General features: G+C 44.9%; 7 protein-coding genes and 3 pseudogenes across 8 annotated transcripts; 3 read left to right on the plus strand and 7 right to left on the minus strand.

Annotated features, from left to right (window-relative positions):
* Positions 1-8,148: 8,148 nt before the first annotated feature.
* LOC136526807 (transmembrane 9 superfamily member 8-like) lies at positions 8,149-11,217 on the plus strand. Its single transcript, XM_066519394.1, has 7 exons — positions 8,149-8,404; positions 8,529-8,693; positions 8,843-8,952; positions 9,054-9,162; positions 9,248-9,360; positions 9,468-9,621; positions 9,785-11,217. Exons 1-7 carry the CDS (start codon positions 8,288-8,290, stop codon positions 10,940-10,942), a joined length of 1,926 nt encoding a protein of 641 aa, XP_066375491.1. The 5' UTR covers positions 8,149-8,287; the 3' UTR covers positions 10,943-11,217.
* A 1,144-nt stretch (positions 11,218-12,361) lies between these two features.
* LOC136527365 (magnesium transporter MRS2-B-like) lies at positions 12,362-15,994 on the minus strand. Its single transcript, XM_066520072.1, has 5 exons — positions 15,364-15,994; positions 13,500-13,628; positions 13,070-13,411; positions 12,925-12,972; positions 12,362-12,822 (listed from the first exon to the last, which is right to left on the minus strand). The coding sequence occupies exons 1-5, from the start codon at positions 15,895-15,897 to the stop codon at positions 12,592-12,594; spliced, it is 1,284 nt and encodes a 427-aa protein (XP_066376169.1). The 5' UTR covers positions 15,898-15,994; the 3' UTR covers positions 12,362-12,591.
* Positions 15,995-33,450: 17,456 nt separating this feature from the next.
* LOC136527096 (chaperone protein dnaJ 8, chloroplastic-like) lies at positions 33,451-34,635 on the minus strand. The gene is made up of 3 exons (XM_066519715.1): positions 34,218-34,635; positions 33,946-34,032; positions 33,451-33,843 (listed from the first exon to the last, which is right to left on the minus strand). Exons 1-3 carry the CDS (start codon positions 34,464-34,466, stop codon positions 33,706-33,708), a joined length of 474 nt encoding a protein of 157 aa, XP_066375812.1. The 5' UTR covers positions 34,467-34,635; the 3' UTR covers positions 33,451-33,705.
* Positions 34,636-36,822: 2,187 nt separating this feature from the next.
* On the minus strand, positions 36,823-38,517 carry LOC136527095 (NADPH HC-toxin reductase 2-like). The gene is made up of 5 exons (XM_066519714.1): positions 38,350-38,517; positions 38,096-38,268; positions 37,752-37,976; positions 37,260-37,639; positions 36,823-37,153 (listed from the first exon to the last, which is right to left on the minus strand). Exons 1-5 carry the CDS (start codon positions 38,513-38,515, stop codon positions 37,000-37,002), a joined length of 1,098 nt encoding a protein of 365 aa, XP_066375811.1. The 5' UTR covers positions 38,516-38,517; the 3' UTR covers positions 36,823-36,999.
* A 936-nt stretch (positions 38,518-39,453) lies between these two features.
* On the plus strand, positions 39,454-48,257 carry LOC136527094 (7-deoxyloganetin glucosyltransferase-like; annotated as a pseudogene).
* A 10,752-nt stretch (positions 48,258-59,009) lies between these two features.
* Positions 59,010-62,028, minus strand: LOC136525341 (uncharacterized). The gene is made up of 3 exons (XM_066518340.1): positions 61,750-62,028; positions 59,348-60,214; positions 59,010-59,240 (listed from the first exon to the last, which is right to left on the minus strand). The coding sequence occupies exons 2-3, from the start codon at positions 60,198-60,200 to the stop codon at positions 59,194-59,196; spliced, it is 900 nt and encodes a 299-aa protein (XP_066374437.1). The 5' UTR covers positions 60,201-60,214; positions 61,750-62,028; the 3' UTR covers positions 59,010-59,193.
* A 202-nt stretch (positions 62,029-62,230) lies between these two features.
* Positions 62,231-63,883, minus strand: LOC136527970 (NADPH HC-toxin reductase 1-like; annotated as a pseudogene).
* A 15,168-nt stretch (positions 63,884-79,051) lies between these two features.
* On the plus strand, positions 79,052-79,970 carry LOC136527709 (uncharacterized). The gene is made up of 2 exons (XM_066520517.1): positions 79,052-79,460; positions 79,608-79,970. Exons 1-2 carry the CDS (start codon positions 79,329-79,331, stop codon positions 79,728-79,730), a joined length of 255 nt encoding a protein of 84 aa, XP_066376614.1. The 5' UTR covers positions 79,052-79,328; the 3' UTR covers positions 79,731-79,970.
* A 121-nt stretch (positions 79,971-80,091) lies between these two features.
* LOC136527708 (uncharacterized) lies at positions 80,092-83,085 on the minus strand (annotated as a pseudogene).
* A 289-nt stretch (positions 83,086-83,374) lies between these two features.
* On the minus strand, positions 83,375-87,728 carry LOC136527242 (probable protein phosphatase 2C 58). 2 transcript variants are annotated; one of them, XM_066519890.1, is made up of 12 exons: positions 87,527-87,728; positions 87,076-87,206; positions 86,098-86,161; positions 85,888-85,996; positions 85,632-85,785; positions 84,788-84,913; positions 84,509-84,632; positions 84,352-84,428; positions 84,205-84,257; positions 84,063-84,117; positions 83,771-83,955; positions 83,375-83,676 (listed from the first exon to the last, which is right to left on the minus strand). In XM_066519890.1, the coding sequence occupies exons 2-12, from the start codon at positions 87,190-87,192 to the stop codon at positions 83,640-83,642; spliced, it is 1,101 nt and encodes a 366-aa protein (XP_066375987.1). In that variant the 5' UTR covers positions 87,193-87,206; positions 87,527-87,728; the 3' UTR covers positions 83,375-83,639. The 2 variants fall into 2 exon arrangements, with proteins under 2 accessions (XP_066375987.1, XP_066375988.1); XM_066519891.1 differs by lacking the exon at positions 87,527-87,728 and having other exon boundaries at positions 87,076-87,211.
* Positions 87,729-135,966: the final 48,238 nt, after the last annotated feature.

Below are 135,966 nucleotides of genomic sequence, written 5' to 3' on the forward strand. Positions count from 1 at the left end.
ATGACCCGGCAGTGATGTATCCCATCACTGTTGGTTTACAAGCAGAACCGACAGTGATGAGCTATTTCCCGTAATAAATTAGTAATTTATAAAATATAACAAAAAAATTTGGGTCGCCTGGGACTCGAACACGGGTCTCGGAGGCTAAGTTGAGGGGTCTTAACCGTTGCACCAGTAGGAGGAGTTTGAAAGAAAACAAAAACTTATCCTACTTAACACCTAACTGCTACACCACATCACTGTCGGTTTGGGGAATGACCCGGCAGTGATATACCCCATCACTATCGGTTTACAAGCAGAACCGATAGTGATGAGCTACTGGTATAAAAATGGCATGGGTTGAAATTATCCAAATTCATGTCAACCCCATGCCAACCCCTCCCCCCGCGCTGCCGGAGCACCACCTCACGCCGAAGCATAGCCCCACACTATTCACCGTCCCACGCCGGAGCACCGCCCCACGTCGTCCACCGCCCCAAGTTGGAGCACCGTGCCATCCGTGCCATGCTAGAGCACCACGCCGTCCAGAGCACCGCGCTGTCCATCCCACCGCCGAGGCTTTGAGGAGCATGCAGACAGCTGCTTTCCCACCCCCATGGTGAGTGTGTGGCTCACTGCCCACTACATGTCTGATGAAATGTCCCACAGCTACTAATTTGAATCAGTAGAGACTTTTCATTTACCAAGTACTACAACTATTGTTTGATATGATAATTTACTTGCCATAATTTATGTTACTGCTACTTTATTGTAATGCTAGCATACAGTTTGATCATGAATGTCTAGTCTGTAGTGCCACCGATGCTCAATGTTTTTGGATGTGAGGATGGAGTATATATATATTTTAGACCTATAGAACTAGTATATGCACATCTTAGCATGGACCAGATAGGTACAAGTACAACTACAACCAATTTCTAAAAGATTTGGGTCTTCTTACTCCTTTCACAAATCTCATTCCTAGAGCTGATTATGAGTCACTTCAAGTTTCAAGCTTGTGCAAAAGCCAAGATAAAGAAAAGTTAATTGGACTAAGGCTAACTACAAGCAAACGAGGGTTGTTCGATCAGTATCAGTCAGGAAGAAACAATCATTATCAAAGAAGATTGGAATTTGGAAAGATGCTTACCTACACTGATACTTGTGAAAGAACCTCGCGCCGATGGTTGGGGGATTTATAGTGAGACTGAAAACTCTGATACATCTCTAGGAGTATATCCAAAAGTCTTAAACTGGCTCTCTAAATCATCATTTGGTTTTTAACGAATAAAAAAATATTCTTTATATCTTTCCTACATCTAACAACTTTTCTTTATCTTGTATGCATTGTAGAGGGTTCAATGCACTTAGACTAAGGTTATGATGACTTAATATATTAATTGGACTGAGGCTATGGTCATGTGCAATGATGATATAATCATAAGTTGTAGTAACTATTACTGAGGCACGTGAATAGCTATTTTCCAAACACTCCTATTTATGTAATGGTTGTGTGTTATTCATAAATATATTAAATTTTATAAGAATACATCATGTTTGAATGACAACCTAATTTACTTAAATGTATAAGCAACCATGGCATGGTATGTAGTGCATGTTGGTCACATGCCTAGGATTTATCGAACCTGGGAAGATTACTATGCTCAAGTCAATCGCTACCTTGGTAATTTGCACAAAAAATACAACACAGAAGTTGAAGCTTTGAGAGAAAACTATAGTCATCTGGCCTACCTTGCAAACCATGGGCAACCGGCCTACTATGGTCCAATGAATGCAAACCATGGCCATCCGCTGGTACTGGAGATTGAAGAGAAGCCACCCACCGGAGATGTGAAGATTAGGAGAATTGCTCCTTGGTCTTGGAAAGATGTCATGCTTTTATTTATGGCTATGGTCATTGCTTTTCTTATTTGGAAGTTGATGTAGGCTTAGTTTCGTAGAACAGTAGGTGGACTTTGTTGTATGTGGTCAATCAAACAATGAATTTATTCTAGGTGAACATATGCTATTATTTGACTTTGTTGTATGTGGACTTATTATTAGACTTTGCTTTAAACATATTAATATATATATATGAACATATGCTATTAGTAGTTGTCCGCAGCCAAAACTAACCATGATCGTGTCACAGCCATGACTCATCATCGCCTGTTACCCCATCGTCGAAGAACAGATCGGCAACAAGAAGCGATTGATATCGCTGGGATGGGAGAGCCGTATGATCCGACAAACGGTGATGGTGTCAATTAGGATGGTGAGAACGAGCAGCCATGGACCCCGTTCGACCTGCTCGATCTGGGTCAAAATGACCAAGATGGCCAGGTAACTTTGGTATCATGTGACTATGTAGCCACACACGCTAATCAATTGAGAGGGTCATAACTTACTTGGTGTCTCTAGCAGGAGCCTTCGCCGATCGAGGAGCCAGAGGGTTTGGGTAGTAGGAAGGCCAGATCCAAGCAAGGCGTATCAAAGATTCCTATTGGTAGGAATGCACACTGGCACATTACTGAGTTCGATGAATTCGGGGATCCACTCTCACCGCCTATAGCTTTGACCAAATACAAGACTATCCTCGGGTTACTTATTAGGGACTTCATCCCGATTAGGTACAGGAAGTGGATTGGGAAAGATGATGACCCATGGAGGGTTCCTAAAAGTGAGAAGCATTACATATGGGATGTCAAGATCCCAGAGTATTTCACTTTCCCAACCGAGTATGACAGGGAGTTAGTCAAGAAAAAAGCAAAAGAGACCATGGGGACATGCTTCAAGAATTTCAAGGGGACATTGTACAAGAATTTTATCCTCCAAAATAAAGAGCCAGATTTCGATGGTGGACAGTTTAGTAAGCAGAAGGACTTTTGGCAGGATTTCAAGGAATATAGGTTATCCGAGGAGTACTTAGCACTGAGCAGGAAGAATAAGGAGAACTCGCAGAAAGCGATGAATCCTCATCATCTTGGCTCTCGTGGCTACGCCAAAAAGATGCTAGAATTTGAAGCAGAACTTCAAAAGATGGATCGCCTTGCTGAGAAAGGCGTTCAGGTTGAGACCACCGATTGGGAGGCCAGATCGGTATTATACTATATGGGGAGGAATGTACGGCACGGCGAGGATGAGAGCTTTAGCTCCACAAATCAACCCATGAGCGAACTCATCTAGAGGATCTCCCAGGTAACTGAGGAGGTGAGGCAAGGGACTCGTACTTCTAATAGGGAGAAAGACGTGCTCACCCAAGCACTCAGAACCAAGGAGCACCCTGGTCGCACTAGAGGAACCGGTGTTGTTCCTTGGAAACTAGCATTCCCCCAAGAATCTAACACTTACCGGAGCCGCTTGAGGGGTAGAGCGAAACATGAGGCAGAGTATTTGAGGTGACTAAAAGAGATGGAAGATAGAATGGAAGCACGGATTGAGGTGACTGTTGAAGTGCGAGTCGAGCAAATTTTACTATCCAACGGGTCAGGAGTACCACAAAACCCTACTCATACTGCCTTTAGCCCATAGTTTAGGGGTCACAGCAGTTGTGGATCGACCCCACTCAACAAAGAGGCTAATGTGCATCATCCGGTGGACGACATCACTGAACCCATCAATGTCAAGTTGTACATCCATTAGGAATGGACAAAGGACAAGGTGGCGCTCGCCTAGGCCTAGCCTATGGGAGACGAGACAATTAATGGCCGCCCAATTCCACAGGGGTACGCTCGCATCACCATTGATAGAATACTTGATAAGAAGTATAACAAGATACCCATTGAGTACCCCATAGCAGAAGACAGGCTGAAAGTTGGTCAAAACAAGGGCTCTCAAGTGGCCTGGCGCAAGCGCTTCATTAAGCTTGACCATCAATTGTCCTCTGATGATGAGGACGACTGCGAGTCTTTGTCCACCCGCGATGATCACTCACCATCTCCTAATAGAGATCACTCCACTCCTCATCTGGAGCCATCACCCCCGAGAAGACAGAGGTCTCCTTCTATTCCTCCTTGTCCGACTCCATCTTCATCAGCCCTGAGAAAAGAGACTCCTCCTCCTCCTCCTCCATCTTCATCAGCGTCGGGAAAATAGAATTCTCGTCGTCATCCTCCTCCACCTCAGCCTAAAACAAGATCAAGGACATCCTCGCAGTCACAGAAAAGGTCCTTGGATTCGGTCGCTAATGCTCCCAAAGTGGACCAACAAAAAAGAAAAAGTACCACCTTGATGAAAGAAAAAATTACAACACACATCTCAAAGGAAGATTGTGTTAGTTTCTTCAATCTCTGTGCCTCACTGCCTTCGTTTTTGGTGAAGTCCGAATTCAAAAGGCAAACACAGAATAAATACACTACAACAAGAGACGAAGCAATACATAATAAAGATTTAAGGAACATATAGAAGTACGTCGGAGACAACCCAGGATTAACCATGGAAGAGGCCGTGAACATCTATTATGATGTACAAGGGACGGAAACACCGGCAATGAAGTATGAAAGGGGCAATCTTTTGGTTCTCGATCATGAGTATAAAAATCTGACAACATATCTGCGACAGTTACATGAATATCACATGGCTCAAGCAATAGAGACGGACGACTTTGGTTTTGAGGTTATTATCCGTTCGCCACATGTTTTCCATCATCCTGAAGAAGAGAAGTTTGATGTCAAGTGGGAGTGCTTGTTCTAGCTATACCAAAAACGCTCTCTCGATGTTCAAATATTGATGTTGTGGACTATGTAAGTACCCTACATGCACGATATTACAATTAACTACTCTCTCGAGACATAAATTGTTAACTTTTGAGCACTTCCTATGATTTTATGTAGGTGTATAGCAAAATTTTGCATTCTAAAAAGCAAATGAGATTACATAGGCTTCTTGGACCCCTTGCGAGTCAATAAGAGGACATGTCTAGGCCTCCATGGATGTGATGTGGAAGACCTAAAACAGAGATTGATTGCTGTTTTCGACAAATTCACGATGAAGAAGAAAACCCACATATTTCTAGCCTACAACTGCGAGTATGTGTTCTCGGCTTTTAATTTTATGCTTCCTTTTTCATTAAGATTATTCGATAATTAAGATTCTGTGATTGCAGCAACCATTTTGTCTTCATTTGTGTCAATCTTGCTAAAAATCTGATCGAGGTGTGGGACTCGAAGAAAAAATTATTTCATCATCTTGATGCACTGGTGGCAGTGCTGAATTAGTAAGCGATCCTAATAACATATTATTTTCTAATCACACATACCGTTTTCTAATGTTTCTCCCTTTAATGTTGCTCAGTATCCGAAGAAGACATATCGGTGGGACGCCGGTCCCATTCAAGGTTGTTGAAATAGAGGGGAAGTACCTAACACAGCCGGTGGGAAACAATGAATGCGGGTTTTATGTAATGTGGGCAATGCTTCGCTACATCGACGGAAAATCAGAAGAAGCCGATAAGTTGGTGTATATAATCCCCATTTCATTTATGTCTATTAATAATTCAACAAAATGATTTACTGTTTCTCTTTGGATATCATCTTTTTTGAACGACAGCGCAAGAAATATAACCACCAAAGGCTATTAGACATGGAGATCATCGCACTGCAATCGGAGCTCGCAAAATTCATCTTAGCCGAGGTATTGGAAAAAGATGGAGTATTTTCCATTGCACAATCCATGAAGTACAAGGACCAGTATGGCCTAGAGCGGCTCGCTAGATTATTGTAGGAAGTCCGAGAAGCATTGCACAATCTATGAAGTCCGAGAACATTTCTTTTTTATTTTGAGGAATCGAGATCTAGATAAAAATATTTGAACTGTAACTGTAACATTTGTAATGTTTAATATTGATGGACCTATCATCTACGTAGCGTATATAAAACGAAACCCAATTCCACAAAAAAATATAAATTAAAATCAATTATAAAATAATAAAATATGAACGGGTCATCACTGCCGGTTATCAATAAACTGATAGTGTTGTCTTGCTCAACACTACCGGCTTGAGCCATGAACCGACAGTGTTGGCTTGCTCAACACTATTGGCTTGAGCCAAGAACCGACACTCTTGATGCAACCATCACTGTCGGTTGGGACTACAAACCGGCAGTGTTGTTCAACTAGACACTATCGGGTGGAGCCAGGAACCAACACTGTTGCCTGTAGATCAGTGTCGGTTTTTAAGAACCGACAGTGATGTTAACCCCCCATCACTGTCGGTATGCCACCGTCGGTTCAAAATCCAGCAGTGAAAGAGGTTTTTGAACTGACAGTGATGTCTAGATCTAGGGTAGTGATCGCCTCCACCTGTGCCTCATCATCAAGAGCGGCTGCCGCAAGCGACCCTGCGACCACGAGCGAGGAGGAGCGGCCACGAGCAAGGAGGAGCGGTGGGCGCTCGAGCGAGCGAGGAGGTCGAGTGGCGGCGCGTCAGCGTGGACGAGTAGCAGGAGTGGTGGCTCCGCTCCCTGCGCTGGCGACTGAGAGGGCGAGCGAGGACGAGCGGCGCTGACAACCGGGAGGTGAAGCGAATCAAGCTCCTGTGCTGGCTCGGGCCTGGCTCTAGGTGAACGGGCGATTCGAACGTTCAACCCTGGCTAGTCTACAACAATACAGATGGCCACCCCTAGCTAGGCCTCAACCCACTTACAGGCAACCAAACAAGCCAAAATTGGCTACAGGGAACTAGGCTAAGGGTTGGCCACCCAACCAAACACACCCATAAGGATTGCACAATAGAAAAAAGATGCACGGTTGAGTTGATATTCGTGAACCTTACTAGATGTCTAAAGGATCAATGAAAATTTATAGTACTAACTCTTATAATGACAAATGTTTTGGAAGGGTGGGAGTAGTGTATTTAGTTGTTTCAAGGGCATGTGACCTCTGCTTAGCGGACAATAAACAACTTGAGCTTAGATCACAGTTTCAAAAAAAAAAATCAGCTTAGATCACGTAAAGCGCAATTCAAGCTCGGTACGAGCTGAGCTCAAGCCTGAACCCTAGGCTCTCAAGCCCCGAAAATCCAAGCTCAAAAGTCGCTCGTTAAGGCCTTGTTTAGATTGAAACTTTTTTCAACCTGATAAATAGTACCATTTTCGTCTTATTTGGTAAATATTGTCCAATCGTGGATCAACTAGGCTCAAAAGATTCATCTCGTGATTTCCAACTAAACTGTGTAATTAGTTATTTTTTTTATCTATATTTAATACTCCATGCAAGCGGCTAAAAATTGATATGATGAAGAGAGAGTAAAAAAACTTGAAACTTTGATGGGATCTAAACAAGGCCTAAAGCTCATTTTAGTTCTATGTATCTCTTATCAGCCTACTCGATCGTGCTCTCAGTAGCACTGCTGCTATAAAATACGGTAATCCAGAGTAGGAAAAAGTTGTGTACAAACGGCCTAGAAAGAAGTGGAGCCAAGCAGGACCTATATTTTTTTTAAAAAAAATCTGTAATAAATATTTTTGTTAGTGTGTTATAAATTGATTAATACAATAGATGCATGTAAAAGATACTTTGTTTATAATCAATTAATTTATAAGATTGTTTCATTATTTTATTATTCACCTTGTGAAACAATAACGCTTTACCTAGAAACAAACCTTAAGCAAAGCTGTACCAGCAAGCTCCGAGTTTGTGCCAGATCGCTTGACAGCTCGTTAGCAGCCCTAAGTACTACTTTCTCTGTCTAAAAAAAACATATTAATTTAGTTTTATTCTAAGTCAAACTATTTAAAGTTTAACTAAATTTATACACTAGAGTATTAATATTTATATTATTAAATAAGTATAATTAGATTCGTCCCGCAACATAGTTTTGTAGTACACTTATTTATAAGTATTATCACTCTAGATTTCCTGTATTGTTTTCATTTTAAAATGTGACGCTCTAAACTCTCACTAACACGCAAGCTGCATGGTGTAATGTTACGGCTGTGTACCGTGTACCCTAAACCACCGTAATTAACACGGGCCTCATCCGGCGTCGTGATTCGCGCACCACGGTGGGCCCCCACAGCCCACCTGACATCCTGACCCGACCCTCCGGAATCCGCGATTCGGTTCGGTGGGCCACGAGGCGAAACACGCACCCGGCGTACCGCGAGGGGTTCCGGGCCCACATGACAGCCTCCCGCCTAAACCCCGTCGCCGCGCCGCCCCGGGCCGGGAGGCTGGGGGGGAGCCCCGTCAAATCCAAGCAAAGGCCACCCCGAGGACGGCCGGCGACGACTTCCCCCTTTCAACACCCTCCTCCTCCGTCCCTCCCTCTCTCCCTCTCCTCGCGCGCCCTGATCCCCGCCATTCATCCATGGCGACGAACAGCGCGGTGATGGTGCTCCTCCTCGTCGCTGCCGCCGTACTCGCCTGCGCGGGCGGCGCGCGCGCGTTCTACCTCCCCGGCGTCGCCCCCGCCGATTTCAGAAAGGTCTCTCCCTACTTCGTTTTTCTTCTTCCTCTATGCTTCGATTTTGTGTTTTTGCTAGGTGCGTTGGTTTGTTGATCTCGGTGAGTCCTCCCCTCACGCTCTGAGCCTGTGTGGATTATTGCAGAAGGACCCGCTCGCCGTGAAGGTGAACCAGCTGAGCTCCATCAAGACGCAGCTGCCCTACTCATACTACTCCCTCCCCTTCTGCAAGCCGGGCGCCATCGTCGACAGCTCCGAGAACCTCGGCGAGGTGCTCCGCGGCGACCGCATCGAGAATTCACTCTACGTGGTAAGCCTGTACCACTACTCCACTATCAACCTGTGTTTGTCAGTACTTAGCGGCCGTTCTGAGAGAGTCTGAGCAAAAGGTCACTCGTGTACTTTTGCTATAGTTAGATCGGTGCTCTTGTGAAATTTCAATTGTTCCTTGAAATGCAGTTCGAGATGATGGAGCCTAGGCTCTGCCAGATCGTTTGCAAGATTACTCCGAGCCAAGATGAAGCGAAAGATCTGAAGGAGAAAATCAAGGATGAGTACCGCATAAACATGTGAGAGGGCATATGCTGCTTTTCATAGATTTAGATCAATGGCCCGTTTATTTCAGGTGAATGGAACGAGGAAGTGAACCTTGTTTTTTGTGGCTTTGCAGGATCCTTGACAACCTTCCTTTGGTGGTCCCAATTAAGAGACTGGATCAAGAGGCACCTACTGTATACCAACAAGGTGTGCATATCGGCATCAAGGGACAGTACTCAGGGGTGGGTTGATAATCTGCTAGCTAGAATGTTGATGTGTTCAGCTTATGTTGAATGTGTTCTGATTTTTTGACTGTTATTGATGCAGAGCAAGGAGGAGAAGCATTTCATTCATAACCACTTCACGTTTCTGGTGAAGTATCACAAGGATGCGAACACAGATCTTGCCAGGATTGTTGCCTTTGAGGTTAAACCATACAGGTGTGATATTCTATCCTCTTTTATCAACTTTAGCACCGTGCTTGCCATCATTTTCCATTTATATGATTGTTATAACAAAAAGTTTCCATATCTGCTGGCTTCTGCAGTATTAAGCATGAACCTGATGGCGACTGGAGGGGGAATGCTACACCCCTTAAAACCTGTGATCCACACTCAAGACGCCTTGTTGTCGACTCTGATTCACCTCAAGAAGTAGATGCCAACAAAGAGATCATTTTCACCTATGATGTTAACTTTGAGGTAGTTTAAACTATTTTTCATCTTGAACTTTTTGTCTATGACCAGCCTTAATGCATTATGACAGAAGTCTCCACTGTAAACCTTCAGATAGATGGTATAGTTTTTTTTCCCTTGAGAATTTCAAATCTTCTGACACTTTTTTGTTCATATGTGTGTCATGCAGGAAAGTCCTATCAAGTGGGCATCACGCTGGGACACCTACCTTCTGATGGCAGACGACCAAATCCACTGGTTTTATATTGTCAATACACTGATGATAGTCCTCTTCCTCTCTGGGATGGTTGCCATGATCATGCTCCGGACTCTTTACCGCGACATCAACAAGTACAACCAGTTAGAGGACCAGGAGGACGCCCAGGAGGAGAAAGGATGGAAGCTTGTCCATGGAGATGTGTTCAGGCCTCCTGCCAATGCTGACCTGCTGTGCGTATACGTCGGTACAGGCGTACAGTTCTTTGGAATGCTGCTTGTCACCTTGCTGTTTGCCATCCTCGGGCTCCTTTCACCTTCGAACCGTGGAGGGCTCATGACAGCAATGCTCCTCCTCTGGGTCTTCATGGGGCTGTTTGCAGGGTACGCCTCCTCGCGCCTTTACAGGATGTTCAAGGGCTCAGAGTGGAAGAATGTCACCATCAAGACTGCGCTGATGTTCCCTGGCATCGTGTTTGCAATTTTCTTTGTCCTGAATGCACTCATCTGGGGCGAAAAATCCTCAGGTGCCGTGCCATTCACCACCATGTTTGCTCTGGTTCTCCTCTGGTTCGGCATCTCTGTGCCACTGGTCTTTGTCGGCAGCTACCTCGGCTTCAAGAAGCCTGCCATGGAGGACCCAGTGAGGACAAACAAGATACCACGGTCAATACCAGAGCAGCCATGGTACATGAACCCGGTCGTCTCAGTGCTGATCGGAGGCATCCTGCCCTTTGGCGCAGTGTTCATCGAGCTCTTCTTCATCCTGACATCAATCTGGCTGCACCAGTTCTACTACATCTTTGGCGTTCTGTTCCTGGTCTTCGTCATCCTGATCCTAACCTGCGCAGAGATCACCATCGTGCTTTGCTACTTTCAGCTCTGCGGTGAGGACTACCAGTGGTGGTGGAGATCCTACCTGACGTCTGGCTCGTCAGCGCTGTACCTCTTCCTCTACGCCACGTTCTACTTCTTCACCAAACTGGAGATAACGAAGACGGTCACCGGCGTACTCTACTTTGGCTACATGCTCATTGCCTCCTACGCCTTCTTTGTGCTCACCGGCACCATCGGCTTATATGCCTGCTTCTGGTTCACCAGGCTCATCTACTCTTCGGTCAAGATCGACTAGAAATCTAGAGACTACAGTTGTAACACTGTTTTGTGGGTTTGCGAAAGGAGAGGACCAAAAGAGAAATAATAGGTAACGAACATCAGAAGTGGAGAATGCAGCATGCATTATACAAGGTGAAACTTTAAACTAGGGTGCTTATTCAGGTGTTTTAGGGTACTTACAGTTTGATTCTGGAACACTAAATTAGTTTACTTCGAAGCCAGTAATTCAGTGTGTATCCTTACAGAGCAGGTTTGTGATGTTACAATCCAACGATTTAACATTTTTAACCATATCTTGTGTTGGTGACATTCTGAAGGATCCCAGCATCTTCTTTTCGGTTGTGTGACTACTGGTTACGCTGAAAGCGTCAGACAAGCTTCGATTTCCACAAGTGAGACTTCTTTATTCGGTAATAAAAGTGGCATGTTCTACACGGATAGTAAGATAGTAGCACACGAGCAAAAAGCACCTGAGATTTTGCACATATGGGACACGTACACATCACCCGCCAAAGAGTCTAATAGCTTATTACTGGAACATCTCGGTAAGCGCTAATGGACGATCTCCACTGCCATGTCTAAGCCCGGCGGCTAGCCTCCTGATGGTCGCGCCCGTTCTTGCGCCCGTCCCCGAACATGAGGTAGCCGAGGCCATCAACGACGATGAGGCCGCCGACCGCCAGCGTCGTTGGGCTGTAGCGCCGTAGAGGGCTCGACGGATGCGCCGATGCCGACCCCGCGCGCTTGAGCGGGTCTTCTGCCATGGACGGCCACGCGTTCATCTTCTCCGGCCACATGACGCACAGACGATGATGCTCCTTTCTGAGTTCTGATGATGGCTACCTCCACTACACTACACAGGAAGCTCTCTGTGTGTCCTGCTCCGTGCTGAAACGTGTTATGGGGTGCTAGAAGCAGCTTTATGCTGGTACCAGGTTAAGCGGCAAGAGGACACGCAGGGGGTAACACGTGCAAGCGTGACATCGTGGCACTGCCACGTAGCCCTACGCAACATCAAGCCAATATCCACGCACTGGTCCGGTCTGCCTCAGGAATGAACTAGTAGCAGCCTACTAGAAATGTAGTGCATCATCATGAGTAAATTGCCAGATGGAAAGAGAAACCTTTTTTCTTGTTTAGGCCTCGTTCACTTTGCAAAAAAATTGAACCCGATAAATAGTACCACTTTCGTCTTATTTGGCAAATATTGTCCAATCGTGAATCAACTAGGCTCAAAAAATTCATCTCGTGATTTCCAACTAAATTGTGTAATTAGTTATTTTTTACCTACATTTAATACTCCATGCAAGCGGCTAAAAATTAATGTGATGGAGAGAGAGTGAAAAAATTTGGAATTTGGATGGCATCTAAACAAGGCCTTAGAGTCAGAAGGATCAGGAACATCGTTTTGGTGAAACCATCTTATCTTAACTGATGATGGAATTGGGAAGTATTATTTCAATAAACTGTAATATTATTTTCCCTTACACGGGACAGGGATCATGTCAGGAAAGTTACAATTTCACCCGAATTCTCGGTAGGGATGCCCTAAACCTCTAAAAGAATGGTAATTTACATCGGCAGAAATTCAGAGTTCGGATCAAGTACCTTACATGGTGAATGGAATCATCCGTCCTATGGGAGGAGAGGGCATATACATACACTCTACAAAGGCATCAGTCTCTTGTACTTGAAGAACCAAAGGAAGGAGCAGAAGATGAAAACGCCGACCACTGAAGTAATTACAAGGACCCACTGGAATGCATTCTCTATTTCGAAAACCGATGTTTCAAAGTTCATCCCAAATATCCCAGCAACCACTCCGAAAATGGCCACAACAAATGTCGCTGTCGTTAGCAGCAACTCAAACTGGATCAGCTGGTTCCGCACATTGTCCTAGGAACATATGAAACTCAAATAAGTTACACAGACCAGCAGAAATGCATAAATATGATATGCATATCCCAAATAAGGAGAGAATAAAATATGTTGACGTACCAGCTGAATGTTGATGAAGTCTTCAGTGTCATCAATATACTCTTTCAGCTGAAAGAAGGAAAAACAGATCAGATCCCTTTGACTCCTATTACAGTATTACTACACATAACCAGATTTAAGATATGCTGGGGATATGGCTCAGTACCGATGTCAGCTTGTTCAGAGTGCTGTCGATAACAACAAAATAAGCTTCCAGTAACATCTCCAGCTCCTGGATATGCTCTGTCGTTGTGTTATCTGAGCCCTTTGTACTGTCATGCCTACTTCTACACAAACTGAAAGTTTTCTCCAGTTTTCGTGATTCTGTGGGTGATGAGACTGGAGATACAGGAGCTGAAACTGAAGTCCCAGCAGCGCCTGCTGAATTGTAGCCCAACAAAGACTGGTCACCAAAGACAGATGATTCCATCCTCATCTTTTTTTCGGTGAGATACATCTCGGCCATATCACCATCATCATCCATTAGTTGTTCTATTTCATCTCTGACCTATTGGAAGACAAAATAACAATTAGAAAACCAGTCTACACAAATGGTCTGCAACAACAAGGGAAATCGAGATTAGGCTATATTTTACTTTTTGAACTCTTCTGGTCAATGCAACTAGTCTACTTTTTAATCGCCGGACACGTTCCAAATTGAGAGTACTGATTTTGGATGTCAGCTCATCCAATAATGGATATGCTTCAATTTCCAATTCCGCTGCCTGAAGAGAAACAGAAAAACACACATTATTACATATGCACTGATTTTATTAATGTCAAAAGGCAATCAGCATCATTCTACACAAGGCATGCCTACACCTAACTTGCTTGGGACACGAAACCTAGAAGGTTCTGTTGTTGATTTGATCATGCAACAGGGGTGCTTCAATCAGTAAGAAATAATATGCATAAGACTATATCAACAGTCAACACTCAACAGAGAATTTTTGTAGCTAAAACTCCAGCCAAAAAGCCATGAGTTCTCGGACAGAATGGACTGAAAAACTTGTGGCCAGTGTTGCTTTGTGTTTTAGAAGTTACTGTTGGGTGTTTGGCAGAGTTACCTCTAGGCACATTTCTTGTACTTTTATCCAGCTTTTACAAATGCCAATCGTAAAACCTAACAAAGCTCATGTCGCCTCTATGCTCACTTTCAGAATTTTAGCATCCATGGATGCAATCACTCAGTATTAACTTTTTTTATCAAATCAGAAGGGCAGTTACTAAATATGGAAAACACTAAACCACACATAACTCATCCAGATAACAGCTAAACACAGACAGTTACTGTCCCATTGATAAGTTGGGCTCGTAGAATCAGGTCATTTTGAAAAATCGCCACTTATAGAATTTCCCAGTTATAATACCAAATGATACGCTACCAATGCATTCATTAATACAATAAAAATCATATGTTCAAGGAGCTACATATTCCTGTGTCGAACGATTCAATTCGCCATCCTTTTTGGTCACTTTTGAAAGCCTCTTCAACCTCAATTGGTAAACTCAAAACAATTCCTAAATTATTTGTAACTCAAGCAAAATAAGTATAAGAAAACTACTCGTTTTCAATCGCCTGAAAAAAAAAATCTCAGATTACTAAATGTTCTGAACAGGATTTTGTCCATTTGTTGTGCTTAGGATCATTAAACAGATGAATATTGATAAAGCCATCAAGATTTGTTGGAGAAAGCATCGATTTCTTGGGTACCAAGGGAAGAAGGCATTAGAAACTGCCTAAGGAAGGAAAGAATCTGCACATGAAAAGGCTGTTACAGTTAAAGGAAGAAACGATTTGTGTTTCTTGTTTATATTATATATGTTAATATGTTACTTAACATGCACAAAATCTGAAAATTTCTCTTAAGCAACAAACATCCAACTTTTAAACTTTGATGGGCTCATTCTAACTATACTACCTGAAATTGCAAAAGCAGGAGAATGGTGCAAGTGTATGCTGTAATCTAAGTAGACATTTAAAAGGAAAAGGAGGCGGAGCTGCTAATCTTTGTACAGTTGGAAGAAATAATTGATGCAAAACAAATTCTCTGGCTGGCAACATGTGTTCAAATCACCATCAGAAAGTCAGCAGCAACATTTTTACTTGATTGATGCTCAGAGCAACAATTGGGAAGTTGTGGTATCCCATTCATCCAGCAAGAACTAGAACCAGCAGTGGTTTCAGAATTTTTTATTCTATCACGCGCAACATGATACTCACAGAATAACCTCAACCTCTCATTATTACTCTTGTAAAAACACTGGCAAGCCAAAACACAAGTATTGGACCATTAAACCAGCCAATTGCACAGTTGCAAACCATGTTAAAAATATCATCATTGTCGCGCCATAGCCCAATCATGGGAACTAAACACACCCTGATTCGAATAACCAAACTAAAGCACAATATCAAATACAGTTCAGACACAGACATGAAATTGGAGTTTTGATGATCACCTGCGCATCGAGGAAGGAGCATGCGGCCTCGAGGGCGAGCTCGAGTGCGCGGAATTCGAAGGGCAGCTCGTCGCCCTCAGCGCGCTGGAGGAGGCGGCGCTGGAGCTCGGCGGCGTACTGGAGGACGTAGCTGTCGAGGGAGTTGAGCAGGAGCACCTCGTCTGCGGTGATGACGCAGCGGATCTGCTCGAGGTTGACGACGATGGCGCGCTCGCGGCCCAGGACCGTGGACGGGTACACGAAGAGCGGGTCGAGCAGGCGGAGGTCCCGGGCCGGGAGCTCGCAGCGCCGCATCATGGTGGCCTTGTCGATCTCCAGCGTCTGCACGGAGGCCGTGGCGGCCTCGACGCGGATCCAGCTGCGCGTGCCGCCGCCGCGCTTCTTCAGGTTGGGGACGTCCAGCACCCCCGGGAAGCGGCGGCCCGCCGACCCCGGGGCCGCGGACGGGAGCGCGGGCGAGGACGCCGACGCGACGTGCGACGGGTACGCGCGGTGAAGGAGCGGCTGCTTGACGGAGTCCCCGGCGGCGGCCATGGCGCGCCGGCGGGTGATTGGCCGGTGGAGTGGGCGGTGGGGTCTTTTCGCGGATGGGCCCGGACGCTCGCGTGTCGCGTAGAGTCTGGCCAGTTGGTTTGGCTGATAAGCCAGGACCGCTGTGGGTTAATTTATCGTGAGAGAAAATATTATTTTTTAATTAAAAAAAATATGGCTTATAATAGGGCGAGTTTGGTTTCTGCTGGGCTCTTGTTGGTGGAAACGTGCGGGTCAGGCCTCGGGGGACGGCCGGCCATCTTTTTGCACTTTAAAAAAAATTGCAACTTCACATTTGCATTTTTTTTTGTTTCCGAGGAACCAAATATCTGATAACACTCTAGCGTAAGCCATATGCAATTTTCATTTTTTATGAGATGCGAGCAGCTTGAACATGGAATACAGCAACTATATGAATTTTACAGCTGTATAAATATGCTCATTACCGAATCAAACTGTGAGTTTATGTTTTATCATCAGATAAAATTATTAAATTACCGCATGGAATCTGAGCAGGGTTGTCAGCATCGCAGTTTTGAAACGAATTGAACATTTGTCATCGTGTATGATTGATGAGAGAGAAAAACAATTAGAGGTGAAGTTACATCAGTGCTTTAGTTGGACGAAATTTGGAAATTTGATTATTGTAGCACTTTTATTTTTATTTGACAATTAGTATTCAATCATGGACTAATTAGGCTCAAAACGTTCGTCTCGCTATTTTTAACCAAACTGTGTAATTAGTTTTTTTTTCATCTACATTTAATACTCCATGCACGCATTGCATGATTTGATGTGATGACTACTGTAGCACTTTTTAGAAAAAAAAAAATTGGAACTAAACAAGGCCTCATTCAAAAATCTAGACTCAAAAATCTAGACGGACCCTAGTTCTGACATCGTTCAATGATTTATGATTGAGTGGACATGGTGCCATATATGGTCAGGACCGCCAAAATCGTTGAACTGATTCGGTGGCTTGTTCCAAAAATACTTTAATTAAACTTATTTTTATTCTAAAATAAAATGAGTTCGATTTTCAGTGACTTTCGAGTTTCGACTTTGCCTTGGCTCATTATGCTCAGGTAAAGCTGGGTCTAAAATAATTTAGGAGACCATAACAAATAAAATTATATTAAATTTGAAGAGAGCTTGAAAAAAGTGCACCCATGTATATGGGCAACATGCTAAGTAATATAAGCACATAATCCTTCCATCCTAAAAATAATACAATTCTACATTTTTTGTTTGATCGAGTTTGATAGTTTCTATAAGCTTGATACGTAAATAATTTAACTAAAGACAAAGAATTGTGTTTTTCTAGGACGTAGATAGTAGCGAGAAGGTTTGAACATTGCCCTCTTTCTTCTTGAGTCCTGTTTTTTCTAATTCCCTTCGATTTTATGCATATTATTCTCTCCTTAGACAGACCTATGCAAAATCGCATAATAAGAGTCTTCAAAAAGGCCAATTTGACTCGAGCCTAGATCTTGTGCCCAGATCTGTCCTGAAGATAGGTTTAAGCCTATTATTTTAGGTCAGGCATGAATTGTGCCGCCTACTAGTTTTCAATGTGAAAAATCAATAAAATGTTTCGGGCTAAACTTAGGTGAAGGCGATCCTTTTTTACAATAAATACCTCTGTCATACTGTCAATGAGATTTCGGGCTAAGAGCATCTCCAGCAGCTCCTCAATGCCATCCCTCATTCCATAAAGCTATCATACTAGAGGAGATGCGGCAATGAGGACATGCGGCAAATACATTGCTCCAGCAGCTTCCTAATAGCTCTCTCTTTTTTGTGGTCACAAAAAAAATTCCCATATCCCCTCATATTATGGCAGAACCGTCCGAAATAACACGTTTTTTGAGGCGCTCGTCTTCTACTAGACACTGAGCACCTCGAAAGTGAGCTATATCGAACAGTTTCGTCGAGCACATCCTAAGGGAGAACTCGAAACAATCTATGTTTTATATCTAGAATCCAATAATGAGTACGAGCTTGCAATACTTAGTCTATTTCATACAACAAGAGTTTTTAGAAATTATTTATTACAATACCAGAGTTCAGAGTGCGATAATTAAACAGCGGAATGAAAATAAACATCTAGCGGAAACGATACAAGGATCCGTCTGTGCCCACCAGAAGAATTCTCCACACAAGAGCTACTCCTTAAGCTGCACCTGCAACAGGGGTAAAATAAACCCTGAGTATACAATGTACTCGCAAGACTTACCCGACTAGTGCGAATATTTTTCTGACTCTCAAGGATATGATAGGCAATATGGGTTTGTTGTTTTCTTTTTTTTACGAAAAGCATTACTAATAGTTCATCCTTACAGTCAAGTTTTATTAGCAGTCATGATTACTTTATTAGCTAACCATTCTAGGTAAGCACATGTTCCACTTTCAAGCAAAGGTTGAGCAATCAGAACTATTTTACCATCTTTCATCTTTTAGTTCTTACTACGGTGCTGGACCATAGCCAAGTCGTACCGTCTCACGAAAATGGTGATTCACAAACCAATGTATCATAGCTAGGTACCCCGAAACACACGTTCCGTTTGTACCCTAGGCACAAACAAGACAAACCCATTTCACTCCTGTTATGGGGTCCAGGTCACTGTCCAAACTTGGACTCCAAGCCCCTACACTTGAGACCCGGTCTTAGTATGGTGCTTAGACCTCCACCTTTCCCCGCCTCCAATCAGTCAGTCCGAAAAGAGCTGGAACCCACGACAAGAGTGTAATGAGCATTTCTACTCCCATAAGCAAGTATGTGCTCAGGATAATAAGTCTGTGACATGACTACCATCCACAGCAACGGATGGTCCTTAATCGACACGAACAGGAAAAACAGTGTAACCAAACTAAGCCTCGTTGGCCGTGGGACACAACCTGTTACACCCACCAATAACCATACAGTATTCTTGTCCGGTCTCCATTTTCTTTTCATCATTTTATCATGAGAGTAAATATAATAATCACTTATTGTGAGTAACGACATATTACTCACGCTACCGAAAACCTAAGCATAGCAGCTACTCAAACCTGCACTAGTAAGACTCTTAGAATAGGTATATCTATGCATGTGCTTTCCATAAAATTCCTATAATGTAAATGCACATAACATATATAAACAGTGATTATAAAAAATAAGGGATTATGCACCGAGACTTGCCTTGGGTAGGCGCGGTGTCAGCTGAGTCAGTCAGTGGCGGCTCCGGGACCTCCTCCTATAGGAGAATCTCCTCCTCGTACTCCTCGATGATCTCCTTGAACTCACGATCGCCGGTGGTTATGATATCCGCCAACTCGTTCTCTACATGCATGCGATGATGATGCAACACTTAGTATTTAGACAATAACAACTCTTAAACTAAGAATACGCATACTAAGCTATTAAGCTATCTCTAATGACTAAGGTGCTAAGCTTACTATCATCTTTACCAAGCAAAGTATTGGTGAAAGGATCAAGATGCCCAAGAGGGGGGTGAATTGGGCTAATTCTAAATTTCTTTGCAATAATTAAATCCTATGGTTAGCTCAATTAACCCCTTGTGCCTAGAAAGTGTTTCTAATTGTTCTATCGCACAAAAGACTTACAACCTAAGTTCCAATCCTACTCTAGCATGGCAATTCTATGAATGTAAATGACAAGAATTGAATTGCTCAAAGTAAATGCTCAAAGTAAATAGAGAAGGAGGAATGCGGCGATGTTTTGCCGAGGTATCGGAGAGTCGCCACTTCCCACTAGTCCTCGTTGGAGCACCCACGCAAGGGTGTAGCTCTCCCTTGATCCACGCAAGGATCAAGTGCTCTCTATGGGTTGATTCTTCGACACTCCGTCGCGGTGAATCACCCACAACCGCTCACAACTTGAGTTGGGTCATCCACAAGCTCTCCGGATGATCACCAAGCTCCCAATCACCACCAAGCCGTCTAGGTGATGGCGATCACCAATAGTAACAAGCATGAACTCTCACTTGACCATGACAAGCCTAATGAGAAGGGTGGATGCACACTTTGCTACTCTTGATCTCACTAATAAGGGCTCTCTTTGGGATTCTCAAATCTCAATCACCTCACTAGGACCTTGCTCTTCTTGGCACTCTCTAAGGTGTTTCTCAGCTGTTGGAATGAGCAAAAGTACCACCACACACGAGTGGAGGTTGTATTTATAACACCAGTTGAAAAACGAATCGTTATGTGCCTCTGCGGGGTGACCGGACGCTCCGGTCAGTACACCCCGAACTCCAGTGATTACAGTGTGACCGGACGCGTCCGGTCATAATTTTCCCTCTCTGAAACCTTACTGGAGTCGACCGGACGCTGGCTCTCAGCGTCCGGTCACTTCACCTCTCAGCGTCCGGTCAACCCGGAACCAGCGTCCAGTCAGTATTTGACCCTCCATTCACTTCCAACTTGTGATCATATGTGAATGAAGTTTGCTCCATTAGATCTAAGGGCTGTTTTGGAGCTACCTAGTGCTAGTTTTAACAAGTGTGCACCATACCTAACTCACTAGACTCACCTAGGTCAAGCTACCCGTCCATACCCTCCTTAATAGTACGGCCAAAGGAAAAATAAAGTCCTAAACTACTCTAAGTGTCTCTTCAACACCAAATGACACTTAGAACTAGTCCATCCTTAACCTTGTCGTCCATCATTTGAAAACCGAAACGATTTCCATCGTTGGGGCATGACTACCATGATTGCCCAATCGATCTCCATTACTGTGACCTAACTTAATTGCCTCTACAAAACACACGTTAGTCACAGTAATCACGCATTATCATTAATCACCGAAACCCAACTAGGAGCCTAGATGCTTTCAATTGGGTTCAACTAACAAACGCCTAGCTTTACAATTGAAGGATATATCTTTATTTCTACTAATAATTTAATGTATATTGAAACAAAGAGCATTTAACTACCCTAATGCTTAGTCTACCCTAAGGCAACAAAAATTACAGTGAGCACGTAATAATACCATGAAGTTACTAAAAAAATTCAGGACCAAAGCTAGCACCAATTTACCACAAAAATTCCTACAATAATTACCCTAACAATATTAAATATTTTCAAATGATTTAATAGCTCATGGTATCAACATGTACATATATGAACTAAATACACTAACAGATAGAGCATAATTTTAGGAACCTAACAAAATTTGTTTCATAATTTTTAGACACATACATGATTTTATATGATTTACCAAAGATCAGCTCAAAAATTAAATTAGAAAACTATTTCTAATTTCTTAGGAAAAGATCAGCCCTTCTCAATGAGGAAGTCCCGAAGGCGCTCATACCAAACTCTTGGGGCTTGCTTAAGCCCATATAATGCCTTGGACAACCTATAAACATGATTAGGATATCTAGGGTCTTCAAACCCGGGAGGTTGATCAACATAGACTAGTTCATTAATAAAGCCATTTAAAAATACACTTTTCACATCCATTTGATATAGTTTCATATCATGATGAGATGCATATGCAAGGAGGATACGAATGGCTTCTAGTCTTGCAACCGGTGCAAAGGTCTCTTCAAAATCCAAACCTTCAACTTGAGAGAACCCCTTTGCTACTAGTCTTGCCTTGTTCCTCACAACTACGCCTTGATCATCTTGCATGTTCCGGAACACCCACTTTGTTCCAATGACTCTTGCACCTTTTGGCCACTCTTCAAGAGTCCACACTTCATTGTGAGTGAAGTTGTTCAACTCTTCATGCATGGCATTTATCCAATCCGGATCTTGAAGAGCTTCTTCAACCTTAGTAGGCTTAAAGCAAGAGACAAAAGAGTGATGAGCAATAAATGAAGCAAGTTTTTGAGAGCGAGTCATTACACCCTTTGATGGACTCCCTATGATGAGATCTTGTGGATGATCTTGTAGTAGAGGTGTATTTCTTCTATTGACCACTTGATGAGAAGGTTGTGGAGCATCAACATCTTATGCTTGTACCACCATTTGCTCATGGGAGACATGAGTGTCTCCATTTTTTGCTCTCCTATCTTTTTCACCATCTTGTGGCACACTTGATGAAGAGGGTGGATCAATCATTTGTACATCATCTTCATCATCTTTAGGCTTGATGTCTCCAACCAGAATGTTCTTCATAGCCTCCCTCAATGGTTCATCACCTACACCATCAAGATTCTCATGTGCTCCTTGGGAGCCGTTAGATTCATCAAATTCCACATCATATATTTCTTCAACCAAGCCGGTGGCATGATGAAATACTCTATATGCTTTGGACTTTGATGAGTAACCAACAAGAAAACCAATATCACAACGTCTTTGAAACTTCCCTAGGTGTTGCCGTTTCTTGTATATGTAGCATTTGCAACCAAACACCCTAAAGAAGGAGACGTCCGGCTTCTTCCCATTGAGCAACTCATAAGGTGTCTTGCCAAGGAACTTTTGAAGGAATAGGCAGTTTGATGCATAGCATGCGGTGTTGATAGCTTTCGCCCATAGAGCTTCGAGGGTGTTGTACTCATCAAGCATTGTTCTTGCAAGAGTGATCAATGTCCGGTTCTTCCTCTCAACTACACCATTTTGTTGAGGAGTATATGTTGCGGAGACCTCATGTTTGATTCCAACTTTATCACAATAGGCTTCTATGTTTGTGTTGTCAAATTCTTTCCCATTGTCACTTCTAATCTTTTTGAGCTTCACTTCAAATTCATTTTGTGCTCTCTTAGCAAACTTCTTAAAGCAAGATGCAACTTTGGATTTGTCATGAAGGAAGAATACCCATGTATACCTTGAATAGTCATCAACAATCACAAGACAATAAAGATTTCCTCCCAAACTCTTGTATGTTGTTGGTCCAAATAAATCTATGTGAAGGAGTTTTAGCACTCTTGTGGTTGAGATGAAAGCTTTGGTTGGATGAGTATTTGCAACTTGCTTGCCGGCTTGACATGCACTACAAAGCTTGTCCTTCTCAAACTTCAGGAGCCCGAGCGTGGTGACCGCGGCCACACGGCCAACCAGCCCGAGACCGAATCGTGCATGAATTTTAAAGCGTCCAAAATAACTAAACGGTTGCTTCAGGAGCCAAACCATCTTCACCATGCTCAAGATGGCATGTGAGGCTACCAAACCGAGCTAACACATGACACATTTTCTTAACCCGATTTCGCAAAATAAATTGTCAAACATGGCATTGTCTAACTGTCAACATACTTGAAAATATTCTAAGTCTTTTGAGCTACACTTGATTCCAATTTGCATTTCTAGGCTGTTAGAAATATTGGCTAGCAATGTTATTTTTCTTCAGCAAGTATTTCATTGTCATCTACAAAGTTCATATTCCAAACTTTATTTAAGCGCCACATATATGTTCTATAGCATTTTTTTAATAAAAAATAGTTTTAAACCCTCCTTAATATACATGAGCTATTGAATCAACTTTCGTTTAACATTTTTATTAGTCATTTTATGTTACAAGAAATTGATCTACAAACTTTATCACATGCACTAACACATAAACATGATGCTCATGACATGTTTTAGTAAATAATTTAGAGTGTTACACATATAAAGAGGAGTTTCATCTCCCCCAATAATGGCCCTGTTTGGTACAGCTTATCTGGGAAGCGCTTCCCAGATAAGCTACACAAATAGAGTAAAAGCAGCGGTCAAAATAAGCTGGACTAATTCAGCTTCTATTTTTTAGTACAAATAGAAGTTGTGAGAATAAGTGTGGCCAGAATAAGCTGCTGAAAAACGTGACATTTGGCTGTTGATTTTAGTTTATTTTGACCATAAGCAGCTTATAAGTTTTACCAAACAGGCCTAATGTTGGGTCCGCAACAAATGTCATCTTTTCCTCACACATCCTCTATTCTGACATGTGGGTCCTATATATTAGGGAAATTATTGGTGATCTACTGGAGTAGCTCTCCCAATATTTTAAAAAAAGTACTATTGATGATCATCAATACCATTCTATTGAGGATAAATTATTAGTAAGCAGCTCATCAAAAAAAATATTGGTGAGCTGCTAGAGATGCTCTAAGCTAAGTCTATTGAGATTAGACTCGGCCTGTCAAATCGAGTGGGATCAGATTTGATTGGGTAAAAAAAGAACACAACCAAATGGCCTATGGTGGCCCACTTTGCTCCAATTGCTTCTAGTTGCTTGATTTTTGATATTTTTGCATAGTTTTCCTGCATGGGCAAAGATCTCCAAGTACAAGTGGAGATATGTGAATTATAAACATAAATCACTACCTATGTTGTTGTTCATTGTTGTTCACTCCCATTTTTTGTGCAATGTTGATGGTCAAAATAGACATTTAGTGACCGTCAACAAGCTCCCCCACACTAAACCTTTGCTCGTCCCGAGCAAAGCGGGAAAACAAAGATTCAGGTGTAACTTAATATGAAACAGGACTTCAAAAGATATGATGCTAACATAAAAGATATACCAAGTCATACCTCATACCTTGTGGATTTTGAAGTATCTACCATGTCGCCTTGAGCGATTGAAAAGTGGAACAACGTTGACACCAAGTCATCACTATCCCCTATGAAGCATACTTGGAATTTTTATAACTTTTGCAATTGAAAACTTAGCTCATACTTCTCAAATGGTACTCTCAAGTCACTCAAGGATGTGATGGCACCGGCAGTGGCTTCGTCGTGGCGCGGGGCGGGTCGGTAGTGCGGCAACGTAGCGGGGCCGACGGCAGCACCGCCTAGCTGTGCAAGCAGCAGTAGCGGCTCCGCGCGCCATGAGCCAGCGGTGGCCAGGCCAGAGCAGCCGTGGCCGCCCACGAGCGGTAGTGCGTGTGCGCGCGGGACAACCAGCGTGACGACGCCGAGCGCCCGAGCGTGGTGACCGCGCCCACGTGGCCAACCAGCCCGAGACCGAGCCGTGCATGAATTTTAAAGCGTCCAAAATAACTAAACGGTTGCTTCAGGAGCCAAACCATCTTCACCATACTCAAGATGGCATGTGAGGCTACCAAACCGAGCTAACACATGACACATTTTCTTAACCCGATTTCGCAAAATAAATTGTCAAACATGGCATTGTCTAACTGTCAACATACTTGAAAATATTCTAAGTCTTTTGAGCTGCACTTGATTCCAATTTGCATTTCTAGGCTGTTAGAAATATTGGCTAGCAATATTATTTTTCTTCAGCAAGTATTTTATTATCATCTACAAAGTTCATATTCTAAACTTTATTTAAGCGCCACATATATGTTCTATAGTATTTTTTTAATAAAAATTAGTTTTAAACCCTCCTTAATATACATGAGCTATTGAATCAACTTTCGTTTAACATTTTTATTAGTCATTTTATGTTACAAGAAATTGATCTATAAACTTTATCACATGCACTAACACATAAACATGATGCTCATGACATGTTTTAGTAAATGATTTAGGGTGTAATACCGAGGGTGTTACACATATAAAGGGGAGTTTCATCTCCCCCAATAATGGCCCTGTTTGGTACAGCTTATCTGGGAAGCGCTTCCCAGATAAGCTACACAAATGGAGTAAAAGCGACGGTCAAAATAAGCTGATCTGATATAGCTTCTGCTTTTTAGTACAAATGGGAGTTGTGGGAATAAGTGTGGCTAAAATAAGCTGCTGAAAAGCGTGGCGTTTGGTTGTTGATTTTAGCTTATTTTGACTATAAGCAGCTTATAAGTTGTACCAAACAGGCCCAATGTTGGGTCCGCAACAAATGTCATCTTTTCCTCACACATCCTCTATTCTGATATGTGGGTCCTATATATTAGAGAAATTATTGGTGATCTACTGGAGTAGCTCTCCCAATATTTAAAAAAAGTACTATTGATGATCATCAATACAATTCTATTGAGGATAAATTATTTGTAAGCAACTCATCAAAAATAATATTATGAGCTGCTAGAGATGCTCTAAGCTAAGTCTATTAAGATTAGACTCGGCCTGTCAAATCAAGATTTTTTTTTAATTTTAACCATTTTTTGAATATAATTTTAAATCTAACACTGTCGGGTTTTTTTAAACTAACACTTTTGGTCGCGCCTATTTCCATGGCGCGGCCAAATACCTGTGTCGCGCCATGCATGGCGACGCGGCAGAGGCCTTACGTGGCGGCGACCATCACTGCTGACCGCTGACGTGGCAAGGCTCTATCGCGCCACCGATCTTGGCGTGGAAGTGTCGCGCCCTGATCCGTGGCGCGGCAGAGCCCGGTATAACCACCGCCGCTGCCTCTTGCCTGAGCAGTCGGCGTTCCGCGAGAAATGCAGCAAGGCAGTGCCGCCGCACCCGCCTTCGCCCGCGCCTACCCATGCCAGCTAGCCCGCCCGCACCAGCAAGACAGCCGAGGAAGTAAGCGAGCCACGCCTGCCAGGCCGTCGGCCACCCGCACGCAGGCGCGCCTCCCCCTCCGGCCAGAACCTCAGGGCGGCTGCCCGCCTAGGTGCTGCAGCGAGGTACTCCACTAATATAGTTAGCACAGTTAATAAAGTTAATAAAATTATCAAAGTATAGCTAATATAGTTAGTAAAGTTAGTTAGTTTAGTTAGTATACATAATATAATAAGTTAGTATATGTAGTAAAGTAAGGTAGTTTAGTTAGTACAGTTATTTACTCTAGTTGTACAATGAATTTAGTCTAATAAGTTGTAGTTAGCCTTGTATAGATGTTAATATTTGATTAGTTAGTATAGTTATAGTTAGAAAATGTAATAATGTTAGTATGGACATTATGTACGATGATTTCGATGACTTGATAAAGTTTCTTGAAATGGTTTTGCAGATGGATTGTTGTGTTAGAGTTTTGTTCGGAGGAAGTGTTAGGAGAGAAGATGGTATGTTTGAGGATATGGAAGAAGAATTGGTATGGTTTGATGAACCTCCTAGCTTCAACGACCTTTGTGTCCATTTGAATACAAAGTTTGGGGTGATTTCATACTCAAGGGGAGGTTTGATACTAGGAAGACTAGGGCACACTATGTCCTCATGCCCTTGCACGACCCTGCTCACTGGTCCCGCTACACTAGGGTTCTCCAAGGTTCCAATGTGCCCATGGCTGAGCCAGGTGATGGTGGAGAATGGGTACATGATGCATGGTGTGCAGGACGGCCCGTCCATTGATGGTTTTGGAGGCAATGAACAAGAATTAGGTGTCGAAGGGGAAGCAACTCAGGATAACATGGATTTGGACAGTCAGTTGATGCAGGAGCAGTTTCATTCAACTATAGTAGGCTGTATAAGCAATGACTTCGATGTGAATGAGTTCAAATAGGAAGAGGAGGAGTAGGAGGAGGAGGACAGGATCGGTGATGTAGTTAGCAGTGATTCAGACGATTCTGATGATGACCAAGGAGGTACAGATGCTGTGGCAACACCGGCTGATGCCATGCTAGTACCGATTCATACTATGCCATTACCAGTACGAACCGAGGTTTTACATGGTGTCCATGTTCAGGGTAGACTAGTCATAGATTTGGCTGTAGATGATAACCCCTATGATTCATGGACCAGAATTAGCGAAGCGTAGCAGTATGTTCCACCACCACCTTACACAACGACTGAGCTTGAGCAACTAAGGTCCAAGAACGTACCTTTCAGGGGCATTCCGAACTATAGGGATGTCAGCATGACGGATATGTCAGTTTGTGATACCGGTCTCCAGCTGTGTAGGAATTCATTGTATAACCATGAGAAAGAACCCCTTAGGAAGGGGATGATATTCAACACAATGTCAGAGATGAAACTCTTCCTTTAGGACTATGTTGTGTACCACCATAGACCGTACATCGTCACTCATTCGGACCAGGAGTTGAGATACCACTTGATATGCAAAAATGGTTGTCTGTGGAGGTTAAATGCACGAAAGAGACAGAGTGATGGCAAGTGGAGGATAACTAAAGTTGTTGAACCCCACACTTGCCTAGACAATAGGGGGAAGGAAAATCATCAGCAGCTCACTGCACGTTACCTTGCCCATCGTATATTGGGTCTCATTGATGACAATAACGACATATCGGTGTCTTCTTTACAACAGTCCATATCTGGATTCGTTAGGTACGATGTGTCGTACGAAAAGGCTTGGCATGCTAAGCAAATCGCTCTCGCGATTCGATGGGGTACTTGGGAGGAAGCATACAACAGGGTGCCCCGCATCTTATGTGCAATGCATTATTACAACCCTGGCTTGAAATGGTTTGTGGACACCAGAGGGATGTTTTTTCGGGACCCATTGAGGCATGTCCTCTATCGTGTGTTCTGGTCGTTCGCGCAAATAGAACATGCATTCCAGTTTTGTCGGCCAGTCGTACTTGTTGATGGCACTTTCCTGATAGGAAAGTACAGGGGCACCTTGATGATGGCTGCTGCTGTTGATCCTGAGGACCAGATAGTACCCGTGGCTTTTGCTTTGGCAGAGGGAGAGAACAATGAATCGTGGTCTTGGTTCATGCGGCTACTACGTGTCCAAGTGCTTGGCCCAACTCGCACTATATGTTTGATCTCCGACCGTCACGCAGGGCTTCTTAATGCTGCAGGTGAGCAAATAGATGGGTTCCCGCCTCTAGTACATAGATGGTGCATGAGACACTTTGCCGCAAATTTCTGGCGACGTCAGCGGAAGAAGGAGGTATGTGACAAAGTAAAGGCTCTATGTTGTGTACGTACAGAGCACGAGTTCAAGGAGACAAAGAGAGAACTAGACAAGATGGTAAATGCAGCGAGAAAGGCCTGGTTAGAGGCGCAGATGGAACAGAAGGCTCAGTGGGCGTTAGCATATGACGAGGGGGGTTTCAGGTATGACATCATGACTACTAACTCCTCGGAGTCCTTTAACCGTGTATTCAGCGGAGTTCGATCGTTGCCTGTGTCTAGAATTGTTGAGTTCTCCTTTCATAAGTGCAACGAATATTTTGTGAAGAGGTGGGAACTTGCACAGAGGAATATAGCTGAGCAGGGGCGTTTTGGAAAGGCCGGAGCTCAACATTTGAAGGAGGCCAAGGAATTGGCCAAGCAGCACACCGCCGAGCTGTATGGACCCCGCCGCCATATCTTTAGTGTACGGGGCAAGGGTGGCACAAGCTTGGGCGGCGAACGTTATGGTGGATGAAACTACCGAGTTGATCTTGAGAAGGTAGAGTGCAGTTACAACGTCCCTCAGATCATGCATGCCCCTTGCTCTCATATGATCATGGTCTGCAGGGTTCGCGGGTACAACTATGAGGATCTACCATATATGTCAACCTTGTATCTCCATTTGAACACCGTTAGTATTTGGGAGATGAGCTTCGAGCCATACCTAGACCCAACACAGTGGCCACCTTATAATGGTTATGACTACGTGCCGCATCCAGATCTAATGAAGGTAGGGAAGGGTAGAAGGAAGAAGAAGCGACTGAAGGGGGACATGGACGCTATGAGAGGGTACGGCAAAGACATGTATGGCGGGGGAGACTTCAATGAGACCCGTGGCAGGAATCTTTGTTCTGTTTGCAAGCAATCTGGTCACAAGGCTAGCCGGCATAGAAGACAACAGGTGATTTTCTATTGTGTTCATATTACATAACAAGTAGTTTAAATTGTGCTATGGTACATAATGTTTATCTGAAAAATATTAATTTGAATACTCTAACCCTTTGTGTATCATCCCCTCCCACGCCGCACCAGCTGTACCCCTTCTTGATGTGGAGTATGATGACCCCCTTCTTCTACTGGACGATGAGGTTTCTAAGAGGCGTTCAAGGGATCCTTACATTCGTGGGACTTAGTTCATTACGTCGAACTTATGTCGAACGAATATTATCGTTGAAAACTTGTACTCATAAACAAATGAAAATATTATGTGCCAACTCGTTGTCCATTTATTAGCTTAATGTTCGTTTTGTACAGCACTTGTAGTTTAGCACAACACTGACAACAACTAAATTGTTGCTGGCTGGCCGTTGGCTGACCGCGTCACTGACGCGCCATGAACAATGGTGCTTCACGGACGCGCCATGTACTATGGCGCGGCATAGACCATCGTGGCCTATGGCGCGGTAGAACCATCCTATGTGGCAACTGAACCCAGGCTACGGTGCGGCAAATGATTATGTTCGTTTTATAAATTTTGAATGCATGATACAACAGTTGTGATCACATAAGATCGATCATGGGTAATTCGAGTACATGATACATGGGTACAATACATCAGTAGTTCAAATCGAATAATGCATGGAACTAACAGATGTCGCAATCAAAAACTCTCAGTCAGAAACATATTGAGTCAGCAACTCGTCGTCCGAGTACCAATCCTCAACCACAACCCTGTTGCTGTGGCTAGGGTCACCTGCATTGCGTTGATCTGCCTTTTGCCTATAGTAAGTGGCTTCCGCTTCATCTGCGGCCTCTGTGGCCTGAGTGAAGAACGCGTCGTTATCCTCCTCCGCCTGCAAGCCCGCCTCTGCTAGAGCGATGAGCTCGCTCAGTCTGGCAGTGTCGTCCTCAGCCTCCTCCGCCAGCAAGCCCGCCTCTGCTAGAGCGATGAGCTCGCTCAGTCTGGCAGTGTCATCCTCAGCCTCCTCTGTCGGCAAGCCCGCCTCTGCTAGAGCGATGAGCTCGCTCAGTCTTGCAGTGTCGTCCTCCTCCTCGTCCCCCTCATCAGACACCACAATCGGTGATTCAACGGTGCGACCAGCTCGCTTTCTGTGCTCATCTAGCTTCTTTTGTTTTGCTTTTGGAGGTTATTCGGGCCATTTGTTCTTAGGACCATACAACCACTCCTTAAAACGACACTTCGCCATTGAATATACCTAAATAACATGACATTAGTACATGACACATATAGCTCAACTTTTGAACAAATACACTTTGCACTTACTTCATGCTTGTTTGGACACACAAACTCCAACGTATTGTCAGGGTTTATCATGGCTCGGTCTCCACAATGGCACAGAGGAGGTTCCTCGAGTCGTCTAACTACGGCTAAGTGCTTCTCCTTAGCCGTCATTAGAGGGGGGGTTAGGGGGAGGTGGAACCCACCGCTCGAAGTGCTCTCGTGGATGTCGCCCTCTCCACCAATCATCGAAAAGGAGGTACCTGGGGTCAAACTTGTCTGCACCGTCGATCCACTGAAAGAAAAAGCACCTCTCCTGTTCCTACACAACAAAAATTCAACAATATTAGTAATCTAGTAATACAAATGAAAAGAAAAATATACGGAAATAATTACTTACATTAAAACGACTGCATGTGTAGAAGCAACGAGCCGCTGTGTCCGGATGTCTTGATTGAAACACGTCAGCCGGACGACCACAGTCACAATTAGGGACATGGAGTTCAGGAGGGATGGGGGCATCTTTGCTAGACTCGTCGGGGTACATTTCTCTAGGACGACCCCGTTTTCGTCATAACTGCTCCCGAAACCTGTCTTCTATCTAATAAAACGGTTCAAATTAAACATCAATCAAAACAACGCAAATTAATGAAAAATATAATCATTTGCAATGGAACTAAAATATTATTAACAACAATTATAGCAACAAAAAAATACATGGCAAACATACTTCTAACTAAATAATTAACCTTAACATTGACAAACTCAAACTTATATCTTCAGCATAGTTCCCAAACAAAAATTTTCTGCTAACCTTAACTCCATTCATAATATCATATCCAGCATTCAAACGAAAATAAAATATGCGTCAGAACCTTAAACGAGGACGAGGAGGGATGGAGGCGGCCGGAGAGGGAGGCGCGCCTGCGTGCGGGCGCGGTGGCTGCACCGGGCGGCCGGCGGCCTGGCTGGCACGGCTCGCTTACTGCCTCGGCTGGCTTGCTGGCGCGAGCGGCCTAGCTGGCATGGGCGGACGTGGCCGCGGGCAGGCGCGGGCGAAGGCGGGCGCGGCGGCACTGCCTTGCTGCGTTTCTCGCGGAACGCCGACTGCTTGGGCAAGAGGCAGCGGCGGTGGTTATACCGGGCTCTGCCGCGCCACGGATCAGGGCGCGGCACTGCCGCGCCAAGATCGGTGGCGCGGCACAACCTTGCCACGTCAGCGGTCAGCGGTGATGGTCGCCGCCACGTAAGGCCTCTGCCGCGCCGCCATACATGGCGCGGCACAGGCATTTGGCCGCGCCATGGCAATAGGCGTGGTCAAAAGTGTTAGTTTAAAAAAACCGACAGTGTTAGATTTAAAATTATATTAAAACAAAAGTGTTAGTTTAAAAAAAACCGACAGTGTTAGATTTAAAATTATATTAAAAAAGTTAAAATTAAAAAAAAAATCTCAAATCGAGTGGGATCAGATTTGATTGGGTCAAAAAAAAAAAGAACACAACTTTGATTGATTCGTGCCAAAATAGCACAAAGGCACAAGTGACTTTAAGAGACGTGCTGAAAACCTTGATGAAAAACCTTTGCACGTGCCTTACCGTTTGCTGTCAATTTTCAAGGACACTGATATGAAATCCTTTATTTTGCGGTACTTTAGTGGAGTGATTTATGGGAATATAGTGAAACGTGGACCCCACTTGTACCGTATCGGGAGGACGAAGTAGTGTATGACAAGATTAACAAAGTATATCTTAGATAACATTTCCTTTTTGCTGTCTAAATCAAGCTGAGTAGCCATCCACCACATTTGCTTCTACACGGCAAAATAAAAGCATATTCCCTCCGTACGTGGTTCTCGCTTGCCGAAAAGTTAAACATACTCTTAACTTTGACTAAATATATAGTAATATTAATATTTATGATACATAATTATTATCATTAGATAGATTGTTCGGTCATTTTTATAATAAATTTATTTAAAGATATAAACATTACTAATATTTTTTTATAAATCTAGTTAAATTTAAAAAAAATTTGACAAGCATAAATATCGTAGCGATAGATAAAAAGGGACATAAGAAGTATGGTTCTAAACACTGCATAAAGACATATTGTCTAGCACCAGATGTGCTAGTCCGGCCCAAACTTCTCTTCGCTTTTAGAAGGCAACTTCTGTTACTCAACTGCATGGATCCTCGCTTCGGCTAGTGGTTCATGTGTTGCTAATCTCCAAAGAATAGCATACATTGCAAAATAAAAAAGATAATAATTACTACATAAAGCAAAAAATCACTTCTGATAATTAGAGCGTGAATGAGCGACTGTGTGTTATAGCGTAACAATTCAGCCAATCTTCAGCTAGAAAGCATGATTGATGGCCGTTTTAGATTCAAGGCGTGCTCTGAGAACGAGTGAAGGATCACCGATCAGGTATGTTGTTACTAGTACGCTGAAGCTAAACAAACAGATGAGATGAACGATGCGTGTCCACTGAGTTTTGAGTGCGCACTAAAGGTTCAGAGAAGGAAACCGTCTTGTGATACAGTCATAGTCTCACTCACAGACTCACAGGCAAGCACATCTGAATTCTGAACTTAAAACGCTGCATCGTCTGATAGTCTCATTTCAGAAAAAGGTTAGAAGGACAAGGTACTGTCAGTCAGTCCTCACATAAACAGAAACACAAAACAATACAGCCATACAGGTTCATAAAAATCGTTAAGCATGAACAGCACTTGCAGACATGATTAAGATCAACTAAATCTTTATATATAAACAAGAAGAGGGGGGGTCTCCCATGTTTCTGAAACACAACTGCCACTACACTTTTAGTCTAACTGTATCCCTTCACCCGCCATAAAACAGGGGAGAAGTATTCAATACACACATGCAGACGAAATTACGGTTGGTGCCTCCGCAATGGCAACAAGAATTAATCTGGTCAATGCGGATAAACAGGGTTATGTACATAAATCCTTGTCTATCGATCGGCTGCTTCCAGTTCACATGTCGAACCAGTCGTCGCCGTCTTCTTGGTTGAGGTGGTGCCTGTACCTGTCGAGATCCTCGTCGGTGAGGCCATACTTGAGCCGCCAGTACTCCAGCCGCTCGTCGGCCTCCCTCATGCTGCGCATCACCATCTGCATGCATCCAGTGGATCGCGTCAGGTCAATCAGCAACAGGGGTGAAACATAAACGAATTTGTTTAGGAAAAAAAATGAAAAATGGTAAGCTCTGCTCACCTGATACGCCACGTTAATCCTCTGGAATTGGACGCCGCTGTCGCCGTCGCTCTCGCTCTCCCTCTCCTTGCGAACGTCCGGATGGTACTGCACGAGCACGACGAAGAGGAAAGCAATCCGTGAGAGGGATCGACACGCCAGGGTGAAAGTGAAACGGTAAATCAGAATTACTGGTTACTGACGCAGTAAACTGTTATTGTGAATGTGGAACGGAACGGAAGAAATAGCGGTTAGGGGTTAGCTGGAAGAGGGGTTGCGCTTTGCGTACGCACCATGAGCGCGAGGCGGCGGAAGGCCTTCTTGACCTCGCCGCGGGTGGCGCCCGGGCGCAGCCGCAGCGTCCGGTAAGGGTCCTCCGCCAGCCCGCCGGAGGCGCCCGGCCCGGCCTCGCCAACGATGCTGCACCTGATGCTGGTCGCCGCCGCGGCGCCGCGCCGCGCCCCGCTCGTCGTCCTCGTCCTCCTCCCCCACGCCGCCTCAACCGACGACGACGCCACGCACACGCCTCCTCCGACGGCCATTCGAACGCAGCGCAGCGGCGAGCTTACGGGAAAGGGTTTCAACAGGAAGGAGCAGGAAGGGAATGGGTTTTTTCTCCCTTTGATTTGATTGATTGACGCACGACGAGAGGAGCGAATGCGCTGGTGGGAGGAGAAGTGCTTCCGGATTCGGATGTTGCGTGGGAGCCGCGCGTGGGGCAGGGTTATAAAGATAAAGATGGATAGAGGAAAGGACCGAAGGAGACGGCTGGGGCTATGGGGCAGCAACCTTTCGGCACGTTTGGATCACGGCGAACAGGTAGGCAGCGGAGGAACCCCCGTGGTTTGGCGCACGTTCTGGGTCGGTCTCCGCAGGCGTGGCCGCGGCCGCTGGCAGCTGGGATCGACAGCGCGGCCGCACGCGTGGTCCTATCCCATCTTCGCGGTTTTTTCCGAGGACGTGGGAGACGAGGAAGCTTCTATCGCCGCGTGGGGAAGAGATGCGGCCAGGCCTCGGAAGATCCGGCCAATGCGTGGGTCGTGGTCGGCGGAATTGTCACGGGACGGGACGACGGGAATGTAGCGGACGTGAGCGACGCAGGGTCGCACGCAAGCAGCCCCGTCGTATCCCAATGGGCCGGGGTTGGTTTACGCGGCGGTAACTTGCCGTGGACGGATAGATCGCCTTGGCGGTTAAACCAAAGGCGACAAGGCCAACACCCCACTAGCGCGTGACCGTGATCGCCTCATCGCTGAGACGATGACCCTTCCACACCGCACCCAGCCCAGCACGTTCCCTTCCCGTTCCCGCCTTCCGTCCGTTAGGCCACATCCACATGACATGCTTTTTTACTTTTCTAATAGTAGTATCTCTTCTTCTTTTTTTACATGTTTTTTTACTTTCTAATAGTAGTTTTTTTTTAAAAAATAAGTAGTATCTCTTCTAGACTTCTACAGATAGGACTACAGAAGCTCAGTACAGTCATGCGATCCAATGTCCTAGTCAGCATTGCGGTCCCACCCAATCCCTTTCGGCATCCTCGATTGGGGGGGGGGGGGGGGGGGGGGGGAACGAAGATGTCCTATCTGTCGAGGAATTCTTTTGCTTGAGATTTTTCCTTTTAGAAATTGAGCCACTAGTTTGACGCGAGCACCGCGAAATTTCACCAGCTGTGCAAAGACACCACACAGATACTTTTCTCGCAATTAGAGATGTAGGTAGATTTTTTTATGGGATGCCTAGCGTCCGGACGTAGCTCGGGGCCATCCGAATCGAGGAACAGGAGCCGTGCGATCTCAACGCAAAAACAAAAGAATCGAGCGCATCTATCCCTCCTCCATGTAACGGAACACAAGGAGCGTGCGCCCGTGTGTACTCGCGGTCACGGCGGCCTATCCCCCGCCGCACCATCCCATGACGCGCCGCCAGCATCGAGAAGAAGGGGAGGGGGGGGGCGCCCACATGCGCCTCTAGTTTGGATGCCCAGCCGGTGCCGAGAGAAGGTGGAGGCACTGAGGTGAGGTAGCCGAAGGCGATGAGGGAGCGAGATGCAACACCCGGTCTACTTTTAAAACATCCAGATGCAACACCTGCAACATAGTCTCAAGACAGATGAAACACTAAACACATGCATCTGAAACACTTGCAAAAATACCTCAAAATCATTGTAAAACATACACAACATCTAGATAAATCACTTAAAACATCCAGAAGCTTACAACATGCATGTACAAACATTGCAACTATGCAACATCCCGATCTAGTTTTGCAACATCCTTACAAAACGTTTGCAACATAACTATGAAACATTTGAAACATAGGCTTGCAACATGTGTTTTTCAACCTTTTTCTTCAGTATGACGCAACACAAGCGGGGGATGGGTATGCGGAGGGCATCACCATCGCAGCCCCTTCTGGAGGCGAGCGGAGGGGGCGGTGGGGACAGGCTGCCGGTGAGCTTTGGCCGGGATGTGGGCTGCTGTCGTCGCAGGCGGGAGGAGGGGAAGGCGGGGACAGGCTAGCAATGGCACAGGCTGCTGGCGGGCTCTGGCCGGGAGGAAGGGGCCGGACGCAGGCACAGGCGGCTACCGGTAAGCTCTGGCTGGGCGGGGGCGGGAAGAAGGGGCTAGCGGGAAGCTCTAGCCAGGCGGTGGACGGGAAGAAGGGGCCGGCGGTTGGCGCCGCAGGGGATGCGCAGGATGAAGGCGTCGCGAGGAGTATGTGGAACAAGTGGACGTTTTTTTTTTTTTTGCGAGAGCGCGTCCAGACGGGAACCATGGGACTGATGTCCTCATCAGATCAGACCATTGTCATTTTTTTATGGACGGGACACGTTTTCACATCCCATATCCCACGTAGATATGATTGAGCTTGTGCTCACAGCAGCAGAAACTTGAATTGCCGAACTTAAACGTCCATGAAAGTACAGTCAAGTTTATTACATTCAAGTTTATTTGCTACTACATTCATTCAGTGGCAATTTGGAACGTGTAGCACGCCCAACGAACAAGACAACAGTGTCGTGCTCCTACATTCAAGACAACAGTGGCAAGTTTATTTGCTACTATATTCTCTCTACACGCTGAGCTTGGCTGCGTCAAGAAAACCCAATCTTGCTGCACAGGCAACGCTGCTATCAAGGATCTCCTCCATCCCGTACTTGTACCTGAACCCCAGCTCTCCCAACTTGTCCCCCTCAGGTTGCACCCTTGCCACCACCGCCTCCGTCCTGACACCGATAGATTCAATCCATCACACACATAAGAGCATCAGACCAAACGATCTTGCCAGAGATCTCGTGCATATGCATGTAATGGTGCAAACAAAGGCTTTACGCTCTGAGGACGTCGAGGTGAGGGAACTTGTTGGCGTAGTGGTTCGTGATGTCGTGGATGCTCGGGTACGCGGCGGCGCAGAGGAAGCGGCCGGCGATGGAGGGGCGCTCCATGCAGAAGAGGAGCGCGTCGCAGGCGTCGTCGACGTGCACCAGCGGCTCGGAGCCGAGCAGGCCCTGCACCAGCCGGAGGAACATGAAGGAGAACTCCTTCCGTGACACCGGCGACACGGCGTGCTCCAGCGTCTCCGGCACGTGCCCGAGGACCGTGTCGCCCGCGACCAGGCCCAGGGGCAGAGTCACCACCTCAAACGCCGGGCTTTCGCCATCGTTGTAGCGCAGGAGCTCCAGCTCCGACTGCAGCTTCGCCAGTATGTACTTCTGCGAATGGTTGTCACTTTTAATTTGCCCGTTTAATTGCAGATTTCGCTAAAAAAGATTAGCTCAAAATTAAAGAAATCATCGGTATCGGACTCGGTCAGTAGTTGCTCACATCGAAGTGTGCGCTGCGAAGATGGTAGTCAACGTCGAGCGGCGTCCAACATGATTCGCTGATGAAATCTTTGAACCCAGCGCCGGAGCCGTCGTCCTTGTCCTTGAGCGGCGAAGCGGCCGATATGGAGGCGGTGTGGATGACGCGCTTCACAGTCTTGGATTCCTCGCACTGCCGGAGGATCACGCGCACCGCGGCCACTGCAGCTTCCGCCGTGCTCTTGTACTGCCAGCCGCCGCACAGCACGCACGACAAATCAAGATCCTTCGATTCCTTCGCAGATCCAATTCGATTTTTTTTTTTGTTTGGAACGAAGGGGATCTAACGGAAGTGCGATACTTCACCTTGGAGCCGGCGGCTTCGAGCCCGTATGGCGTGGCGACGAGGAAGACGAACTGGCACCCAGCGATCGCCGGCGCGAAGGTGGCGGCGTCGAAGAGGTCGGCCTCGAACAACCGCAGCCGCTCCGCCGCGCCGGGGACCAACCGCCGCAGCGGCCCGGTCTTCTCCTCGTCCTCTGCGCGCGGTCACCAAAATGAATCAGGTCAGAGTGAGCGACGACGACCAAAACTAGGAAAGGAAGAAGGAGCTCGCGCACCGGTGTTCCGCAGCGTGGCGTGCACGGTGTATCCTCTCTCGAGGAGCTTCTTGACGAGCCAGGAGCCGATGAACCCGGCGCCACCGGTGACGCACACCCGCACTTCACTGCTGTTGTTCTTCATGCTCTGCTTTTCCGTTGCTGTCAAGCTTAGTTTCCGCTGCATGTTCGTTTCGACTTATTCGATCGTATCTGACTTATAATCTATGGTTTAAATAGTTTTTTTTCTCACACCAAATCGATCAACAGTATTTTCAGCCATGACTTATAAGTCAATTCAGTCGAAAGGAACAGGCTGATATGCTACGACATACAGAGCTGGAACATCCATTGACCTTTCCACGGTGTAGTCAAACCATATATGATTAAGTACAATAAGGCGATGTGAATTACAGCATCATATTTAGTGAGCTGGGGCCCCTCACACTCACTCCAACAACTCTTGCATCACAGTATACAGAGCTCTTGGCAGCTCCGGCTCTAACTCTTCCGTGCGCTGTAACGAGGAGTCAGTTTTTCTTTCTCCTCTAAAAATGGAATAGAAGCAGGTGAAGCCACTACTCTTGATTTTACCGGCTCTAATTGCTCCACACATTGTAACAAGGACCAGAGCTATTTGGAGCCATATACCACACAAAGCCTTAATATAACAATAATGATGATGTTTCTAATAAACTTAATTTAATGCATCCAAAAAACACATTTTCATAAAACAAATTATGAATACTACCTTAAAAAAATTCTAGCATCTGCAGATGCGAAAGCATTGATGCCGGCATCATTATTAATCCCATCTAATATTTTTTCTTCTTCTCATTGTCATGTCCGTGCTTCTTGGGCAACATGACGCCACTGAAATTTTAGAAAATAATTGGTATGTAATTTACCAAAATACACATTACTAGATTCAACATTAAAATCAAAAGAGTTAGTAAATTACGAGAACTTAAGCTAATGATTATTCACTAAATAGTCACATGCCACACTGCCCTAGCTGCGCTCTATGGGATTCCCAAATCCCACATCAAAATTTCAGAAGAGTCTCAAGTCTTGTACTCAAAAGAATAAAAATTAAGGGCAAAGACAAATTAAACAGTGATTAAACATATATATAAATAAATAAGATTCCATATCTGTGGGAGTATTGGCGCTCATTGAGCGCCTCTGCTGCTACCTACCAATGGCCATGTGACGCGTGGCTGCTGCGTTGCGGCAACTGATCAAACAAGAAATAATTCGATCCCTTCCATTGTCCCAGGAGGCAAGCAAACATGAGCGCTGCTACTCTCCCGACCCCGACCGGCCAGGAGCCGCACGCAGTGTGCGTGCCGTTCCCGACGCAGGGCCACATCACGCCGATGCTGAAGCTGGCAAAGATCCTCCACGCCAGGGGCTTCCGCGTCACCTTCGTCAACACCGAGTACAACCACCGCCGCCGTCGCGGGCCTCACGGCGTTCCGCTTCGCCACCATCCCGGACGGCCTGCCGGAGTCAGACGCCGACGCCACGCAGGACCCGGCGACCATCAGCTACGCCACCAAGCACAACTGCCCGCCCCACCTGCGAAGCCTGCTCGCCGGGCTGGACGGCGTGACGTGCGTCGTGGCGGACAACCTGATGAGCTTCGGCGTGGACGCCGCGAGGGAGATGGGTGTGCCGTGCGCGCTCTTCTGGACGGCCAGCGCCTGCGGCTACATGGGCTACCGCAACTTCCGCCTCCTCATCGACAGGGGCATCATCCCCTTCAAAGGTACGTGTTAGTTTTCGTTTTAGTCATATTCATCAGATCGGGATGTATTGCATAGAAATAGAATAGGTGTTCGGGATTTACATGAGAGACAGAGAGAAGGGGAGTAAGATGTAGCAAACCATCGAAAGCCGTAGTGGTCGAAGCTCCGGCCGGGGTCTCGTTGACGGACGCCATCTGCGCACCGGCAGCGACGTTCGGTGGAGAGGGAGGAGTCGGCGCGGTGGCGTCCTCGGCGGCGGCGTGTGCGTCGGGGTGGCGTTGCCGGCGTCGGTGGTGCTTCCCGTCGCTGGCAGCGCCCCTTCTCAAGATCGGGTTTAGGGTTAGGATGTCGGTGGGGAGACTGGCGGCGCGGTGAACCTCGTACTGCGAGTCCCGGCCCCCACCTTTTCTTTATAGCGCTGTGCGACGGGGGCCCACCAACCATGTAGGGTTGGGCGCCCCCGATCAGGGCGCGAGAACAAGACCCAAAAAAGCCGTTGGGCCTAACTGGTAGGAGATCAAACCTAACATTCTCCCCCTTTATCTCTCATCTATTCTTCGTTCTTTAATTTTGTACTCAAAACTTTCAATTCATATTTTTCTTGCTTCCATCCTATTTCATCACAGATTAGTGCATAGAACTGTCCCATCGTCACAGCAATTAGTGCCGTTGGACTAACAGCCACAATACACTTCTCCGTTTTGAAATGTAAATTTTCTTTGGGCCCTTCGTATGTTCGGGAATCATAGGCTTTCCCTTAAACCCATGCCGGCTACGTGTTCTCTGAACACGTCGGGTGGTAAGCCCTTTGTGAGCGGATCCGCGAGCATTTTCTCTGTACTTATATGCTCAAGATTTATTATATGATCTCGAACTTTATCTTTCACAACATAGTATTTTATGTCAATGTGTTTGGCAGCACTACTTGACATATTGTTGTGAGCGTACTGTACCGCTGGATTGTTATCACAATACAATCTCAGTGGTTCATTTATATCATCAATCACTTTCAATCCGGGTATGAGTTTCTTCAGCCAATTCATCTGCCCCATTGCCTCATAGCATGCTACAAACTCGACATACATTGTCGAGGATGTAGTTACGGTTTGTTTGGAGCTTTTCCACGATATAGCCCCTCCTGCGAGAGTAAATACATATTCTGACGTGGATTTTCTTTCATCTCCCGCATAATCAGAATCTGAATACACCTCTATCTACAGGGAGTCAGATCTTCTATACGTAAGCAAGAGGCCTTTCGTACCCTACAAATAACGCAGGACTTTCTTCACTAATTTCCAATGTTCAATTCCTGGATTCTTTTGATATCTGCCAAGTAACCCGGTAACAAAAGCTAAGTCAGGGCGTGTACACACTTTAGCATATTATAAACTTCCAACAGCTGAAGCATACGGTACCGCTTTTATTCGGTCAATTTTATATTGGTTTTTGGGACACTGATGTTCCCCAAATCTATCGTCCTTGACTATAGGAGCAGGTGAAGGACTGTACGCATGCATACTAAATTTCTTCAGGACCTTTTCTATGTATGCCTTTTGTGATAATCCTAGAACCCCTTTTCTCCTGTCTCGGTGAATCTCTATTCCCAAAACGAACGAGGCCTCACCGAGATCTTTCATATCAAAGTTTGAGGACAAGAATTTCTTCGTTTCCATTAGTAGATTGATATCACTACTAGCAAGCAAGATATCATCCACATACAAAATTAGGAATATATACTTTCTATTTCTGAACTTCGCATAAACGCAATTATCCTCAACATTTTCTTTAAACCCAAAACCTTTTATCGTTCTATCAAACTTCAAATACCACTGTCTTGAAGCTTGTTTCAATCCGTAGATTGATTTCTTCAGGCGGCATCCCATATTTTCCTTTCCTTTTATGATAAAACCTTTCGGTTGTGCCATATAAACATTTTCTTTCAAATCCCCGTTTAGAAAAGCCGTCTTTACATCTATTTAATGTAACTCCAAATTATAGTGAGCTACAAGCGCCATTATAATTCTGAAGGAATCTTTACATGAGACTGGAGAAAACATCTCATTATAATCAATCCCTTCTCTTTACGTGAAGCCTTTCGCCATAAGTCGCGCTTTAAATCTTTCTATATTCCCTTGAGAGTCATATTTCGTTTTGTAGACCCATTTACAGCCTACTGTTTTGGCTCCTTTAGGAATATTTTCTAAGTCTCAAACTTTATTGGTACTCATTAATTTCAATTCATCTTCCATGGCCTTAAGCCACTTTGATGAGTAGTCGCTTCTCATGGCTTCTTCAAATGAGGTGGGATCATCCCCCATCTGATATTCTTCTGTTTCATAAACTTCATAGTCATCAGTAATAGCTGATCTTCTTATTCTTTGAGACCTTCTAGGTGCCTCCGGCACTTGTTCCACATTTGGCTGTTGTTGTTCTTCCTCATGTGCAACATTTGGTTCTATAGGTTCCTCAAGGATAGGTTCCTCAAGGACAGGTTCCACATGTTCATTCATTGTCGCCACGGGAGAACTTGCAACAGGTGTTGGCACTACAGTGTCCTGCACTGTCGGTGCAACAGCAGCAGGTAACGTGAAGAATGGTTCTTCAACCATCGGAGTGGGTACATGTACCCACTTCTCCTGTAGGCTGATTTCTCGTGCTACCATACTCTCCCTGATCATGTTATCCTCCAAGAACACAGCGTGTCTTGTTTCTACAATCTTCGTATGTCTGTCAGGACAATAGAAGCGATATCCTTTCGATCTTTCTGGATAGCCAATAAAATGGTAGCTGACTGTCTTGGAGTCTAACTTTCCTATGTTTGGGTTAAACACTTTTGCCTCAGCTGGACAGCCCCACACACGCAAATGGTTAAGTGAGGGTTCCCTTCCTGTCCATAATTCATACGGTGTTTTAGACACCGATTTACTTGGTACTCGATTAAGTATGTGAATGGCGGTTTTCAGTGCCTCCATCCATAAACTAATCGGTAATGTGGAGTAACTCATCATGCTTCTTACCATATCCATTAAGGTACGGTTACGTCTTTCAGCCACTCCATTCTGCTGAGGCTCCCCCGGTGTGGAGTACTGAGCAACTATGCCATTTTCCTGTAGGAACCTTGCAAATGGTCCAGGAATTTGGCCATATGGGGTATGTCGCCCATAGTACTCTTCACCTCGGTCTGATCGTACTATCTTGATTTTCTTATTGTGCTGATTTTCAACTTCAGCTTTAAATATTTTGAATTTATCCAATGCTTCCGATCTTTCTTTAATTGGATAAATATTGCCATAACGAGAGTAGTCGTCTGTGAATGTTATAAATGAGTCATAACCATCCACACTTTTCACAGGAAAAGGACCACATATATCTGTGTGGATTATTTCTAAAATTCCTATGCTTCGTTTGGCATCTTTCTTAATTTTTTTGACACACTTTCCTTTGATGCAATCAATACATTATTGTAAATCTGAAAATTCTAAGTGCGGGAGAATTGATTCCTTAACCAATCGTTCTATTCTCTCCCTCGAAATATGGCCTAAGCGACAATGCCATAATTTCGAAGAGACAGTATCAATTCTCTTCCGCTTCTTAGTTACATCCACAGATGAGGAATCATTCACATTCTCATCACATACATTGTTCGCATTCTCAACAAGAGATAATAAATAAAGCTTGTTTTGTCGGAAGGTAAGACCAACACATTTATTATTAACCAGTATCTTATACTTGCCATCACCAAAAATGGCAATCAATTCCATCATCATCAAGTTTCGAAACACTTATCAAATTTCTACGCAAAGAGGGAATATAAAGTACTTCTTTAAGTCTAAGTACAAAACCATTATTCAATTCTAAAGAAAAAACTCAAATGGCTTCAACATTGGCTTGCACTCCATTTGCAACTTTAATCGTTCTTTCTCCTCTTTGCAAGGTTCTCGTCCCACTTAACCCCTGTAAGGAATTTGTAACATGAGTAGTTGCTCCTGAATCAACCCACCAAGTGGATTTATCATAACATAAATACAGGAATTTATCTACAAATGTAATAAATTCATCACCTTTCTTTAGCAGAGATTTCAGGAAGTCTGGACAATCCCTCTTGTAGTGTCCCTTCTTGAAGTAGTGCTTGCACTAATCCTTTTCAGCTCCACCATACTGCTGATTCTCAGAATCCTGAGGTTTCTTTCCCTGTGAATTGGAGGAAGAGGTCTTATCCCACTTAGGTTTCCCTTGTGGTTTAGAATTCTTGCCATTAAAGTTCTTTCTTTTGTTATCCTTCACAAAATGAGCGGATTCACCTTGTGAGGACTTTATCCTCTCCTCTTCTTGAGCACACATCGAGATAAGTCTTTCTATGTCCCATCTTTCAGGCTACATATTATAGTTCACAATAAAGGTGTCATATTCTTTTGGCAAAGAAGCAAAAATCAAATGAATCAGGAAATTCTCCTCCTTCAAATTCATTTCTTTTAGCTTAGATGTCGTAGTGTTCATCTTTAAAATGTGCTCTCTTATGCTACCACCAGTGAATTTCTCATTCACAAGCTTCTTAATCAGTGAACTTGCTGTGGCCTTGGTAGACCCAGTAAACTGACTCTTGATTTTCTCAAGATATTCTTTAGCAGTAGCACATTCAGGGATTGAGCCCCTTATCTGTTCTTCTATGGTGGCTTTTGCTACCAACAGGCACTTGCGGTTAAAGAGAGTCCATTGCCTATGTTCAAGGTCATATTTTATTCTTATTTCAGCATGATCACGCTTTCGAGCAGCGAAATCAGCGTCAGATTCATTGTCACCTCTCACCGGGTCCTCTGGCTCAGTAGGACACGGTGAGGTGATGGCAAAATCGACCTCTCTCAACACAAGTTCCAATTCATACTTCTCCCGCCACACACGGTGATTGGTTCCATTGAGTGTCGGGATGTTGGCAATGTTCACAATGCATTTGCCTCCTGAAATCACACCAGAGTAAGTAAGAAACATTTATACATAAAACTTCATGCTTTAACTCAACGTTGGTCAAATTAAAACTTATAATTCATCCATGCAAACATTTTACATCACCGTTGGGCAGAAGTAAAATTAATGCACAATTTCTCATGGATAAAAAATTATAATATTGTTATTAACAACGTTGGTCAGAAAATAACAATATCATAATCGCATCAAAATTATCAGAAATTCATTTCTCTTAAAATTAAATTATCCCATTGGTTCAAATTTAATCAAAGAGAACAATAATTATCATGCACAGCGGAAACATTAATAATCTTTTCATATTATTATTTTCTAGAAGCACTAAAAAAATTCATTGTTTTCTGAGCAAAATATCGTTGGATAAAATTTGCACAGAAAATTGTATCAAAATCATTCAAATTCATCAAAAATATGCATTAAAATTGCTCCTGAAAAAAAAATAATAAGAAGATTTTCTTCTTTCATTTCAGGCCTGCGCGGCCCAGCTCGCCCAGCAGCGCGGCCCGGCCAGCAGCGCGCGCTGCAGCGGCCCAAGACGGCCCAGCGTCCGCGCGCTCGCCCAGGCCGCACCCAGGCCGCAACCTGGGCCTGGGCCGGCAAAGTGCCTCGGCAGCGCACTCCCGCCTGGGCCTCGAGTTGGCCCAGCGAATCTCGAGCGTCCGTCTCGATCCGATGGCCAGGCGCACGTTTCGCCGAGTATAAAACCGTGACGCCGCGCCCGATCGAGCAAACCCTAGGTCATTTTCATTCGGTCTCTCTCTCTCTCTTCGCCTCACTGCTCTCTCTCTCTTCTCCTTTCTTAGTCGCAGCAGCGAGCCGCAACCGAGAGCGAAGGAACGGGCGCTCCATGGCGCCATCGCCGGCCCCCTCGCCGGCGCGCGTGCTCCCCAACGGGTGAGCACGCCGCCGTCGAGCGGCCTGGCCGCGGCGCCCCTTGGCCGAGCCCAGCGAGCAGCGAGCCGAATCGGAGCTTCTTCTCCCGCGCCGGCGAAGAGCCGGTTCGGCTCTTCTTCTCCTGCGCCGGTGACGGTGAGTCCGCCCCCTTTTTACCTTCTTCCCCGTCTTTTCTCTCTACTGGGATTAACCCATGGTGGGGATGGGGAAAAATTAGGGTTAGGGTTCGATTTTTGCCGATTCGGTTTTCTGTATTTTTGGATTTTTTTTTCTTTTTCGTTCATCCGAATAGGAAACTAGGGTTAGGGTTAGGGTTTCGACCCTCCTTTCTTTCTTCTTCCCCTTCTTCCCTCTTTCGGATTTGGGTCTAGGGTTTTTTTCTATTTTCTTTTCCCGATCCGCATCAGATCGGTCGGTTTCATTTCCCCGATCTGATTTCTTGTCGAACCGTGGCTCCGGTACCATTGTTGGATTTCGTTTTAGTCATATTCATCAAATCGGGATGTATTGCATAGGAATAGAATATGTGTTCGGGATTTACATGAGAGGCAGAGAGAAGGAGAGTGAGATGTAGCAAACCATCGAAAGCCGTAGTGGTCGAAGCTCCGGCCGGGGTCTCGTTGACAGACGTCATCTGCGCGCCGGCAGCGACGTTCGGTGGAGAGGGAGGAGTCGGCGCTGTGGCGTCCTCGGCGGCGGCGTGTGCGTCGGGGTGGCGTTGCCGGCGTCGGTGGTGTTTCCCGTCGCTGGCAGCGTCCCTTCTCAAGATCGGGTTTAGGGTTAGGATGTCGGTGGGAAGACTGGCGGCGCGGTGAACCTCGTACTGCGAGCCCCAGCCCCCACCTTTCCTTTATAGCGTTATGTGATGGAGGCCCACCAACCATGTAGGGTTGGGCGCCCCGATCAGAGCATGAGAACAAGGCTCAAAAAAGGCTGTTGGGCCTAACCGGTGGGAGATCCAACCTAACAGTATGCTCTGCTGCCTCTGGTCCTCTGCACCCCTATCCAATCCGTCGAAAGCGATGTGATTTTCCTTTTTGTGGCGCAGACGAAGAGCAGCTGACGAACGGGTTCATGGACACGCCGGTGGACTGGGCGCCCGGCATGAGCAAGCACATACGGCTCAAGGACTTCCCGACCTTCCTCCGCACCACGGACCCCAACGACGTGCTGATGAGCTTCCAGCTACAGGAGGTGGAACGCTCGGAGTACGCGTCCGCCGTCGTCATCAACACCTTCGACGAGCTGGAGCAGCCGGCGCTCGACGCCATGCGCGCCATCATCCCGGCCGTATACACCATCGGCCCGCTCGCTTCCGTCACGGAGCAGGTCGTCGTCCGCAGGGGCCCCCTCGACGCTGTGAGTTGCAGCCTGTGGCGGGAGGACCAGTCCTGCCTCGCGTGGCTGGACGCCAGGAAGCCCCGCCCGCGGTCGGTGGTGTACGTGAACTTCGGGAGCATTACGGTCATGAGCGGGCAGGAGCTGGCGGAGTTCGCGTCGGGGCTGGCGAGTAGCGGCCACGACTTCCTGTGGATCGTCCGGCCGGACGTCGTGAAGGGCGACACCTCCTCGGCGGCGGCGCTGCCCCCGGGGTTCCTGGAGGCGACCAAGGACAGGGGCCTCCTGGCGAGCTGGTGCGACCAGGAGGCCGTGCTGCGGCACGAGGCGGTGGGCCTGTTCCTGACGCACAGCGGGTGGAACTCGACGCTGGAGAGCCTCGGCGCCGGGGTGCCGATGCTGTGCTGGCCATTCTTCGCGGAGCAGCAGACCAACTGCACGTACAAGTGCGTCAAGTGGGGCGTGGCAATGGAGGTCGGCGACGACGTGCGGCGGGAGGCCGTGGAGGCGAGGATACGGGAGGCGATGGGTGGGGACAAGGGGAAGGAGATGGCGCGCAGGGCGGCGGAGTGGAAAGAGGCCGCCGCAGGGTCGGCGGCGAGGTCGCTCGCGAACCTCGACAGGCTGATCAACGATGTGCTGCTCTCTCCGGCAAGATTGGCGGCTCACTCAAAATGGCTTCAACCTTCAATGATGGATGGCCCTGATCAAAGTTTGGCGATGCTGAGCGATGGATGAACGATGATGACATCATCTACCGACTATCGAGAGTCTGGAATGGTCGTGTTTTTCTGCCCCCTTCGGCCCTGTTTGGGAGTTTTGTAAATTATTTCATCTGTAATCTACTTTCACCTGTAATTTCTTGTGCACAAGAAGACAACCGGAATATCATTCCCCTGTAAATTATTGTTCGGGTAAATTCTGAAACAACAATAGCAGCAAGAAAAATCAATCGAAGACCATTCTTCTGACCATGAGCAGTCAAGCACACAATTTCTCCCTGACAGGCTGAAGGACGAACATCTGCGTAGGATTTTTGCAAGAAATATTCCACCAACTGAACTGAACTGCAAATAGAATAGCAAATCAGAACACTGCAAGCGGAGGAGCATACAGTGGAATATCTACCGATGTCACTGTGGGGATTGGACGCTGAGGTACCTGGATGTGCGTGCTAGCCTCTGCCCTGTGAGAGCTTGCCGTCGCCGGTGCTCGTTGCCCCAAGGTGGGCTGGTCGCACCTGAACCAGCCGCCCCCGTCGCCTCCGTGAAAACTAGCTGCGACGTGCCCAAGGCAGAGAAGACAGGGGCAGGATACAGAGACGCGAAGCGGATCGAGCCAGGGGAGTGGGATGGCATGTAGGGATAGCCGGCATGTCAGGTTGACGGAGAAGATGAGCGACGCGGCGGACGAGCGACGGAGAGACGAGCGACGCGGCGGAAGAGAACGCAGAGATAAGGACAGCGCGCTCGGTCGAGCACGACATCCGTCGTATTTTTAATGCGGCCGATGGACAAGATTTTTATTTTCCGATCGGAAAGGCATAATACGGTTGTAAAATTATACCTGTTACCGTCCATCCAAGCAGACATTTTAGATCTAGATTGTAAAATTTTACAGACCTGTAATTTACACTGGTTTTAGGCTTAAAACCAGTCTTCCAAACGGCCCCTTCGTGACTATTTTTTTTTTCTTTGGGAATGCTCCCTTCGTGACTCTTGTGACCGTGTGATGTATGCGTTTGGAAGGAAGAAACATTTCCCGTTTGGAAAGATAGCGCGTTCCCCTTTCGTCGCCTTGCACGGTAATTATACCATTTCCAAGAGCTCCTTAAAACAAGAGTTTAATTTGTTTTTCTTTAAGAAAACATGTCTCAAACATTATTTTTTAAGAAACAAGACTTTAAAAAATATATATTTTTTAATAATGTCTAATGGACCTCTTTAAATTATTATTGTAGTTTGATTTATCTCTCCTGCATCTGATATGGGTGCCACGTCGGCTAAAACTACTTTTAAAACCATACAGAAGCAAACTTCAACAGTTTCAAAAACTAGAAAATATCAATAAATCGGTTACCGGACTTCGACGATAATTATACAAGATCAAGCGAACTTTTTCCTTTTAGCTCAGAACAACCCTGATTGGGCTTGAGAGAATCGTGGCCTAGGGTGGACCGTTTGGTCGTTTGAGTTTGTTTTGTCTATATAGCGACGAATTCGTCTACATTTTAGTTTACATTACGTTTGTTGTAGTGGATTCAATACGTGCCATGTGATCTTAGCATTTCTTCATCCGTAAAATCTTGCATCCTACATCAGATTTATCCGCGCAAAATCTTAGACCGATCCTTTCTTCAGTATGTTAAAATATTTTGGAACATCGTTCATATAGGTGCTGTGGTTATCTCCGTCTAGATCCGTATCTCATATGCTAGGGAATTGACTAAGAGGCAAAGGGATGGAGGATAGAACTTATTTTTCTGGGGATCTCAGATCTTATTTGTGCAATTTGATGTTTGCACAACAATCAAGTTTTTAAGGAAAAACAATATAGCTTCAGCTATGAAGGTGCCTCGGCAAAGTCCCTCCAAGAAAAACCGCACTATGAGAAACCGACGCGGTTATCTGAATTTGGGATGTGTTGAACAGATTATTTCAACGCTTGTGCCAAGAAGAACCCAAGCACTCCCTGTTCCTGGTAGAAGAGTTTTACATTTTTTGTATATGTTCATGGACTAGGTCATTATAACAGGGTTTATGTCTATCTATTGGGTGTAAAGGATAAACCATCTGTATCGATGCTATATCAATGCTATCACTACTTGGATTTCGCTAGATTTTAGATGATAATTAGACATGATTTTAGATTTGAATATCATTTTTGTATGGAGAGACTTATTCCTGAGATTTTCTCGGTTTTGTGGTTCCAACATTGATCTGTGGTGGCTTTCTTATATTATTTAACTTTTGCTGATTTTTTTTTACGATTTGTATGAGGCATTGTTTTAAATTCTTTGATATTGATAAGCAACACCAGGTAAACCAAACAGGCAAACAACAACTCTCGTGAGTCCTCAATTGGCTGCCAAACAACCACAGGAAAACTCCCTCTGCATGGATATCCTCCCTGGGTGCCGGTGGTAATCAAAAGTCCCAAAAAAAAAATCACACGCGTGGCTATCTTCCCTGGGCTCATTTGCCCCCGCTGCCAAAGTAGTCCTTAAAGTCCTGTCGTGCAGACAACAATTAGTAACCATTGGATTGAAACACATCCTCCTTATTACTAACTTTCAATTTAATAAAGTATTCACCCTCAATTTCTCCAATATAAAAATTAGCAGATTAACACCTAGAATTATGCCCCCGATCTACCTCTAGGAGGTTTAATATGCCACAAAAGGTAGTATTTTCTAGCACAAAGATTATTGGTGAGGGAAGTCTTAGAGCAATCTCTTCCCGGTTTCTGGAAGGCCTACAAAATATAAGTTCTTTTCTAAGACTAAATCCAATAAAACCTTAAAATTTCATTGAATCCAACCACTACAATTCAAAAAAAAATCCTTTCATCTTTTATTTCTATTGCTTTTATCCCTCTTTCTTTTTCATGCTTGCCTTATTTTTATTTTTCTTCGAACTTGAATTTTTTTGGCTGGATGTAGCCATAAGATCACTTAGATCCATGCTATCACCATCCGACAAACTCTCTACTAAATCCCCACAAATGTGGTTCAAAGCAGAGTGATTAGGTCCATCAACGTTCTCTGCTTCATCATTTTTAGAACCTCAAAAAAAGGTTTGTACCATGTACTATCGAATTATCTAAGGTGGGTCTTCATCTGGTTACTTCCGATTACCCGATATTGGAAGCTAGGCTGAAGGGCTCGGTGGGTCGCCGGAGCCAAAGTCATCAAAACCGCCGCCACTCATCACCATATGCATGTAACTATAGTTGATTTCAGCCTCAATTCCCGGGCCGAATTGCTAGCGATAGCCAGCAATCACTATAGTTGATTGAAAAAAGTCTACATAACCCCCTGAGGTATCTAGAGTGATTTACATAACCCCTGAACTATAAAACTAGGTACTGTGGACATTAAACTTTGTGAAACTAGAAAAAAAGACTAGGTATTGAGAGGTGGTTTTGCTGATTTGGCAATACACGTTTCCTGGCTTCAATTACGTGGCCTCCAGCCGGGGAGAATCCGGAATAGATGGAAACTAAAGATAGTTTTGGATAAGTTTGGAATAAATAAAATAGAGTTTGTTTACGAAATAAGATTGAGTTTGTCTAGGAAAGATTGGTTTGTTAGGAAAGAAGAGCCAGTTTGCTTAGGAGTCCAAGTCTTGTAGGGACTATAAATATAGGGGTCATGTAACCGTTTAGATCTTAAGCATGAATTGAACAGTTGCTCTCCCCTCAATCTCTCTCCCTCACTCCCGCGCCTCCTCCCCTCTCCTCGCATCCACCCCTGCCCTAGCTACCGCCCTCTCCCTCCTACGCCCACAGCAAAAAAAAAAAAAAAAAAAAAAAAAACAGGACCGTGATAGTAGGAGTCCTACTTCAAGTAGTATTCTACGTTCAAACCTAGTAGAACTAGAAGTCTTATAGACACATATCCCTTGAGTCACCGTACTATAGGTCTTTATCTGTTTACTTCTGAATTTTTAATAGTATATTGTATTAATGATAGAACTAATCTTGGCAGCTAGCTGAAGGGCTCGGTGCGTCGCCGGAGCCAAAGTCACCAGCGGCCGCCCACTCACCATGTCACTATAGGCCATGTTTAGTTCAAAAAATTTTCCAAAAAAGTGCTACAGTACCGAATCTTGCGATACATGCATGAAACATTAAATATAGACGAAAAAAAACTAATTGCACAGTTTGGTTGGAAATCGCGAGACGAACGTTTTGAGCCTAATTAGTCCATGATTGAACACTAATTACCAAATAAAAACGAAAGTGCTACAATAGCCAAATCCCCAAATTTCGTCGAACTAAACGAGGCCATAGTTGATTTGAACCTCAACTCCCGGGCCGAATTGCTAGCCACTAGCCAGTAGTCACTGTAGTTGATCTGAACGTACTGTCGAGTCGAATTGCTAGCCAGTAGCCACCAAGTAATCCATTTGGACGAATAGTCGATGCTATACTGATGTTTCAAGCCAACCCGAAGCCTAGTTAGAACAGCTAGCTGATCAAGTAGCAGGTTGCAGCAAGACAGCAAGTAGCTCAAATGGATAATTTTCTTCAGTTCTTCTGCACCAGGCGGTTTACATAAATTCATATGAATTTTGCAAAGCAGGAAGCACAAATAGCACAACGAATCTCTTGATCCAGATCGACTTCTAGATGGGGAGCATCAGCAGGAGGTCGTGATAGGCACGGGAGCAAAGAGCGGTGGTAGCTATAAAACGATGGGGGCATGTTCGGTTGACTGGTTCGTATCGTTGCTGGTTCGTGAAGAAGTACTGCTGGCTGATTTGTGTGAGAGAAAAATACTGTTCCGGCTGGAAATTTACGATCGTTTACGACAAGTCACAGCCAAACAAACAGGCTGCTTGTCAGTGGGCAGACATGGTGCCAGCAGCCGGCAGAGATGTGCACAGCAGCGTTGCTACGGGTTAAGGCCACCGGGAGCAGACTTGAGGGAGGCAGGGAAGCCTGGACAAGAACCAGACCACCGCTCGCCTGCATGCAGTGGTTTTGCACGACCAAAACACAGAATCACTTGGTCTCGCACACACTCTGAGATCCACCTGCTCTGCTCACATAGCACATCTTTCTAAGCTCTGTACTGCTCCTTCCTCCCAAGCTTCACTGATTTTTATTATGGGACTCTCTAGCTAGGTCGGTACCACCATTGAGGACGTCCTACAAAAGCTGCCGAGCCGGCATAGCAGCCCTTCCTGTTCGGACTGATGATTGCACGCCGGCCCTCTGGAAAACCAGAGCTCGGTCATCGGATGATGGCATGATGCTCACGACTCAGCCAATCAGTTTGGACTTTGAAAATGCGCTTTCGTGCATAACAGTTTGTTTAGCTTGGAGGAACCATCAAGATGCTTTAGTTTCGTTTTCGTGTCAGTTTCAGCCTGATATTTTTCTTGTAGATTTACACAACGACTTCAGATCCCTGTGGACTTCAAATAAGAAATACCTTGAATAATTGATTCGCACAGAAAAAAAAAGTAAAGAATATTAATCTGACTCGAACTGGCATGGTCACTGATATCATCGATCGGGGCTCGAGATCTCAACGAATAAGAATAGATACTCCGGCAAGTCATAAAAGCATCTCCATGAGTTTTTAAGAACAATTTATCTCTAAGAGTTTTAAAAAAACAATTAGTATTAGTAAATCAATGAGTTTTCCAACTGACTGAGAAAAGTTGGGAGCACATTTATTATTGTTTGATGGATTTTTGTCAAATTAAAATCCACATGTACACATGTATTTGTGTGTATCACCGAGCATTAAAAAAAAGAAATACATATACGGAGATACATGTGCTTTTGTCACGTACAACAAAGAAAGAAACTAATAACAATTGTGTATGTCCATGCATGCATGTAGGCGTGCTCGACGTGCGAGAGAAAGCTAACAGGTGGCGTCATATGCGTGCGTCTGTATACGTCCGGAACCGGTTGTAGAGCTCGTATGTATGTCGGTCTATGCCATGCATTCTTTGTATAATTGTACCCAACTGAGTCGTCGTGGCCCGGCGTGACTCGGTACGTGGTCTAGAATATTCTAGAACTCTCGGGTATATACGGCCGGCGAATACACGGGTTAACAGGCAGCGTTTGTCTACCGGTCGCAAGTTGCCGAATCGAATACATGTATGTATTTCCGATTGTGCATGTTATGCGATGACGTCTAGCTAGGTCCACATGTCATGGACCGCGTGAGAGGAGTGCTAATTGGGTTTGGTCTCAGATAGGGCACTCACCGTGTACGTGTACACGCGGCCAGAAAATATCTCAACTAATTGGCAGAGCCTTCTAGAAACGTGATCGCGAGGGACAATTGACGCACGAGGATAGGTACGTGCCTTTCCTTCCGTGCGAAGAAAGGAGCCGGCGGCTCCGGATATCTCTCGCCCGCTAACAAATTTTAGGCGGCGCGTGTGCGGCCGAGAGAGCCGGCTGCTACCCTAATTGCCTGCCTGTATAAGAGCAAGTATAATAGCAGCCTGTAAGCCGACTAAATGCTGAGGTGGAGGAGAGAGGGGAGGAGAGAGAGGAGAAGCGGGCTATAAGCTTACAGCCGGCTTGGGCACAAGAACCAAAAAAGTCTGTGAGAGAGACAAGTGGGCCATGTATTAATTGTAAAGAGCTCACTACTGTATGAGTGGGCTGAGAGAAGGCTGCAAGGAACCTTACAGCCAACAAACCGGCTGTATTATTAGCCTTGCTCTAAAGAGCATCGAGGTCTTCACGCAAGGGGGAGTGACACTTTGCATCTGGAGAAGGAGGAGAGCAGCCAGCCCTTTCTTCTTCTCGTCGAGTCCACGGGTAGCCAGCCGAGGGCAACAGCGGGCCGTCTTCCCGTCGGAGTCCAGACGCACGTACGACGTCCGGCCGGCCGCACAAGAGTCCACCAGGCATACACGTTCGAGTCGCGAGGACACCACAAGCAAGAGGAGATGGCGTTCATTGCCTCTTAGCTCTGCCGCCCCCGCCCCTATGCTCCTCGTTCACTTCCCCGCTACCACCACGCTAGGCTCGGCTCACGCCCCGGTCGCAGGTCAAAGGGGCCCTCTGCTCCCTGCTCCCTCAGTGCGCTCGCTCAGAAAAAAAGCAAGTTCGGAGCGGAACCTATCGACGATGGGGTGCTGAGGGAGGGAGAAGGGCAAGGAAGGACAAGGGCAATATTCTAGGGTGCTGGCCTCAGTGGCATGGGAGTCTCAAGGGGCTGAGAGATGACCAAGAAAGCCAAGGGCAATGGAGGTGATCTAAAGAAGATGGGCATATGTCTCCTTTGGCACTCCAGATTACCATAAATGGTCGATTTTAATGAAGTTGACTTCCTAGGTATAAATTCTTTGGTGCATAAGGTTCGACTTGTTTGTTCTGAGGATCGACTAGGGTAGATCTAGGCGGTTTGCTGTTGAACATGATGAACTAGAACCAGCAGAGAGTGGGAGAAAGGAGAGGGGTGCTGTGATGAACCTGAGCCTTCGGAGGAAGTCGCGGTTGAGCTGGCCATCGCTGGTTCGTTGATGGAGGCAGCACACGGGCAGCGACGGGTGGAGTAGAGGTTGCACGGACGTCGATGCAGTGCAGACGGACGGCGTAGCAGTTACGACGGCGAAGTCAGCGGAGCTTCCCGTCGCTGGCTGCGCGCCCTCTTAGATCGGTCTAGGGTTTGTCGATGGGTTTGCGGCTCACGGCGAACCTCGTGCTTTGAGCCGTCGGCCCCCACCTCTTTATATAGCGCAGTGCGACGGGGGCCCACCAGCCATTTAGGGTTGGGCGCCCCCGATCAGGGCGCGTGACCAAGGCCCAATAGGCCGTTGGGCTTATTGGTTGGGAGATCAATCTAACATTCTCCCCCTTGATCTCACTGTTACTTTTATCTTTAAACTTTAAACTTCAATCCTTTCATCATTAATCATTTCTTCACAGATGATGCATAGAGCATGTTTCATCGTCACGGTCAATCGCCGATAGATTTAACAGCTACAATGCACGTCTCTAATCTGAAATAGTTAATTTAACTTTTGGGCCCTTTATAGTCCAGGAATCATAGGCTTTCCCTTAAACCCATGCCGGCTACATGTTCTCTAAACACGTTGGGTGGTAAGCCTTTTGTAAGCGGATCCGCGAGCATCTTTTCGGTACTTATATGCTTAAGACTTATCATTTGATCCCGGACTTTATCCTTCACAACATAATACTTTATGTCAATATGTTTGGCAGCACCACTTGACCTATTGTTGTGAGCATACTGTACTGCTGGATTATTATCGTAGTATAACTTCAGTGGTCTATTGATGTCGTCAACCACCTTCAAACCGGGTATGAACTTCTTTAGCCAGTTCACCTGCCCCGTTGCCTTATAACATGCTACAAACTCGGCATACATTGTGGACGATGTAGTGACGGTTTGCTTTGAGCTTTTCCATGAAATAGCTCCCCCTGCGAGAGTAAACACATATCCTGACGTGGATTTTCTATTATCTCCCGCATAATCAGAATCTGAATATCCCACTATATGGAGTGAATCAGATCTTCTATACGTCATCATGAGGCCTTTCGTTCCTTGCAAATAACGCAAGACTTTCTTTACCAATTTCCAGTGTTCTATTCCAGGATTGCTCTGGAATCTGCCAAGTAACCCGGTAACAAATGCCAAGTCAGGGCGCGTACACACTTGAGCATATTGCAAGCTTCCGACAGCTGAAGCATATGGAACCACTTTCATTTGATCGATCTCATATTGGTTCCTGGGGCATTGAAAATCCCCATATTTGTCGCCCTTGACTATAGGAGCAGGTGAGGGACTATATTTGTGCATACTGAATTTCTTTAAGACTTTTTCTATGTATGCCTTTTGTGACAGTCCTAATACCCCTTTACTTCTATCTCGGTGAATCTCGATCCCTAGAACGAACGAAGCTTCACCAAGATCTTTCATATCAAATTTTGAGGATAAAAACTTCTTTGTTTCCAGTAGTAGACTGACATCACTACTACCAAGTAAGATATCATCCACATACAGGACAAGGAAGATAAACTTCCCATTCTTAAACTTTGCGTAGACACAATTGTCCTTAACATTATCTTTAAACCCAAAATTCTTTATTGTTTGATCAAACTTCAAGTACCACTGTCTTGAAGCTTGTTTTAATCCATAAATGGATTTCTTTAGGCGGCATCCCAAACGTTCTTTTCCTTCCATGACAAAACCTTTCGGTTGTGCCATGTAAACATTTTCCTCTAAGTCTCCGTTGAGAAATGCCATCTTTATATCCATCTGATGTAATTCCAAATCGTAATGTGCCACTAATGCCATTATGATTCTGAAGGAATCCTTACACAAGACTGAAGAAAAGGTCTCATTGTAATCAATCCCTTCTCTTTATGTAAAGCCTTTTGCCACAAGTCGGGCTTTATATCTTTCTATATTCCCTTGAGAGTCAAGTTTTGTTTTGTAGACCCATTTACAGCCTACTGTTTTGGCTCCTTTAGGAATTATCTCCAAATCCCAAACTTTATTTGCATTCATTGATCTCATCTCATCTTCTATGGCTTCAAGCCACTTTGATGAATGATCACTTTTCACGGCTTCTTCAAATGAGGTGAGATCATCCTCCATTTGAAATTCTTCAGTGTTGTACACTTCATAATCAGCAGGAATAGCTGATTTTCTAACTCTTTGAGACCTTCTAGGGGCCTCCTCAATTGGCACATTTTCTGTTTGAGGCTATTGTTGATCCCCCTCATGTGTGGCAATAGGTTCTATAGGATCCTGAGGCACAGGTTCCTCATCATCATTCATTGTTGCCACAGGCGGGATAACAATAGGTGCTGGCACCACAGTGTCTTGTACTATCGGTGCGGCAACAGCAGGTAGTGAGAAAAATGGCTCATGAATGATCGCAGTGGGTGCATACACCCGCTTCTCTTCAAGGTTAATTTCTCGAGCTACCATGCTCCCCCTAATCATTTCATCCTCTAGGAAGACAGCGTGTCTCGTTTCCACAAACTTTGTATGTCTGTTAGGACAGTAGAAACGAAAACCTTTTGACTTTTCTGGGTAGCCAATGATATGGCAACTCACTATTTTAGGATCTAGCTTCCCAATGTTTGGGTTAAAAACTTTAGCCTCAGCAGGGCTCCCCCACACACGCAAGTGGTTAAGTGAGGGTACTCTTCCTGTCCACAACTCATACGGTGTTTTGGACACCGACTTACTTGGTACTCTATTGAGAATATGAATGACGGTTTTAACGCCTCCATCCACAGACTCATCGGTAAAGTGGAGTAACTTATCATACTACGCACCATATCCATCAGGGTACGGTTACGCCTTTCAGCTACTCCATTCTGCTGAGGTTCACCCGGTGTTGAATACTGGGCGACTATATCATTATTCTATAAGAACCTTGCAAAAGGTCCAGGAACTTGTCCATATGGGGTATGCCAACCGTAGTACTCTCCCCCACGGTCAGACCTGACTATCTTAATCTTTAAATCATGCTGATTTTCAACTTCTGCTTTAAATATTTTGAATTTATCCAACGCTTCTGTTCTTTCTTTAATTGGATAAATGTAGCCAAACCGAGAGTAATCGTCTGTGAATGTTATGAAAGAATCATAACCATCCACACTTTTCACAGGAAAAGAACCACATATGTCTGTGTGAATAATCTATAGAATTCCTGCGCTTCGTTTGGCATCTTTCTTAATTTTCTTTAGATACTTTCCTTTTATGCAATCTCTACATTGTTCTATATCTGAGAGCTCTAATGGAGGAAGAATATCATTCTTAACTAGTCTTTCTATTCCCCCCCTCGAAATATGGCCTAAACGACAGTGCCATAATTTCGACAACGCATCGTGAGCTCTCTTTCGTTTTCTGTTTCCATTGTTCGATGAGGATACATTTTCATTCACATCACATACGGAATTCACATTTTCACGAAGTGATAACAAATAAAGCTCGTCTTGTCGGAAGGCAAGACCAACACATTTATTATTAAACAATATCTGACATTTGCCATTTCCAAAATAGCAATCATAACCATCATGGTCCAACTTTGATATACTAATCAAGTTTCTTTGCAAAGAAGGTACATAAAGAACATCTCTAAGAAAAATTATGAAGCCATCAGCAAGCTCTAGAGGAAGATCGCCAACGGCCTCAACATCTGCTTGTTCTCCATTTGCGACTTTAATGAAACTTTCGCTTCTTTGCAAAGTTCTCATCGAACGGAATCCCTGTAATGAATTAGCAACATGAATAGTTGCACCTGAATCAATCCACCAAGTAGATTTTAAAAACTTTACATACAAGGATTCATTTACAAATGTAATGATGTTCTCACCTTTATTTTTCATAATCATCTTTAAGAAATCGGGACAATTCTTTTTATAATGTCCCGTCTTCTTAAAGTAGAGACGCTGGTCTTTATCCACTGAAAATTGCTTGTTCTGAGACTGTTGCATGGGACCTTTTTCAGATGACTTGGAGGAAGAGCTGTTATTATAGTTCTTTTTCTTATCTTTTAGGTAGTTGACAGTACCACCCTGTGAAACTTTTATCCTTTCCTCCTCCTGCACACACATGGCTATGAGCTTTTCTAAATCCCATTTTTCAGGCTGTATGTTGTAATTAACAACAAAGGTGTCAAATTCTTTGGGCAAGGAAGCAAAAATCAAATGAATAAGAAACTCATCCTTGAGTGCCAAATCCATTGGTTTGAGCTTAGATGCTATATTGCTCATTCTCAGTATGTGCTCTCTAATGCCACTGCCGCCACCAGAGTACCTTTCTGTAACCAGCTGCTTGATCAGCTGGGTTGCATATGTCTTTGAAGAGCCATTGAACTGACTCTTTATTCTTTCTAGGTACTTTGTGACCGTGTCACAGTCTGGAATTGAGCCCACAATAGCAGGCTCAATCGTGTTCTTTATCACTGTCAAACACTTCTTATTGGCAGCGACCCATTTTCTATGCTCAAGGTCATAGGACATCTTTACGGGAGCAAAATCCCGCTCTCTGTTCTGCCATGCAGCATCAGTCTCATCTGTCTCCCTCACCGGTGCCACAGGTTCTCTGGGGCACGGTGTGGTGATAACCCAGTCCACCTCAGCGAGGATGAAAGTCAGGTCTATCTTTTTCTTCCACTCAATATAGTTATCACCTTTTAGAGTGGGGATCTCTTTGATATAACTCATCAAGTTGTATCCTCCTGAAAACATAATTCAAATAGTGTGAGAACACAAATAATAACAACAATAATTGCATGTCTTAGTTTAACGTTGGTCAAAATTAAAACATACAATTATTTTATACATTAAATCTACATCACCGTTGGGCAGAAATAGAAATAATGCATAATCATTAAAATTATAATATTACTATTAACAAAGTTGGTCAGAAAATAACAATATCATAATCAACTCATATTTATCTCTTGGCTCTTAAAATCAAATTCTCCCGTTGGTTCGAATTTAATTAAAAGTCCATAATTACTTTAAATACGCAGCGGAAACATTAACATTCAATAATTATTTTCCTATTTTCCAGAAGCAACTTTACTATTTACTGAACAAAAAATATCGTTGGATAAATTTTGTACAGAAAATTATCATAAAAATTCAATTCAAATTAATCAAATTGTTTTCTGGAAAATAAGAAAATCAAAAAACTGTGACTTTACTGTTTGATTGGCATTTCGGCCCGATCCAGCAGCAATGCTCCCGGCCCAGAGCAGCGCAACCGGCCCACGGCCGACGGCTGCAGCGGCTATCAGCGCGCTCCCCGGCGCCCAGGCCGTAACCTGGGCCTGGGCCGGGATTTCGGCCGAGCAGCATCGCCCGCCTAGGCCAAAAGAGGCCCGAGCCCTCCTGGCCGTTGATCTCAGATCGACGGTTCTCCTCGCTTTTCGGCCGGATAAAAAACGCCCCGGCCGCACCCCTCCAGAAACCCTAGGTTCATTTCACGCGCACACTCTCTCTCTTCGCCTCACTGCTCTCCCCTTCTCTCCTCAGTGAATCACCGAGCGAGCAACCATGGCGAAGCAGCGAGGTCCCGGCGCCATCGCCGGCCCCCTCGCCGGCGTGCATGCTCCCCAGCGGGTGAGCGCGCCGCCGTCGAGCGGCCTGGCCGCGGCGCCCCTATGGCCGGATCCCAGCGAGCCGTGCCCCCTTCGGCCAGCCTTTCTTTTCCCCGCGCGCCGGTGTGACTGCAGTGCCGCGCAGACGTCGAGGTAGGCCATCCCGTTTCCTCTTTCTTTTGATTGATTCGTTTGTTCGGATTTGACCCGATTTGCCGATTAGGGTTAGGGTTTGCTTTTCCGATTTGAAATCGGTTCTTTTCCCTTCTCAGCCAGTCACCGAGCGGACGCCGGATCCCGGCGAGCTATGCCCCCAGCCGGCCTATCTTTTCCCCACGCGCCGGCGTGACTGCAGTGCCACGCAAACGCGAGGTAGGCTACCCTTTTCCCTTTCTTCCCCTTCCTGGATTAGGGTTAGGGTTTGGATAGTTTTTCCCCCCGATTTGATTTCTTCTCGGGTAACTTTTCTTTTCTTTTCCCGAACCCGATCTAGGGTTAGGGTTCGATTTCTTTTTTTTTCCCGATCCAGATCTACCGCTAGAAAAAGGCTCCGATACCATTGTTTGTTCTGAGGATCGACTAGGGTAGATCTAGGCGGTTTGCTGTTGAACATGATGAACTAGAACAAGCAGAGAGTGGGAGAAAGGAGAGGGGTGCTGGTGATGAACCTGAGCCTTCGGAGGAATTCGTTGATGGAGGCAGCACATGGGCAGCGACGGGTGGAGTAGAGGTTGCACGGACGTCGATGCAGTGCAGACGGATGGCGTAGCAGTTACGACGGCGAAGTCGGTGGAGCTTCCCGTCGCTGGCTTCGCGCCCTCTTAGATCGGTCTAGGGTTTGTCGGTGGGTTTGCGGCTCACAGTGAACCTCGTGCTTTGAGCCGCCGGCCCCACCTCTTTATATAGCGCAGTGCGACGGGGGCCCACCAACCATTTAGGGTTGGACGCCTCCGATCAGAGCGCGTGACCAAGGTCCAATAGACCGTTGGACTTATTGGTTGGGAGATCACTGTCTCAGCGGAGGCCGCGACATGGGATGTCTCCAGCTTTGTTTTGATTGATACTTTATAGTGGAGATTAATTCTCTTAGAAAAAGAATGCACACTCATGCTCCGTGCTAGTTGGAACAGGTAAAATGCAGAACGCGAATCATAAGCATTTCCAATTTATTCAGTTCCATGCTGAACACCGACAAATGGCAGATGACAGTACACTATTTGTTGCTGTCATTCTTGCACACTGAGCTTAGATGCGTCGAGGATGCCCAATCTCACTGCGCAGTCGATGCTGCCGTCCAGTATATCTCCTCCATCCCGTACTTGTATCTGAACCCCAGCTCGCCCAGCTTGTCACTGTGCGCTTGCACGCTCGGCGACACCTCCGTCCTGACACCAATTCAATCGAAAATTTTACGACAAATCATATTGCCACATTGCTTGCCAGATTAAGAACAATTCAAGAAACAATCCATGGCCGTCCTTGGCAGGATGTTAGTGGGCAAACAAAGGCTCGCCCTTTGCGGATGTCGAGGTGTGGGTACTTGGCGGCGAAGTGCCCGACGACGTCGCCGAACGTCGGGTACGCGGCGGCGCAGAGGAACCTGCCGGCCATGGCCGGCCGCTCCATGCAGAAGACCAGCGCGTCGCAGACGTCGTCCACGTGAGTCACCGGCACCGAGCCAGCCAGCGGCTGCAGCAGCCTCAGCGCCGCGAGGAGGCGCTCGTCACCGGTCACCGGCGACACGAGGCACTCCAGGGAGAACGTGGCGTGGCCCTGAGCGCGTCGCCGGCCACGACGGAGCAGGGCACCGTGACCACCTCGAACGCCGGGCTCTCGACGGCGTTGTAGGCAAGCAGCTCCTTCTCCGACACCAGCTTCGACAGGACGTACTCCTGCAGGTGATGGGGTACAAACTTGTCATCGCCGTGGGTTACGACTTCAGAAATCGTCGATTTGGAGCAGGACTAAGAACCAGTTGCACACGTCGAAATCTGCGTTCCGGAGAGGGTATCGACGTCGAGCGGCATCCAGCAGGATTCGTCGACGGCGTCTTTGAACCCGGTGGAGTCCTCCTTGAGCGGCGAGCACGCCACCATGCTGCCGGTGTGGATCACGCGCTTCACCGTCCCGGAATCCTCGCACTGCCGGAGGATCACCCGCGCCGCGTCCAGAGCTGCCTCCGCCGTGCTCTTGTACTGCACGCGTGTGCCGTGTGCCGGCCAAGCGCAAAAGAAGTTCTTTTAAAGAGCTCACTGATCTTCTTCATCGAAGGAGCATCCGGTAATTCGGGCGCGCTGTTCTCACCTTGGTGCTAGCGGCGTCGTGCTGCAGCGGCGTGGCGACGAGGAAGACGAACTGGCACCCGGCCACCCGGTGATGGCCGGCGCGAACGTGGCCGCGTCATAGAGGTCGGCCTCGAACAGCACCAGACGCCCGGACTCCGCCGCGCCGGGGACTAGCCGCCGGAGCAACCCCGACTTCTCCTCGTGCCCTGCAATCAATTATGCCGTAATCCGTCACCGTAATACGCCAAAGCAGAGCATAGTATCAATTAGCACGAGGAGATTAATCAGTGGATCGATCTGCGCGCGTGAGTGCAAACCGATGTTCCGCAGCGTGGCGTGGACGGTGTATCCTCTCTCGAGGAGCTTCTTGACGAGCCAGGAGCCGATGAACCCGGCGCCACCGGTGACGCACACCCGCACTCCATTGCTGCTGGTGTTCTTGTTCGTCTTCTCCATTGGTGCCAAGCACAAGGGACCTGACCACTTGCGGAGAAGATAAGCTATCTGACAGCTTGAGTTGGCACATTTGACCTTTCACACTAAGAAGTACAGTACAGATGAATAATCTATTGAAAAAAGTCTACTTAACCTCCACCTTTCATACATGGTCTACTTGTAACACCTCTGGTGTTTTGACCTAGCACTAAAACTTGACATGTCATCATATGCATTGCAAAGCATTCATAAAGTAGAAAATTTTGAATACATTCACTAAATCAGCTTTATTTCATAAGTTGTTATTTTATGTGTGATGTGATTCAAACTTAAAATAAAGATCATGAACACAAGGGTCAAAGTTCATGTGATCATATGAGGCCATGTGTCATTTAACTCAAATAACCCTAATGGACCATGTTACTGGTCAAAAATCAAAGTTAAAGTAAAAGGTAAACAAATCAAATTTGAATTCAAATTCAAATCATAAAAGTCCTTTTTGCCCCTTTTGTCTAATTCAAAATCTATTTGGAATTTGGGGTTGTGGCAAAAAGCAAAGTTGAAGATTATTTTATAAGGATCAACTTTGGTATTTAAAGTTTTTAAAGTTTACATCTAAAATTTGGAGTAATTTTGAAATGATTCAAATGCTCAAATGCACCCCAAATTCAAATTTCAAAATAGAGGCAGAATTTGAAAACGTTCCTTGAAGCAAAGTTGTAGAGTTTGAAAAGTTGAGCAACTTTCATTTTTGGAGATTTTCAACTTCTTTAGAAAACTTGTGAGTAATTTGCAAAATTGACGTAGTGGCAATTCTGTAAATACTTCAAAATTGAAAAAAACAGCCGAGCGCCACCTCTCTGCTTGCCGCCGGCGCCACGCGGTTGTCGCCGTCGATCAATTTGCGCCGCTTCCTCGCGCGTTGACACGCAGCCGGCACCGTGGTGAGCTCGGGCGTGCGATGTCGACGCCGGGCAACCCCTTCCCGGCTATAAATAGCAGCAGCCACCGCCGTCGTCCCCGTTTTTCCCCTCTGCTCTGCTCCGCCGCTCACCGTAGCCACCGTCAAGCCGCGTTCGTCGTGCACAGCTACGCCAACGCGATCGCCTCGGTCTTGCGCTTCTCTACGGCTTGCTCACGTCGCTTGGGTTGGCCGGAATTGCCCGGCGCAACGTCTTCTTCCCCGAGACCGGCCGGAGCTCCGCCACCATCGACTCGACGTGGCCAGACTGTTCCCGGCCATCTCCGTCTTCACCAAACGCACCGGCGTGATCGTGGTGAGCTACTGAACGCGATACTCGCTTTGTTTTAGACTCTACTACACCGTTACTGGGGTTATGCCGTGCGCCGTCGTGCCCAAGCCGCCATGGCCGATGTGGAGCCTTCTCCGGTGCGCCTTCTGCCGATCTGAGGGCTAGGATGGGTTCGTAGGAATGTGTAGATCATTTGAGTGCGGTCTGCCTCGCCGAAGCATCACCGTCGGCGCATTTTGGGCCGGCCAGCGATGGCAGCGCCGCCGTGACCTGTATGTGTCACTGACGAGTGGGGTCGGGCTGTCAGTGAGAAAGAAGGAGAAGAACAGTGAGGTTTTATTATTTTCTGATTTTGAATACTGCTGAATCTTTGGAAATTTGTAGGAAGATAATCATAGCTCCAAAAATTCTAAAAATTTTTGTGTAGCTTCTATACATGTTCTAGTATGGTTCAAAAATTTGAAACTTGAAATTTGAATAAATTTTTAATGTTCAAATATTCAGTCCATTAATTGATAAATGTAATTTCTATGATTTTTGTAGGCCACTGTATAATTCCAAAAATTATGAAATTTATTTTGGTACACTAATTTGTCATGAGGAAGCTTACATAAAATTTTTAGGTCATTTGGAACAAGTTTATTTTTGGGCTTATTTCCAAAATTAATTCTAAAAAATAAACAAAGCAACCCCTAAGTGTTTGATTAGTGTTTGATCTTGCTTTGATCATGTTTTGTGACTAGTAGGGTTTCAAGATCAGTTTGGTCAAATCACATGTGTGGTTCTTAACGGTAGAATTGCAAGTTGGTTTTGTTGGCTTACAACTGTACTGTGAAGGAGAGTCGTATTCAAGGTGTTCTTACATGTCATGTACCATGAAAGCATCATGTTTACATTATCATCATGTTAAAGCATATGTATCATTTTGTGTAGAACCCAAGAGTGAAACAATTCTAGTTGAGCAAGTTCTGAAAGAATCCCCGGTTGTCACGGAATTTGATATTTGTGGTACTGATCCGGAACCTGAGGTCGTCAACGAAGGCAAGCCCCGGTTTAAGCATTAAACCATTACCTTGATTACTTTGGAAAGTTTATCACCTATGTTACTTATTGCGTTAAGTTGATTAATTCAAATGTTACCTACTTGATGCATTGCCTACCTTGTTAATTGTTTACCATCCTTGATGATGATTTCATTTACAATGGCGTAGAATGCTTAGTATGCTTTATAGTAGGCTTTCAAAGTAAAAGTTTTGATACACTCAAAGATGGCATACTGGCCAAAGAAAGAAAGAAGATAGAATGAACTATAGACTAGTCGGGTGACTTATCTTGAATGTTGGGTAATGTTGCCGACTATGTCGATTAAAGGCCACTCATTGTGGATCTTCTGAACGAGATACTTTGTGGTATTGGTCATATACTCCAGTAAGCCTACTTTGGCTAATCCAATACTAAGACGAATGCACACGCACTGGGAGTGGAGAGATGGCGGGAGTAGCGTGTACCCTTGTGGCTAGAATGTGGCTGGATTTGAGGTGTGTTGTGCTCTCGGGTGGCGTGGAGACGGCTTAGTATAGGAGGATCTAGTAGCGAGGTTGATGTATGCAAGATTAAGTTCTACATATATCGTGTGATAAGGAATCCCTAGCTGGGACTTGAATCAATTCGAATTGCCAGTGCTCCGCAGATATGGAGACTCGATTCATTACAGAAGCAATGCAGGACTGGTGAATTACTAAAACTTGAGAAAAGGAATGGAATGAGAAGGGTTGGAACATAGGATATGAACACTTAGTTTGATATAATGAACTAAGAAGACTTAGGGGATAAAAACTTGAAAATAGGATCAAGAATAGTAAGCTTTTGGTAAAGAACTTTTGAATCTTGCTACATCCTTACCTTGCCCCAACACCTGCATCCCTAAAGTCCTTCACCCCTTTTTACGTCGGGTCAGTCTTGTTGGGTACTTTTGCACTTAGGATTTGTTAACCCTTGTTGCAGGTGAGTCACATGCACAGGCTTGTTTTGGTCCCTACTGCATGTCTGTGTTTGAAGTCGATGACGATGAGGAATGATGAATGGCCTTTGGACAAGGCACTAGTTTGTGTGAAATAAATAATGTTAATGTAATATTATCCCGCTACTATGGTTGTATGACACTTATGGTATTGTAAGTTTGAAAACAACTGGTTTGTAAACTATGTTATCTTAAGACTTCCGCTATCTTTTACTCTGATGTATATATTTGAATAAACTGTTGTAATCTATAATGTCTGTGATTGAGATCCTGTTTGAAAAGAGAATTGTAGATGATTCGGGTTTCCTGAGGACACCTGACAGACCTGTTGAGTTGTTGGAAACTCATGTACGCTATCCGAGGTCTGTCAAGACAACGATAGGTGCACGTGGGCCCGATTTCTTAGAAGGTTCTGCCACAGCTGGTATCAGAGCAGTTCCCATCTAAGATCATTGTATGTTACTTTGGAAAAACCTTCAAATTGATTTGGATCAAAGAAAGTAAACTTGATATTTTAAAGTTCAAATTTCTTTCTTCTTACCTTTTGATCTAGACTCAATCCTATCTTATTTGAAAGTTCATGGCGGATAATATGATTAGGTTTGTCCTATGTATTTAAAATCTAGTACTTCTGATTATATAAATCTTTTGTACCTAGATTCGTAAGATCGATTCATGCATCATGCTTGAACAACTTGCATAATAATTCCCCTTAAGAAGTGGTTGGGTAAGTAATGTCAATCCCATTCTTGCTAACCTCCGTTATCCTCAAGCTATTCTTATAGTCCTACCCTAAATTCTACAGGCTATGGCAAAGACCAAGGTAACCACATGTAAGTCCACATGACCTCATAGAGTCCCTCGTCACCAGTTGGCACCATGAAACCATGAGCTTGGTGAAGGAAGTCCCAAGACCCTAGGAGATGAAGGATCTTCAAGCAATCCCGCCAACATCGAGAACCTTACCAAGGAGCTCAACACTCTTCGTTGAGCTCATGCCAAAGATCAAGAGGAGCTGGCGGAAATGTAAAGGGGTATCACCATGACCATGGAGTTGCGGAATGAAGCCTGGACACGAGATGATGCGGCCAATGAACGCATCCATGAGTTGGAGTTCTGCGTAGAGGACCTAGAGATGGACAATGCCATTCTTCATGAGAATGTCCACATGCTGTACGCTCAACTTCATCCTCCTCATGGGGATAGTGAAGTTATAGATGAAGAAATGATTGTAGCTCTAGGAGAAGTCGAGAATGAAGAAGAGGAGGAGGATCCTGAGGAGTTAGGGTACTTCTCAGATGAAGATGAGGTTTCATCCGGTATGGGCACGGACGCCGATGACTGAGAGCTCGGAGTAGTAATAGTTCCTTTACTGCTTTCCTAGTAAACTAGGGTTGTCTTGTGGGATACAAGACATGTAATTTAAATAAGTAACCCTTTGTAGCATGAAACCTTTTAACTGCTTTCAATAAATAATAATGTAAGTAAACGTGTTTCTCTAATAGATGCCTCGTCCTATCACCCGAACTGGTGCTAGTGGCTCGCATGACGATGATGAGTACCCAAATCCTCCACCAATGCCTTCGACTATGGCAGATGCCATAACCGCACTCGTCAATGCAATGGCAGAGAATGCTAGGTTGTTAAGGGAATTGGCACAGAACCAACAGGCACCATACCCTAATCGTGGTCATCGTAATAATGAAAATGACGAGTCAACCTATGTTGATTTTACTGACACACGTCCGCCTGTGTTTTCTAAGGCAGAAGAGCCTTTAGAAGCTGATGATTGGCTTAGGACAATAGAACAAAAGTTTGAGCTGATTCACTGTACCGAGATACAGAAACCAAGGTTTGCGGCACAGCAACTCCGAGGAGCTGCTGGTGCCTGGTGGGCAAATTTGGTAGCAGTATAGCCCGCTGGTCACCAAATCACCTGGAGGGAGTTTAAGGATGCCTTCTAGGCACACTATATTCTAAGTGGTGTAATGACCATGAAGTTAGAAGAGTTCTTGGCTCTTAAGCAAGGGGAGCACCCGATGATGCATTATGTTGGGCGCTTCAATCACCTGTCGCAGTATGCTATAGAGTATGTGAATACCGACAGAAAGAAGAAGAATCATTTTCTTAGAGGCCTGAACACTAAACTTCAGACCATGATGACAACTTGTGGTAACGCAACTTATCATGAGACAATCAACATTGCTATCGCTTCAGAGGAGAATTACCGCCGACACAAGGAGGCGAAGAAAAAGAAAATATCTGCTTCCAGATCATCGAGTGGAAAGCATCAAAAGATAGTCTACCATCCTCAGAATCATGGCCGTGCACCATTCCGCCCACAACAAGGCCAAGGAAGGTAGCAAATCTTTATTCGCCCTGCAACTAATATGCCTTATCTTCATCAAGCACCGCAGCAGCAAAATAATACAAATAATGTAAACCGCAATGCTACTCCCTAGAATCACAATTATCCATGCTATAATTGTGGTAAACCCAGACACTTTTCCTGAGAATGTCCGTATCCTAGGAAGAACAATCCTAATGCACCCAAAGCCCCGGTTACTCAAGCTTAGAATCAGTACAAGGGCAATGCTCAGAATAGTCAGAAGGGTCAGGCTGAGAAGAAAACTGGAAGGGTCTTCTATACTCAGGTGGAATCTATTCCAGAAGGAGAACCAGTAATGATGGGTATGTTTCCCATTGCTAAGCATCCTGCAATTACCTTATTTGATTCTGGTGCATCCCATACATTCATCAATCGTACATTTATTGTGAAGCATGGGATAGCTATTGGGGAAACAAAAGAACCGTATCATATACAGTTGCCCGGGGGACAAATCTGTATAAGGGAGGTAGTTCAGCATGTACCTATTGATTTAGGAGGTTATGAGTTCCCTACCAATATGTTGATATTAAAGGATCAAGATATAGATGTGATCCTTAGTATGAACTGGTTAACCCAACACGGGGCTATCATAGATGTCCTGCGTAGAACCATAAGGATAAATGCACCTGACAGCAAAACCCAACTTCTCATCCAACTTCCCTTTCCTAAGAGTACAGTGGAAACAGTCTGTGCTACTATTGTTGAAGAAGCCGAGAAAATTTCAGTGGTATGTGAGTTTATGGATGTCTTTCCTGATGATCTGCCTGGTCTGCCACCAGACCAAGATGTAGAGTTTAGAATTGATCTGAAACCAGGAACAGCACCAGTGTCCAGAAGAGCATATAGGATGCCACCCAAAGAACTAGCAGAATTAAAAATGCAACTACAGGAGTTGTTAGACAAGGGTTTCATTCAACCTAGTTCATCACCTTGGGGATGCCCTGCTATCTTCGTGAAGAAGAAGGACCAAACCTTAAGGTTATGTGTTGACTATCGGCCATTAAATGAAGTCACCATAAAGAACAAATACCCCTTACCCTGAATTGATTTGCTTTTTGACTAACTTGCGGGAGCTAAGGTGTTCTCAAAGATAGACTTGAGATCAGGCTATCACCAGATTAAGATCAGACGAGAAGATGTGCCGAAGACAGCATTTACTACCCGATATGGTCTATATGAGTATCTAGTCATGTCTTTTGGGCTGACCAATGCCCCGACTCATTTTATGTACCTGATGAACTCAGTTTTCATGCTCGAGTTGGATAAGTTTGCCATGGTATTTATTGATGACATTCTTATCTATTCTAAGAGCAAAGAGAAACATGCGGAACATCTCCGTATTGTTCTACAAAGGTTAAGAGACCATCAATTATATGCCAAATTCAGTAAATGTGCATTTTGGTTGGAGGAAGTACAATTTCTAGGTCATGTGCTATCAGCTAGTGGAATAGTTGTTGATCCGAGCAAGGTAGAAGAAGTCCTTAACTGGAAAGCACCTACCACAGTTCATTAAGTTCGTAGTTTTCTGGGGTTGGCAGGGTATTATCGTCGGTTCATCCCTGACTTCTCTAGAATTGCGAAGCCAATTACTGGACTGCTGAAAAATCAAACTAAGTTTGTATGGTCAACAGAATGTGAGAAAGCCTTTCAGACATTGAAGAAATTGCTAACAACTGCACCAGTATTATCACAACCGGATATCGAGAGGCCGTTTGATATCTATTGTGATGCATTTGTAATTGGTATTGGCTGTGTTCTTATGCAAGAAGGCAGAGTTATAGCATACGCTTCCAGGCAACTCAAGAAGCATGAAGAACATTATCCCACCCATGACCTTGAATTAGCTACTGTTGTTCATGCACTCAAGATTTGACGACATTATTTATTGGGCAATATATGTCATATCTATACGGATCACAAAAGTTTGAAATATATCTTCACTCAGTCAGAGTTGAATATGAGGCAAAGAAAATGGTTAGAACTTATCAAAGATTATGACTTAGAAGTGCATTATCATCCGGGCAAGGCTAATGTGGTTGCCGATGCCCTGAGTCGCAAGAGTCATTGTCATTGTCTGATTGTAGAACCTATGCAACGAACATTGTGTCAAGAGATGGAGCATCTGAATTTACAAATTATAGAACAAGGTTCCCTGTCCAATATTGCAGTTGAGTCCACTATCAAAGATCAGATCATTGCTGCTCAACGGAAAAGTAAGGGCATAGCCCATATCAAGGACAAAGTCAGATCTGGAAAACTAACATGTTTCAAGATTGATGAATCAGATGTCGCATGGTTCAAGGATAGATTGGTAGTACCCAAAAATCCGGAGCTGCGAAAGCAGATTCTTGATGAAGCTCATTCTACAAGATACTCTATTCATCCAGGAAGCAACAAAATGTATCATGATCTGAGAAAGAGATATTGGTGGACCAAAATGAAAATAGAAATAGCTCAATATGTGGCCAAGTGTGATGTTTGTCAGAGAGTCAAAGCGGTTCACATGAAGACTGCAGGTCCATTACATTCATTGCCAGTTCTATCTTGGAAGTGGGAAGATATTTGTATGGACTTCATCGTGGGATTGCCTAGGACATCTGCAGGCTACAATTCAATATGGGTTATTATTGATTGCCTAACCAAGATAGCTCATTTCTTACCAGTCAGAGATAAATATTGAGCGGAATAGTACGCAAAGCTTTATCTTGATAGAATCTTCAGTCTGCATGGGGCACCCAAGACCATTGTCTCTAACAGAGGGTCATTATTCATATCCAAGTTTTGGAAAAGTCTACATGAGTCTTCAGAACCAAACTTATCCGTAGTTCTGCTTATCATCCGCAAACAAATGGACAGACTGAGAGAGTAAATCAAATTCTTGAAGATATGTTAAGAGCATGTGTCCTTTCCTATGGTGCTAAATGGGATGAATGCCTTCCCTTAGCTGAATTCTCATATAATAATAGCCATCAAGAGAGTATTAAAATGGCACCATTCAAAGCATTGTATGGCCGTAGATGCCAGACACCTTTAAATTGGTCAGAAGCTGGAGAACGTTGGTTCTTTGGACCGGATGTGGTCAAGGAAGCTGAAGAGAAAGTTAAACTAATACAAGCTAATATGAAGGTAGCTCAATTCCGACAGAAAAGCTATGCTGATAAGAGGAGACGACCGCTAGAATTCAAAGTGGGAGATCATGTCTACCTCAAGGTATCGCCGATGAAAGGAGTTCATCGATTTGGGATTCGGGGAAAATTGGCGCCCCATTATGTCGGTCCTTTTCAAATCCAACAACGATGTGGACCAGTCGCCTATCGCGTCAAGCTACCAGATCATATGTCAGTTGTGCATGATATCTTCCATGTATCTCAGTTAAAGAAGTGTCTTCAAGTACCTGACCAAGTGATCGACTTTGGTGATGTAGAACTAGAACCTGATTTGACTTATGCCGAGTACCCCATTAGAGTCTTAGATCAGAAAGATCAAGTCACTCGAAGACATACAATCAAGTTCTACAAAGTACAATGGAATCAACACACTGAAGATGAAGCTACTTGGGAGTCTGAGGATTACTTAGAAGAAAACTTTCCTGACTTCTTCGCTTCTATCTAGTTGCAATACCTTGTCTATATTGTAACTTATCTCGTTTGTCAACAGAATGGAAAACCCCCTCACTAGCCTTTTGAATAAAGTTATGACGTGTTAGTTTGACACATTTCCTTTTCCATTACTTAGCCTTAGGTTTTAAATCTCGAGACGAGATTTTTTTAAGGGAGAAGGGTTGTAACACCTCTGGTGTTTTGACATAGCACTAAAACTTGACATGTCATCATATGCATTGCAAAGCATTCATAAAGTAGAAAATTTTGAATGCATTCACTAAATAAGCTTTATTTCATAAGTTGTTATTTTATGTGTGGTGTGATTCAAACTTAAAATAAAGATCATGACCACAAGGGTCAAAGTTCATGTGATCATGTGAGGCCATGTGTCATTTGACTCAAATAACCCTAATGGACCATGTTACTGGTCAAAAATCAAAGTAAAAGTAAAAGGTAAACAAATCAAATTTGAATTCAAATCCAAATCATAAAAGTCCTTTTTGTCTCTTTTGTCTAATTCAAAATCCATTTGGAATTTGGGGTTATGGCAAAAAGCAAAGTTGAAGATTATTTTATAAGGATCAACTTTGGTGTTTAAAGTTTACATATAAAATTTGGAGTAATTTTGAAATGATTCAAATGCTCAAATGCAGCCTAAATTCAAATTTCAAAATGGAGGCAGAATTTGAAAATGTTCCTTGAAGCAAAGTTGTAGAGTTTGAAAAGTTGAGCAACTTTCATTTTTGGAGATTTTCAACTTCTTTAGAAAATTTGTGAGTAATTTGCAAAATTGACGCAGTGGCAATTCTGTAAATACTTCAAAATTGAAAAAAAAACAGCCGAGCGCCACCTCTCTGCTTGCTGCCGGCGCCACGCAGTTGTCGCCGCCGATCAATTTGTGCCGCTTCCTCGCGCGTTGACACGCAGCCGGCACCGTGGCGAGCTCGGGCGTGCGATGTCGACGCCGGGCAACCCCTTCCTGGCTATAAATAGCAGCAGCCACCGCCGTCGTCCCCGTTTTTCCCCTCTGCTCTGCTCCGCCGCTCACCGTAGCCACCGTCAAGCCGCGTCCGTCGTGCACAGCTATGCCAACGTGATCGCCTCGGTCTTGCGCTTCTCTATAGCTTGCTCACGTCGCTTGGGTTGGCCGGAATCGCCCAGCGCAATGTCTTCTTCCCCGAGACTGGCCGGAGCTCCGCCACCATCGACTCGACGTGGCCAGACTGTTCCCGACCGTCTCCGTCTTCACCAAACGCACCGGCATGATCGTGGTGAGCTACTGAACGCGATACTCGCTTTGTTTTAGACTCTACTGCACCGTTGCCGGGGTTATGCCGTGCGCCGTCGTGCCCAAGCCGCCATGGCCGGTGTGGAGCCTTCTCCGGTGCGCCTTCTGCCGATCTGAGGGCTAGGATGGGTTCGTAGGAATGTGTAGATCATTTGAGTGCGCATTTTGGGCTGGCCAGCATGGTAGTGCCGCCGTGACCTGTATGTGTCACTGACGAGTGGGGTCGGGCTGTCAGTGAGAAAGAAGGAGAAGAACAGTGAGGTTTTATTATTTTCTGATTTTGAATAGTGCTGAATCTTTGGAAATTTGTAGGAAGATAATCATAGCTCCAAAAATTCTGAAAATTTTTGTGTAGCTTCTGTACATGTTCTAGTATGGTTCAAAAATTTGAAACTTGAAATTTGAATAAATTTTTAATGTTCAAATATTCAGTCCATTAATTGATAAATGTAATTTCCATGATTTTTGTAGGCCACTGTATAATTCCAAAAATTATGAAATTTGTTTTGGTACACTAATTTGTCATGAGGAAGCTTATATAAAGTTTTGAGGTCATTTGGCACAAGTTTATGTTTGGGCTTATTTCTAAAATTAATTCAAAAAAATAAACAAAGCAAACCCTAAGTGTTTGATCTTGTTTTGATCATGTTTTGTGACTAGTAGGGTTTCAAGATCAGTTTGGTCAAATCACATGTGTGGTTCTTGACGGTAGAATTGCAAGTTGGTTTTGTTGGCTTACAACTATACCGTGAAGGAGAGTCGTATTCGAGGTGTTCTTACATTTCATGTACCGTGAAAGCATCATGTTTACATTATCATCATGTTAAAGCATATGTATCATTTCGTGTAGAACCCGAGAGTGAAACGATTCTAGTTGAGCAAGTTCTGAAAGAATCCCCGGTTGTCACGGGATTTGATATTTGTGGTACTCATCCGGAACCTGAGGTCGTCAACGAAGGCAAGCCCCGGTTTAAGCATTAAACCATTACCTTGATTACTTTGGAAAGTTTATCACCTATGTTACTTATTGCATTAAGTTGATTAATTCAAATGTTACCTACTTGATGCATTGCCTACCTTGTTAATTATTTACCATCCTTGATGATGATTTCATTTACAAAGGCGTAGAATGCTTAGTATGTTTTATAGTAGGCTTTCAAAGTAAAAGTTTTGATACACTCAAAGATGGCATACTGGCCAAAGAAAGAAAGAAGATAGAATGAACTATAGACTAGTCGGGTGACTTATCTTGAATGTTGGGTAATGTTGTCGACTATGTCGATTAAAGGCCACTCATTGTGGATCTTCTAAACGAGACACTTTGTAGTACTGGTCACATACTCCAATAAGCCTACTTCGGCTAATCCAATACTAAGACGAATGCCTACACACTAGGAGTGGAGAGATGGTGGGAGTAGCGTATACCCTCGTGGCTGAAATGTGGCCAGATTTGGAGAAAATTTCCTATTTGACACCAGAAATAATGTTGCTTTCTTATTTGACACCGAAACTGAAATTCTTTCCTATCTGTCCTTCACTCGAGTTTTTCTTTCTCATTTGACATTTCCATCAGGTTGGACTGCTAACGGTGTTAAGTCCTAGGAGAAAAGTCTGTTTTACCCCTGGAGTTTTTTTTACCAGTCATGATATTCCATGGTTGACATTGCTATCTTCTTTTTGAATGTTTTTTATCTCGAACTGCTATATTTTTCTTTTTGCTTTTATAAAATAAATAAAGGAATGAACATAATCTTATATAATTACTTATAATTATATCAGTTCAATATCAATTCGTTTAATCTTAGCCGTAGATCACGAGATGGATGGCTCAGTTTTGCTGCTGGTGTGAGACACGTATGCATGTATTCATAATATATAATGAATTTATGAGATTATTTTTCTAAAGGAAAACAGCCATATAATGCGTATGACGTCATGATGACATCAAGCAAAGAAACACTGGGGCAAAACAGACCACTGCTCGAGGCCGGCGTTCAGGGTTCGCAGGCACGTGGTCATGGCGGCCTCTTCCACGGCAGCCTGCTGTGAGTTGGTGCTGTGTCCTCGGCGCGCCGGCCCTGCTCGCGCCCGCCCACGTGTCCGCGATGGCTGGCCTCGAGACCACGGCGCCTGCCTGCGTGTCCGCGACGGCCAGCCCTGAGGACAAACAACCACGACTCCCAGAGACTACGAGTTCATTTGCTTCCCTCAAATGGCATAACGGTCTTTTCCCATTGCCTCACTTGGACAACTAATGTTAGTTGCTAACAGAACTGACGGAAATGTGAAATAGAAAAGAAAAACTTAAGTGGTGGACATATAGGAAAGAATTTTAATTTCGGTGTCAAATAGAAAAGCATCATTATTTCTGGTGTCAAATAGGAAATTTTCTCCCAGATTTGAGGTGTGTTGTGCTCTCGGGTGGCGTGGAGACGGCTTAGTATAGGAGGATCCGGTAGCGAGGTTGATGTATGCAAGATTAAGTTCTACATATATCGTGTGATAAGGAATCTACAGCTGGGACTTGAATCAATTTGAATTGCCGATGCTCCGCGGATATGGAGACTCGATTCATTATAGAAGCAATGCAAGACTGGTGAATTACTAAAACTTGAGAAAAGGAATGGAATGAGAAGAGTTGGAACATGGGATATGAACACTTAGTTTGATATAATGAACTAAGAAGACTTAGGGGATAAAAACTTGAAAATAGGATCAAGAATAGTAAGCTTTTGGCAAAAAACTTTTGAATCTTGCTACATCCTTACCTTGCCCCAACACCTGCATCCCTAAAGTCCTTCACCCTCTTTTACGTCGGGTCAGTCTTGTTGAGTACTTTTGCACTTAGGGTTTGTTAACCCTTGTTGCAGGTGAGTCACATGAGCAGGCTTGTTTTGGTCCCTGCTGCATGTCTGTGTTTGAAGTCGATGACGATGAGGAATGATGAATGGCCTTTGGATAAGGCACTAGTTTGTGTGAAATAAATAATGTTAATGTAATATTATCCCGCTACTATAGTTGTATGACACTTATGGTATTGTAAGTTTGAAAACAACTGGTTTGTAAACTATGTTATCTTAAGACTTCCGCTATCTTTTACTCTGATGTATATATATTTGAATAAACTGTTGTAATCTACAATGTCTGTGATTGGGATCCTGTTTGAAAAGAGAATCGTGGATGGTTCGGGTTTTCCGAGGACACCCGACAGACCTGTTGAGTTGTTGGGAACTCGTGTACGCTATTCGAGGTCTGTCAAGACAACGATAGGTGCACGTGGGCCTGATTTCTTAAAAGGTTCTGCCACACTACTCCACCCCCACTATGAAACCGTCTGTTTTACCCCCCTAAACTTTCTAAAACCGTCTATTTTACCCCTTGGGCGGTTTTTTGACAGCGGTTTTGTTACAGTAACAGCGTGTTTGCTACAGTAATGTTGGGTTCGCTACAGTAATGTTGTGTTCGAATTTTCCTTTTTTTATTTTCAGTGAATCTTTGAAAAATCACAGTAAATCATAGAAAAATCATAAAATAAAAAATCTAATTTTGTTGAACTCCACATGAGTATATCTATATAATGAATATATAATACGGTATGCTTTAGTATAAAATTTTTACTGTAGCCTTAGATTAATTGGAAAATCTAATTTTGTCTGTAATTAATTGGAATAATTCATAGCTGCAGCTTCTATGGTCCAATTGTGGTAAAATTTTTATGGTACGCTAATTATTGTATGCTTGAACTATAGTAAAAATTTCGTACTCATTGGACTATGTATAACTTAGTTATAGATAAATTCTAATTAATTACAGATAAAATTAGATTTTCCAATTAATCTAAAGCTATAAAAAAAATTGTACTAAAGCATACCGTATTATATATTCACTGTGTAGATCTACTCATGTGGAGTCCAATAAAATTATATTTTTCATTTTATGATTTTTCTATGATTTACTATGATTTTTCAAAAATTCACCGAAAATAAATTAAAAAAAGAAAATTCAAAACCACCGACACTGTAGCAAACACGCTGTTACTGTAGCAAAACCACCGTCGAAAACCGCCCAGGGGGTAAAACAGACGGTTTCATAGTTGGGGGGTGAAGTAGACCAAGTATAAAAGATGGGGGGTTAATTAGACTTTTTCCATAATCTATTGGACTTTTTGCTGTAGGGGTTTTGTTTTCTTGTCTTGGTGCCTATTTAGTTCCCAAAATTTTACAAAATTTTTTAAGATTCTTTGTCACATTGAATCTTTGGACGCATGCATGAAGCATTAAATATAAATAAAAAATAAAACTAATTACACAGTTTAGACAAAATTCACGAGACGAATCTTTTAAGCCTAATTAGACTATGATTGAACACTAATTACCAAATAACAATGAAAATGCTACCGTACTATTTTCAAAAAAATTCGCCAACTAGGCCTTGGACTGAAATGTTTGGATCGTGTGGAAACTCGAAAGTGGCGAGAGACTTCGGGTGTGCAAGAGTGGACTGTTGACCGCCTGTTTCGAGCGGGCCTAGGCTAGTGCAGCCTGTCTGTCCGCCATGCCGGAGCCTGCAAGGCTGACGACCCATCACCACCTCGGCCCAAACTGATAAGCCCAACATGTATTCGGTCGAACAGATCAGGTCAGGTCAGGTCAGATCAGGCCCAACCTGAATGCGTTTCGGGACCAGGTCAGGTCATGCCCGATGAGATCGACGTGTACCGGCCTCCGACTTCGCAGAGCCTCCATTGCGACACGTGGGGCGTGGCGCCGACACGTGGGAGGCGCCAGGAGCTGGCGCTCTCAAGAAAGCACGCACGCACACGTTACCACGCCGGCCAGCCAAGGCACATCTTTTATTATCAGCGTCATCACGTCTCGACTCTAGAGACAGCCAAGGCACACAATCGCGTTCGGGGTGATCTGTTACCTGCTCCGCACGCCGCTCCCGCGTCGAAAGAGAGAGAGCCTCGTCGAGGATGGAGGAGAACGGCGGCGGGAGGAAGCAGGAGACGACGGCGGCGGCGTCCAAGGCGCAGCGGGAGGCCGCGGCGGCCGGCATCTCCGTGCACGAGTGGCTGCAGCACGTCAAGGCCTCCTTCCTCGGCCTGGTATGCAAGTCTCGCTCGCTCTGTGCTGTGTGCTGAACTGGTGATACCGATCGATACGGGGACAACAAACCGCGTGACGGTCGGGGGGTTAGGATATGAATTTATCATTTGTGATTTGGCTTCGTTGCGCCGTGCGTGCGTTTTCAGGTGGGCAAGGTGACGGCGAGGAGCGAGCAGGAGGCGGCGGAGGCGGACATGCGCGCCGCCAAGGCGCAGGTGGAGGCCACCGACGAGGCGGAGGCCAAGAAGCAGCAGCTCGCACATGGATGACCAATGACCAGCACAGCAGAGTCAACTGAAAACTAGTAGTAGCTCGCTATCTAATCTGCTTCCTTGACGCTGTATTATAACCTGGTGTAGCTCAACCCAAACTGTGGTAGCATGTCTTCGTGTAGTGGCGACAGATTCTTGATTTGCTGGCAGTCTGTTTGGACTGACCCATCTACCACTATATGATTGTAACAGAAAACCGGTTATTCAGTACTTGGTGAGCAGCATCTAATTACTGTACAGTTATGTATCCACAAGCACACAACCTGTACTCAGATCTGAAAATCTTGAGGCAGCGAGCGCCATGCCTTAGTCTTAGCACGCAAGAGATGCATGCAACGTAACCACAAGTTTACATCACCCTGCACACCCGCAGCAGGGGATCCGCAACCATACAAGCGTCAGACCTGAAAACTACACAAGCAGAAACACCCCTCCCCAACATAAATACACATGGATGGATTCTAAAATCCAACACAAGTAGCCAACCTGCTTAGACATTGCCCCTGAGAAAATCGTTAGATCCACATGATACTGAAACTCGGGCATTGTAATCGCATAATGCTATTGTGAACCAAAGAAGAACACTGATGCAACGTGTTATTCCTCCTTCCGCGCAGGTTCTGTGGAATCAGCTGGCTGCATCTGTGGTTTCATCATTATGTCTTTCCTCAGCTGGGATGTCAATAGAACTATTTTCATTTACTTCCCGAATCCCGAGCCATTTCTTTGGTCTTGGTTTCTGATGCACTTTCAACAGAAATTTCATATTTGTCTTCTTTCTTGACTTCTGATGGACTTTGGACAGAAATTTCTTATTTATCTTCTTTCTTGACTTCTGATGGACTTTCGACAGAAAATTCTTATTTGCCTTATTTCTTGATTTCTGATGGAATTTCAACAGAAAGTTCTTATTTACATCCATCATCCATGACCGCGTCCACGTCAGTGCCTTCCTGCTTGGTTCCCCCAGCACAATTTCCGTTAACTTCGCTAGCAGTGTCAGTGTCTTCCTTCTTGATTTCCACAGGAATTACATTGTGACTATTTGCATCTACTTCTTCGGCCATGTCAGTGGTTTCCTTCATTTCCATAGGAATTTCGAAAGAACCATCTCCACTGAATTCACTGGTCATGTATGTGTCTTCCTCCTTATGTTCCTCTGGAATTCCAGTAGAGCCGTTTTCAGTTACCTTTCTCTCAATCTCACATGTAGCAGCTGAATCTTCCTTAACTTCCTTGTTCATTCTCACAGCTTTTATTGACGTCCAAATTTTATTCAATAAACTGTGCTTCTTGCCCCGCAGATGGTCAGCCATGGCAGCAGCGTTGGTACAACTGACCCTGCAGCGCTCACACCATACATAGTTGTTTTTTTGAACAACCTGATGCATCTCTCCATCGACCAGGATGTGGATTTTCTTAGGTGCATCATTTGGGCCTGCACCATTGTTGTTCCCAGTAGTTACTTGCAAACCACTTTTATTAGTATCGTTCACCTTGATCGCTCCACATTGAACCAGCTTTGCCTTGTGCTTTTTCCCTTCAAGATGCTGATTCAGACCAGCCTCACTGGTTGCGCTCACTTGACAGAGTGCACAGCTCCAGTCCCTGGCAGCAGTTTGTAGTTTTGTTGGTTTAGTAGTTGCAGAACTCGCATCTGCCTTCCTCTTCACACCAGAAACCTTCGTTTCTGATGAAAGAACCTAAAAAAATTAGGAAGAATTAGTGAAATCGAGGTGCATTGTGCATATGTAGCAAACCAAATGTAGAACTCACTCGAGCCTGATTGAATTATGTGACACCAACTAAAGGAATGCATGGCAGCATGGGCACAAAACAATCAACAGAAAGATGCATCAGCAACCAATGAAAAGGCAGGAAAAAAAGATTAAGGTGACAAGGAAACTATTGCATAATTAAGAAACTGAAATCCACAGGGAATAAATCTCTGTGTCATCTTAATCTGACCCTTCCTGATTCGGTGCTAACAATTTTATAGTTCTCAACTTAAAACAAACGGTGGTCACAGGAATCAAAGCTTGTTCACTTCTATCACTACCATTCTTTTTTTCTCCAAAGGGAATATTCGATCTTCTCTAGTTCTCCATACAAGTTCACCAGATCTGTCGAAATGGTAATATTTGACTTCAGAGTTCAAGTACTCTTCTGATCTAAGGGCAATGTTCTTTCTAGATTGTCCTCACTTACAGAAAATGGCTACCATTGGCACTTAAATGACGAGAAAAGCAAGTGCGTCACGTTTTTGAAGCGAGAATAACACCGAAGTGAAATAAGAAATTGAAAAAGAAAAATTTCAAAAGTAGTAATCCAGTAGCGCCTTTAACGCCAAATGCGGAAAAGAATCTGAACATGCGTCATGCATGCGCACTATGAACGGCTAGTGTGCTACCAAACCTCAGAGCTCTCGCTGGGCGCGATCTCGCGCAGCTGGAGCTGATGCCTCGGCTTCGGAGGCGGCAGGGGCCTCGTTCTCGCCTCTTTGGGGAGCATCGGTTGCCCAAATCCCGGGAGCCGCCGAGGGCCGAACCCCTCCCACGACCCGAACAAAGCCGGTGGCGGGCAGTTCGGATGCATGCCCACCGGCATCTGGGGCAGCGGCATTGGCGGCATGAATGGGCCATCGGGCATGAAGAACGGGCCTGGGCGTGGTGGCGGCACGATGGTGGGGCCGTCGGGCCCGACGAACGGGACGGCGCCGAAACCGCCGTGGAAGCGGGCGAGCTCGCGGCGGACCTCCTCCTCGATGAGCCGCCGCTCCACCTCCTCGCGGATGATCCGCTCGCGCCGCGCCGCGGCCTCCCACTCGAACGGCGAGGACGGCGGCGGCTCGCCATGGAAGGGCCCGGCTGCGCGGGAGCGGGGACTTTCAGAGGCTGGAAGTCTGCGGTCTCGATCGATCTCTGGATGGTAGGGCGCTTACCTTGCGGTGGTGTGAAGCGTCGGTCGGGGCCGGGGCAAGGGCGGCGCGGCCTGCGGTCGCCGGCGCGGAAGCCGAACTCCATGGCACCGGAGGACTGCCTTTGGGATGGATGGAATGGATCGGTGCGTGGCGTGCGGCTTTTCGAGCGGCGCTGCACCTGCACAGCCTACTCTAGCCGGCATCCGCTAGTGCCTGGTGCAGTGTGCTGTCCTGCCGCAGAGGAGGGCGCAGGCTTCGTCTTGGGAGTGACGAGTGAGTGGAACCGTGGCGCAAAAGACGAAAGACGATTGCATCGATCTGCGCATCGCTCGGGACCCCCCGTGGGCCTAGCGCGTTTTGGCAAATTCCCCAGGATCATCGGCGGCACTTCAAACTAGGTGCAGATCTGGGCATCTGGCAGAATGTTCAGGTGTAACCGCAGATCGTCATGCAGGTGTCCAACCTCTCTCCATCACATCAATTTTTAGCCGCTTGCATGAAGTATTAAATGTAGGTAAAAAAAATAACTAATTACACAGTTTAGTTGGAAATCACGAGATGAATCTTTTGAGCCTAGTTGGTCCACGATTAGACAATATTTGTCAAATAAGACGAAAGTGGTACTATTCATCGGGTTGAAATTTTTTCGCAATCTAAACGAAGCCTAGGACTACATCACACTCTCTCCAAAGCTTCAAAGGGGAAAGGGGACCAATTGTCATGCTGCTACAAGAGACCCGCTTGACCGGACAAGAACTATTGTAACATCATTTCCACCCAAATGTACAATTAGGTGTTGTCAGATGACCAAAAAATCACAACCGGAAGAAAACAGCAGGTTGGGTTACACACAACAATGGAACAAAGAATATATCCTTTACGCCAATTCAGCACACGGTTGTATGTACATCGCAACATCGTCATCGTGCTCCTGTTTTAGCCAGGTCCAGCATCAGGCCATGTACCAAGACTCCAAGAGCCCTTCGCTATACCTGCTTATCAGAGCTGTTCTCCTCGGCCCCACTGATCATAAAAGGCTTGGTTAGCGTCCGAGGAAGAAAGAAAGATCGGTAGTGAAGAAAAACAACAGTCGTTAACATAATCAGAGGTGACTCACTGGGTCTCAGAGCATCCTGCCTCTCCAGCTGGTTGTTCTGCACCACTGGCGTCCTTGACCTGAGCAATCGGCTTCTTGAACTGCACCAGGATCATCGTCATATTATCACACCCCTCGCCGCCCATGGTTGATGGAGCTAGGCATCTATCAAGCACTCTTTCACATACTGCAGAAAGGCTTTCCTCCTGCACTTTGTAACTTCTTTCCATGAGTATTGCTAAAGAGCAAGACATACCAAAATAGTTTTACGTTTTTTGGAAGGGAAGATAGTGTTAAATAACTTGGTACTTACTGTGTTTATATGCTCACGGATGAAATCAACCAACTGCTGGCTTGACATGCAGTCCCTGATAGCCCAGAGGATATGGTTGTTACTTCTGACAAAAGCAATAATCAAGTTGAAGCCAGAAACTTGTTACTAGAGAGAAATTTACCAAATGCCATCACATGCTAAAACGATGAATTCGTCGTCATCACATAGCTCGATCTGTACAAAAGAATAAAGTTACAATAACTATCAACAAGAAGGAAACGCTAACTTAGTCCACATAGCAAGAGAGGCAACTGCAGAATTTACTCACAATGTTTATGTCGGGGTTTGCGGTCAAAATTTGTTTATCAGGGGACAAGAACTTGTTTTGTTTAAACTCCATGTCTCCTAGAAAGGTATTTTGCATATGCAAGACATCAGGTAAGGTGAGAAGTATGAACAAAAAGAAGCAAGTAAAAAAAGAATACCAATAGCCCTTGACAAGTTTAAAGTTCCATTTACACGCCCCATTTGAATGTAACCCCCTGCACTATGTATCCTTTCTCTCTCTGCCTCAAGCTCTGGTTTATGGTCTCTTGACAAATTGTATGCCTGTGTTATGTGGAAGAAGTATAGAAATGAGACGATCACACATAAACTTTATGTCGAAATATACCAGAGTCTTTGCACTTTGTTCTCTTTAATTAATGCAATTACCAGTAGGGGATAACCCCTCCTGTCTTCCTGAAAAAGGAGTAACAACTGACCTGGCCATTCCTTGAGATGACACAGCGGGAGTCACCAGCATTTGCCACAACGAGTTGCCTATTTCTGACTAATGCTACACAGGCTGTACTCCCACAATTTGGCCCCGTAAAATCAGAGTGCGGTCCCTGATAAAAGAAATTTCTATAAGACTACCTGGGTGGATGGAATGTTCATTTCCAATAAAAGAACTAGCAACAAAGAGAAATGCCAAAAAATTGCCTTCCAGCATAACAAGAAGAGGCTCCAGTTCAGGAAATTGGAAGTCATTCTTCAAGAGTTACCATTGTTAGGCAACACAGCCATCAATTTTAGGTGCTACTCCCTCCATTCCAAATTATAAGGCGTTTTGGCTTTTCTAGATACGTAGCTTTTGCTACGTACTTAGATATACACTATGTCTAAATACATAATAAAAGCAATGTATCTAGAAAAGCCAAAATGTCTTATAGTTTGGAACGGAGGGAGTACAAGAATAAACTTCCTTCTTATGCATACATATCCTCTTCAAGAGTTAACATTCTTAGGCAACACAGGTATCAATTTTAAATGTTAAAAGAACAAATTTCCTTCTTACACATACCCTTTTATGTCTTAAACCATCAGTGTTGCACGTCTACTCAAGAACCACAAGTCTACTTTTACACAAGTTTCTTCCATGAATGATTTTAGCAAAAAAATAAAGGAGAAGAAAGAAACTTTATTAATAATAATCCAGTGATGCAACACTTTCAGAAAGAAATCCAATGACTGTGCCAAATTAATTGAAAAAAAAGGCAGATGGAGCTCTCCTAGACATAGGACAATGAGTATAGAATTACGGATCCATGCCAGTTCCACATTTACCTCCTCGAAAGCCCAATCATCATGTCTATCATTTGAATCACTTGCTTTAGGGGACCAAATCAAGCCTTCTATTATGCCAGTAAACTGATTTATCTTATCTCCAAGTGCTTGGAGTTCCCGCCATCCTCTTTGACCCCGCATCATTTCATCCATTCTGAAACAACGCAATCATAATTTCTGTTCACATCATTTGCTCCAAATTAGCAATGAAGTAGTGAAAAGGTAGACATGCTAAAAATAAAAGAAGCTATTATACCTGAAGTAAGCTCTGTGGACAGCAGCACCCAGGTCACCAGCTGCATAGGCTTCACTATGGAGAACTTCTCTGTGTAGATATTTTGCACAGAATTTGGCAACTACTTTTCCTGAGGCAAGAAAGCAATAAGAAGGGGTCAACAGCCCATTTTGGTATGATGTGGAATCAATCATAAATGCTGAAAAGGCACTGTTCTTTGCAGTTAGTTACCTCCATGTCCATCAAAAACACCAAAGAATGCAGTGTCATTGTCAAGATCTAGCAAAGCCGAGTGCTGGAAAATTGCACAATAGACTGAGCAAACACGATCATAATAAACTAATAAAACTGACAAGATTCCATCCTCTCAAAAGAAACAGATAAATCATATCAAGAAGTCTATTAGTACTATGTAAGAAAACAAGTCACAGCTTCTCCTTTAGTAGTTATACATTATACTCAACAAGATATCTCATACACATTCAAATTCTATCCTCTCGATTGATTCCAGCCTTCAAGGTTGGAGTATAGCCCATCTTTCAGTATGATGTCAGACACACTGTTTAACTTATGAAGCATTATCAATCCAACATCTGGAGAATATGGTGATGTAAACAAAAAAAGTGCTAATCCATTTTTTGTCACTCTCAACAACAGGACAGGGTATCATGGACAGAAACAAAAACTCCCCATTCAACTCATGAATTAACCAGGCTCAGTTCAGCACATAATTTATTTTTACACGCAAGTATTCATTTTATTTCAAAAATTTAACGAACACAAGACACCACTTCTCTCAGGTGCATAGCACTGCTAAACATTGCAGTCAATAGCCAGGTATATCCTCCTAAGCTATTTATTTAATAATATATGTGGTTGTCCACCAGTTCCCTTCACTATATTCAAAGATAGCAATACTATTTGTGAAAAGACTTTGCACCAATATTTGATATTTATTTTTTCTTTACTTCCTAGGGCATTCTGTGAGTTTCCATAATTACACCCAACTTGGACACTGAGAGCACATTTATATTAAAGTTGGATTCCAAGTTATATTTGGAAAATCGAGTAAAATCATGCTGAGTTGGATGCCCGAGTCTGAATCGGATTCCATCACTTGTGTGTCTATCCAGGTAAAACGTACAAGACTAGGAACAAGCGACAAAGAAAATCACAACAAGCAAATTTAAATGATGAATAGAAACTTACAGCATCTTCCATAGTTGCACGCCACCCTTGCATAGACGAAAGTCCGAATTTAAGTTTATCATTTTCCCCATCTTCGGATACCTTCTCAGTTTTCGGAGTGCTAAGGTAAACCCCCATTCTTCCAAATGTACCTGGCGACAGAATATGACAGAGAGAAAAAGATCTGCTGCTCAATAACAAGCTATCGATATTAATTTCAGAAGTAAATCATGAAACAATTTAATCGTGCCACAAGTATACATCATCAGACTATAAAGTGCGATCTTCAGCGACCCCCGCATCAATTGTACACCGGATAACAAAAAAAAATCCCAAAAATAGAAAATTGAAGTTAGTAGGCATAATACATGCGTACACTTGTAATTGTGCCAGATCCGAATACAGCTAGCTTGCTTTAGGGTTTGGGTGCTCGGCTTCGAACGGCAGGAAGGACGAGAAGGGGCGAGCATACCTGCTGGGCGCCAGTCGACGGCGAAGGGGAAGGGGACGTCGAGACCTGGCAAAGGTAGGCGCTAGTCGCCGGCGAACGGGCCGACGAAGACCTGGCAAAGGGCGCCGGCGCTCGCCCGCTCCGTCGTCAGCAGGAAATGAAGCCAGAGAGGTGTGAACGCACGACGCCAGAAAGGTGACGGAGAACGACTGAACGGCACGAAGGAAGGAGCGGACAGCGGAGGGGTGAACACGACAGGCAGCGGGCCCTTTTTTTTTAATATAGAACAATTATTATTGAATACATATCAATTAGGAGTACCTTGACTAGGCGGGATTTGGAAATCGTCAAACCGTAGAACGATATATCATACTCGTACAGTCGTAAAACGATTTTTGAAAAGCGTCTACTCGTTAGACGACAATCGAATTCATTCAATCCAACCGAAAGTCGATACATCTGGTGTCGTTTATAGAACGTTCACAAAAAAATTATTTACCCCAACAACGGTTTCACCCGTAGAAAGCAGGGTCCATTTGTGTCCCAAAGCTGCGAAACCAAAAGTCTGGCGTGCCACGTTCACTTCTGTTTGGTTTATGTCCCAAACTTACCAAATCAGAAGTCTGGTGTGGCACACTCACTTCAGCCACCGTTTGCTTCTTGATGTATCTCTAGTGTGTCGCACTTCTATACACTTGTCTGTTGTGCTCAACGACAACTTTTGATGCAAGATGTTGGGTGAGCAAAATCGACACCTGACTTTTGGCGCGGTTAGAGTTCAGTTACGACGGCCTACTGTCACAAGCCAAATAGATCTGTAATCTTTTGAGTCATTTCGAAAGAGCCAAAACGGCCTGGACCACTCACCTCAGGCGCCCCATTCCTCTGTCCACGGATGGGCGGTCTTGGTGAGGCCGGGCAACGCGGTGGAACCGGCCTGCTCCCCGACAAGTGGGGAGGCGTAGCGGCGCGAAGTGGTGGGGCGTTGCGCTGAGCAAGTGCGTCAGCAGTTTTGGAGTAGGTATATATACTACTTGCTATATTGCTTAATATTTTTTTACATGGGTAATGATTTCGCTAGAAAAAAACTAGAATAATGTTGGGTTAGAATTGATGAGGATAGAGTTAGGTTTAATTTTGTACACAACATTATAGGTGCATTGGTTAATTGATTAGAAAATTGGTGCATTGATTATAGATTTAATGGACTCTATCCGGTAGGTTAATTGATTATTATAGTTTAGTGGACTGGAAATTTGGTGTTGGTTAGATGGTGATTTATCCAAGTTTGCAACTGTGTCATTGGAAAATCAATGGCGATTAATGGAATGCTTGTGATTTTTTATGGACCCGGTAAAATTATACATGGTCACCCAAACCTCCTCCGTTTCTGGAATGACTTCTTGCTCACAAGTGAATAGCGTTTCAAATTAAAATTTAAGTTTGAGCCTGTACTTCATTACAAAACTTTGGGTTTCACTTGAATACATATCCTGGAAAATGATATCTTAAAATACTTATTTTTTCTAGGTTTTAGAGGCCATTTTAGGCTAAACAGCTTAACCAAAAAAAAACTCAAATATGGCATTAGGAGAAGAATTTTAAGTTCAAAACTACAAGAGTTATGATGCTAGACAAGCACTTAATTTTGAAGTTTTTTGGTGATCCATTGGTTCTTGTTTTGGATAGAGGATAAATTGGTGTGCCACATCTGATGGCATATGTTCAAAGTGTTTGCGGTACACATGGTCACGTCAATTCATATGACGCTATCGTATTTATCTCTCACCATGCCCCTAAGCATAACGAAAAGAACTTCTTTTTTGCGACCGTGTCGTATTATGTTTTTCATTAAGAGGGAAAAGTGTCAACAAGCTACAACCCCATTGTTGGTGATGAGGATTACCGAACAACCGGGAACATTACATTAGTTTTTAGATTAAAATAAAAAAACTCCAGCTTGGATCAAAACAATGCATAACGGGTATATCACGGTATTTTCCACAGAAATTGTGTGTGCAAATCACCTGTCCCTCTTTTTATCAATTTGCGCTGCATGATCATTTTCTACTTTTTCCTCTTTTTCTTTCTATATGTACACATAAGGACCAAACCATTTGTAAAGGAGAAAATCAGCCATGAAAACAACAAGCCGATTCATTTCAACTTTTCTTTCAAGAAAATGGGTGGATAGTCAACTTGTTCGTTCGACTGTAGCTTGTCATAAATGATCGTAAATTTTTAGTCGGAACAGTATTTTTCTCTCACACAAACTAGCCAGCAGTACTTCTTCACGAACCAGCAACGATACGAATCAACAAACCGAATACACTGAGTATAAGACGATGACGCCGTCCGTCACCTTCAATGTTTTTTTTCCAACTAGGAAGGTTGATTTGTTTTGCAGACATTCTGCATTTGACGATACTGGGAAGACGGAGGCTCCAGCACAGGTGGAGAGCACTGCTGCATCTCTGACGGAAAATAAATCGACAACGCACTTAGAGAGGGTGTTCGGACTCCGCTTCTGTTTTTTTTTACTCCGCTCCACCAATTCCATCGTGCATCGGTTTACTGTAGAGCATATGGTACTGTATACAGCCTGGCTCGAGCTCAAGAAAAGGGTTATTTTCCTGTAAATAGTTTATTATATCCCTGATTATGTTTGTTCATTTAAGTACTCAGAAAACAGCTATGTTAGTTAAATAGTCCCATCATTCGAATATAAAAGCACACACCATCAGCCAAAAGCACACTGTTGCACCTACTGCACACTAGCACGTCAGAGCTCCAGAAGAACGTCGTGCATAGCTGCACGATTGCACGTAGCCTCCAACGGGACAGGCCCGGGATACCAACTACAAAATTTTTCTAAAAACTTTCATATGATGGTGAGTGTCATGTAAAATAACCTAATTCAGGAGTTGTATTAGAAGTAACCCAACTTAAGTCAACACATAAGCATAGCATATCATATGTTAATTATGGTTATTTAATTTCTATCAAATAGATGTTGCATACATGTTAACTTAAATTGTGATTTGGATTCTCATTGCTTTATGTTATGCTTAACAATTCCATAAAGTTATTATTAAATAAAATTCCCTAAACTCCAATGAACAAGTTACCTCAGTTTTAAATTCGAATTCTAAACCAAATTTAAATTTAAACAATGGAAAGGAAATGAAAAACAGAAAGAAAAGAAGAAAGGGAGAAGAAGGCCTCGCAGCCCAGCCGCTCAGCCCAGCCAGCCCAGCGCGCGCATGCAGGCCCAGCAAGCAGGCCCAGGCTACCGCGGCCGCCCGCGCGCCCAGCCCCGCCAGCTGCCACTGCCACTTGGGCCCGCGCGTCAGCCGCGCGCTGTTCACCCGCGCGCCCCTCTTCCCTTCGTCGTAGTCGCTGCCAGCGGACCCCGCCCGTCAGCCATCCCCTGCTCATCTTCCCCACGCCGCGCCCAACCATCAGCCGACCGGAGGCCGACAGCGAGTGCAGAGCGGGCCAGGGGGTCACGCCCGAGCCATGGCCTTGCCCCCCCTTGGCGCAGCGCCCACGCCAACGCCATGCCAACCACCCACGCCCCGCAAGCCGCTCGATGCGCTCGGCGCAATCCTCAGCCGTCCGCCGTGGGGCTCGGAGCACCGGCTATAAGAGCCCCAGCCCCAGAGCCCTAGCGATCGTCCATCACCCGCCGCCATTTGGTGGCCATACGCTGCGCACCGGAACCAAGGGAGAGGAGGGAGAAAGGGAAGGAAGGAGAGGAAGAAAGCGCCGAGGCCGCCGCGGAGGAGGAGGTCGTCGGAGCCGAAGGCGGCGCCGGCGCTTCATCACTGACGCGGCTCGGCACGGCACTGCACGGCCACACCGGAGCTGCACGGCCTCGCATCGACACGGCATCGCCATCCAGTCTTCCACGCCACCCACGGTGAGCTTTTTCCCCTCTTCCGGTCTCTCTCTGCCGCCGGACCTCACCGTCGGCCATGGCGCTCCACGCCTGGAGCGCGTAGGCCAGTGCCTTGCCTCAGCCACTTGGAACACATGCACCCACGTGCACACCGAGACCACCGTGACACCCCACCGGAGCCCGTAGCGCACCAGCGTGCGCATCGCCGTCGACACTGCGTCGCCATGGCCGCTGGAGCCCCAAACGGCCACCTAGGAGTCCGAAGCCCCGCTTGAGCCCTGGACGCCTTCGTCGTGCACCCACGGGACAACCGTAGAAGCCCCATCTGCCCAGCACTAGCCATCGGAGAGCCGACGTGCGCGACCTCACCACCAGCGAGCCCTGCCGAGCCGCCGCTCACCATGGCCAGCACCTTGGGGAGCTCTGGTCGCCACCTTGACCCCGCAGACGCAGTCGCCGTGGCCCGGGGAAACTTTTCCCCACACCAATCAGACACCAGCCTCGCCACAGAGGCTCATCAGTGAAGATCACCGCCGGCAGGAGCGTCGCCGCGGGAAAAACAGGGGAACACCCCCCCCTCGCCGGCCACCTGCGCGTGCACCCGGAGTACTTGGACCACGCCTGGGAGGCGACGGGTGGACTCGGTCCACCATAGACCAGTCTGTGGTCCATGGACCAGCACCACTTAGTCCACCATAGACCGTAGCCATGGACCACGGCCCAGTAAGAGCCCACGGCCGTGACGTGGCCGCGTCACAGCGTGCCACATGTACGGCCCGGCTCGGCCCAGACCGACCCAACCCGAAGAACAACCGGCCCAGCTAGGACCCAGCCCGTATTGACCGTTGACTGGTCAACGCTGACCATTGACCTGGCCCCACCTGTCAGTGACACGGACACCCTGGACCCACACGTCAGATGCTGACGTCATGATGACGTCACGTGGGACCCACATGTCAGAAGCCAGCACAGCCAAGGTGACGTCATGCTGACGTCACGCTGACATCAGCTGATGACGTCAGCAGCCCTGGCCCCACATGTCAGTGACCCTGACCGTTGACCGAAGACGTTGACTGTTGACTCGTCGTTGATTTTGACTGGACCCACCTGTCAGTGACTCAATAGCCTCTGGCCCCACCTGTCGGTGAGCATGACATTGATGACGTCATGCTGACGTCAGCTAAACCCCACCTGTCAGCTCGGAACCGTGATACTGACGTCATGCTGATGTCAGCAAGCCACGTGGACCAACCCCAGCATGACACGTGTCAGCCCAGGATTAATTCAACATTTTTCCATTTTCAGAAATAGATTTAATCTTCGGAAATTCATAACTAATTCATACAACCTCGGAAAAATACGAAACCAGGACCAAAATTCATCTAAAATCGAGCTCTACGTAATGGACCCATGTTTGAGTGCATTTGGCTCTTTTGAATTTTCATTGCTTCTTTGTGCTATTCTATAGACGTCGCTAACGCGACTATAATACGGTCGTTTGCAGACTCGGAGGAGAACCGGACGGACGAGGACCGTGAGTACCGTGAGGAGAGCGGAGACGACTACACTAAAGGTGCCACATCCCACCCAATCTCATAGCACCTATTACGCATGGCTAATATAGAACTGCTATCGCTTTACTTTACTGCTACAATTATATTATGCTAGGACTTGCATGGTAGTATGCTTGCTTGAAAGCCTTTACCTTGACGCAACCTTACCCCTGCATACCCTGCTATTAGGCTAGACACACGCTTACTGCTATATATTTCATTACTTATACTTCTACTACGCTTCTACTACGTGCGTGGTGGAAACTGGTGTTACCTGGACTATGGGGAGAGTGCTGCGTGTGTGACTTGGGTGTGTGGAGGGTGAGGGTTGTGTCGACCAAGTTGGAGTATACGACGAGCCTGGGGCAAGTCTTGCTATGGGATGCTACCTGGGCACCCCTAGAAAATGGATACCTATGGTGGGTAAATGGTATATGAGGTGGACCTAGGTGTGAACCTGTGACGGGTGGAGCTCGGGATGGAGGTGCTGTGGTGGCACGATGAATGGAAACCCTGATGGAGACATTCTGGCTTGGTCATCCCTAAGGACTTACTAGTACTCAGATTCACTGGGAAGCCTTATGTACCACTCGCCCTATATGGTGCAGGACGGCTAGACAACTTGGTAGGATATTGCCACTACTGCTAGGTTGATAGCGGACAGTGTAAGGAGGTACGGGGCGTGGAGGATTTCCCCCACACCCTTCCGAGACTTCATGGAGACCTTATGGACCCGGCTCATGACTCACAGTTTCAGTCACCCAGACTTGACTTGGGGTGAACCAGGGCTGAATGGTAGAGTGGCATTATCCTAGGCTAGCAAGCAGCCGGAATCAGCCTAGTTGACGATGGTCAGCAAGGAAGGCGGATCTTGTGGTTATGTAAAACCTCTGCAGAGTGTATGGTTGATCGATCGATACATGTGCCGACTTGTCGGCTATGGACCTTTCCTGGGGTTCGCTTAAACTAGATAGTGAGATGAGTCCTTCTCTTTCTTCCCCCGTGAGAGAGTGTCGGTCATAGCCAGGGGCTACGGGCCTTGAGACAGTGCCGAGAGGGAGTTGGCCTGTCGAATGAGCGATGGTATGGCCGTGGTATGGTGATGGTGTAGAGATGGTGGTTTATCGATCCTAGGATCGAAACCTGGCTCGGAAAAGGGAAAGGAATGGAATGTGTGTGTGGGTATGGTGTTAAAACTTGACAAAATATTACTATTTACTTGATATGCTATTGCATAGGAAACCCTAGCCTTATAGGTTTATTTTGCTTATACCCAACTTGCATCCAATTTCCACAAAGCAATGCTCATAGGGTTGGGAGTGGCCAGTACAAATCGTACTGATAAATTTTGGCACATAGGTTCAGCTGAGGAGTATAGCTCCGAGGAGTTTGACGGATGAGGGGTTCGTGCCTACGCTCGAGTTTGGCGATCTTATCTTCAAGCTGTTCTGAATGAATGCTACTTTTGATTCCGCCAATACGGCGATGTAATAATCTATGTACTTCCGCACTATTTGTACTCTGATATTATCATTGTATGGATGTGATATTCGACTAGAATCTGGGTAATATGATCTACAGCGGTCTTATTACACTTCGACTATGTGGATTTTCCATCACGGAAATCGGGGTTGTTTCAGTTGGTATCAGAGCCATACTTGACCTTAGGACGAAACCCTTAGAAATGGACAATAGAATAGGACGTGAACAGCCCTTCTTTCGGTTATATACCGACCCTGCATTTACTTTTATGCAAGGCTTATCTATTATTGACCTGCTAACACCTGTCCCCTTGAAACATGCAGATGGCAACGAACGTCGACTGGCCGCCACTAGGACCGCTACCTCTGGACCACGCCAAGCTTACCTTTGACCTACGTGAGCTCGGGGGTTTTGCACAGACCCTCTGCCGAGTTCTCGTCATGTTAGGAGTCCCTGACGAGCTTGTCAAGGTCACCTGCACCGGAAAGCCAGCTCAGAAAGGAGGAATCAAAGGACCAGTTGTCACCTCAGCCGAGTTCCCAGCTAGCACTACCTTACCTTCTGTCCTAGCTTTCACCGAGATGACCATAGAGGACACAGTTGAGGAGGGACTACGAGCTGTCTCACATAAGGCACTTCGTAGAGTGATGAGGGATCACTACGAGCACCTGAAGATGATAGAGTTTCGTCTACTTCCCTAGGTCCTCGACCTCAGCCTTACCCCTAGTGAGCAGAGTTTCATAGCCAGCAGGGTTATCCTTGCAGAGGAGGACAGATGCCTTCGTGTCTCGGCTATCCACCTACTAGAGCAGGACAGGTACGTGACCCAGCTTGAGCAGAAGAGACGTCAGGACCGGGCTCTTCTATGGGAGTACCAGGAGCGAGACTCACAGGGAGCACAGGAGCGAGCTAGTCTGCTCGAGGCAGTTTCCAAGCTACAGGACGAGCTCAACCGTCGTGAGGAAGTCCACAGAGCCGAGATCGCTGACTTACAGGACAAAGCAGCTGACCTAGGCAACAGGAACTGCTACCTCGACAGCAAGATCTTGGAGTTGCAGAGGGAGTTGGATGATAAGAAGGCCGAATTCAACCGTAGGGGAGACAGAGAGAGGTCCAAGGGGATTGATATGCTAAAAATTCACTCTCGGAACAAGACCCTGACCCAGGAGCTGGAGGAGTCTCGGAAGAAGGCCGTTCACAACCAGGGTCAGCTAATCGAGGCACTCAGGCAGACCGAGTACCTACAGGACAAGTGCGAGAGGACTTGGCAGGCTTGGCAGAAGTCTGACAAGAAGCGCCTCAGGGAGATGAAGGGTATGTGGGATCAGCTACCCAAGGAGATTCACAGCAAGATAAAGCCTAGGATAGAGGAGTTTGAGTTAGCCCCGAGTCACCTCAACCTAGACGCCTGCCCTACCCTACCTAGAGCTAAGCCTACTGAGGAGCTCGCCGAGGCCTTGAAGTACGTGTCCCGACTTCACAAGTCTGACAAGGAGATCGAGATCGAGAACAGTCGTATCCCAGCTGCGGTGTACGAGTTAGAGTAGATGACCCTGCGTGGTCATGAGATATGTCAGTAGCTTCCATGAGTTATACCCCACGATGTACCCCTTATGAGATGTATTATGAGACACTATGCGTAGTACGATTCTCGCACGTCTTTAAGTGTAGCTACTGGAGATGATGCTATGTAATAAAACCCATGTAATGAATGATTTGGATCTTATTGCATCTTATGGATCTTATTGCTTCTTTGTAATGAGTGTTGGATAGTATAAATGATTTTCTTTAAATCATCGAAATCATATAATCATAATTGAATTATAAGCACTTATGGCACGAGCACTAAAATTTTTATGGTCCGTGTTGCAGATGCCGAACCGCCGTTCTAATCGCCTAATGAATCGAGGACGTGCGCCCACCCCTAAACCAGTTGAACCCAATGGGGGACGTGGTGGCAACAACCGTGGTCGTGGCTGTGGCTGTGGATGTGGAGGGATACCTTTCCACCTGGAGAATACCGCCACCTGTTGAGGAGAACATTCCACCACCACCACCACCGAACCTGGCAGAAGTGATGGCACAGCAGACCTAGCTTCTTGCAGCTCTTGTTGAAGGAGCAAACCGTCGCTAGGGAGGTCAACAGAATGACTTCCAAAGGAAGCTAGAAGGATTCCTGAAGCTAAGGCCACCTACCTATGATGGCACCGATCTTGACCCGCTTGTAGCCGGTGACTGGCTCAAGGAGATGGAGAAAAAGCTTGACCTCACTACTTTCACTGATGATGAGTGTGTTGGAGCTGCCACACACCAGCTCACGGGTGTAGCACGTGCCTAGTGGGACAGTTTCAGTGACTCCCATGAGGACCCTACCCACATCTCGTGGGATGAATTCGCTGAAGCATTCACTGAGTATCACATTCCCAAGGGTATCATGGAGGCCAAAGCCGAGGAGTTCCGCAACATCAAGATGGGAAAGGACAGGGTGACTGAGTACACTACTCGTTTCACCAACCTTCTGCGCTATGCACCTTCTTATGTTGTGAACTCTGAGAAGGAGAAGCTGTACTATTACCGCAAGGGACTTAACCCGCACATCAAGCTGAAGTTTGGCAGTATTGAGAACAACACATTGCGTGCTCTGGTGGATCGCTGCATCCAAATTGAGAAGGACCGTGCTGAAGCTAGAGAAGAGTACAGGGATAGGAAACGTAAGCCTAAGGAGTCTCTCTGTGGTCGTGATCGCAAGAGGTTCCACAGAGATGCACCATCTAGGGAACGCTCTCGCCATAACAGGGATGACAACCCTGGATCGAGTAGAGGAAGTGGAGGCTACACCGCCAAATACTCCCGCCCTGCTCAGGATCGTTACACCCAGGACCGTTATGCTCAGGACTACAATAGTCAGGACTGTTTCAACCATCCTCGCACAGTGAATGAACGCCCAGCACAGAACCACTCCGCACCAAGCACTGGAAACTGGAAGGCACCTGCGTCAATCCCTATAGGCGGTACGCCTTTCACTTGCTTTGCTTGTGGCCAACCAGGTCACAAAGCCGCTGAGTGCCCTCAGAACTCAGCTGCACAGAAGTCTCAGTTCAAGGGATTAGCTACCCGTGGACGTCTCAACCATCTGGACACTGAGGAAGCACAGACTGCTCCTGACGTTGTGTACGGTATGTTTTTAGTTAATGGCAATACTACATCGGTTCTATTTGACTCTGGAGCAACTTGTTCATACATATCATCCAAGTTTGCACAAGAGCATGATCTGCCTGTAACCCCACATGAAAAGCCTATCATCACCAGCTCACCTTTAGGAGACCTAAAATGCACCCACATCTGTAAGGGAGTGAGTCTTACCATTGAGGGTCTTACCTTTAAAGCCGACCTAACCCTGTTACCTTCCACAAACCTAGATGTCATCTTAGGTATGGAATGGCTAACCATTCACTGAGGTATTATATCATGTTCACCTAGATACGTCCAAGTGACCCATCCATCAGGCCAAATTATTAGATGTGAACCCCAGTCTGGAAAGTCCACCTCTATCCTATGTGCCCTTAAAGCAAGTTCAGTATCACAAGAAAAGGAAAAGACAGTTCATGATGTGCCTGTGGTCAGAGACTATCCTGATGTATTCCCTGAAGAATTACCGGGTATGCCACTAGACCATGATGTAGAGTTCATCATTGATCTTTTACCGGGAACAGGACCCATTGCCAAGAGACCCTATCGCATGTCAGTTGATGAACTGACTGAGCTTAAGAAACAGCTTGATGAGCTCATCTCGAAGGGTTATATCAGACCTAATGCTTCACCCTAGGGATCCCCTGTTCTGTTTGTTAAGAAGAAGGATGGCTCAATGAGAATGTGCATTGATTACCAGAACTTGAACACAGTCACCATCAAGAACAAGTATCCCCTGCCAAGGATTGATGATTTGCTTGATCAGCTTAGAGGTGCCAAGTATTTCTCCAAGATTGATCTCAGATCTGGATATCATCAGATGAAGATTCGAGAGAGTGACATACCGAAGACCGCTTTCGTGACTAGGTATGGACAGTTTGAGTTCACTGTGGTATCCTTTGGACTCACGAATGCACCTGCATACTTCATGAACATGATGAATAAGGTTTTCATGGATGATCTGGATAAGTTCTTGGTAGTATTCAATGATGACATCCTTGTCTATTCACCTACCGTTGAAGAACACGAACATCATCTGAGAACTGTACTTGAGAAACTAGCCCAACATCAGCTCTACGCAAAGTTCAGCAAATGTGAGTTTTGGCTACAGGAAGTTGCCTTCCTCGGCCATGTACTATCAGCTGAAGGTGTTGCAATTGACCCAGCTAAGATTGAGGCTGTGAAAGAATGGGAACAACCCCGTAATGTGACAGAAGTCAGAAGTTTCTTGGGATTGGCTGAATATTACCGCCGATTCATCGAAAACTTCTCCAAGATAGCCCGTCCGATGACCAACCTTCTGAAGAAGACCAAAGAGTTTGAATGGACGCCCGAGTGCGAACAAGGCTTCCAGGAATTGAAACAGAAGCTTACCACAACTCCTGTGTTAGCATTGCCTGATATCAGCAAAGATTTCATGGTCTATTGTGATGCATCCCGCCAAGGACTTGGTTGCATACTGATGCAAAATGGAAGAGTGATAGCATATGCGTCTCGACAGTTGAAAGTACACGAGAACCGTTATCCAACTCGTGATCTTGAGTTAGCAGCAGTTGTGCATGCCTTGAAGATCTAGAGGCACTACTTGATAGGTAACAAGTGTGATATCTATACCGATCACAAGAGCTTGAAGTACTTTTTTACTCAAGAAGATCTGAATATGAGGCAACGCCGATGGCTAGAGTTGATCAAGGACTATGACCTGGAAATTCACTATCATCCGGGAAAAGCTAATGTAGTCGCAGATGCTCTCAGTCGCAAGAGTTACCATCACACCTTGATCACTGAATCTGTACCACCTGAGCTCAAGGAAGAGATTGATAATTTCCAACTTGAGATACTACCGCATGGCTTGCTAAATGAGCTCCGCATACAGTATGATCTCACAGATCGCATCCGTCAAGCTCAGAAAAATTGTGAGGAGATTGAATATCTCTGTGGTATGATGAAAATAGGCTACAAGACCAACCACCAAGAAGATGAACAAGGAACCATCTGGTTCAAGAACAGAATCTACGTTCCATCTGACCCAGTACTACGAGGGGAAATTCTGTCGGAAGCTCATGATTCCAAATACTGTATTCACCCTGGAGGGTCAAAGATGTACCAAGACCTAAAGAAACACTTCTGGTGGAAAGGCATGAAGACAGACATTGCAGGACATGTGGCATGTTGTGACACCTGCAACAGAGTCAAGGCTAAACATCAAAGGCCTACAGGATTGCTAAAGCCTCTTGACGTTCCTGAGTGGAAATGGGAGAACATATCCATGGATTTCATAATTGGATTGCCCCGTTCACAGAAAGGCAATGATTCCATCTGGGTGATTGTTGATCGTTTGACCAAGATTGCTCACTTCGTACCAGTAAAGACCAAGACCAATGCAGAAAAATTAGCGGATCTATATATTGAGCATATTCTCAGACTGCATGGAGCACCCTCTAGTATTGTATCTGATCGTGGTCCTCAATTTGTGTCCCAATTCTGGGAAGCTCTGCACAAGTCCATTGGAACCAAACTTGATTTCAGTACCGCTTACCACCCACAGACAGATGGACAGACAGAACGAGTAAATCAGATCTTAGAAGACATGCTTCGCGCTAGTGTGCTGAATTATGGATCTAATTGGGAGAAATGCTTACCCTATGCAGAGTTCTCTTACAACAACAGCTATCAAGCCAGTATCAAGATGTCGCCGTTTGAAGCTCTGTATGGCAGACCTTGTAAGACACCTTTGATGTGGTCCCAACCAGGAGAAAGATCATTCTTTGATTCCGCTAAGATTCAAGATGTGGAAGAAGGAGTTGCTCAAGTAAAGGAGAATTTGAGAATTGCTCAAAGTCGATACAAGAGCTATGCTGACAAAAAAAGAAGAGAACTTGAGTTTAATGTGGGAGACTTCGTCTATCTCAAGGTATCCCCGCTACGTGGGACTATCAGATTCCATGTGAAAGGGAAGCTTGCCCCTAGATTTGTTGGCCCATACAAGATTTGCAAGAGGATTGGAAAGCTCGCCTACGAACTTGAGTTACCTGAGGAATTGACGGGTGTACATCCCGTATTTCATGTATCCCAGCTACGCAAATGTTTAAGAGTACCCGAGGAAGCAGTCCCAACGGGTACACTTGACATCCAAGATACACTTGAGTATAAAGAACATCCTATCAGAATTCTGGGCAGAGATACCAAAGAAACCCGAAGCAAGACTATTCCTATGTGCAAGATCCAATGGAGTAATCACACTGAGAGAGAAGCAACATGGGAGAAAGAGTCTAACCTCTGGCTACGATATCCTTACCTCTTTGAAGAGTATGTTACGCTTTAACCTCGAGGATGAGATTTTGTTAAGGGGGTAGGACTGTAACAACCCAAAAAATCCACACACCAAAAATACCAACTACAAATTTTTTCTAAAAACTTCCATGTGATGATGAGTGTCATGTAAAGTAACCCAACCCAGGAGTTGCATTAGAAGTAACCCAACCTAAGTCAACACATAAGCATAGCATGTCATATGTTGATTATGGTTATTTAATTTCTATCAAATAGATGTTGCATACATGTTAACTTAAATTGTGATTTGGATTCTCATTGCTTTATGTTATGCTTAACAATTCCATAAAGTTATTATTAAATAAAATTCCCTAAATTCCAATGAACAAGTTACCTCAGTTTTAAATTTGAATTCTAAACCAAATTTGAATTTAAACAATGGAAAGGAAATGAAAAACAGAAAGAAAAGAAGAAAGGGAGAAGAAGGCCTCGCAGCCCAGCCGCTCGGCCCAGCCAGCCCAGCGCGCGCATGCAGGCCCAGCAAGCAGGCCCAGGCTACCGCGGCCGCCCGCGCGCCCAGCCCCACCAGCTGCCGCTGCCACTTGGGCCCACGCGTCAGCCGCGCGCTGTTCACCCGCGCGCCCCTCTTCCCTTCGTCGCAGTCGCTGCCAGCGAACCCCACCCGTTAGCCATCCCCTGCTCATCTTCCCCACGCCGCGCCGAACCATCAGCCGACCGAAGGCCGACAGCGAGTGCAGAGCGGGCCAGGGGGTCACGCCCGAGCCATGGCCTTGTCCCCCCTTGGCGCAGCGCCCACGCCAACGCCATGCCAACCACCCACGCCCCGCAAGCCGCTCGATGCGCTCGGCGCAATCCTCAGCTGTCCGCCGTGGGGCTCGGAGCACCGGCTATAAGAGCCCCAGCCCTAGAGCCCTAGCAATCGTCCGTCACCGGCCGCCATTTGGTGGCCATACGCTGCGCACCGGAACCAAGGGAGAGGAGGGAGAAGGGGAAGGAAGGAGAGGAAGAAAGCACCGAGGCTGCCGCTGGAGCCCCAAACGGCCACCTAGGAGTCCGAAGCCCCGCTTGAGCCCTGGACGCCTTCGTCGTGCACCCACGGGACAACCGTAGAAGCCCCATCTGCCCAGCACTAGCCATCGGAGAGCCGGCATGCGCGACCTCACCACCGACGAGCCCTGCCGAGCCGCCGCTCGCCATGGCCAGCACCTTGGGGAGCTCTGGTCGCCACCTTGACCCCGTAGACGCAGTCACCGTGGCCTGGGGAAACTTTTCCCCACACCAATCAGACACCAGCCTCGCCATAGAGGCTCATCAGTGAAGATCGCCGCCGGCAGGAGCACCACCGTGGGAAAAACAGGGGAACACCCCCCCCTCGCCGGCCACCTGCGCGTGCACCCGGAGTACCTGGACCACGCCTGGGAGGCGACGGGTGGACTCGGTCCACCATAGACCAGTCTGTGGTCCATGGACCAGCACCACTTAGTCCACCATAGACCGCAGCCATGGACCATGGCCCAGTAAGAGCCCACAGCCGTGACATGGCCGCGTCACAGCGTGCCATGTGTACGGCCTGGCCCGGCCCAGACCGGCCCAACCCGAAGAACAACCGGCCCAGCTAGGACCCAGCCCGTATTGACTGTTGACAGGTCAATGCTGACCGTTGACCTGGCCCCACCTGTCAGTGACACGGACACCCTGGACCCACACGTCAGATGCTGACGTCATGATGACGTCACGTGGGACCCACATGTCAGAAGCCAGCATAGCCAAGGTGACGTCATGCTGACATCAACTGATGACGTCAGTAGCCCTGGCCCCACACGTCAGTGACCTTGACCGTTGACAGAAGACGTTGACTGTTGACTCGCCGTTGACTTTGACCGGACCCACCTGTCAGTGACTCAATAGCCTCTGGCCCCACCTGTCGGTGAGCATGACATTGACGACGTCATGCTGACGTCAGCTAAACCCCACCTGTCAGCTCGGAACCGTGATGCTGATATCATGCTGACGTCAGCAAGCCACGTGGACCAACCCCAGCATGACACGTGTCAGCCCAGGATTAATTCAGCCTTTTTCCATTTTTAGAAATAGATTTAATCTTCAGAAATTCATAACTAATTCATACAACCTCGGAAAAATACGAAACCAGGACCAAAATTCATCTAAAATCGAGCTCTATGTAATGGACCCATGTTTGAGTGCATTTAGCTCTTTTGAATTTTCATTGCTTCTTTGTGCTATTCTATAGACGTCGCTAACGCGACTATAATACGGTCATTTGCAGACTCAGAGGAGAACCGGACGGACGAGGACCGTGAGTACCATGAGGAGAGCGGAGACGACTACACTGAAGGTGCCACATCCCACCCAATCTCGTAGCACCTATTACGCATGGCTAATATAGAACTGCTATCGCTTTACTTTACTGCTACAATTATATTATGCTAGGACTTGCATGGTAGTATGCTTGCTTGAAAGCCTTTACATTGATGCAACCTTACCCCTGCATACCCTGCTATTAGGCTAGACACACGCTTACTGCTATATATTTCATTACTTATACTTCTACTACGCTTCTACTACGTGCGTGGTGGAAACTAGTGTTACCTGGACTATGGGGAGAGTGCTGCGTGTGTGACTTGGGTGTGTGGAGGGTGAGGGTTGTGTCGACCAAGTTGGAGTATAAGATGAGCCTGGGGCAAGTCTTGCTATGGGATGCTACCTGGGCACCCCTGGAAAATGGATACCTGTGGTGGGTAAATGGTATATGAGGTGGACCTAGGTGTGAACCTATGACGGGTGGAGCCCAGGATGGAGGTGCTATGGTGGCACGATGAATGGAAACCCTGATGGAGACATTCTGGCTTGGTCATCCCTAAGGACTTACTAGTACTCAGATTCACCAGGAAGCCTTACGTACCACTCGCCCTATATGGTGCGGGACGGCTGGACTACTTGGTAGGATATTGCCACTACTGCTAGGTTGATAGCGGACAGTGTAAGGAGGTACGGGGCGCGGAGGATTTCCCCCACACCCTTCCGAGACTTCATGGAGACCTTGTGGACCCGGCTCATGACTCACAGTTTCAGCCACCCCAGACTTGACTTGGGGTGAACCATGGCTGAATGGTAGAGTGGCATTATCCTAGGCTAGCAAGCAGCCGGAATTAGCCTAGTTGACGACGGTCAGCAAGGAAGGCGGATCTTGTGGTTATGTAAAACCTCTGTAGAGTGTATGGTTGATCGATCGATACATGTGCCGACTTGTCGGCTATGGACCTTTCCTGGGTTTCGCTTAAACTAGATAGTGAGATGAGTCCTTCTCTTTCTTCCCCCGTGAGAGAGTGTCGGTCGTAGCCAGGGGCTACGGGCCTTGAGACAGTGCCGAGAGGGAGTTGGCCTGTCGAATGAGCGATGGTATGGCTGTGGTATGGTGACGGTGTGGAGATGGTGGTTTATCGATCCTAGGATCGAAACCTGGCTTGGAAAAGGGAAAGGAATGGAATGTGTGTGTGGGTATGGTGTTAAAACTTGACAAAATATTACTATTTACTTGATATGCTATTGCATAGGAAACCCCAGCCTTATAGGTTCATTTTGCTTATACCCAACTTGCATCCAATTTCCACAAAGCAATGCTCATAGGGTTGGGAGTGGCCAGTACAAATCGTACTGATAAATTTTGGTACACAGGTTCAGCTGAGGAGTATAGCTTCGAGGAGTTTGACGGATGAGGGGTTCGTGCCTACGCTCGAGTTTGGCAATCTTATCTTCAAGCTGTTCTGAATGAATGCTACTTTTGATTCCGCCAATACGGCGATGTAATAATCTATGTACTTCCGCACTATTTGTACTCTGATATTATCATTGTATGGATGTGATATTCGACTGGAATCTGGGTAATATGATCTATAGCGGTCTTATTACACTTCGACTCTGTGGATTTCCCATCGCGGAAATTGGGGTTGTTTCACTGGGCATGGCCACCCACGGTCGTGTCAATCTCAAGGCTATCGACTCTATCCCGGTCATGCAAGGGTACGCAAAGAGCTATGTTGGGCCGAGAAGGAAGGGCCGCGTATGGAAAACAAACCAAAACAGTTATTAATGAATGGCAAGTGGGTAATTATCTCTATATGGAGATATAAAACTCTAAAAATTAGAGTATGTCTTGAGGTGCTTAGAGAAAACGTGAAATTATCTCTTAGCTCTACCTTTTTCTTGGAGCGAAGTTCTGAGAGCTGAGAGTGTTTGACAACATAGAACTAGAATGGAGCTATAAAAACAGGAGCAAAGCAGTTGCAAACACCCCCTTAATTAAGTTGTGGTCAGAAAGATTTAATTATGAAGCAGAGATGGAGCGTCGCCAGCAATTTGACGCCGAACATGAGGGATTTGCTGCCCATCAATTACCACTTCCCTCCGACACATCAAGACTTCGTTCCTTCACCGAAAGGCTCCGAGCCGTCCGGTGGCCCATTGGTTTCAAGGTCATTGGTGTTAACACCTATGACGGAAAGGCCAACACCGCTCAGTGGATAACTCTCTACGAGATTGTTGTGAAAGCTGCGGGCAGAGACGAAGATGTCATGGCAAACTATCTTCTCGTCATGCTTAAGCAGTCTACAAACAAACGGCTCCTCAGCCTGCGGGAGAACTCCATCCGATCCTAGGACAACCTTGAGAAAGTCTTCACCGACAACTACATGGCCACGTGCGAGCAGCGTGGCACCAAGTTCGACCTGGAGAAGCTTCATCAGTCCTCCAAGGAGTTCCTGCCCGACTTTATCAGGCGCTTCTCGGAGACAAGAAACTCCATAACCAACATCACCGACGCCGAGGCCATCGCCACCTTCACCAAAGGGCTCCGACACGAGCAGCTCCATGGAAAGCTATACCACAAGAGGCCCACAACCATCGGTGTCATAGAACCATCCAATTTATAAGAGCACAAGTACAATAGCAATTACCGAAGCAATCAAACCGTCATACTTGAGCCCATATAAACCTGGTAGTCTGATGAAATCACGAAGGATCTCAAACAACCAACATACAAACCAAGATCGTAGAGATTTAACATAACCAGTCATATGTTACATCATAGTTCACAAATATTTCTCATACATCAGAGTTCGAATAATTATTACAAACCAAGTTCGAAAGTAGTGGAAGCAAAGTAGTTTAACATCGACATCACACATAGTTTAATACAAAGCCAGTTTCATAGTCATCTCCAACCAAAAGCACAAGGGTGAGATGATATACAGAGTGACCAAGCCCATGGTCCTAGTCCTCATCCACTGTAGGAGCAAAGTAGTTCTTGCAATAGTCGTGATACATAACATTATCTGCAACAATGTGAATAAAACCCTGAGTACGAGAAGATACTCAGCTAGACTTACCCGTTCAACTAAAATACTAAGACACCAAGGAGTATGCAAGGCTTTATAAGTAGCGTTGGTAGACAATATTTGCATAAAAAGCATAAGTTATCCAATATCTCTTTAAATGTGAATCACCAGTTATTAATCATATCTCATACTAGATTAGCAACTATCATATGCCAAACATGTTGGTATCATTAAGTCATCACAATAATAACCATATCCAGTTGAGTTCTTTCATAATCTCATAACCAACATTTCCATCATTTACTACAGCGATTTCAACACTTACAAATTTCAACACAATGCTAACTGAGTAGGTGCATATCTCTTCTCTATCTACTTACAAATTTCAACACAAGGCAATTTCTAAGCTACAAATGGCAGTTACAAGTTTACATCATAACTGAAGTTCTACTCATTCAAATGCTGTGATCTTAGACTTTCTGGAAATCTTATAAAATTGTCTACAACTCTTATTTAATCACCAAAAACTAATTCACACTCTATCCTAACCAAAATAGACAATCTATCAAGTGTTGTCCAGACATTTTAGAGAACAAGCATTTCGGGAGACTAATTTAAAATAGATATAACTCCTAAACCCTTTGTCCTATTGCCCTGAAATTTTAACACAAGATAGATGAAGAAGTTCCTTACAACTTTGTTATTAACTATTTCTACAGTAAACATCATTTTGACTATGCAACATACCCAACAACAGAATCTGTCCAAAAACACTTCTAACTCGAATTATAGCAACAATATTTTTACTACATATAAGCATTCCAAATTTGACATCACCAAGTATACCAATAGTTCAAGAATACTAAATACACACAATAAAACATAATGATAAAGCCCAAACTATTCATTTGAATGCCTTTATTAATTTAATTAGATAATTAGGGAAAACAAACATATACCAAATATGCACAATAAATTCTCATAACATTACAGTGGCTTTCAAGTTCTCCCAATAGACTACTGTAAAAATTTCATGACATTTGACCATAAATAACTTCCTTTATAAAAATGACAAGCTAGCAAGTCCTATTTTAGTGAAAATAGTTAACCCTATAAAAAAGTGTCAAACAATATATTATATATTTTCTCTAGCTTCATATTAGTGCCATACTACTATACAAAAATTTTCATAGCAATATGTTACATATTTGTATCCCTACAATTTTCCTCAGAAAATGCTATTTATTAATAGATAAATAGAAAGACTCTACTTCAATCAAGTTTACAGCAAGCTTATTATTTTTTCTAGCTAGGGCATGCCAACACAAGACCAACAAAATTACAAGCATAATTTTATGACTTTTGTAGCTCAAGATATCTATTTTACAAGATTGCCAACATTCAAAAAGCACTTATCTAAATATATTTTAATCACCATGAAAAATACTAGAAACTGTACATTTCATATTTTTATAAAATACTACACTTCATGAGGATTACAACAAAATTTGGTTCACAAGAATTGGACATCTACAACTCCACTTATGATTTTTCAAAGTTGACATACATTTATGAAATAAATGAACTAGCATCTAGACCTAAGCCACTGACAGCTGGGACCCCTGAGTCAGCCGTACCCGCGCGTCAGTGACACCAAAATAGAGCAGTGGAGCTGGCTAGCTAGAGTTCGTCGACAGTGAGCTCTCCGGTGATAGCACCGGCACTACAAGCTTCCCCATGATATTCCGCACACACTGAGCTATCTAGATGGATCAATTGCGGACGCAAAAGGTGACGGCGACGTTCATGGTGGCACGATGGACGTGGGTCTACGACGAGCCGCTGGAGCTGATTGAGACAGCCCAATGTAGGGTACAGTGGAGCTTCTACATCCTATGGCGAGTCTAGCGCACACACTATCACGGCGAATGGCGGTCGGAGGCGGTCTGGTCACGTGCGGCGTGGCACGGCGGCGTGACGACGACGATGGCCACGACGCTGCTAGGAGGCCTTATAGTGCGCTGCTAGCTAGTCAAGGTGGTGTGATGAGGCGATGGGAGCACGATGGAGCTACGACGGTGGCAAAGGAGCAACGCAAGCGCAATGCGAGGCCGAGTGGGCGGCAAGGTGTCGGTGGCGAGCGCTGCGCTGCTGCAGGCGGAGGAATAAGCGAAGGAGGAGGCAAGGAGGGGAAATGAGAGCACATGGGAGTGAACGAGTGAGCGCTGCGCGTGTGATGGTGCATCATGGCCTGACCGGCCGAGCCATCGACATTGTATGGCCGCCACGCCATGGCCAGGTCCTACGCCGGTCAGCCACTGATGGCCAGGCCAAATAGGCCATCAGAACCCATGCCTAAGCCTGACATCGCCATTTGACAAAGCTCAAACTCCTAATCCATGGCTCATTAGCGAAATCTTCCTTAACAAAAGTTGTAGCCCTATACACCAGCTCCGACTTCTCTTAAAAGATCAAGGTCTAATTTTCAACGGTTAGGAAGTAAAATCATCACAAAGTCAGCATGGTGAAACTGTAAACGCACTTTGACTTAGAAAATTTCTAAGTGTTGAAAACATGTGTTTTGCTAATTTTTATGAGCTCAAAATGACCAATCTATGCACTGAATTAGTTCATGACCCAAAAATAAAATTTGTTTCTCTACTTAAATACTACAACTTTGCTTAAGGGTGCTTTGCCATGCAAAGACTCTATGACATAGTTCAACCTAGGTCCAACATACCACTTTAAAATGATGACTTACACTATAACTAGTACTTAGAGACCAAACTAACCTTAGTCATGAATACCAAAGTTGTTCTATGTGATATTCTAAACATGTTTAAGGTACTCCTAAGGTCACACAAGCATTTCATACATTGGTTACAAGGAAACCCTATCATAAGTAAGGTAATTAAGTAACAATACATGCAATATAATCCAACATAGATAGAATACATTGCTTATGATCATGCATGATCAATGATGCTTGTGATCATGCAATGTCAAGGTCAAATGCATGCTTAACACCTAGGGTGTTACAACCCTACCCCTCTAAAAGAAATCTCGTCCTGAGATTGCACAACCTACCATTCCTCGTAGAAACCCGGATAAACCTCACGAAGATAGTCCTCACGTTCCCACGTAGCGTCTTGCTCACTATGATTATTCCAAATCACCTTGTAGAACTTGATGACTTTGCTATGAGTCACTCTTTCCATTTCTTCAAGCACTCGAATTGGTCTTGCTTCATAGGTCAAATCCGACTAAATCTTGATACTAGTGGGTTCAATAGCTTCTTTGGGCACACGAAGACATTTCTTGAGTTGGGAGACATGAAAAACACTGAATATAGCTTTCATTTCCAGAGGTAACTGGATTTCGTAGGCTACTGGTCCTTTTCGTGCAATGATCTGATATGGTCCGATATACCTAGGAGCAAGTTTTCGCTTCACTCCAAACCTTTGTACTCTCCTCATTGTGGATACCTTTAGATACACATAATCTCCAACTTGAAACATAATAGGACTTCTCCTCTTATCTGCATAACTCTTTTGTCTTGATTGAGCGGCTTCTATATGTTCTTGAATGATTTGAACTCGTTCTTTAGCTTCTTTGACAAAGTCAATTCCATAATACCTTCTTTATGGAAGAAGGCGAGAAGATACTCAAGGAGATCCACATAGGCACCTGTGGCAACCATGCCGCCTCTAGAACATTGGTCGAAAAGGCTTTCTGAGCTAGTTTCTATTGACCCTCAGCCATAGCTAATGCTAAAGCACTCGTTCGTCGATGAGAGAACTGCCAGTTTTTTGCCAAACAAATCCGCATCCTAGCTTAGGTCTTACAAACGATCCCTGCATCATGGCCCTTTGCATGCTAGGGACTGGATATGATTGGGCCATTTAAGCCCACGCCGAGAGGTTTTCGCTGGGTCTACGTCTGTATTGATAAATTCTCCAAGTGGATCGAATACAAACCCCTGGTCCAAGCTATAGTGAAGAAAGCAGCCGACCTGCTCGATGACATAATCCATCGGTTCGGCCTGCCGAATAGCATCATCACCGACCTGGGATCCACGTTCACCGGTAGTGACTTCTAGAATTTCTACGATGAAAGATGCATCTCAGTCAAGTATGTCTTTGTGGCTCACCCAAGGGCCAATGCCCTCCCAAGAGTACCTATCTACCATTAGACAATAAGTACCTAGGGGAGCGCACTAATTCAGATCATTCCGTTAAGCACACCCAACGAGAGAACTCAAAAATCCACATTTTTCATCAGGATCATAAACGAGAGGATAAAGCTTACAATATTCCTAGCCATTTCTTACATCACTTTATTACAACATCAGAGTACTTAAACAAGTTGAATGCAACAACATAAATTAAACATATGATCAGAGTTATAGCAAAAACAAAGATTAATCTAATGACATGGTGAAGCATTAACGTAGTGGACATTTCTATACAAGATATGCTAGCAGATTCTACATCTTTTCTTATGAAAACCTTTAGTGAGGGTTATAAATAAACACTACGATCGTAGCGCGAAAGGAATCCTCTCTGAGCCCACCAGAAGGTTTCCATAGAAGACTCAGCTCTAGTATCCACCTGTCACCTGCAACAGGGGGAATAAAACCCTGAGTGCTCGATTGTACTTAGCAAGACTTACCTGACAGCAGGAAAATAAAACACTCCAAGGATATGCAAGGCTTATTTGGCTTGCTAGTTTTATTGCATTAGCAAGAAGCATTACTAATGGTGCATCCTTATGTTCTAAGTTTTTAGCAGTTATTTTTAGTTAATTAGCTAATCATTATAAGTAAGCACCTAAGCTACTTTCAAGTATGTGGTAAGCGATCAGAACCATTTTACCATCTTTCTTATTCTAGTTCTTACTATAGTGCTAGACCATAGCCAAGTCGGTACCGTTCACAGAAACAACGATTCACGAATCAAAGTATCCTAGCTGGGTACTCCGAAACACATGCCTCACTTGTACCCTAGGCACCAACGAGACCAACCCATTTACTCCTATTGAGTGGTCCAGGTCCTCGTCCAAACTTGGACTCCAAGCCTCCACACTAGAGACCTGGTCTCAGTGTGGTGCTTAGACGTCCACATTTTCCCACCTCCAATCAGTCGGTCTAGAAAGAGCCAGAACCCACGACAAGAGCACAATGAGCCTTCTCGCTCCCATAAGCAAGTATGTACTCAGGATAATAAGTCTGTGACCTGACTACCATCAACAGCAACGAACGGTCCTCAACCGACATAGGCGGAACAAATGCAACCAGAGCCTCACTCAATTGCCTAACCAAGTCCACATACGGTCCCACCCGGTCTCCAATTATTGACCATATATATATATATTCTATGTGATGGTAGTATGATAATAGTAACAATGATATCTTTTCCTATCTCTCGCGAGTGACTGGTAATCACTCAACTTCTACCAGGTCCTATAGCATAGCAATCTAGATGATCCTAACTTACTAGTAGGACTCATTGATATATATATATATATATATATATATATGCAAGTGGACTTCATTCAACTCATTTAAACTTAATGCACAAGCATAAAATAAAAGTGTAGAATAATAGGGGTCATGAACTGGGGCTTGCCTGGGTAAGATATAACCAAAAGTTAGCACTCCATCATAGTGACACGATCATCAAGGCACCATCTTTTCTGCTACTCCAGTCGACTCCACGATCCATCATTATTCCTATTATGATATATGTGGATGCAATGCAGAGACATAATTAATCAATGACAACCGCAACTCTGAAAATACGTTTATGCCTCTCATGCTAACAAGCTAGCTCTAATGACTAATGTACTAGGCCACGTATCCATGTTGTCGAATAAGGCGTTATTTCCCAACAAGTGTTTTAGCTTTATACTTTCATGGTGTTTCTTTATTTCATTGATTTAATATATATATATATATATATATATATATATATATATATATATATATATATATATATATATATATTTGAACTAGGGCTCCTTAGCTATCTTAGCAAGCCACTTATTATGGAGCTACAAAAATTACAGTGAACACCTAATAATATTAAGAATTTACTGTGAAATTTTTAGAGCCAACACAATTACCAATTTAATACAAAACTTCCTATAAGTTTATATCTTAACAATATTAAGCTTCTCAATTCAATTAGATAACTCCTGAAAATACTATGAAACTATGTGAACAAGATATATTAACAGGTAGATCATGATTTTAGGAACCTAATAAAATTAGTTTCATAATTTTTGGCCAACTACACAAATTTATATTGAATTTACAAGTTTGCCTTAGAAACTAAATAAAAATGCTTAGAGAAACGAAAAGGGCCGGCGGCAACCAAATTCAGACCCGGCAGCCCAGTGCAGGGTGTGGCCTCATGTGCAGCACGATGGACCAGCGACGGCCCAAACCGGGAGGCCCGCACGTGATGATTTTTTTTGCAGAAACCCCCCTAAGCATTTAGATATTAATGACTACTATGCGCACTATTCCTAATGACAACGGTTTTGCAACCCAGCCCCCGAACTATCCCATCTTCACAATGGGATGGTCCCCGATGCCACCGCGCTCGCTAGCGTGGCCTTGGTCGGCACTATGTGGCTAAGCCAGCCAACTAAGGGCCTAATCGGCACATCTAACCAACCGATTAGGACCTCTGGGCCAACGCGCAGCAATGCAAAGCGGAAGGATACTCGATGATGCACTACCGAAGGCTATCCTCGATGTTGGGGTGAACCATGCAGCGGTGCGACCGTTCCGATGACCTAGGGCACTAATCGAAGAATAGAGACGGCGGGAAAGCATAAGAGGCTCACCACGGTCCGTGTTGAGGTGACGGTTGAAGCAGAGGAGGGTCGAGATGACCTGGCCACGTGCGCGCGAGCCCAGCAACGATGCTCCGAGGCGGACACCGACGCGTCACCACACCACCGATGAGTACCCTGGCCAAAATAGCATGAGCACCGGATAGAGGGAGTCAAGGCGAGTTTAGGGTTATGAGCAATTAAACTGCTATCAACCCTATGGGCCTTACCCCTAGACCTACCGGCTCAGCAGGGCACATGACTAATGATGAGCAAAATGCCAAATTGCTTGTCGGTAGTGCTCTACCGGGCTTAAAGGGAAAGAGATGGTTAGCCGACTTCCTAAGCTACCCACTAGAGCAAGGAATTATGTGGCAAAGCTCACTAACGCTAGGAGGGAAGAAGGAGTGGTCGTCCCATGCACTGTACCGTCGTGGAGAGGGCACACGAGTGTGCCCGAGTAGGTTAAGACAGGGCGACTCCAATCGATGGGTGCAGCACAAGCACATGCGCACAGATGGCGAGACATGGAGCCTTGGCGCGAAATGCTTGGAATGTAGTGGCAGGACCCGAGCGGGGCTCACCGGTGTCGGCTAGCGGGGCAAGGCGAGGCAAAGAGGCATCACCATCGCCACTATGATCGAGGCCAGTCGACCCATACACGGTAGGCAGTGGCGCATGCCCGAAGGCTCAACGCGGTAGGTGAATTGGAGGGTGGAGCGAGTGCCACGGTGGCCAAGCAAGGGCAGCCATAGCCGCAACTCGCCCCTTCATACGGCACAGTGGCCTGCCACTCAAGTGTAGCGCGCACACTGAGCAATAGCGGGAGCCAGGCCGCAGGCAGTCAAGACCAGCCAACATAGGGCTAGGGACGCCGCGTGGCACAGACCGCCCGTGCGAGCTGACTAGCAGCAACAGCCCAGCCACTACTTGGGCTCGGCGCCAGCAGCGCTCGCGCACACGCGATGACTGCAGACTCAGACCGAATGACTGCAATCGGTGTTGTGCATGTATTTTAAAGTGAAGCAAAGGCTACTGATCAACACGATTGGGGTTCAACCAATTCCACTAACCTAAAGCCAATACTAACAGTGACCTAGCAAAGCAATCCTTACGACCAGACAGCAACTAGAGAGGCAGATAAAAGGATGCCAACATGAGTTCGTCACGCTGAACACCGATTCACGAATAGAGCGCTAACAACATGGTCTACTGCTCATTTCAACGAAGTTTGTGCAATTTTGCAATGCCAACGCAAAACCAAACTAGTCCATGAACTACACCATGTCAAGGTACTCGTTATGGTGCAACCAACGGTACGAAAACATGGATCTAGTGCTTAAGAAATTTAATCAAAATTTAAATGCCAAAACGGCATTGTCATTAGGTTTTTTGACTTAGGTCATTTTAGTTCTAGAAGCTGAAATTGAATTCCACATTCAATTCTCAAGCTATCAAAAATACTATTGAACAATATATATTCACCAAACCAACTTGTACTTCAAATTTTATTTAAGTACTAAATACAAGTTATATTTTATTTTTGTTTATAAACATGATTTTTCATGCTTAATTAAATAGGGCAAGCCACTCACTATTTATTTGCTAGAATTGCTATCAGACATTTTAAGCACTTTCTTCATATTTTTCCAAAACAAACCCTAAACAACTTTTGTTCCCAAGATTATTTAAAAGCTTTTAAGTACCATAAAAAATTGATTAGCAACACTTATTTGATTCTTTTATTCACAAAAGTAAGTCACACCAGGTTCTCCTTACCATTTCATGTGAGAATTTATTTTTAAAATCCTAGAAAACATATACGCTAGAGTTTATTAGGCCTTAACCTCAGTGCTAACTAAGTCCATAACACTAGGGGTGTTACATGCACAAGCTCTTCTCACCTTGGAACGGTCCCTTCATCGTCAAGCCAGTCACCCGACCAGGGTCTTACAGACTATGTGATATGGATGAAAGAGATGTCACAAACTCTTGGCACGTCGACATGCTTAGATGTTTCTACCCCTGAAGCATCCACTTCAAATATATGTACCTTTCATATTTAAGTATTCAATAAAGTTGTTTACACTGATGTTTCTCCACATTGTTTTCTCCACACTTTTCCGCTAAGCGATTCTGATTCTGCGTACAACATCTCAAAGATGACACGCCAACTATGCCTAACACAAATACCTGATCAAACATGTTGATGCTTGGATGCCTCCAAAAACCACCATGTCTCTGACTTCTTCCTTCATGTGCATGAGCGTCCACCCTCTGCATCATGGGTGGTCGGCAGCGGTTCCTTAGTGATGCCCTATTCTTCCCACACACACAGCCCTAGCGCCTCGCATTACGATTAACAAGCTAGTTAGGGCTAGGGACTCAGCTACACACCATGGATCGGATGGTTTATATCAAATATAAACAAAAACATACCATAGCTACAAGTGTTCAACAAAAATTGCCAAGTACCCAACACGAGTTTTTTCTAATCTACGGAGCACTACTCTCCCCCTCAACAAATAACTCGACATCTTCGGTGTAACACCCCTAGTGTTATGAACTTGCTTAGCACCGCAATTTAGGTCTAAGAAAAATTTTCGAAATAATTTTTCTTGGATTTAAAAATTTTTAAAACCAGCTTTTCGCGTCAACGGTAAAAATCAGGAATTATATTTTAAAACGTTGTTCATGGTGATTTGTTTTGTGCAAAAGAATTACATAATGCCTTAATATTTTGTTCCATGGCATGGTACGAGTATGAGCTATCCCATCTGATATTTTTATATGAGCGATAGTCGCACCGAGCATTCAAGCATGTAGCAGGTCCTTTTTCTTTTCCCCGATCTATCTCACGCGCCTGTTTTTCAATGCCTCTTGTCTTGTCTCTTTGACTGCCTTGCACGGTCTCATCCTCACCTGCCTCCATTTGTCTGCCTCTTCATTATCTCTACGCTGCTCCTGCATTGATGAAAGTTGGTCGAACACTCTTATTTTCCTCCTTTTCTATTTCTGTGGGCTGCCTTGCTTGTATCTGCCTGCTTTGTCGCATCATTTCGCAGCAATCAATGCCTCTGTCTACATCTGCTTGTGCTGTTGTGCCAGCAAGCCTTGTCTACACTAGCTATCTCTCATGCTCGCTGCCTTTCCTGTGTGCAGCAGCGCCTTCTTCTTTTTTACCGCAGTCGCTGGCACCCCTCCTCTTCCTCCACTGTGCATCGCCCTGGCGTTTGTTCCTTTGCCCTGCATGCCCACCCACTGTAGTGATAGCACCACCCTCCCTTCCCCGCTCCTCGCCACTATAGAGAATTCGGCCAGACCGCGACCAGCTGCTGTCCCGTAGCACACCTTTGTCATGCCACAGTCGCTTGAGCCACCGCGTCGCCTGTCGTGCCATTGCCGGGCCACCCTCCCTACTTCTCCCTCCCTCCCTTTTCCTCTACCGCTGAGGCCTAGCTGCTTCTGCCATGCTCCAAAGTGCCTGCCCCCGAGCCGTCCGTGGCCTCATCGGGACGTGCCACACCCGCGCACGCGACCCATGGCACTGGTCCCTCCTTGCACCAGGCGCTCTACCATCTTCAAGCCGCTGGCGAGCCGCTCCTTCGGCTGGTGCACTACCTCCCATGCGCCCGAGCCCACGTTGCCGCGTGCTGCTGTGTGGCCTCCATGCCGTGCTCCGCGTTGGTCTGCACCGTGGCTAGACCGAGCCCGGTCGTGGCCGCGTACCTCCCTGTGTCGCTCGGTCTTTGTTGCCGTGGTTCCCATGACAGCATCGTCGCCGCAAGTGCTTAGTGTCTAATGGAAGACGAGCGCTCCTAGGAGGCATTAGATTAGGCGGTTCCGCCACAGGTGGTATCATGTAATATTGTTGGATCTGAAATTTTTACAGTAGGCTCCTAGCAATATTAGGTACTCACTGTAATTTTTGTAGCTCCGAAATAATTAGGTTGCAAAATAGATAATGATGTCCTACTGCAAATAAAGATTAATTTGATAGAATAGAATCAAGAAACATCTTGGGTTTATATAACTAAAATAATTGTTGGGAAATACCATCTTATTCGACAACTTGGATACGTAGACCAGCGTTAGAGCTATCTCATTAGCTCGTGAGGCGTGATCGGATTTCTAAGCATTTCGGCTATCGTTGATTATTTACATCTATGCATTTGCATCAATGCATATCGTATAGGTACGATGATGGATCAATGGATCAATTGAAGGATGATTGGGAATCCGAAGATGGTGTAATAGTATTCTTTCTATGAGATGATGCAATGGGTTTTCTTTTCAGTTGGTGGTGGATGATCTGAAGATGCAGATACTAACTTTTTAACATATATCTTACCCAGGCAAGCTCCGGTGCATAACCCCTACTTTTTTGTAGTTTAAATTATATTTGTGCATTAAGTTTTAAGGAGTTGAATGGAACCCACTTGCATATATATATATATCCTATGAGGCTTACTACTATGACAGGATCATGTAGATTGCTATGCTACAGGAACTGGTAGAAGTTGAGTGATTGCCTGTCACACACGAGATATAGGAAATATGTTACTATGTCATTATCACTTGGCAAATATAAATGGTGGAAAGAAAAACTAGTGACCGGGCAGGGATATAGTTTGGGTATTGGTGGGTGTAAGAGGTTGTGTCACCATGGACGCGGGGCATGGCTTGGTTACACTGCTTTCCCTGTCTGTGTCGGTTAAGGACTGGCCGTTGCATAAGACGCTAGGCAAGTCACATATTTATTACCCCGAGCACATACTTGTGTATGTGCGCTTGGAAGACTTGTTGCTCTCTTGTCGTGGATCCGGCTCTTTCCAGACCGACTGTTAGGGTTTTGTTTTTGGTGGAGGAGGTCCTTGCACCGCACTGAGTCTGGGACTCAGGAGCGGGGGCTTGGAGTCCTAGTTTGGATGGGGACTGGGACACCTAGGACAGGAGAGTGATGAGTTGGTCCTACTTGTGCCTGGGGTACAAGCAGGGTGTGTGTTTTCGGGGTACCTAGCTAGGGACATTGGTTCGCGAATCACCGCCGAGTCGATACGACTTGTCTTACCTCTAGCATCGTAGTAAGAACTGAAGATAAAAGATAGAAGATGGAAAAAGGAAATCTGATTGCTTACCACCTGCTTGAAAGTAGCATAGGTGCTTACATAGAAGGGTTAGTTAATGAACCATTGCGGCTATTAATAAAAATCAAATATAAGGACGCACACTTAGTAATGCTTCCTGCAAATACAATAAACCCACAAGACAAATAGCCTTGCATATCCTTGGAGTCTTTTCTTTCCTCCTATCGGGTAAGTCTTGTAGAGTACAATTGAGTACTAAGGGTTTTATTCCCCCCGTTGCCGGTGACAGGTGGAGGCTAGAGCTGACCATGTGTGTGGATTCCTCTTGGTGGGCTCAGAGAGGATTTCCTTAAGCTACGAGCGTAGATTTTATTTATAACTCTCACTAAATGTTTTTATAAATGAAAGTTTATAATTTGTTGTCCTAGTTTATTTATCAATGCCTCATCATGTCATAAATAGATGCTTAATTTTGCTATAATTATGATCACATGTTTATATTCCGCTGTTACATAAATTGTTCATAACTCTGATAATATGATTACATTCCACTGTTATAACAATAACTATTATCCTCTGATGTCATATTAAAGTGATGTAAGAAATGATTAAGATTGATGTAAGCTTTATTCTCTCATTTGTGATCCTGATGAAAAAATGTGGATTTTTGGGTTCTCCCCTGGGGTGTGCCCGATGGAACCGAGTAATTTGGTGTCCTCCTTCGAGTGCTTAGTGTCTAATAGAAGACGAGCACTCCTGGGAGGCATTAGATTAGGCAGTTCCACCACAGGTGGTATCATGTAATATTGTTGGATCTGAATTTTTTATAGTAGGCTCCTAGCAATATTAGGATTAGGTACTCACTGTAATTTTTGTAGCTCCGAAATAATTAGGTTGCTAAATAGATAATGATGTCCTATTATGAATAAAGATTAATTTGATAGAATAGAATAAAGAAACACCTTGTGTTTATATACTTAAAATAATTGTTGGAAAATAACGTCTTATTCGACAACTTAGATACGTAGACCAGCGTTAGAGCTATTTCGTTAGCTTGTGAGGCGTGATCGGATTTCTAAGCATTTTGGCTGTCGTCGATTATTTACATCAATGCATTTGCATCAATTCATATCATATAGGTACGATGATGGATCAACGGATCAATTGAAGGATGATTGGGAATCCGAAGATGGTGTATTGGTATTCTCTCTAGGAGATGTTGCAATGGGTTTTCTATTCAGTTGGTGGTGGATGATATGAAGATGCAGATACTAACTTTTTAACATATATCTTACCCAAGCAAGCCCCGGTGCATAACCCCTACTTTTCTACAGTTTAAATTATATTTGTGCATTAAGTTTTAAGGAGTTGAATGGAACCCACTTGCATATATATCTTTATCCTATGAGTCCTACTAGTATGACAGGATCGTGTCGACTGCTATGCTATATGAACTGGTAGAAGTCGAGTGATTACCTGTCACTCATGAGATATAGGAAATATGTTACTATATCATTATCACTTGGCAAATATAAATGGTGGAAAGGAAAACTGTTGACCGGGCAGGTATATGGTTTGGGTATTGGTGGGTGTAAGAGGTTGTGTCGTCGTGGACGCGGGCATGGCTTGGTTACACTGCTTTCCCTATCTGTGTCGGTTAAGGACCGGTCATTATATAAGATGCTAGGCAAGTCACAGATTTATTACCCCAAAAACATAGTACTGTATGGGCGCTTGGAAGACTTGTTGCTCTCTTATCATGGATCCGGCTCTTTCCGGACCGACTGTCAGGGTTTTATTTTTGGTGGAGGAGGTCCTTGCACCGCACTGAGTCCGAGACTCAGGAGCGGGGGCCTGGAGTCCTAGTTTGGATGGGGACCTAGACACCCAAGATAGGAGAGTGATGGGTTGGTCCTGCTTGTGCCCAGAGTACAAGTGGGGTGTGTGTTTTGGGGTTACCCAGCTAGGGACATTGGTTCGCGAATCACCGGCGAGTCGGTACGACTTGTTTTACCTCTAGCATCGTAGTAAGAACTGAAGATGAAAGATAGAAGATGGAAAAAGGAAATCTGATTGCTTACCACCTGCTTGAAAGTAGCACAGGTGCTTACATAGAAGGGTTAGTTAATGAACCAATGCGACTATTAATAAAAATCGAATATAAGGACGCACACTTAGTAATGCTTCCTGCAAATACAATAAACCCACAAGCCAAATAGCCTTGCATATCCTTGGAGACTTTTCTTTCCTCCTGTCAGGTAAGTCTTGCTGAGTATAATTGAGTACTCAGGGTTTTATTCCCCCTTTTGCAGGTGATAGGTGGAGGCTAGATCTGACCTTGTGTGTGGATTCCTCCTGGTGGGCTCAGAGAGGATTTCCTTACTCTACGAGCGTAGATTTTATTTATAACTCTCACTAAATATTTTTATAAATGAAAGTTTATAATCTGTTGTCCTAGTTTATTTATCAATACTTTATCAGGTCATAAATAGATGCTTAATTCCGCTGTAATTATGATCACATGTTTATATTTCGCTGTTACATTAAATTGTTCATAACTCTGATAATATGATTACATTCCGCTGTTATAACAATAACTATTATACTCTGATGTCATATTAAAGTGATGTAAGAAATGGTTAAGATTGATGTAAGCTTTATTCTCTCATTTGTGATCCTGATGGCAAAAATGTGGATTTTCGGTTTCTCCCGTGGGGTGTGCCCGACGGAACCGAGTAATTTGGTGTCCTCCTTCGAGTGCTTAGTGTCTAATGGAAGACAAGCGCTCCTAGGAGGCATTAGATTAGGCGGTTCCGCCACAAGTGGTATCATGTAATAGTGTTGGATCTAAAATTTTTACAGTAGGCTCCAAGCAATATTAGGTACTCACTGTAATTTTTGTAGCTCTAGAATAATTAGGTTGCTAAATAGATAATGATGTCCTTTTGCGGATAAAGATTAATTTGATAGAATAGAATAAAGAAACACCTGGGGTTTAGCTACGATGATGGATCAACGGATCAATTGAAGGATGATTGGGAATCCGAAGATGGTGTATTGGTATTCTCTCTAGGAGATGATGCAATGTGTTTTCTATTTAGTTGGTGGTGGATGATCTGAAGATGCAGATACTAACTTTTTAACATATATCTTACCTAGGCAAGCCCCGGTGCATAACCGCTACTTTTCTGCAGTTTAAATTATATTTGTGCATTAAGTTTTAAGGAGTTGAATGGAACCCACTTGCATATATATTTTTATCTTATGAGTGTTACTAGTATGACAGGATCGTGTAGATTGCTATGCTACAGGAACCAGTAGAAGTCGAGTGATTGCCTGTCACTCGCCAGATATAGGAAATATGTTACTATATCATTATCACTTGGCAAATATAAATGGTGGAAAGGAAAACTGGTGAACGGGCAGGTATATGGTTTGGGTATTGGTGGGTGTAAGAGGTTGTGTCGCCGTGGACGCGGGGGCATGGCTTGGTTACACTGCTTTCCCTATCTATGTCGGTTAAGGACCGGCCGTTGCATAAGACGCTAGGCAAGTCATAGATTTATTACCCCGAAAACATTGTAGTGTATGTGCGCTTGGAAGACTTGATGCTCTCTTGTCATGGATCCGGCTCTTTCTGGACCGACTTTTAGGGTTTTGTTTTTGGTCGAGGATGTCCTTGCACCGCACTGAGTTCGGGACTCAGGAGCGGGGGCTTGGAGTCCTAGTTTGGACGGGGACCTAGACACCCAAGATAGGAGAGTGATGGGTTGGTCCTACTTGTGCCCGGAGTACAAGTGGGGTGTGTGTTTTGGGGTTACCCAGCTGGGGACATTGGTTCGCGAATCACCGGTGAGTCGGTACGACTTGTTTTACCTCTAGCATCTTAGTAAGAACTGAAGATGAAAGATAGAAGATGGAAAAAGGAAATCTGATTGCTTACCACCTGCTTGAAAGTAGCACAGGTGCTTGCATAGAAGGGTTAGTTAATGAACCAATGCGGTTATTAATAAAAATCGAATATAAGGACGCACACTTAGTAATGCTTCCTGCAAATACAATAAACCCACAAGCCAAATAGCCTTGCATATCCTTGGAGTCTTTTCTTTCCTCCTGTCGGGTAAGTCTTGCTCAGTACAATTGAGTACTCAGGGTTTTATTTCCCCTTTTGCAGGTGACAGGTGGAGGCTAGATCTGACCTTGTGTGTGGATTCCTCCTGGTGGTCTCAGAGAGGATTTCCTTATGCTACGAGCGTAGATTTTATTTATAACTCTCACTAAATGTTTTTATAAATGAAAGTTTATAATCTGTTGTCCTAGTTTATTTATCAATACTTTATCCGGTCATAAATAGATGCTGAATTCCGCTGTAATTATGATCACATGTTTATATTCTACTGTTACATTAAATTGTTCATAACTCTAATAATATGATTATATTCCGCTGTTATAACAATAACTATTATACTCTGATGTCGTATTCAAGTGATGTAAGAAATGGTTAAGATTAATGTAAGCTTTATTCTCTCATTTGTGATCCTGATGGCAAAAATGTGGATTTTCGGTTTCTCCCCTGGGGTGTGCCTGACGGAACCGAGTAATTTGGTGTCCTCCTTCGAGTGCTTAGTGTCTAATGGAAGACGAGCGCTCCTAGGAGGCATTAGATTAGGCGGTTCCACCACAGGTGGTATCATGTAATAGTGTTGGATCTGAAATTTTTACAGTAGACTCCTAGCAATATTAGGTACTCACTGTAATTTTTGTAGCTCCAGAATAATTAGGTTGCTAAATAGATAATGATGTCCTTTTGCCCATAAAGATTAATTTGATAGAATAGAATAAAGAAACACCTAGGGTTTATATAGCTAAAATAATTGTTGAGAAATAACGTCTTATTCGAGAACTTGGATACATAGACCAGCATTAGAGCTATCTCGTTAGCTTGTGAGGCGTGATCAGATTTCTAAGCATTTTGGCTGTCGTTGATTATTTACATCTATGCATTTGCATCATTGCATATCATATAGGTACGATGATGGATCAACGGATCAATTGAAGGATGATTGGGAATCCGAAGATAGTGTATTGGTATTCTCTCTAGGAGATGTTGCAATGGGTTTTCTATTCAGTTGGTGGTGGATGATCTGAAGATGTAGATACTAACTTTTTAACATATATCTTACCCAGGCAAGCCCCGGTGCATAACCGCTACTTTTCTATAGTTTCAATTATATTTGTGCATTAAGTTTTAAGGAGTTGAATGGAACCCACTTGCATATATATTTTTATCTTATGAGTGTTACTAGTATGACAGGATCGTGTAGATTGCTATGCTACAGGAACTGATAGAAGTCGAGTGATTGCCTGTCACTCGCGAGATATAGGAAATATGTTACTATATCATTATCACTTGGCAAATATAAATGGTGGAAAGGAAAACTGGTGACCGGGCAGGTATATGGTTTGGGTATTGGTGGGTGTAAGAGGTTGTGTCGCCGTGGACGCGGGGGCATGGCTTGGTTACACTGCTTTCCCTATCTGTGTCAGTTAAGGACCGGCCATTGCATAAGATGCTAGGCAAGTCATAGATTTATTACCCCGAAAACATAGTAGTGTATGGGCGCTTGGAAGACTTGATGCTCTCTTGTCGTGGATCCGGGTCTTTTCGGACCGACTTTCAGGGTTTTGTTTTTGGTCGAGGAGGTCCTTGCACCGCACTGAGTTCGGGACTCAGGAGCATGGGCTTGGAGTCCCAGTTTGGATGGGGACCTAGACACCCAAGATAGGAGAGTGATGGGTTAGTCATGCTTGTGCCCGGAGTACAAGTGGGGTGTGTGTTTTTGGGGTACCCAGCTAGGGACATTGGTTCGCAAATCACCGCCGAGTCGATATGACTTGTCTTACCTCTAGCATCGTAGTAAGAACTGAAGATGAAAGATAGAAGATGGAAAAAGGAAATCTGATTGCTTACCACTTGCTTGAAAGTAGCATAGGTGCTTACATAGAAGGGTTAGTTAATGAACCAATGCGGCTATTAATAAAAATCGAATATAAGGATGCACACTTAGTAATGTTTCCTGCAAATACAATAAACCCACAAGCCAAATAGCCTTGCATATCCTTGGAGTCTTTTCTTTCCTCCTGTTGGATAAGTCTTGCTGAGTACAATTGAGTACTCAGGGTTTTATTCCCCCTGTTGCAGGTGACAGGTGGAGGTTAGAGCTGACCTTGTGTGTGGATTCCTCCTGGTTGGCTCAGAGAGGATTTCCTTACGCTACGAGCGTAGATTTTATTTATAACTCTCACTAAATATTTTTATAAATGAAAGTTTGTAATCTATTGTCCTAGTTTATTTATTAATGCTTCATCATGTCATAAATAGATGCTTAATTCTGCTGTAATTCTGATCACATGTTTATATTCCGCTGTTACATTAAATTATTCATAACTCTGATAATATGATTACATTCCGCTGTTATAACAATAACTATTATACTCTGATGTTGGATTAAAGTGATGTAAGAAATGGTTAAGATTGATGTATGCTTTATTCTCTCATTTGTGATCCTGATGGCAAAAATGTGGATTTTTGAGTGCTCCCCTGGGGTGTGCCCAACGGAATCGAGTAATTTGGTGTCCTCCTTCGAGTGCTTAGTATCTAATGGAAGACGAACGCTCCTAGAAGGCATTAGATTAGGCGGTTCCGCCACAGGTGGTATCATGTAATAGTGTTGGATCTAAAATTTTTATAGTAGGCTCCTAGCAATATTAGGTACTCACTGTAATTTTTGTAGCTCTGGAATAATTAGGTTGCTAAATAGATAATGATGTCCTATTGCGAATAAAGATTAATTTGATAGAATAGAATAAAGAAACACCTTGGGTTTATATAACTAAAATAATTGTTGGGAAATAACGTTTTATTCGACAACTTGGATACGTAGACCAGCGTTAGAGCTATCTCGTTAGCTTGTGAGGCATGATCGGATTTCTAAGCAGTTTGGCTATCGTTGATTATTTACATCTACACATTTGCATCAATGCATATCATATAGGTACGATGATGGATCAACGGATCAATTGAAGGATGATTGGGAATCCAAAGATGGTGGAATGGTATTCTCTCTAGGACATGATGCAATGGGTTTTTATTCATTTGGTGGTGGATGATATGAAGATGCAGATACTAACTTTTTAACATATATCTTACCCAGGCAAGCCCTGGTGCATAACCCCTACTTTTCTATAGTTTAAATTATATTTGTGCATTAAGTTTTAAGGAGTTGAATGGAACCCACTTGCATATATATATCTTTATCCTATGAGTCTTACTAGTATGACAGGATCGTGTAGATTGCTATGCTACAGGAACCGGTAGAAGTCGAGTGATTGCCTGTCACTCGCGAGATATAGGAAATATGTTACTATATCATTATCACTTGGCAAATATAAATGGTGGAAAGGAAAACTAGTGACCGGGCAGGGATATGGTTTGGGTTTTGGTGGGTGTAAGAGGTTGTGTCGCCGTGGACGTGGGGCATGGCTTTGTTACACTGCTTTCCCTGTCTGTGTCGATTAAGGACCGGCCGTTGCATAAGACATTAGGCAAGTCACAGATTTATTACCTCGAGCACATACTTGTGTGTGGGCGCTTGGAAGACTTGTTGCTCTCTTGTCGTGGGTCCGGCTCTTTCTATACTGACTGTCAGGGTTTTGTTTTTGGTGGAGGAGGTCCTTGCACCGCACTGAGTCCAAGACTCTGGAGTGGGGGCTTGGAGTCCTAGTTTGGATGGGGACCTAGACACCTAGGACAGGAGAGTGATGGGTTGGTCTTGCTTGTGCCTGTGGTACAAGTGGGGTGTGTGTTTTTGGGGTACCCAGCTAGGGACATTGGTTCGCGAATCGCCGCCGAGTCGGTACGACTTGTTTTACCTCTAGCATCGTAGTAAGAACTGAAGATGAAAGATAGAAGATGGAAAAAGGAAATCTGATTGCTTACCACCTGCTTGAAAGTAGCACAGGTGCTTACATAGAAGGGTTAGTTAATGAACCAATGCGACTATTAATAAAAATCGAATATAAGGACGCACACTTAGTAATGCTTCCTTTAAATGCAAAAAACCCACAAGCCAGATAGCCTTGCATATCCTTGGAGTCTTCTCATTCCTCCTATCAAGTAAGTCTTGCTGAGTACAATTGAGTATTCAGAGTTTTGTTCCCCCTATTGTAGGTGATAGGTGGAGGCTAGAGCTGACCTTGTGTGTGGATTCCTCCTGGTGGGCTCAGAGAGGATTTCCTTACGCTACGAGCATAGATTTTATTTATAACTCTCACTAAATATTTTTATAAATGAAAGTTTATAATCTGTTGTCCTAGTTTATTTATCAATGCTTCATCATGTCATAAATAGATGCTTAATTTCATTATAATTCTGATCACATGTTTATATTCTGTTGTTACATTAAATTGTTCATAACTCTGATAATATGATTACATTCCGCTGTTATAACAATAACTATTATACTCTGATGTTGTATTAAAGTGATCTAAGAAATGGTCAAGATTGATGTAAGCTTTATTCTCTCATTTGTGATCCTGATGGTAAAAATGTGGATTTTCGGGTTCTCCCCTGGGGTGTACCCGATGGAACCGAGTAATTTGGTGTCCTCCTTCGAGTGCTTAGTGTCTAATGGAAGACGAGCGCTCCTAGGAGGCATTAGATTTGGTGGTTCCGCCACAGGTGGTATCATGTAATAGTGTTGGATCTGAAATTTTTACAGTAGGCTCCTATCAATATTTGGTACTCACTGTAATTTTTGTAGCTCCAGAATAATTAGGTTGCTAAATAGATAATGATGTCCTATTGTGAATAAAGACTAATTTGATAGATTAGAATAAAGAAACACCTTGGGTTTATATAACTAAAATAATTGTTGGGAAATAACGTCTTATTCGACAACTTGGATACGTAGACCATCGTTAGAGCTATCTCGTTAGCTTGTGAGGCGTGATTGGATTTCTAAGCATTTTGGCTGTCGTTGTCTATTTACATCTATGCATTTGCATCAATGCATATCATATAGGTACGATGATGGATCAACGGATCAATTGAAGGATGATTGGGAATCCAAAGATGGTGTAATGGTATTCTCTCCAGAAGATGATGCAATGGGTTTTCTATTCAGTTGGTGGTGGATGATCTGAAGATGTAGATACTAACTTTTTAACATATATCTTACCCAGGCAAGCCCCAATGCATAACCCCTACTTTTCTGTAGTTTAAATTATATTTGTGCATTAAGTTTTAAGGAGTTGAATGGAACCCACTTGCTTATATATATATATATATATATATATATATATATATATATATATATATATATATATATATCTTTATCCTATGAGTCTTACTAGTATGATAGGATCATGTAGATTGCTATGCTACAGGAATCGGTAGAAGTCGAGTGATTGCCTGTCACTCGCAAGATATAGGAAATATGTTACTATATCATTATCACTTGGCAAATATAAATGGTGGAAAGGAAAATTGGTGACCGGGCAGGTATATGGTTTGGGTATTGGTGGGTGTAAGAGGTTGTGTCGCCGTGGACGCGGGGCATGGCTTGGTTACACTGCTTTCCCTATCTGTGTCGGTTAAGGACCGACCATTGCATAAGACGCTAGGCAAGTCATAGATTTATTACCCCGAAAACATAGTAGTGTATGGGTGCTTGGAAGACTTGTTGCTCTCTTATCGTGGATCCAGCTCATTCTGGACCGACTGTTAGGGTTTTGTTTTTGGTGGAGGAGGTCCTTGCACCGCACTGAGTCCGAGACTCAAGAGCGGGGGCTTGGAGTCCCAATTTGAATGGGGACCTAGACACCCAGGATAGGAGAGTGATGGGTTGGTCCTGATTTTGCCCAGGGTATAAGCGGGGCATGTGTTTTTGGGGTACCCAGCTAGGGACATTGGTTCACGAATCCCCACCGAGTCGGTACGACTTGTCTTACCTCTAGCATCGTAGTAAGAACTAAAGATGAAAGATAGAAGATGGAAAAAGGAAATCTGATTGCTTACCACCTGCTTGAAAGTAGCACAGGTGCTTACATAGAAGGGTTAGTTAATGAACCAATGCGGCTATTAATAAAAATCGAATATAAGGACACACACTTAGTATTGCTTCCTGCAAATGCAATAAACCCACAAGCTAGATAGCCTTACATATCCTTGGAGTCTTTTTGTTTCTCCTGTCGGGTAAGTCTTGCTGAGTACAATTGAGTACTCAGGGTTTTATTCCCCCTATTGTAGGTGACAGGTGGAGGTTAGAGCTGACATTGTGTGTGGATTCCTCCTTGTGGGCTTAGAGAGGATTTCCTTACGCTGTGAGCATAGTTTTTATTTATAACTCTCACTAAATATTTTTATAAATGAAAGTTTATAATATGTTGTCCTAGTTTATTTATCAAGGCTTCATCACATCATAAATAGATGCTTAATTCCGCTATAATTCTGATCACATGATTACATTCCACTGTTATAACAATAACTATTATACTCTGATGTTGTATTAAAGTGATGTAAGAAATGGTTAAGATTGATGTAAGCTTTATTCTCTCATTTGTGGTCCTGATGGCAAAAATGTGGATGTTTGGGTTCTCCCCTGGGGTGTGCCCAAAAAAACCGAGTAATTTGGTGTCCTCCTTCGAGTGCTTAGTGTCTAGTGGAAGATGAGCGCTCTTGGGAGGCATTAGATTAGGCAGTTCCACCACATTCGGCCAACCTCTTTGCTGGCTCCTCCGCATCGTCTTCTAGCCTGGCAATCTTCTCCGCGTTCATGCCCTACGTGTATCCAGTTGCCACCCATTGGAGATCCACCAAAGGGTAATGTGACCTCAGTTGTACGAGCACGTGGACGACGACCCCATGGGACGCACTGTGCGCGAACTCCTTGAAGTCCATCCACGCCATTGGCCAATGATCCACGACCGATCGGTATAGCCCGTGTAACACCCTAGGTGTTAGGCTAGCATAATTGCACTTGCATTTCATAAACATGAGCGTCATTCATACATGCATGAGCTTTGATGGTTTGGAACATGCTTTTGAAATATTGCAACATATGTTTATATTCCATGTGTGTTTGTTTTATGAAATGGATAGTGTGCAACACTCAAGTGCAACATATGCAACTCACTCTTGAAACATGTCACTTACTTTAGTGAAACATGGTTAGTTAGTACTATGCAACAAACTCATGAAACATATGAAACATGGCTTTGAAACAAAAGTAGCAATTCACTTGTTTTTCCTTGTTTCAATGCATGTGATGCTTGATTTTGGTATGATCAATGTGTGGTGTGGTTAATTATCACCTAAAACACCTTAACTACACTTAGGGTACATAGTGGAGCACTGTTCATGTTAACTAAATTGACTAATTATGCCACTAAGTGAGGTTTCACCAAATTGGAAACCCTCAAACCAATTTGTTTGACCTTTTAAAAATTGTTACTTAGAAGCTTTGCATGTCTGAGAAACCTAAAGCAAAGTTGTAGCTAATTATATGTGGAACAAACTTTGTTTAGAGGTCGAGTCATGAAAATGTGTGGAACAGTCCCAAACTTGGCTCACAAGTTAGATTTGGGTGCTGATTCAGCACTTAGGATTTTTCTAAGTCATTAACCGATTTTCAGTTTGTTTGGCTCACATTTGGGATGATTTTACTCAACCATTGAGAATTGGAACATGATCCTTTAATGGAAGTTGTAGATGGTATATAGGGCTTCAATTGTTGTTTAGATTGTTTTCGCTAATGATCAACGGATTAGGAGTTTTATCATCGCCAAAACTCGCTGTCAGTCGGCCGAATGGAGTTCTGATGGCGTTCGGTTTCAGGCCGTCATGGCCGACCGGCGTCAGGACGAACTCGCCAAGTGGCAGTCGTATGCCGGTGCTACCCTCGCTCGTCAGGCCATTGCTGCCATGACGATGCCACGCGCCCGCTGGCTCGCTTACTTGCTTCATCCACGTCTCCTCGCCTCGCCAGTCGCTTAGAAGCACAGCACCGCGCCTCCGCCTTTGCTACCAAGCATGTCGCCATCGCCTAGCTCCCTCACCACCACATCATTGCCACCTCCAGCTAGCCATGAGCTCTGCCATCTTCCTCCTTATCGGCTTGACGTGTTCGCTGGACCAAACGAGCTACGGTGAGGGCAGATTTCACCATTTTCCCCTTGCCGGAGTTCACTGCCTCCCTGACCGTCGTCACGGCGAGCTCACCATCGCTCTACACCTTCACCCATTCCCTTTTCTTCTTCATGATAGTACTAGCTTAGGGTGTCCTTTAGCTTAGGTGCTGACCTCACGGCGAGCTGTGACCTCACCGACGTCGAAAACGACGGACAGCGCCGTCGCGCTCTCACCGCCGCGCCGCCTCGCACGCGGGTAGCCTCGCCAGTGCATCCTCATGAACCCTAGACAGACTAAGCAGGTCCACATAGTCACCTTTGTGTTGTTGCACCGCTCGCTTGGTCTTGCCGTGGCTAGAGACGGCTGGCGCACCATCGTGCCACGCCGCCGTGCCACCAAGGCCGGCGACAAGTTGTCTTCGGTGCACCTCAGCTCCAACCACCTACACGTATAGATGCGGGAGAGAGAGAGAGGAACACCATGGTAGGGTCAGTTTTGCCGGAGGAGTCACCACCGGCGAGAAAGCGCCGTCCTGCAACGCGGCTCTGTTTTCGTTTCGCTGACACGCGGGCCCGTCTGACCGATGGACCCCAGCTGTCAGTGACACAGATCTGAAAGAAAGTTCATTTATTTCCTGATTTATATGCATATTTGGAAAATCATAAGTGGAGTTTTACAAATCTAATTTTGGTGAACCAAATTTTGTAGTGTTCCTCATGAAGTGTAGTATTTAGGAAAAATATAACATGAACACTTGTAGTAAAGTTTCTAGAAGAATTAAATTGCAACTTAAAATGTGTTTTTAAATGAATGCAAACTTATTTAATTCATATCTAAAGTTCTAGTGCTCCAAAAATTATGAAATTTGTATGGTGAGTTGTTCTTGATGAGTAGAAGCTCTGGTAAAAATTTTAGAGTCAGTGCAAGAATAGTTTTTGAGTTATTAATTTCCCTTTTATAATTAGGTGATCCTTGTGTGAATTTTAATAATACTCACAAGCTCTGGAATTCGAGCAAGTACTTTTGAAGGAGCAGCAGCAAGCTCAGGAGTAGGAGGTGCAGGCCCTAGAAGAAGGAGCTAGCGGAGAAGTTCTTAAGTGTCCCAATCACCAACCTTCATCTTTTCTGAAAGGCAAGCCCCGGAGCATTTTAAGTCTCCTATGTTTTGAAAATGGTTATTTTGAGTATCTTTATTTGTTGATGCATTAAGTGATAGGAATTGGATGTAAACACTTGTTGCATATATATCTATTCCTTGGCCAGTATACGTACCTTGAATCCTATTTAGGTCCAGGAGAGAATCAAAGCTTAGCCTTGCTTAGACTGGTAAAAGTCAGGTGATTTCCTATCACCTACAAGTTAGGATGATGTCTGGTCATGGTTGGCTATATTTGCTATCGTGGAAGATAACCATGTGTTAATAATGAATTGTGATCGGGCGCGATGTCGATAGAGAAGCAATAAGGCAAGGAGGTCTTTGGTGTGGATCTATCCCCGTCTGTGTCGGTTAAGGACCAATTCGCTGTATGTCCTTATGTCATGTTGAACGCATGCCTATCACTTAGTTGGCCGGATAACTCGTTCTAACCATGAAGCCAAGTAGCTCAACTTAGGCCGAAAGTCTGGGAAGTGAAAGTGCGCACCCTGGCGGTAGTAAGGATGTGTGGGGAGCCATTGGCGTAAGTCCTAGGTGAGATTGACCACCTAGCAGAGTGGACTCCCTGAGGGTGCGGTGCTGCTCGAAACCACGATTCCTGAGTTGTACCAAAGGTGACCTAAGGCTGCCTTCACACGGTATGCCTAGGTTTGTGTTACGAATACCCCTCTAGCTGGATAGGAATCGATTCAAATCGCCGTCTCTCTCGGATAGTGAGAACTTGGCTGGGCAGCGGCAACGTAGATGCACTTAATGGAACTTGATGGTTAAATCGATGATTATGATGATACAACATTATACCAGATATGGTTACTAATGTTTGGAGTTAATCAATTGCTTGCTCTAGTATAGGTGCTAATCTAGTTGACAGGTTAATATTGATAACTTGATGCTTACTCATAATTTAAATTATGCTCTTATATCATTAAAGCTTTTATGCAAAATGGTTGTCAAGCAAGATCCACCGATAAAGCCTTGCATACTCCTTGGTTTCATTTATTTTTGGTTTACGATGGGTAAGTCTAGCTGAGTATATTCTCATACTCAGGGTTTATTCCCCCTTGTTGCAGATGACGTGCTTTATAACGGTTACTACAAGTATTGTCTCCACCCTACGGGGAATGAAGACTAGATCATGGGCATGATCATCTATATTATCTTATCATGATGCTTTTGCTGGATATGACTATGGAACTGGCTTGTATTTGAATTAAGTGTGTGTGATGGTCTCAAACTACTTTGCTTCCGCTATTTGTGAACTCGCTTTGTAATAACTATGTAAACTCTGATGCATGAGTTACTTGTGAACTACTTGTGAAATGGATGTAACATGTGGCTTGTTATGTTGAATTACTATGATCTTGGTTGTATGCAAGTTGGTTTGAAATCCTTCGTGGTTTCAGATGACTACCGGGTTTATATGGGTTCAAGTATGCCGGTTTGATCACTCCGGTGATTGCTTTCGTACTTGTGCTCTTATAAATTAGTCGGTTCTGTTACAGCCCATCACCGAGCAGACGTCCCCCCTTAGGTTGCTTAGGACTGACGCAGTCCAGCATGGGCTGGACTCCTACGATCATTGTCTCCAGCTTTTCATCACGTGCCTTCACTTGTTCCAGAGCACCTAGAATTGTGCCTGGGACTGGTGTCGATACTCTACAAACAACACAGTCATATGCTAAGCATGCGCCTAACACCACACAAGTCAAAATAGAGTGAAAAATACTCACATTGAAGATCCTCAATGGCTTACTTGGCTTTCTCCTTCGCCTCTAGAAGCTTGCCGAAGGCTTCCTGGGAAAGGCCGAGCTGCGTCTCCAGTGCTACATATAACCGGAAGACATTTCACGACGCTGACTACCATCAAAGCAAAGTTATGAGACATACCTTTCTGCCAATTAGCACTATGGCTAAGTTGTTTAGCCATCGACTGGCCCTCCGCCTCCATTTGTTGACGCTCCTTCTCCAACGCTAGAACCTTCACCTCCAGATCCTCCCTGCGGTGGTGCTCTCGGAGCAGGCGCACCTAGAGGTCGTTCATCGACACTTGCAGACTCTTATTCTCCTCCAGTACTAGAGTCATCTCCTCTAGCTATCGCCAGCGCTGCTTGGACACCTTCATCACATTCCGTAGAGGACAAGTGGATTAACAGACTGTGCTCTTCAAGGGACAAAAAAGATCTCTTCAAGCTTAGCTCAATATGACCGATCATTGACGTCAGATCGTCCTTTAGCTTCTTTGTTTCTGTGCTCGCCCCCCCTCCTCGAGCACTTCAAACTATTCACTACGCTGAATGATTGTGCAGAGAAGTTGGGGAAGCGGGGTGGGCTCCCGTACTATCTCTTCGACCTCAATGGTGGCCACCGGCAAAGGCGCCCTCCTCGGCTGCTGCCATGCTCAGACAGGGTGTTCGAGTGCCGCCTCTACCATCGCCGCCACTTGTTCAGCAACCACAGGTGGGCCTCACACCGCACTGCTCAGCGCATCACCTACAGGCTCTATACCTGCTCTGACAAGGCCACTTGACATCACTACCGCACCCCACACTTCCTCCATACCAGGATCACCCTCATCATGCAATTCGTCGCCAGGCGAGGTCAGTCCAGTTGCTGAGGGCTCCTCCGTAGTACAAGTGATCGGCCTTGCAACTGTCGGTTGCTCTACGGTGGGGGTAGCCGGATCTGTTTTGGCATGCTTTGGCTCAGCGTGGGGAGCTCGTGGCTCCTCCATGCGCCTTCCATAGTTGGTAGCCGATGGCTGTAGGTCCTCCATCGATTCCGCGCTTCAATAAACAAAAATTCATCAAGAAATAAATCATCGCGCTAAACAAATACATCAAATAAGATAAGGCACTTACAATTGGGACTCCTACTACGTAGACCAGAACTGGGGCCCCCTCCTAGAACTAGTCTTTGCAGCAGCCGAATCGCTCGGCGTCTCCATCGCCGCCACTAGAACTTCCTGGGTGGTCTCAGGGACTACGGTGGTCACCCATGTTGCTTCTGCCTAGGGCGTAACTGTTGTCTCGGGGACTCCAGCAGCCACTCGAGCAGTTCTCCTTAGCGGCACATGAGTTGTTGCTCTAGCTGCCACTGCTGGCGGGGGTGTCCCAACCCTCAGCGAAGGCGGTGCCACTGGCCCACCATCATCTAACGAGCTCGAAACTGCCATTTGCCGCCTTCGATGCTGAGTGGGAGCGCCAATGCTCACCAGCTGCTCTTCTCGATGGGGTGACCCTCCTGTTTTCCTTCTCTTCGGGGATGGCTCCTCACCCGTTACCATGGAGTTTCTCACAGACATGCGACATCTGCTCACCTCCATCTCCGTCGTTGTGATCATCTAAGCTGTCCCCACCAGCTTCCAAGCCGGCTCGATGCTGGGGACTGCTCGACCGAGCATCAACACCCCTTGGCTAGTCGGCTGAAGGCACTATCGAGAAGTACACTGCCTGGTCTAGCCCATGAATCTTCTAGAGCATGAATGACTATGCTGCAACAAAAAAGGAATCAAACGAAACTAGAAACAAGACTTTTACCCGTGGTGGGAGGTTCCCTACACTGAAGGCCCTCTACTGGTCGTTGATCTTATGGTGACCCTTGAGGTTAAACAACACCCCAACCCAATTGGCTCAGGCACCTCTCGGGTCCCATTAGTATCCCCGTAGAATTCATACATAGGATGTGCCCTCTCCTTGCTGGGCTGGCATCACCGAAAAGTGAAATTCGTCGCTACTATAACCCCATCCACCCTTCTTTGGTCGATCAATATCAAGAGCTCCCTCACTTGCTCCATTCCATTTATAAGGAAAATGGACCCGAGGCCCATTTACTTTGGATTTTGGTGTTTGATGACCAACACAGCCAAGTTGGACTAATGAATTTGCAAGTGATTGTTTTGTAGTTCAATAGGGTGCAAGACATGACTTGGATGAAGGCAACATGATGATCCGATGATCAACACCATAAGCAAGACCCTAGGAGCACAAGAGAAGACCCAAGATATCAAGCAAAGTCCAAGCACGAAGATAGAAACTAAGCCGTACGTAAGATCGTGAAGAAATGAGCTCACAGAGGTGATCAAACGCTGGAGGAAACTGACCGAATGCTCCGATCAAGAGGCTCGGCAACAGCAGGTGTCAACAGTAGCGGCCGAACGCTGAGTACTGAAATCGACCAGATGCACCGATGGCACTATTCATCATTCTAGCAACACATTCAGCATTGACCGGACGCTGGTGGCAAATCGACCGGACAGAGAGCAGTAGCGTCCGATCGAGTACAGAGAGGTTCCAGAGTGGCAAAATTGCGACCAGACATGTCCGGTGGCATGTGACCCGACATTGGCAGCATCCGATCAGTTGATCGTAGCTCTAACGGTCGGGACGACCGGACACGTCTAGTCAGGACGTGATCAG

The sequence above is a fragment of the Miscanthus floridulus genome, chromosome 19 (genome assembly GCF_019320115.1).
Source record: "Miscanthus floridulus cultivar M001 chromosome 19, ASM1932011v1, whole genome shotgun sequence".
Classification (NCBI taxonomy): Eukaryota; Viridiplantae; Streptophyta; class Magnoliopsida; order Poales; family Poaceae; genus Miscanthus; species Miscanthus floridulus.

Bases quoted from the DNA above. Each gene is read 5' to 3' on its own strand.
- LOC136526807 (XM_066519394.1), top strand. From the start codon at position 8,288: ATGGCGACGAACAGCGCGGTGATGGTGCTCCTCCTCGTCGCTGCCGCC. The intron at 8,694-8,842 runs GTAAGCCTGTAC...CTTGAAATGCAG, and splicing joins TCGAGAATTCACTCTACGTG to TTCGAGATGATGGAGCCTAG. The intron at 9,361-9,467 runs GTGTGATATTCT...TGGCTTCTGCAG, and splicing joins TTTGAGGTTAAACCATACAG to TATTAAGCATGAACCTGATG.
- LOC136527365 (XM_066520072.1), bottom strand. From the start codon at position 15,897: ATGGCCGCCGCCGGGGACTCCGTCAAGCAGCCGCTCCTTCACCGCGCG. The intron at 13,629-15,363 runs GTGATCATCAAA...GTTTCTCTTCAG, and splicing joins GCTCCTTCCTCGATGCGCAG to GCAGCGGAATTGGAAATTGA. The intron at 12,823-12,924 runs GTACGTCAACAT...ATATGTTCCTAG, and splicing joins ACTTCATCAACATTCAGCTG to GACAATGTGCGGAACCAGCT.
- LOC136527096 (XM_066519715.1), bottom strand. From the start codon at position 34,466: ATGGCCGTCGGAGGAGGCGTGTGCGTGGCGTCGTCGTCGGTTGAGGCG. The intron at 34,033-34,217 runs GTGCGTACGCAA...GTGCTCGTGCAG, and splicing joins TCCGCCGCCTCGCGCTCATG to TACCATCCGGACGTTCGCAA. The intron at 33,844-33,945 runs GTGAGCAGAGCT...GGATGCATGCAG, and splicing joins GGATTAACGTGGCGTATCAG to ATGGTGATGCGCAGCATGAG.
- LOC136527095 (XM_066519714.1), bottom strand. From the start codon at position 38,515: ATGCAGCGGAAACTAAGCTTGACAGCAACGGAAAAGCAGAGCATGAAG. The intron at 38,269-38,349 runs GTGCGCGAGCTC...GACCGCGCGCAG, and splicing joins CGCCACGCTGCGGAACACCG to AGGACGAGGAGAAGACCGGG. The intron at 37,640-37,751 runs GTGAGCAACTAC...AACCATTCGCAG, and splicing joins TTCGCAGCGCACACTTCGAT to AAGTACATACTGGCGAAGCT.
- LOC136525341 (XM_066518340.1), bottom strand. From the start codon at position 60,200: ATGAGTTATATCAAAGAGATCCCCACTCTAAAAGGTGATAACTATATT. The intron at 59,241-59,347 runs GTGAGAACATCA...AATTCATTACAG, and splicing joins GATGATTATGAAAAATAAAG to GGATTCCGTTCGATGAGAAC.
- LOC136527709 (XM_066520517.1), top strand. From the start codon at position 79,329: ATGGAGGAGAACGGCGGCGGGAGGAAGCAGGAGACGACGGCGGCGGCG. The intron at 79,461-79,607 runs GTATGCAAGTCT...GTGCGTTTTCAG, and splicing joins AGGCCTCCTTCCTCGGCCTG to GTGGGCAAGGTGACGGCGAG.
- LOC136527242 (XM_066519890.1), bottom strand. From the start codon at position 87,192: ATGGGGGTTTACCTTAGCACTCCGAAAACTGAGAAGGTATCCGAAGAT. The intron at 86,162-87,075 runs GTAAGTTTCTAT...GCAATTTTCCAG, and splicing joins GTGCAACTATGGAAGATGCT to CACTCGGCTTTGCTAGATCT. The intron at 84,914-85,631 runs GTAAATGTGGAA...TTCTTTTATCAG, and splicing joins ATGATTGGGCTTTCGAGGAG to GGACCGCACTCTGATTTTAC.